The sequence below is a fragment of the Lotus japonicus genome, chromosome 6 (assembly GCF_012489685.1).
Source record: "Lotus japonicus ecotype B-129 chromosome 6, LjGifu_v1.2".
In the NCBI taxonomy this organism is placed as follows: Eukaryota; Viridiplantae; Streptophyta; class Magnoliopsida; order Fabales; family Fabaceae; genus Lotus; species Lotus japonicus.
Genome location: NC_080046.1, coordinates 67,461,222 through 67,600,967, shown reverse-complemented (window position 1 = coordinate 67,600,967; position 139,746 = coordinate 67,461,222). Strand labels below are relative to the sequence as shown.

Below are 139,746 nucleotides of genomic sequence, written 5' to 3'. Positions count from 1 at the left end.
AGGCCCTGTACACCACCTTCAAACCGGGCAAGACGAGTTACAAGGTGATGGACCTTCACCCCAAACTGAGAATCTGGCACAAGATCCTACTCAACTGCATCAATCAGAGACCGAAGGGTAGTTCTCCAGATTACATCAACTTCAACCAGAAGGCGATGCTGTTTTTCATTCAAGACAAGGAGAAGATTTGCCTTCCCTACTTCTTGTTCTCCTATTTGAAGGAATGCATCCGGAAGTCTCGCACCACCGCCTCCATCAAGTCTGCAATCAAATATATCCCTTTTGGGAGACTGCTCTAAGACTTTCTCATTGAAAGCAACTTGGTGCAAGATTTGATCAATGCTGGTTGCACAGAGGACTTGAGCACAATTGTCAGTGATGTCTTCACTGCCAACTCTCTGAAGAAAATGGGCTTAATCCAGAAGAAGATTGCTCCTGCTCATGAAGACACAACTTCTGAGATCAGAGGAAGAAGAATGCCTCTGAATGACTACCCTCTGTGGACTCAAGCAGACCATCCTGACGCCATCAGATGCTATGTTGAAGACCTCAGGGCTCAAGGATTCGAGATTGATCTTGATGATTTTGTCAGCAGACTTCCACCAGCACCACCAGAGTTTCCTTCTCCTCCCAAGAAGAAAACCAAGAGGAAGATGGTTCTGGAAGAATCCTCAGAGGAATCTGATGTCCCTCTGGTCAAGAAACCGAAGAGCAAGCCTGCTGATGATGATGGTGATGATAGTGAGGATGGTCCTCCAAAGAAGAAGCAGAAGAAGGTCAGAATTGTGGTGAAGCCTACTCGGGTGGAACCAGCTGCTGCAGAGGTCAGAAGGACTGAAGCTCCTGCCAGAGTGACTCGATCATCAGCACATACAAGTAAGCCTGCACTTGCTTCTGATGATGATTTGAACTTATTTGATGCACTTCCTATTTCTGCCTTACTTCAACACTCCTCCAATCCCCTCACTCCTATTCCTGAATCCCAGCCAGCCGCACAAACCACCACTCCACCACATTCCCCAAGATCTTCCTTCTTTCAACCTTCTCCTACTGAAGCACCTCTCTGGAATTTGCTTCAGACCCAAACCTTTAGGTCAGAAGATCCAACCTCTCTCCTTACCATTCCATACGACCCATTACCTTCTGAACCAATCATCCATGACCAACCCGAGCCCAACCAAACAGAACCACAACCCAGAACGTCTGATCACTCTGCTCCCAGAGCATCAGCACGTCCTGCTGCCAGAACCACGGATACAGACTCTTCCACAGCCTTCACCCCTGTATCCTTCCCAATCAATGTCATTGACTCTCCTCCCTCCAATACCTCTGAATCAATTAGAAAATTCATGGAGGTTAGGAAAGAAAAGGTATCTGCCTTGGAAGAATATTACCTTACCTGTCCAAGCCCTAGGCAATATCCTAGCCCCAGACCTGAACGTCTAGTTGACCCAGATGAACCTATCTTGGCCAATCCTATCCAAGAGGCAGACCCCTTAGTTCAACAAGCTCATCCTGTCCCTGACCAACAAGAGCCCATTCAACCAGACCCTGAACCTGAACAATCAGTGTCTAACCAATCCTCGGTTAGATCACCTCACCCTCTGGTTGAAACTTCAGACCCTCACCGTGGAACCTCTGAACCCAATGCTCCCATAATTAACATTGGTTCTCCACAAGTGGCCTCTGAAGCTCATAGCAGCAATCACCCAACCTCTCCTAAAACCAACCTCTCCATCATTCCCTATACTCACCTCCAACCCACATCTCTCTCTGAGTGCATCAATATTTTCTATCATGAAGCCTCCTTGAGGCTCCGCAATGTGCACGGTCAGACTGATCTCAGTGAGAATGCTGAACATGTGGCTGATGAGTGGAACAATTTGAGCACTTGGCTAGTGGCTCAGTTTCCAATCATGTTGCAGCTCCTGCATGCAGAGGGAAGTTAGAGGATTGAGGCTGCCAAGCAGAGGTTTGCTAGACGGGTGGCTCTTCATGAACTAGAACAGAGAAATAAGCTTCTTGAAGCTATTGAAGAAGCCCAGCGAAAGAAAGAGCAAGCAGAAGAAGTTGCACGTCAAGCAGCAGCTCAGGCTGAACAAGCCAGACTTGAGGCAGAGCGTCTTAAAGCTGAGGCTGAGGCAGAGCGACTTGCACCAGTTATGTTTACTCCTGCTACTTCTGCTTCCATTCCAGAACCTCAAGCTGCTCAGAACGTTCCTTCCAGCTCTACTCAGACAAGCTCATCCAGACTCGACCTCATGGAACAACGTCTTGACACTCATGAATCCATGCTGATTGAGATGAAGCAAATGATGATGGAACTTCTGCGACGCACTGACAAACCTTAGTCTTAGGATCTCTTCTTTTTCTTCTTTCGTTTACTTTGTTTTCCTTTTTGTTAAACTCTGTTTCCTTTTTTATTTACTTATTTTCATTTGTTCGTTTGTGATTCTATATGCATATATCTATATATATTTGTGTCACATATGTTTGCAAAACTTGTTTTATTCATAATTGTTCTATGTTCACATCATAATTCTTTCCATCATACATTATTCCCTACATCTAGAATGGAGGATCCTTCCTCATTCTTCTGCATTCTTGGCGCTGCTCCACTCTTTCCTTCTCCAGACGATCCAGTGTATACTCTATGTTGCCGAGTTTGATGCTCAGCTCATCTCTCTCTAGACTATCTTCTGTCGTCTTGAGTCTCTTTTCCACAGTCTCCTTCTCTTCCAGCAGATTCAGCTCCCGCTGGCAAAGCTCCTGAATCTCCTCCACGAAGCAGAGGAACTCCTTCAGATCTTTCTCCATCTCTAGACCAAGATCTTCTTCCAGCAGTGTCTTCGTCAGCTCTTGTATGGTCTTTGTACCATCAGGCTGCCTAATATTGAGGAACATATCTTCCTCAAAAGCCTTCCTTCTGAGCTCTTCTAATGTCGTTCTGTATGATGCCATTTTTTTTCTTACTGAAAATTATTCGAGGTGTGAAGCTTACCTTTCTCTCCAACGTTTTTTTATAGGCTTCACTTTCTCTCTGAAAGTTAATGCTCCTACAGTTTCTCGAGGTTAAGTTCTTGGTAACTGACCCTTCTATTTACTCACTTGACCGGTGGTAAACGTTCATCCCTTGCATTAACTCTTCTATTTATTTTCGCCTAACTCTGATTCTTACATCATTTTCATTTTCTTTAAACTTAGACCTTCTCTAAGGGGGAGTACCTTGTACTTCAAGCTAAGTTTTTCACACCCCAAGCTTTTTGCTTATGACAAAAAGGGGGAGTACACCCAGTTTTTGATGTGTAAGATGTGTTAGTGTGACTTATTTTTCTTTTGGAGAATTTAAGAGTTCCACCTTCATGACCATAGATGTGTCACTGGGCAAATACAAGGAATACATTTCACTTCTTCTGAAGTGATTCTAAGTTGACTCTGATACCCAAGACTCTGATACCTTGTCCATGACTCTGATCAATTATGCGCTCTGATTATTCGTTTTTCATCTATGTCATAAGCTTTTCACTCTGAACTCTTATATGTTTTAGCTCAGAATCTAGACTTTACTAACGTTTTCATCAAGTATTAGATTCAGGGGGAGCTAAGCTCAGAATCAAGCAGTGACTTGAATTCAGAATGAGCAAGATAAACTATTCACATCAGGATAAGTCTTATTCTATATCTCTAAACTCTGAGTGAATTCAGTTTAATGTTTAAGAATTGTTCATCAAAAATCTTAGTTTTGTCATCATCAAAAAGGGGGAGATTGTAAGATCAAGTTTTGATCTAGTAGTACAACTCTATGTTTTGATGATTACAAGTTAACCTTTTGATATGAACAATTGTGGTACTCTAACGTGTTTTTCTGAGTGTGCTATTTACAGGCTCTGACCTCAACTCAATCTCACACAAATCAGAAGCACTGTGTATAAAGGGTAACCCAAGCAACGCTTTCGCATTCACCATGTTCAGTATGAACAGTGGAAAAGCTTCAGAAGTTCTGAAGCTATACAAACTCTGATGAGGACTCAGTCGCTAGAAGCTCTGAAGATCCAGAAGTTCTGATAGCCAAGAAACACTGAAGGTTCAGATGTTCTGATGGTGTAGAAGACTCTGAAGATCCAGAAGCTGAATAGTGGAAACTCTGAAGTCCAGAAGCAAGAAACTCTGAAGGCCATGTTCTTCCCTCTGAGTTCAGAATCAGAAGATACAATGGTCAGAGGATCTGTGCTTTCCCTCTGACTCTGATCAACCGGCTTCACAAGTTCCAATATGAAGTATTCCCCTGATCAGAAGTCTCCTAGGTTAAAAGGTCAAGTCGCTATCCAAGTACAAAAGCAAGTGTACCTTCCTGACGACCTACCTAACGTTCTCAGCCACAGCAGAAGCTGGATTTTCCAGAACTGCCCTCCAACGGTAGCATTTCCCATGCAACGCTCAACCCTAATCCTTGGAGTATATATAGAGGCTGAAGATTGAAAGAAGCGGCTAGAAGAATAGCAAGAAGCAATACACACGCGCAAGACATATTCAAAAATATTCTAAGCTTTCTTTCATCTTGTAATTTATTTAGTTTACACTCAGCTTATTTAGAAGCAAACTCTTGTAAACACCAACCTCAAACAGTTGTTTGATTTTCCTTAAGGGACCGGGTAGGTCAGTATCCTTAAGAAGACTAAGAGAGTGAATCTTAGTGGTAGTTCCTTTAGGAGATCAAGGTTGATCGGATCCTAGAGAAGACTAAGAGAGTGAATCTTAGTGTGAGCTAAGTCAGTGTAATTGTTAGTCACTTGTAGGTTTCAAGTGCAGTTGTAACTCTTACCTGATTAGTGGATTGCCTTCATTCTAAGAAGGAAGAAATCACCTTAACGGGTGGACTGGAGTAGCTTGAGTGATTTATCAAGTGAACCAGGATAAATCCTTGTGTGCTTTTCTACCTCTTATCTTTAGCATTTAAGTTCTCGAAAGATTTGTCAAAATCTTTAAGGTGGTAGTTTTGTACTGAAAACGTTATTCAAACCCCCCCTTTCTACCGTTTTTCATACCTTCACTCCTAACAACAATCTGATAGATTCAAGACGAGCAACAGGAGCAAATGTTTCATCAAAGTCTACCCCTTCTATTTGAGAGTATCCCTGAGCAACTAGACGAAATTTGTTCCTTGTCACATTACCACTCTCATCAGACTTGTTCCTGAATATCCACTTAGTTCCCACAACATTTGCATCATCAGGTCTTGGAACCAATTCCCACACTTCATTTCTCTTGAACTGTCCCAGTTCCTCTTGCATGGATTGAATCCAGAACTCATCAGTCAGAGCTTCTTTGACATTCTTTGGTTCTATTTTTGATATGAAGCATGCATTAGAAACTAGATCCCTTGACCTTGTAATAACCCCATCATTCAGATCACCAATGATATTTTCTTTTGGATGTATCTTCTGAATTCTAATAGAGGGTTCTTTGGTAGCTAAAGGCAGTTGAGAGACAGTGTCTTCTTGTTCATTTTGGAATTGAATTGCTGGCTCATCTGGTTCCCCATTAGTATACTCATACGGTAGATCATCTTCATCATGTGCTTGTTCCGTTCTCTCATTGGATGTATCATCAACAACAACATTAATGGATTCCATCATGACTCTCGTGCGGATATTATAAACTCTGTAAGCTCTGCTGTTTCCAGAATATCCCAGAAATATTCCAACTTCACTTTTAGGATCCAGTTTTCTCCTATGTTCTCTGTCAGTCAGAATGTAGCACTTGCTCCCAAAAACATGGAAATACTTCACTGTAGGTTTCTTTCCTTTCCATAGTTCATACTGAGTGACTGTGTCTCCTTGACGAATAGTGACACGATTGTGAATGTAGCAGGCAGTGTTGATGGCTTCAGCCCAAAAATGATATGGTAGATTTTTTGCATGCAACATAGCTCTAGCAGATTCTTGCAATGTCCTGTTCTTCCTTTCAACCACTCCATTTTGCTGAGGAGTGATAGGAGCAGAGAATTCATGTTTCATTCCTTCAGATGAGCAGAACTCAGAGAATTGACCATTTTCAAATTCTTTTCCATGATCACTTCGTATTTTGACAATCCCACTCCCTTTTTCCCTTTGCACTTGGAGACATAGTTCTTTGAACACTTCAAAGGTGTCTGACTTCTCCTTCAGAAATTCTACCCAAGTGAACCTGGAAAAATCATCTACACAGACAAAAACGTATCTTTTTCCTCCCAGACTTTCCACTTGCATTGGCCCCATCAAATCCATGTGCAGTAGTTCAAGCACTTTTGATGTAGTCAGATGTTGTAACTTCTGGTGAGACATTTTGACCTGCTTCCCAATCTGACATTCACCACAAACCTTTCCTTCTTGGATGTTCAACTTTGGTATCCCTCTAACTGCTTCCTCAGCAACAATCCTTTTCATACTCTTAAGATTCAGATGACCTAACTTTTGGTGCCAGATTCTAACTTCATCTTCTTTAGACATCAAACATCGAGCAGACAAAGATGTTGTTTCAGAGGTCCACATGTAGCAGTTGTCCTTTGATCTAGCTCCTCTCATCAGCACATCCTTGTTCTTATTTTTGACAACACACCCAGACTGTTTGAACACCACCTTCAAGCCTTGGTCACAAAGTTGACTTATGCTGATCAAGTTTGCAGTTAACCCTTCAACTAGCAAAACATCATCAAGGTTTGGAGATCCTGTGTCAGACAATTTTCCAATTCCTCTGATCTTTCCTTTTGCTCCATCCCCAAAAGTAACAAAGCTCTTAGCATGTGGTTTCACTTTCTCAAGATAACTTTTTACTCCTGTCATGTGTCTGGAACACCCACTATCAAAGTACCAGTCTTCTTTTGATGATGCGCGCAGAGAGGTGTGAGCAATGAGAGCAGTAACATTAACCCTAGGCTTCCACTTTCTTTTGTCTGAACTTTTCTTTTCATCTTCTCGTGATACACCTTGAAGCATAGGATATCCATACAGCTTGAAGCAATATGGTCTAATGTGACCAAATCTGCCACAGTAATGACATCTCCAAGTTGAATTTTGATAGTTCCTGACTTGAGCATACGAATGTGTAACCGATTGCTGGGGCCTGTGGTTCCACATTTTAACATTTGATTGCCTTCCAATCTGCACATGTTCCTTGGTCATGTTCTGACTTGCCTTGTTAACAGCACGATAATCAAATCCTATCCCAGTCTTATCACCTGCACTTTTTTCCACATCAAGAATTTCATCCAGAATATCAGTGCTTTTGCTCATCATGCGAATGGAATTGGTCATTCCTTCCATTTTTGAGTTCAATAAGGCAACTTCTTCAGTTAGCTTCTTCTTCTCAGCTTGAAGGTCAAGGACTTGCTTCTTTTGTTGCTGACCATAGATACATGCTTCTTTCCACTTAGTGTAGAGAAGTTTATAGGCTTCAGCAAGTTCCTCATCGGAGATTTCCTTGTCACTGTCTCCATCATCTGAATCACATCTAACCATGAATGATGTTACTTTGTTTGCTGTTACATCTTCACCTTCAGTATCAGATTCATCATCAGACCAAGTGGTGACCATTCCTTTCTTCTGTTTCTTTAAGTATGTGGCACATTCAGCCCTGATGTGGCCAAAACCCTCACATTCATGACATTGAACTCCTCGGTCATTTCCTGCCTTGTCTTCATCTTTCATTTTTCTTTGAAATTGCTGATTCTTGAAGTTGTCAGGTCGTTTGTCTTGCACATTTGGCCTTGATCGTTTATCCAGCCTCTTCAAAACCTTGTTGAATTTTCTTCCCAGAAAAGCAATGGCTTCAGATATGCTTTCATTAGTTTCATTGTCAGACATATCATCATCTAAATCTGTGCTTGAGACAAGAGCAATGCTTTTATTTCTTTTCTCAGGTCTATCATTCTGAGTCATTTCAAAAGTCATCAAAGATCCGATAAGCTCATCCACCTTGATACTGCTTATGTCTTGAGCTTCTTCAATAGCAGTTACTTTCATGTCGAACTTCTTGGGAAGAGATCTGAGAATCTTTCTCACAAGCTTCTCCTCTGACATTTGTTCCCCTAAAGCGAATGAGGAGTTTTCCATATCACGCAGTCTCATATGAAAATCAGAAATGGTCTCATCTTCCTTCATCTTTAAGTTCTCAAACTGAGTTGTTAGAATTTGAAGCCTCGACATTCTAACTCTGGAAGTCCCCTCATGAGCAGTCTTGAGAATCTCCCAAGCATCCTTTGCCACAGTGCAAGTGTTGATCAATCGAAACATATTTTTATCCACTCCATTGAATATAGCATTCAGCGCTTTAGAGTTGCCCAACGCTTCCTCATCCTCTTCTTTATTCCATTCATCCTCAGGTTTCAATTCACCAACAGATGACCCTTCCTTGGGTATATTGACCGGATGTTTCCAACCTTTGACAATAGCCTTCCAGGTCTTGCTGTCAATTGATTTAAGAAACGCAATCATACGCGCCTTCCAGTAGTCGTAGTTGGTGCCATCCAGAATAGGTGGTCTATTCACAGAACCACCTTCCTTTGAGTTGTCCATTGGAACCGAATCAGTCTTCCCTGGAGCTCACCCAACCAGAACAGGGTGCCTGCTCTGATGCCAATTGAAATTCGTATTCACCTAGGACAGATGTGATACACAATGTTGCAACAATGTGTAGCACAACAAAACACAATCAGAGTATCAATAATAAACAAACAGTTAAAACACAAGGAGTTGTTAACCCAGTTCGGTGAACATCACCTACGTCTGGAGGATACCAATCCAGGAGTCAATTCACTATCAAATAATAGTTCTCAGGTCACATAAAAGTCCCTCCTATACCTAAGTACTCCCCCTTAGTATAGAGCCTCTTATATGTTCACCACTATTACACAAGTGAATCAAGCTTAGCCCTTCTCCTCTAAGCTATGAGAAAACTTTCTCTAACTCCTAACAATCACTGCCACAGTGATCAAGACATGTTTATCAAAAACAGTTTGATGAGATTACAACTCAACTAAACAAATTCAACTCAGTACTTTGATGAACTAAAGCACTAAGTTGGTACAACACTCACAAGATGACTCACAAACAAAACCCTAAAATCAATATCTGAATCTCTGAATCCGTGCGTAGCTAGGGTTTACAAGTTCCTTTTATATAGACGTTCACTTGGGGCTTGGATCTTCAATGGGCTGAACGTCATAGAGTCCACTAACACACTTCTGGAAAGAATCTTCATGGAATCAAATCTTGCCAGAATAAAATAACAGAACCAAGTAAAACAGAATTTGAGATAGACTTGGTCCATACGATATTAATCTTGTTACTTCAGCCAAGATTAAAACAAACACGCCTTCAGAAGATAAAACGCACAGCATAGGATAAAAACTTCTGAATCACCATACAGTTAGCAACCTCACAACAAGCTTGACTTTAACGACTGAACAAGCAACATATGTAATTCCACCATGTTGCTCCAGATGTTGGAACATATGGTTGCCCATCATGTTTTGAGCAAAATGCAGCCAATCAAAAGAACTACACCCTCCATCACCGTCATCACCACTGCCACCACCACCACTTTACTGCCACCACTTGCCACAACCACTGCCACCACCACCGCTACTACCACAAACACCATGAACCCTTCGCAACTGCCGTTGTCGTCACTGTCATCGTCATTGCCACAACCATTGTCCCATAACACTAACATTATCACCACCACCATTACCACCACTTCCACGACCACAAACTTATCCACCTCTGACTTATGTTATATAAAATCTAAAGTTTGTGTATTATTATACTTTTGCACCTTTTCATAATTTGTAATTGCACAAATATATAAATACTGTTGATAAGCATAAATATATACATGTTTGTTACAAATATATACACGTATGAAAGAAATGTCTAAAATTGGTTCTTCAAACGCCACCTGGACAAATAGAAGATTTGGATCATCTCATGTGACATGATTTTTTTAAAGCTTAAGCAAAAATCCATTGAAGTATAAAACATACATGGGAGCAATCTCTCCCATGTGAGGTTTGACACAAATAAGATACAATGTTATTCCAAACACCAAAAACTAAAGAATACATACCCATATATAACCTTAAGCCAATTTAAATCAACTCCTGACAATAAGAAGCCAGCCAGGAATAGCAGCCCTTCAAGGATTGTTACCACGAACCAAAAGCAAGTTCCTTACCCAGTTTCAGCATTCAATACAACAACACGCATCCCATCCTTATTAGTCAATGTAATAGATCGATATGATATTAAAATTTAGAAACAAACATGTGAAAAGGGGCAACACAGTAGGTATGGCGGATAGAGAAGAGAGAAGATGCTTACTTGAGATAGTCGTGAAGAGAAGATCAGAATCTAGAGACGGAGAAGGGGAAAAAATTATGCATCAGAATTGTAGAAGGTTTCAAAGAGATAATGTACCTATAGACTCTTTGAATACACAAAGTAAAAAACGTTGAAAATGTGTTCACTGGTGGAGACAGATATAGTCTTTTGAGTAAGGATTTTAAGATGAATATGAATGAAATTGTTTTTGAAAATGTATCACTGGAAGTGTAGGTCAAAAGTTTAAATTAGTGCTTAATGAGAATTGATTATCATGACTGAATGATTAGTGGGAATTGATGAGATCTCTTTTCTTGGTTGAATTGATGAGTTTATTTGATGATTGAAGAAATTAAAATTTATAGAAATTTATCATAAATGTACGATAAGAAGTTTCCATTTTAAGGAAGATAATTTATATATAGTACAATTTGAGTTTCTAATTATCTTTTTTTTCTGACACATCAATATATATTAGAAAAGAACAACTTCTAGAATGATGTGTCGCTCTCACATGCCAAGTTAGTGACGTGTCGCTCCCAGATTAATTCCCACATAATATTTTACATGTAAGCTCTTTCTCCTTGGCCCCACTTGCCACATGTGCCCTGATTTTTTCTTACCTTATTTCTCCTTAATAAAAAAAATACATTTTTAAATTTTAGATTTGAGTAGGATTTAGGTTTTTTATTTCTTGATTTTATCTTAATTTATTTTTGATTTATTTTTAGAGTATTAATTAATTTTTATGGTATTTTTATTGAATTTTCGGATTTTTAATTAATTCCGGATTTTATGAGTTTTTATTGTGATTTGCTAGATTTTGATAGTTTTTATCTATTTTAATGATTTAAATTCAAAATGTGATACCTTCTTACTTTATGAAGTGCTTTTTTATGCCAGAGAACAGACTCTGGTTGCAGTGAAAACAAAATTTGCATATGATGTTAGGTACTGTGTGGAATTTGTGAGTGTGTTTGTGGATAATTTATAAGAAAAACGGTGGTGATAGTGAGGTAGAGAAATCTGAGAGAGATTTTGATGTAAATGGAGATTTTTCTTTCTTATGAGATTTGACTTTTAACCCTTATCCACACCATTCGAAATTTCCATTACTATTATTTTCGACACTTATGTCACTGACAAATAATAATTAGGTTATGATGTAATGTATGTTCTTTGTAATGGAGAATTAAGTAGTTGTTTTTAAGAGTCTTTTATATATAATTCAGATGCAAACAGTATGCACTCAGCTATCACTTGAGCACTAGAGCAAGTAAAGGGAGCATACTACGACTGCTTTACTATTCTGAATTTTTTTATCGCAGAAATGCTCCGGTAAGTACAACAAGCTCAAAAGCAGAATAGCATGATGAAACTACTAGATATTATTAATGAACCAAACCTTTCAGTTCCAAACTGTCAAGACCTTCGCTAGAAATTTGCTCTAAAGTACGCCCATTAGCTCTACTATAAGAGGAAAGCAACATGCTTCTTATATTGGGAGATAGACAAAAGCAGAGGTTTCCTTAGTAAGCTTTCTCACCTGGATCAACAGAAAAAGCAACTGAAACTCGATCGATGAAAGTTGGAATGGCAAGGTTTACTCTTAAAGTCTTCGGCAGGAGGAGGATACAAGAGATCGACCTTAAAGCAAGCAAGGTATGGTGGGTGTCATCATCTTCATCGATATTACCCACCAGATAGACTTGAGATAAGACTTTCAGGCATCCTGAGAGTAAGGAGAAGCTGGATCTAAATGTATTAGAAAGAGCCTAAAAGCTTTTATATATAGGAAGAATATTTTACATGAAAATACTTCTACATAAAAATAAATGTTAATAAGATTTCATCGGAATTTTTTTTTATTACAAGAAAAACATAATATAATATAGTTTGATGTTAATTTTTTACTACATAATAATATAGTCCACTTTAATTTTTTTGTACAAATTATTATAGGAGTTAAATTCTCCTACGGGAAGAAATATATTTTAACAAGAAAGTACCTTCATTAAGTATTAAATTAATGTATCAAATACAATAACAAATTTCGCGGTACATTCTTTTTTTTTCTAAGATTAAAATGTGTTCTGAATGCTTTATTGGTGATTCTTCATATCTATAATTTGTGTTATTGTCTTTAGGCTCATTAAGAATGTGAAACGACTTCATGTTGATATGGGTCAAACTTAGTTTATTTTATTGTGTAAAAAATGAACTCGCATAATCACGTACATAAAGAATCTTTTCTCTTTTTTTCATTGTAGATTAAATCAGCTATTGTTTATTAACCATCATTAAACCACATCCCCTAATATGTTTTGCATAATTTGAGATTAGGTTAACCAATTTTTTTATTAGTTATTCAATTTTACGAAGTTCAATCTATGCAACAAGGGTTTTAATTTAAGATTTTTTGTCCACTTTGCTCATCATTTCATACTCTTCTATTTCATCAGTTGTTTATTATATTTTTAATGATCAAGGTATTAATTGACCTATCAAATATAATAGATGTATTTCCCGTGCAACGCGCGGGTAAAAAACACTAGTATTGTCTAATTATCATAATTCTAGATTATTGTCGGATTATTTAAAGTTCAATTTTTCATATTTAATAATATTTTAATTTTACTTTAATATTTATTATCAATTGCATAGTGTTAAAAAATTAAGTTATTAGGAAAATATGCATAAAAATTAAATATATACTTTTAGAACCACAAGGGGTGGCACAAGTGGTGAATGTGCATTTCTTTAAGGGATTTTGTCTAGGCATCTAGCTCGTGTTCGATCCCCTATGAGTTAAAAAATAATTATTTTGTGGTCAAGGACATCACTACCATATCCCGAACCAAATTAGTCACGTGGGGTCCCTTTCCCGTGGAGACTGGTGGCCAAATGACATAATACACTTTTAACATTTTTTTTAACGTAGCATGTTCTTAATGATATATACTCATCTATTAATTACAATCAATAATATTAATTAAATTTTAAACAATTAATGAACGAAATTAAAATTTTAAATGGAAAATTAATATGATCGTTCTCAACAATATATTTTGATTTTGAATTTGAATTTTAAAATGGTAATTAATTCTATTCATCAATTCTAGGTATTAATTGGAGTCATTAGTTACACTTATAAGGGATAAAATGTTTAGAAATGATGAATGTCTAAAATGAGAAGTTTTTTAATTTGGAAATTTTAGTCTGACGGCTTCTTACAAAAATATAATATGACACAAATTGTAGACATTATATAAGAAATAAAATTAAAATTGTATGCTGATAAAAAATGAAAATATTTTCTATAAATTTAAATTTCATAAAGACATAAAATATAGTTTCAACAAAATTTAAATTAAAAAAAATGATGTTGTAAATTAAATAATCAAAATAATTATGAATACTAATTAGTAGTATTTAATTTATTGATCAAATTGCGTCATAAAAAAATTATTGATTAAATTGTTTTGAACGTTCAAAAACAGAATATTTCAAAAAAAAAACAGAATATTTCAATATGAGATTAATTTCTATGCACTAATCTTTTTCTGATGACCAAAAACACAAAACACATCATTATTTTATTTGAAATCCATTAGTATTAGTATTCAATTGAATCACCTCAGCTACAATATACGTGTTTCAAAGTTTTAAAAAAAAATCAATACACATATTTCGATATGGTTGTAGGTATATGTGATAAAAAAAACATTTTTAAAATCTCTCATTTGTTAAACGTAAAATTAAAAATTTAATTTATAGTTTTTCATTATTTTCGCAATATCTTCAAGTGCATTGTTTAATGTAAAATTGATAATTAAGTAAATATATAATTTTCAATTATTTTTGCAATATTTTCAACTTCCAATTATGATTTCATAGGTAATGGTTACATAAAAAACTGAAAATATAATTTTGAATTAAATAAGATGATAATAGATAGGATGAGTCATTATTGTATGTTGCGACAAAAAAGTAGAATAGTTTTTTTTTCTTAGAGGGAAAATGGATGAATTTGGGGGTGCCATGTGTCATAGGCCTTATAGAAAAAAACCTTATTTTCATATATATATAGATGTGTGTTTGTAGTAATGGATTATAATTTTTATTCAGTTACAAAAGTTGTTGCTGCTTCTCTCATTAAATTTTGTCTTAATAGAATCTCAATTGTATTTATATTTAATACTTAGCTCAAGTGAGCTTTACTAATATATATAGATAGATGAGTGGTACATATGATAATTATACACTTCGTCTTGTAGTGTGGGGAATATGGAGTACACTTTTGGCCTAGATAATGTTCTTTTTAGATATTGATCATGACACATAGATTAAGAATCAAATTAAAAATAGTTGATATATTTATATATGTACACCTAACCATCCATCACTATAGTCTATATAGCTGATTTGATGAAGGGGTTTACTAGTGGAATCATTTGTCATATTAAGTTTCTCATCTTTTATGGATTAAGGCTTAGGGCCTACCTGTGTATATATCATGAAAGGCAAAGGCCAACAAACGTAACATTTAGATCATGGCTAGAGTGTTTATAAATTATAAATCACGTAAAAAAAATGAAAACTGAACTAACCTGTTCTGTACTAGGGCAAGCTTACGTAGGAGAAAGACAGAAAGTAAACCCTAGCAGAGCACTAAAATAACAAAACTACCATAAAAGGAATATTCTCATTAATGCTGAAAAAGTTGGTTTCGTACAAGTGGATGACCTCCCCTTTTATAGAGGGGGTGGTCATGATATGGACCTTTCCTATATTTGGGCCTGACAATCAGGGCCCAAATCCCTGTACATATAAGACAAATCCAAAGGAATCTTCCAGCTGGCTTGTGGGTCCATCATCTAAGGGAGGGCGATGAAGCTCGTTGTGTCACACTTCCCGCCATGGCTATCTTTAATGGTTTATTGTTCATTTTGGGCGGGACATAATCTTCTTTATGTCCCGCCCAGTCCACATGCCCCCAAGACATGAGACTCGAGTAATGAGTCGAAATGTCTTCATCATGTTACCTAGTAGCTCGCCTCTATTGTTTATTCGTTCATCGCCATTTTACTTTCGTTGTTACATCGCCATTTTCACGCTTCGCCACCTTTGTTGCCGTTTCAAAGATATGTCGTCATTAATCATAACCATCAATCACGTCTTTTCAACTGACGCACGTATCCTTGTTTTCCGGGATTTCGTCATCATTTGTTATAAATGCAATTTTCAGTTGTGCGTCTCGAGGAGTAATGTCTTTTCGCTTCCTACCTTTTCGAATTTCAAATCCCACAAACCCACGATCTTCCCCCACTCATTCTCTCTCCTCCTTTTTCTCTATAAAAACCCCTTTTCACTTTTCATTTTTCACTTTCTTAAAACTTTTTGTTCTGAAAACCTTTTCACCGCAGCTTTCATTCTCTTCTTTGAACTCCGGTGAACCTTTTCTTCCTCCGGCCGTCGTCATTGCGCGGTGCTCCCCTATCGCCGACGTTCTCCTTTCTCAAATCCACAGTTCTTCCCCTGGTTATTTTTTCTCTTTCTTGAGATTCTTTGTTTACTTCTTTTTTCTCTGACTCTGTTCATCTTCTTTCTTCTTTTGACTCTGTTCATCTTCCTTTTACTTTTAGTTTGTTCATCTCCTTTCTTCTGTTTATGAAACTGCCTCGCATGTCTTTACCAAACGCTAGCCTTTCTTCCCTAGAACTTTCTTCACCCTCCACGGAGGAGGAAGTTGTCGCCCCCTCTATAATTGAAATTCACTCCTCGCCTTCTACCCATGATGATTCCGGTCCCGCCGGTTCTGTAGACTCAATTCTCTCCTCTAATGGAGATTTGTCTTCACCTGAATGGCGCTCTGACGTGCATTTAGTTGAAGATAAATGTCTGTTGCGTTCTATCTGGAGCAGCGTTGGGAGCATTAATTCGCTTCGAATATCTGCTCAAGGTTTCACGAAGATAAATCCCGCCACCTCGAATAATGAAGATCATCTGTTGAATGTCCTCCCATGTGGCGACGATGACTGTGTTCTGTTGCGCAAAGAACCAGCCGATGAATCGCCCGATTTCTTCTTTGTTTATGGCTATTTCTTCTTAGACTTGAACATCAAACTTCCTTTCTCGCCGTTTATATGTCACGTTCTTTCTTTTCTGAATGTGGCGCCTTGCCAACTCCAGCCCAACGCCTGGGGTTTTCTCCGCTGCTTTGAAATTCTTTGTGAACACTTGAGTTTCACTCCAACCTATCCTTTGTTCTTCCTTTTCTATAAATCAGTCACCACTAAACCTACTTCTGTGAAATGGGTTCCACTTTTAGCCCGTAAGAACATGAGTCGGTTCACCGCCCTTAAAAGCCATTACAAAGTATGGCAGAAAAAATACTTTAAAGTTATGGAGTCGCCCGAAATAAAGAACTTGTTCCGAGATTCCGACAATAACCCTCTCTTCCCTTTTTACTGGACAAAGAATCCTCGCCGAAAAATATCCGTTTCATACGACGCCTTGGATGAATCTGAACAAGGCGTCGCCGATTACCTCCGCACACTACCAGTAATTTCTGGTCACGACTTGATTGAGGCGTCGAAATCCGGCACTTTAAATCAATTTTTTAGTAAGTTTATAATCTTTGTACGTAACTTCTATTTCTTTTTGTTCATGTATCTCGTCTAATTGGTGTTTTCCATACAGCTACGATGGGAAAAAGCAAGGTTGACGCGAACCCAATCAAGATGAAGGAATACCTCGCCCAGTCTGCCGCGGCGGCGAAGAAGAGGGCCGCCGAAACTGAGCAGAAGAAGAAGAATGAAGGTACTTCGAGTTCTGACAACGTCAGGGACCCTAAACGTCAAAAAACTTCAGGTGCTGCTGCTGGTAAGCCTCTCCACCAATCGACTCTCGATCCAAAAAGTCATCCAGCTGAGAAAAAGAAGGGACATGATAACGTCCCGCCCCCTCAACAAGATTCAAGCGCGCTGATCAACCGCCCACCAACTCCATTTGGCCAGGCTGGCCCTAGTTCAGCCATTGGTGGGGAGGCTCCTCCCCCTTTGCTAAGTTTGAATGATCCTCACTTCAACGGGCTGGAATTCATGACCCGTACTTTTGACAACCGGATTCACAAGGACATTTCCGGTCAAGGTCCCCCCAACATTGCTTCTTTGGCGATCCATCACGCCCTTTCTGCCTCCAGCACTGTGGCGGGAATGGCTCAGTGCGTGAAGGAGATGATCTCAGCCAAGAACCGTTTTGAGAAGAAGGCAGCTGATTACAAGACAGCCTATGAGCGGGCTAAAACTGATGCTGAGACTGCCAACAAAAAGCTGAAATCTGCTGAGGAGAAGTGTGCTAAGTTAACTGAAGACTTGGCTGCTTCGGACCTGCTTCTTCAAAAGACCAAGTCTCTTAAAGAAGCCATAAATGACAAGCACACTGCCATTCAAGCCAAATGTCAAAAGTTGGAAAAGAAATATGATCGCCTGAATGCTTCCATCATAGGGCGTGCTTCTCTCCAATATGCTCAAGGCTTTCTGGCGGCCAAAGAGCAGATCAGTGTAGTTGAGCCGGGCTTTGATCTTTCCCGCATTGGGTGGCTGAAGGAGATCAAGGATGGTCAAGTAGTTGGTGATGATGACATTAGCCTCGACCTCCTTCCCCAATTCGATGATAAGAGTGAGCCTGAAGAAGATGGCGAGGATGGGAATGAGCAGCACAGGAATGAGGATCAAGAGAAGGAAGATCCTCAAGCTGGGACAAGCCAGGGCAACAACGCCAACAACGAGAACCTGGCTTGAATTTGTTTTTATTTTATGAAGTTGAAATTTTTCTTTAGGCATTGCCTTGTCTTCTATTTTCATTTCAAATCATGTATGGGCGTCGCCCCCTTTTCCCTACTTTAAATGGATATCATTTTAAGTTCATTCGTTGTTTTAGTTGTTTCCAACTTTCGTTGTTACTTTAGTTGCATACCTTAGTCGATTTTTCGACGAGGCTTGATTTCTAGTGGCCACTAGAATTGCCAAGGCTTTTAACTTTTGAAGGCGATACTCTCTTATTCCGAAAGGTTTACTCGCGGTATTGCATACCTTGATACAATTTGCATTGCATGAACTCGTAATATAAATTCAAAAATATATGCGATTCTGTTGAAATGATCTTTTCATTAATTTTCTTTCGTATGGGAACAATTGTCCCTTCATTACAAATGTCGCCTCATTAAAAACCTTTCCAAAGAAAGGGAAAAAGAGTGCGACTTCCTTTACATTTGTTGTTTCTATTAACTAAAATACTGCTTTAGATGAGAGGCGTTCCATGTTCGTGGAACCTTTTGACCATTTAGTTGTTCCAACTTATAAGCTCCTCCTCCAACATCGCCAACAATCCTGTAAGGCCCGCCCCAGTTGGGTGAAAGTTTGTTGTGTTTATCGGGTATTGTATTTTTTCGGAGCACTAAGTCTCCTACCCTCATTTTTCTTGGCACTACTTTCGTTGAGAATTTTCTTGCCACCTTCACTTTTCCCGCCTCATTTCTTATGTGAGCCTCTCGTTGTTCCTCGGGCAGCATGATTAGATTTGCTATTAAGTTTTCTCCGTTGTCATTCTCATTAAACCGAGCCACTCGCCAACTTTGGTTTTCAATTTCCACTGGGAGCATGGCGTCAGTTCCATAAGTTAAACGATACGGGGTTTCCTTTGTGCTTGACTGTTCCGTGGTGTTGTATGCCCAAAGAACGCCTGGCAGTTCCTCCGCCCAAAGCCCTTTTGCTTCATCCAGTTTCTTCTTTAACCCTTTCAGGATAACCTTGTTAGCCGACTCAGCCTGCCCATTGGTTTGTGGATGTTCTACAGAGGAAAATCGCATCTCGATTCCCATTTCTGCACAGAATTCCCGGGTAACACTACTTGTGAATTGGGTTCCATTATCCATTACTAACGCCATGGGGACCCCAAATCTACAAACGATCCTTCGCCACAGGAAGTTCCTGACCTTGGCAGCTGTGATAGTCGCCACCGCCTCGGCTTCTATCCACTTAGTGAAGTAATCAACCGCCACGATGATGTACTTCATTTGTGCCTTCGCTACAGGGAATGGTCCTAAGATATCAGTCCCCCACATGGCGAACGGCCAAGGCGCCATCATAGTTGTTAATTCTTCTGGTGGAGCCTTGTGCAAGTCAGAAAAGACTTGACATTTTTCACATTTCTTAACATACTCCAAACAATCCTTCTTCATGGTTGGCCAATAGAATCCTGCTCTTATCACTTTTATTGCCAAGGATCGCCCGCCGATATGACTAGAACACACACCTTCGTGGACTTCCGCCATTATTCCGAGGGCGTCCTTGGTATCGACACATTTGAGCATAGGAGACATGATTCCCCGCCGATACAACTCACCATCCACCAGTGTGTAAAAACTGGCTTCTCTGCGTTTTGTTCTCGTGTTCAAATCATTCTCCTTTGGTGGGCTCTCTAAGAAGGTCTTAATCGATTCCATCCAAGGTAGCTCGCCATCACTGACTGACTTTACAGCTTTCAACCTTATTTCTACCAAATCAATGCTCGGGCGAGGCAGGGTTTCTTGAATGACTGTTTAGTAGTTGCCCAATCTCCCTGTGCTTGCCAACTTCGCCAACACATCAGCCCTCTCATTTTGTCCCCTCGGGACATGTTCTATTTTGATTTCTTTGACCTCCATCATCAATCTCCGCACCACTTCCAAATATTTGGACAGTTGCGGATCCTTCACCTGGTACTCGCCTTTCACTTGTTTAACCACTAACTGCGAATCTCCTTTGATAAATAACTTCTGGACTCCCAACTCAATGGCCAACCTTAAGCCGGCAATCAGAGCCTCGTACTCAGATTGATTATTGCTCGCCTTGAACTCGAACTTGAGAGACTGTTCAATGATCATTTTATCTGGACTTTCAATTGTTATTCCCGCCCCACTTCCAGTGTTATTAGAGGATCCATCCACAGACAGGACCCATTCTCCTTGAGTCTTCTCTCCTTCAGTGGGTGTTAATTCCGCCACAAAATCAATTAAACTCTGGACTGTGACTTGGCCCCTTGGCTCATATTGTATGTCATATTCTGATAACTCAACGGACCAGCTAACCAATCGCCCTGATAAATCAGGCTTCTGAAGTACTTGCCTTAAGGGAACATCAGTTTTAACTTTGACTTGGAAACTTTGGAAGTAAGGCTTGAGGCGCCTTGCAGTTTTCAGAATCGCCAAAGCCGCCTTTTCAATTTTTTGGTACCGCAATTCTGCCCCCTATAAAGTATGGCTCACGAAATATATAACTTTCTGCTTTTTTCCTTCTTCCTGTAGCAACACTGTACTTACCGCCTTGTCAGTAACCGCTAAATAGAGCACTAATGGAACGCCTGGTGTTGGCTTGGAGAGTACTGGTAATGTGACCAATGTTTCTTTCAATTTGGTAAAAGCTTGTTCGCATTCCTCTGTCCATTGAAACTTTGAATTCTTTTTTAAACACGTGAAGAACGGGGCCGCTTTGTCACCCGCCATTGGCAAGAAACGTGACAAGGCGGCCATTCGCCCTGTCAAACGCTGAACCTCCTTTACACTTGTTGGGCTTTTCATCTCCAAGATCTCCCTTCCCTTATCAGGGTTCACTTCTATTCCTCTTGATGTTAACATAAATCCCAAGAACTTTCCTCCCTGGATCCCAAAAGAACACTTCTCAGGATTCAACTTCATTTGATATGTTCTTAACTGAGTAAACGCTTCTTTGAGATCGCCCCCATGATCACTAGCCCTGGCGGACTTTACGATCATGTCGTTCACATACACCTCCATATTCCTGCCTACTTGTTTTGAAAAAATTTTGTCCATGAGCCGTTGGTACGTAGCTCCTGCATTCTTCAAACCAAAAGGCATTGTCTTATAACAATAGTTCGCCTGATTGGTCATAAATGCTGTACTTTCCTCATCCGAGGGATGCATCATAATCTGATTATAGCCCGAATAAGCGTCCATGAGACTTAAAAGTTCATTCCCTGAAGCTCCATCCACAAGCTTATCAACATTGGGAAGTGGGTACGAATCTTTGGGACACACTTTGTTCAAGCTTGTGTAGTCCGTGCACATTCGCCATTTCCCATTGGCCTTCTTGACCATCACAACATTGGCGAGCCACGTTGGGTACTGTACCTCACGGATGAAGCGAGCCTTGATTAACTTTTCAGTCTCTAATTGTACAGCCTTGTTCTTTTCTTCACTCATTCTTCGCCTTGGTTGGATGACAGGGGTCGCCCCTGGTCGTATGGCTAGTTTGTGAGTGATCACCTTGGGATCAATCCCTGGTACATCATTGATGGTCCATGCGAAGAGATCTAGATTATCACCCAGAAGGGTGATTAGTCTTTCCTCTTGTTCTGCTGTCAAACTACTGCCAATCTTTAGAAGCTTGTCCTTGACTTGCACCTGCTTGGTTTCTTCCAGAGGTTGTGGGCGAAAATCATCAGCATCGTCTCTTGGGTCCAAGCTAAATCCTTCTTGTGGGAAGATTTCTGTAATTCGATGGCTCTCCTTGGCGGCCTTTCGCCCATAGAGCGCCACGCTTCTCAAATAGCATTCCCTTGCTGCATTCTGGTCTACACGCAATATCCCGACCTTCCCGTTGCAGGCGGGATATTTAACAGTTAAATGAGCAGTTGAGATGACCGCGCAGACCTTGTTGAGGGTGTCTCGCCCCAAGAGTACATTGTAATTGGCTCTACACGCCAATACTAAGTACTTTACTTGAAATTTCTTGACAAACTCTCCTTCTCCAAAGGCGGTCGGAATTTCGACGTATCCCCGCACACTGACACGGTCCCCTGTGAATCCCACCAAAGTTCCCTTGTATGGTTTCAAATCTGATTCCTTTAGTCCCAGGCGATCAAAGGCGTCTCCATAGATGATATCCGCTGAAGATCCCTGGTCTAAGAATACTTTCTTTGTCACGTAATTGTTAACCCTGATTGTCACCACAATTGGATCGTTGTCATGAAGAATTACATGCGCGAAATCCTGAGGGGTAAATATAATAGGGGAATGATTCACCCAACACTCGCCTTCGTTCGACTCCTGTACTGAGTGTACTGCCGCCACGTAGCGTTTTCTAGCCTTACTTGAAATTGCACCCCCGCCAAATCCTCCTGCAATAGATGAGCATTCCCCAACAGGATCGCCCAACTCTTCAACTATCTCTTTACCTTTGCCTTTGTCCCCTTGAGTGATCTTAGCTACCTCCGGCGCTGCTGTGTCTTTAACAAAGTTTGCCAAATGGCCAGCTTTAATCAAGCGATCAATTTCCCGCCTTAAATTCCAACAATTATCTGTCGTATGCCCCAACGCCTTGTGGTACTCGCACCACCTATTGGTGTCCACGTTAGCTGGCGGCCGCCGTGGGGGTGGTGGGTACTGCACAACGTTGGTCTGCCCAACCGCCCTTAAAATGGTACTTAAGGGTGCATTCAACTTAGTAAGTGGGACTGGCGTTGGCAAAGCACCAGGCTGACCAGCTGTGGCAGCAGTGGGACCTTGTGAATTTCTGTGCCATGTATTTTGAAAGCCAGGTTTAGAGTTTTGGTATGGTCCCGGTCTTGGTACACGGGGTGTTTGCGCTATCCTGGTTTCCTTCCCCGCCTTGGATTTGTCCTGTGAAACACCGCCAGATTGAGACTGCTTGCGTCCTTCCTCTCTTTCTTGTTTCTTCTGATCATCTTGCTCGATCAATATGAACTCTTGAACACGAGCGCGAAGATCCATCATATCCTTCGCCGGTCGCCTTGTTAAGTCTCTATTCAAATCTCCCGCCCGAAGGCCATTTTTGAATGACGCCAAACAGACATCTGGATTTTCATCCTCCAACTGCACCGCCATCTTGCTGAAGCGTGCCATGTAGGTTTTTAATTTCTCGCCTGGTTGCTGATGTATGCTGATAAGATCAAACATTGTTGCTTTTGTAGTTTTATTGGCGGAAAATTGAGTCAGAAACTTAGTGGACAGATCAGTGAAATTATCAATGGAGAAGGGCGGTTGTCGAATGAACCACTGCATCGCCATGCCCTTGAACGTGGAAGGCAATAATCGACATTTTACCGCATCCGTCGCCCCGCCGATCACCATTTTGGTATTGAAATATCTAAGATGCTCCATAGGATCAGATTCGCCCGAAAAGGCGTCTAATGCCATGGTTTGCAGGTGCTTTGGAATGTCCACCCTAGTGATGGCTGGAACAAAAGGTTGGAATTCAACTACATCCTCCGCCTCCAGGCGTTGTTCTTGCTTAAAATCCTGCCGCTGAGTGAGATACTCAACTTGGGCTTACAACTGCTCGTTTTGGGACTGCACCTTCTGCAAGGTATCTAACATTTGTTGCAAAGCCGCAGGCGTGATACCTGTCACTTCCTCTTGCGCTCTCCGTGGAGCAGTGGTTTTAAGATCTTCCAAGTTTACATATTCAGGCGGCGTTGAACGCCGCCGAACACCTGGATCTGATTTAGCGATCATATCTGAAGGTCTTCCCGGAGCTGCATTCACCAATGACGCTGGCGACGGCGCCACTGAGTGGACCCCCTCCGAGGAAGCTTCCTGCTCTTGCTCGTCCAGTACGGGACGGTTGTTGTTTCGTCCGCCTCCGCGACCGCCGTGTCGACCACCACCGCGCCGGCGATGATCGCGTCGACCCACGCCGCATGAACGAGTCTCCATGGCTCGCAATTCCTCCTTCTGTCACCGGAAGAGCTAAGTCAGAGCCACAGACGGCGCCAATGTTCAAAATACTAACTTTATTGGATGTAAATATTAATTTTCAAAATAAATTCAACTTAGATATAATTTATGTGTGTATTGATAAGTTTATTTATGTATTTTTCTTTTATATTTTCATCTAAAATCAACATACAACAAGTGAATAATAGTAAGGGTGTTCATAACCGGTTTAATCCAAACAAAACTGACAAACCAATTAAAAAATAAATATTCAATTAAACTGAAAACCAAACAAATCAAATTTAGATTTTTCATTGGATCAGATTGAATTTCGGATTTGATTTTGAAAATTGAACTAGTTCAATCCAAACCGAACATTTACAAATATATATAATTATATTTATATCGATATCATACCATATCCATACTTACATATTTACCCCCTTATATGTTTATATATTTATTATATATAATACGTGCATATTTATAAAAATATATTTGAATAAAAGAGTTTTAAGTAATTATTTGAATAAATATGCATCAAAGTGAACAATTATATTCATAAATTTTAAAAAATATTTACTATATTTAATTTATGAATATTAAGTTGATACTATAAATTATAATTGTTATATTTATTATAGATTTTTACAATTTTTGTACACTATAATATCATAGGAGAAAAAGTTAAACAAAAACTGAAAAATTCAATCCAATCTGAGCCGGTATAGATTGGAACGGATTGATTCGGATTTGAATTTTGAGACAAATCCATTGATAATAAAATCGTAATACCGATGAGATTGGATTTGACGGTTTTCCTTCAAAACCGAACTAATTCAATTTGCGAACAGTAACACCCCTAAATAATAATATATTTAACGGTTAAATATGTTTTTTATTATTGACATACACACATCTAAATAAGGATGAAATTAGGTCAGACTGCAGACCAATATGAGCTTATGACTTAACCTACCTTCAACTCATGTCAGGTCAAGTCGAATTAATTAGTAAATACAGAAGACTAAAACTTTTTCAAAAGCATATTTAATTAAAAAGAGTAAGCCCAAATCATTAAAAAGGTTTTATTTTATTTTTTTATTTTAACAGCTAGTGCAACGTGTTTGAATAAATATAATTGTATAATTTTATCTTGTAATTATTATTGCTAAATTATATTTTGATTATAATATCTTAAATTTTGACTTTTTTTTAAATGTCGTATTTATAGATTTAAATATGTTGGTCTATATAACAATTTAAGCTCATGAATCTTATTAAAAATGGACTTATAACTTATTTAAATACAACACTATGAGATATTATTTTAAATGAGTTTTCAGGTCTTAAGAAGTCTAACACAATCTCACTTCCTCATGCTATCTATATATTTTCATGCTGACATATTTTTAAATAGTTTGGTCTTAATGTGTTTTAGTTCATGGCCTATAACCTTGTTGGCATATTTACAAATAAGTTTGTTGCTCTACTTAATTTTCTTATTATGAAACACATATTTAAATTAGTTAACAGCCCAAGCCAAGCTTTCATAAAAACCAGACTAGACTAGAAAAATATCATATGACAGGTAATAAGTCAGGTTTAAGTCTTATAATTTTTAAGCATGTTAGACCTATTTATGCAAGCCCAACCTATTTCCACACTGCAGAAAAAAAATGATCCCTTAATTTATTTTATAGCTTTTTGTCCTAACTTTTTTTTAAAAAAATTAAGTATTTGTGATGTCATAAAGCTTATGTGGAAATTTTCTTACCCAATATTTATCCTACGTGGGTCTTATATGGTTTTATTTTCTGCACAGGTCCTACATGGATAATTAGACTAACTTAATTCATAATTTGATCTCAAATTTGTCGTCTTCTTCCTTCTCTTCAACCATTGTCGTGAACAAGCACTACGCCGCCGTTGCAACCATCGCAACACCACCCATCGCATAATATTTTTCTCGGATTGTGTTAACAATTTTAAGTGATTATTTATTTCAGAGTACTTGCATTGCATCTCGGACTAACCATTTCATTCATAAACTTGTCAAACTTGACATTGCATAACATGTCAAAGTTGGAGCTCTTGTTGTCACCGACCCAAATGTTCATCCAAAACTACTAATGTGAGATTTATCTCATCCAAAAATAACCGAGTGGAACAAAGTTGACACATTCATGAAACAAATTAAATAAAGGTTTCTCAAACATAGTCAATCATCTTGAAAGTCTTCCACAAATGCTTCAATGAGATCCATCGCCTCAATTATAGGTCACATCATACTCTATAAAACAAGTTCTATTGTTTGTTTTCACAAACATTACTTATTTGCTATCTCATTGTCCTTTAAGACTCATTTTCTTTCTCTTCGCTCATACACTAACTTTAGTGTATCAAAGTGCCTTTGCAAGTACCTTCCGTTGTTATGTCTGCATGGCTTCATCATGCCAGAAGATTCATACAGAATTGTACTCCACTATCGGAGATTGAGAGAATCCTGATATTGTGATTCAGGAATAACACTAAGTGTAAGTTTCTTTACTTCAATCTCACCCCTTAATAAGAAAATCAATTTTGTAAAATAAGATCATCTCACATCAAATTTTCAAACACACTCTATATAATGATCATATAATATTTTTGGCAATCTTTCGGGTGCATAAGCCGGTTAACAAGACAAATCTCAGAAAAATGCAAAGGCATCGAAGCTAGAATAAAGAAAAATCCTACACAATCTTCTTAAAAGATACCAAAATTGGAAGCATAATTCTATTTTTTTTTTTTTGCATATCAAACAATGAAACAAAGGTTTTGCTGATTATGAGATCCAATTGTTGGTAGCATGTGTTGTGAGGTTAGTGACAAATTTGTGAGGAGCTTTTTCGGTTCCATTAATGCCAATCTTTGTCTCATTTAGCTTTCAGAGTTTGTGGAGTTGAGCTTTTAAGACAGAGCAGTTTTTTTATGATTATTCAAGACATGGTGAGGTGAGGTAATTATGGAGTAACTCGTAGTATAATTAAAGGCTTACCTATTAGATCCTCGTTGAAAATGGTGAGAAATCCGTAATTAATTGAACAGAAAGAGAGCATTGCAAATTTGCAATGCCAATGGGGCCAGGTGAAATAGTTGAGGATTCATTATTTTATGGTAGATAAAAAGTTATATATTTAATGAAGCCTTTTTTACCCGCAAGAAACAAAATCAGAGCTGAAGTAAGCAAAACCTGAGTCAGCTAGCACTGTGTTTGTTTACCAGAAACAGAGGTTGGTACAGCACAGGGCGTATAACACGCACGCCGAAACAAGGAATGGTAAAGTGTGAGTCATGGTCATGTTGCAGAAACAAGAACAGGTGTTGGAGAGAGCTTTATGCATTCTGATGAGAACTACTACTACTCACTGCTATCAAACTTGGACTGCCTGCCCTTTATTTTCTGCTATTCTTTAGTAGCTTCTGCCTGCGCGCACTCTTCTAGTAAAACTTGTTTTCAGCATCTAATCGGTCGGGATATCATTTCAAGGTTTAATTGCTGAATTGTTGTTGAATCGGTTATAATTAAATACTAATATTTTATAAATAAATATATAATTATAATTGTATATATATAACAAAAGTTATATTTAACATTTTTTTTTATCACCTCAACCTGTCAATTTCTGTTTATCAACTGTCAATATCTCTTGTATCCGATAAGAGGGGAGCATGTCTATATGACGGCTATTAGTAATAGAAACCGCATTCAAAGAGTCAGATTATCACAATCCGCAATCCCAACCCTCAAACTATACTATGCTAACGCCATGAAAAATGACTAACATTTGATACATATTAAACAATGGTTCTATCGTGTGTATATATATATATATATATATATATATATATATATATATATTTTTTCATGATTCAATATGGGCGAGATCGAGGAGTCAATGTCTTCAAAGAAGAATGTGATATGCTTCAGAAACAGAAGCTTGAGTGGGGGTCTTCCAGGCATGTATTTCTACCTTTAACTTGAAACAAAATGGTGGAGCCGATTTGTTCATTGCTTTATTTACATTAAGTTTTGGAAACATTTTCTTTTTGCACTTTTCCTTTTTTACCCCTTTCCTCTTTTGTTTACATTTACTTTTACCCTTTAACTGATATGGATGCAATGTGCATAAGAATGAGGAAATTAAAGACTTTAATTTGGGGCAATTGCTAAAGGTGTTCAAAGGCGTGAGAGGGTAGAGCCTTGTCTTTATATACTATATATGCTTGGCTTTCATCAATTGTATGTGTTTCCTCCAAGTCAAAAGAAAAATGATGAGCCTACCATCCCAACGTTGATTTTTTTAATAGGACATTCCCGTACTCATTTTGCTCCAATCGAGCTAGTGTCTTCATCATAATGTACCTCCTTTTTTATTTCGTTTTCTCTCTAAGATTTCTCTTCCACTATATATGTTCGGGGGTATCTAATTTATATTTTGTTAATGGGAATAAAATCTAATCACATTCTTTTCCGATGAATAAAAAAACAATCTAATCACATTATGTCATGATCACAGTGTGAAAGCATAAACTATTATCTTTATTCATTTTTAAATAATTCAATATTTAAAATTAATACTCTCAAATCCCATGTTTAATTAAGTTATCTAATCAAGTGATAATCTAGAAAAGAAAACTAGCAGATAACAATAGGAGAAATGGGCGGAAATTAAAGGCTAATTACATTGAACCCACTATCTCGATCTCACTAAAGATCTATTTCTAGTCAATACTGAATGGATGAATGCACTAATCACCATTCATCATCAATACAATAACATCGAGTTTCCAAGGTAGTAGGAGTATTAAGTATGATCTTCATAAGCGATCTTTTTTTTATTTACAAGAGGAAATCTATAACCGATTTTTTTTGCTACATTGGAAAATAAATCTATAACCGATCTAATTCAATTAAAATTGAGAAAACTGGTTTTTAAAAAAAAATAAAAATGAAGTATCTTAAACCAAACAAACCATAAGTTTTGGTTATGATTTGTTTCTCCCTACTCATCTTCTCTCTTCTAAACGAAATAAATCATAAGTTTTTTGAATTGTTTTAATTAGTAATCCACATTGAAGAACATAATCACTTTCTCAAGCAATCATTTCAATTAGGAAATTACTGCTGAGTCATATCGGTTAATCCCTAATTCATTTGAACCAAAATTAAGAATAATATTAAAATATTTTTTCTTGGAGATTAGTTAAATGACATGAGTATACAATCCTTATACGAAGACCCAATCATAGGCGGATCTAGCACCCGGCTTGCCTAGGCACTTGCCCAGGCTCCGTGGAAAATTTTTATTTTTTTTATTTGGGCCGCAAGGATAAATTAAAACTGAGTTTTTTACCCACCCAACCTGGGCAAAAAAAACTTCTGTTCTCTTTCAGTCTCTTGTTTCTGGTCAAGATGGGAAGAAGAGATGAGAAGATGAGAAAGGGGACTTGTGAATTGGATCTGTATGGGTGTCTCTTTCTCTCCCGTTTTCATTTTTATGATTTCCCAATAATCACAATTTCCACCTAAAATGAAAACAGAGGTAATCAAAATGAAAACAGAGGCTTCAATTCCGCAAGAATCCATGTGTGTTTCATTTTTCTTATCTGTGTGCGTGTGTTTGCTAATTGGGGGTTATCTGGCATCCCCCTTTGACCCATGTGTCTTTCTTTTCTTTTTATCAATTATCACTTTTTTTTAAACATCTTCAATAATTAATTCAATTGACTTAAATTAAAAAAAATATCTTAATAGCATACGTTCATACATTATATTCAACCAATTCAAATGTTATTCATTAATTATTCATTAATTTAGTTCCACTAAATTTAGAAACTACTAATATCATCATTTGGTTTGATATATTTAATATTGATAAAATGTGATCATCTTTGAATTTTTAAAGTAAAGTTTAAGTTTAAATCAAATTATATATAAAACTGACTCGGTATGCCTCTTTCGTACCAATTACGTTACAAGTCGTGAATCGCATACCCATACTCGTACCACGTATTGGAGCATATGGCGAACCAGTTGGTAACTATGGACTATACCTATATGTTTAAGTTAGGTGTTTAATTGAGAATGAAACGTATTTGTCATTCCAACAGTCTATTCACGCCGCAACAGCCGCAATGCCCGTAGCCGCAATTTAAAACCTTGAATCAGATGTCAGGTTGGGCGGTTAGACTTGCCCAGGCTACATAAAAATTCTGGCTCCGCCACTGGACCCAATGATCCGTGACATATGATCGACATATTTGTTTAGTCGTGATTTTCAACGGTTGCTAAAAGTTATGTTTCTGAACTCAAATTTTGTGGCAGTCCAAAACCACATGTGACTTGTGTTAATTTAGGAGTGAAAATAAGAGAAGTCAAGCTAAGCTTTGCGTGACCCAAGCTTAACCTGCATTCTTTTCTTGTGACCCAAGTTTGGCATGAGACTTTTCAACAAGTCGAATTTTAAGGCCTAGCCTAGCCTACAAGCCTACTTAAAAGCTTATTTAACAGACAATTTTAAATAAAGCAGACCAACGATATTCTTGTTAAGGTATAGCCTGACCTACGAGTATCTTTTTAAATTCATTTTTAAACAATAAAATTTGTATATTATTGTTCTCAAATAATATTATTTTATATTATTGATAAAAATAAGATTACATAAATAAGCCGGTTTATCAAGTTAAATTGACTTTTTTAATAGCCCGAGTCTGACTTTTTTAATTAATTAAGCATTTTAAAAAATCTAGACCCAACTTTTTAACTACGCCTCTAACAAGTCAGGCCGTAGGCCCTCACAGGCCACTTGGCATATTGTTCCACAATGTATGTGCAACAAACATTATTGATGAGCATATTATCCTGATAAAGAATATACGAAATCGTGCAGACATACACAGGATGTGAGAACAGCTTGTTTCGGGCTTGAATGACATCATACACATTGTTTCTCAATGATTGGAGCGTTTTATCTACAAGAAGAAATGCAATTGTGTCTGTCATGTGTGATTTCAGATTGGAAAACGTAGGATCAAGACATCGGGTGAACCATATTGTACATCAATCTGATCCCTTCTTATACAAGGAAAATCTTTGCCCTGTAATTGTTCCTTGCATGACGCTCGCTCACAAGGACATGTACGTACTCAATTATCATGGCATGCCTTTTTTCTTTATTTCAATGTCACATTATAAGCAAAGGTGCATATGATTTATTGGAACAGAGACAACATGTGACTATGTGGTACTTTGGTCCCATTCACTTGTCACTACAATCCATTATCCAACCAACCTTTGCCTTCGTGTATTTGGGCTAATGACTAAGCTACATTGACATTAGTGGCTAATTGTGGGTAATCTTTGATTTCAAATACTAGTGTATGAGTGCATGCCCCGGAGTAGACCACAAAACCATTGACATTCCTAGCAGTTTCTGCTTTGACTCTTTCAGTAATACACAGAACCTGATTCTTTCCTTTTAGGAGATGCACTTAAATATGCTCCATGTGATGGAAAGCAATATGTTCTTCCTATTGCCCACATTTACCTGATTTTTTTTCCTGAATAATTTCTAGTATAGCTTTTACAGATCGATCACACTGAAGAAGAATTAATTAATAATGTTTAATTTCTAAGGAACCAAGTAAAAAAAGTGTACTAAAATTTTAAGCCATCATCATATAGCTGGTAGGGTGTTGTGTAATAGAACAAATTACACATTGTCAATTTGTCATTCTCAGTTAATACAATAACATTCAGACAACACAACTAATAATCACAAAACATATTTGGCAATCCTGTCTCATCTTTTCATCAACAAATCTTAGGGTGGCCATTGGCCAATACATTAATAATTATAATCTAATAAATTCATTGTAGTGTTATCAAGAGGCTAATTAAGATGGGACGTGCAAGATTTTAGCAAAAGTGAAGTTATGTTGCTGCTTCTTCTTGGAAATTAGCTTAACATAGACTTGGCATGCCCCAAATTGTATCGCTAAGGTAAACTCCAAGTAAGTGACCACAATGAATAATAAGTCTTTTAGGCCAAGAGATATCAGCTAGGCTACAAGACAATGACCCTTCAAAAGGGTACCAGGCCTGCCCATTACTAAGACTGATGGAGACACCTCGGAACAGCAACTTACTCCCGCTTCTTATTGCCATTAGATCATCAAATCAAAGGTTCTAGTAATTAGAAAATCCATATAAGAGAGAGAGAAAGAGAAAGAGATTGGTCCATGTAGAAAAACAAGAGCACTCTTTCCCATGACATGAGGGTCCATGGATTTTTCTTTAGAGGTTGTGAAAGAGTTCAAGTTAATACAACAGCACACTTTTCCATGTGAGAAAGAAGGCAGTCACTGTATTTTACCAATTTTTTTGCTTTTCTTTTTAACTAGTGGAAGATCAAAGGGAGATTATCTCCACCTTTATCTTTTCAGCCCTCTCTTTAAGACTATTCCATCTCCTATAGATTACTAAAGCAGAGCTCAAAAACCTCATTTCATTGATAGTTGGTCCCTGCCCTGTAGGTCAAGGAAGAACAAAGAATAAAGTTGAAGCAAAAAAAAGCTTCCACTGATTCCTTCTTCCATGCAATCTATCAGGAGACAAATTATATATTGATCATTCAAACTACAATGTCATGATTTATTAATAATCATCATCTTTTACTTCTTACAATCTCTGCTTCTTGCAGGCACATGTTTCCAGTTTCAAGATTATAGATGGTAAAAGAGAGGTTTAAAAAATGGTGAATTCTGTGGTACCCATATTTTTTTTCGGGTGTGGTACCTCATATATTACTTTAAGTTATAATTTTGTTATTTTCTTAAAAAGAATGGATGATTTATTGTTGCAATTTTTAAGAATTTAAGTTTCATGACTCAATGAACTAATAACATATTGTATTTAAGTTTGTTTATATTGTTCAATGCATGATTTGAAAAACTAGGGTTTTATGTTTAACTTTCAACTTTGAGAGATCATCTAAAATCCTTTCTTGTCAGGATCTTCTTTCTCCATGCCTCACCTATGTTGAACCTTGCAAATCTTCATCCATCATTTTCTTTTAAGTTCAAATTATATTATTTTTCTATTAATTTATATCATTCTGGGTACCACGCCTTAATCTGGCTTAAGGTACCACAGCAAACACCATAAAAAATTGTGCAAGTATGATACTCATAGTGGTACATTTTCCTTTGCTTGGGAAGGGAAACTATTAGTATTGATGAGCCTACCAGCTTCTAGACATGCAAATATACAATGGTATACTACACTAATAAGTAGCCTTAAAATTCATTTATTGCTCAGCCAAACGAAAATTGACACATCTGATGCTGACAGCATGGCATGACAATGGAGAGACAATGATAATGATAAAAAAATATCATCAACACTTTTCTATGGGTCCTCCATTCATCATCAACTAGGTAATATTACTCAGGGCCAGGGAAATCTTTTCATCAATAAGTTGTTTTATAATTAATGCCAAAGCTACTCCATATAAATCTTATAGAGCCTTCCTTTTACCATTTTTTACTTTATCATTTCTATGAAACAAAACATTTATATATAAAGCTAGAAATGTCATTTGCAGGAAATTAGGACAAAAGATTAAGATGGAGGGGAAGCCATATCTTGTTTTCCATGCAAACCAACCCCAAGTTAGTAGTTTTTGTGGGTTGAGATGCCTATACGCAGCTGAATACCATAGAGTCCCACTGGCCACAGTGCTTTTTTGCTTTGAGACAGTCTAGAACAGTGGCAGCCACTGAATGAGTATTCACTTTCCATTTTTTGTGTTTTTTCCATTATAAATAAAAAATTCATATCACACCATGGTGGAACATAGCTATTTAGCAGCAATGTCTGGGCAATTCAGCCATTTTGAGTCACTGAAAGTGCAATTCCATTCCATCACCTCTCTTATTCAAAGCAATAAAGAGACATCCTTTGATTAAAGCTAAAGGGGCATTTTTGTCATGCGAATGAGGAAAGAAAGAGAGCATCAACCTTTACTTTTTTGTTACCCTAATCTGAACTTTAAATTTCTGTTATCCAACGTCTTTATTTTTTTTAAAGGTTCATTTGTTTCGCCCATTAAACAAGTTTCAGAAACCATCTCTTTCCCTTTCTTTGCTTTTTTCTTTTCCTCTGCCTGTGAGCTTTTCCTAATAAAACCATAAAGCAGATATAGATAACAAGTGTAAAACCATTTTCTGGCAGAATATCAATCCACCATCTTCTCGTTCTCTTCTCTCAAAGAAAAGATAGCAAAAGAAAGGAAAAGAGAAAGAGAGAAAAGGAGGGGTTTAGCCCCTTCCACTTCCTTGTATTTCAAGACTCTTTCGTTGAAGATGTTTGATTCCAAAATCCCTCCTCACACGCTTCAAGTTTCTCAGATTCCTGTAACTTTTCTTCCCTTTTGCCGGGGGTTTAAAACCTGTCGACTTTGCTCCGAGTACTTCCAAACTCTATCTTGTTAACTTCATTCTATTTCCAACAAAAACATGGTCCCCTTGACCTTGATTCTTTTCACTCTGTTTTCTCTTCTGGGTTCCTCTGTTTGTGCTTCATCCTTGCTAAGTGATTTCCATGTCCTAGTCTTGCTTAAAGAAGGATTCCAATTCCCACACCCAGTTCTAAACAGTTGGGACACTTCCAATTTCAGCTCAGTTTGTTCATGGGCTGGAATTCAATGCCACAAGGGACGAGTTGAGTCGGTGGACTTAACAGATATGGCTCTGTATGGCTCTGTTTCTCCTTCAATTTCCACACTTGATAGGCTCACACACCTTTCCCTTACAGGCAACAACTTCACTGGCACCATTGACATCACCAACTTGACCAGCCTTCAATTTCTCAATATCTCCAATAACATGTTCAGTGGCCACATGGACTGGAACTACACCACCCTGGAGAACTTACAAGTAATTGATGCCTACAACAATAACTTCACAGCCTTGCTCCCTCTGGGGCTTCTGAGTTTGAAGAGGCTGAGGTACTTGGATCTTGGTGGGAACTTCTTCTACGGTGAAATCCCAGAAAGCTATGGAAATTTAGCAGGCCTGGAGTATCTCTCAGTAGCAGGAAATGACATTCGTGGCAAAATCCCAGGTGAGTTGGGAAATCTCACTAACTTGAGGGAGATTTATTTGGGCTATTACAATTCTTTTGAAGGTGGGATTCCAGTGGAGTTTGGAAAGTTGGTAAATTTAGTTCACATGGATCTCTCAAGCTGTGATTTGGATGGTCCAATTCCAAGAGAGTTAGGCAACTTGAAGAAACTCAACACTCTTTACTTGCATATCAATCAGCTTTCTGGTTCAATACCAAAACAGCTCGGCAACTTGACTAACTTGGTGCACCTTGACCTTTCCAGCAATGCACTCACTGGAGAAATCCCATTTGAGTTCATCAACCTCAAACAACTCAAGCTTTTCAATCTTTTCTTGAACAGGTTACACGGCTCCATACCGGAATACCTTGCAGACTTGCAGGATTTAGAGACACTCGGGCTGTGGATGAACAACTTCACAGGAGAAATTCCACAGAACCTAGGCCTGAGTGGGAATCTGCAAGTGCTTGATTTGTCCTCCAATAAGCTCACTGGTGTGATTCCACCTCACCTGTGTTCCTCAAACCAGCTCAGGATTTTGATTCTTCTGAATAACTTCCTCTTTGGGCCCATACCTGAAGGTGTGGGAACATGTTACAGTCTCACTAGAGTAAGGTTAGGGCAGAATTACCTGAATGGTAGCATTCCAAATGGCCTTCTTTACCTTCCTAAGCTAAATTTAGCTGAGTTACAGAACAACTACTTGTCAGGAACTTTGTCAGAGAATGCTAATAGTTCCTCTCAGCCTGTTAATTTAGAACAACTTGATTTGTCAAACAATGCCTTGTCTGGTCCTTTACCATATTCAGTCTCAAATTTCTCTACCATTCAAATCCTTTTGCTTAGTGGAAACCAGTTCTCAGGTCCAATTCCACCTTCCATTGGAGGACTCAATCAAGTGCTAAAGCTTGATCTTAGCAGAAACTCATTATCTGGGGAAATTCCTCCTGAAGTTGGGTACTGTGTCCATCTTACCTACCTTGACATGAGCCAGAACAATCTTTCTGGCTCCATCCCTCCTATAATTTCCAATATTCGTATCTTGAATTACTTGAACTTGTCAAGAAACCATTTGAACCAAACCATCCCAAGATCAATAGGAACCATGAAAAGCCTCACTGTTGCTGATTTCTCCTTCAATGAGTTCTCCGGCAAATTGCCAGAGTCAGGGCAATTTGGCTTGTTCAATGCCTCATCTTTTGCAGGAAACCCTCAACTTTGTGGTTCTCTGTTAAACAACCCTTGTAATCTGACGAGAATTGCATCGAATTCTGGAAAAAGCCCTGCAGATTTCAAGCTAATATTTGCCCTTGGCCTATTGGTATGCTCCCTAATATTTGCAATTGCAGCAATTATAAAATCCAAGTCATTCAAAAGGAATGGCCCTGGTTCCTGGAAGATGACAACGTTCCAGAAAGTGGAATTCACAGTTTCAGACATCCTTGAATGCGTGAAAGATGGCAACGTGATTGGAAGAGGAGGTGCTGGGATTGTTTACCATGGAAAAATGCCAAACGGGGTCGAAGTTGCAGTGAAGAAATTGATGGGGTTCGGTGCAAACAGCCATGACCATGGGTTCCGAGCTGAAATCCAAACTCTAGGAAACATAAGGCACAGAAACATAGTGAGGCTACTCGCATTCTGCTCCAACAAGGACACAAATCTGCTGGTGTACGAGTACATGAGGAATGGAAGCTTAGGTGAGGCATTGCATGGGAAGAAAGGTGCATTCCTGAGCTGGAACATGAGGTACAAAATCTCCATTGATTCAGCGAAAGGGCTCTGCTACCTTCACCATGATTGTTCACCATTGATACTCCACCGAGACGTGAAGTCGAACAACATTCTGTTGAATTCAAATTTCGAAGCACACGTCGCTGATTTCGGCCTCGCAAAGTTCTTGGTGGATACCGGCGCCTCCGAGTACATGTCTTCAATTGCAGGCTCCTACGGTTACATTGCACCTGGTATGTTTCCTACATTACACTCTGTTTTTCACTCTACTTTTTTTTCTTTAATTATATTATTCACTAAAAATAAATTATTTTAGGGTATTAATTTTTGTATCATCCTCACACCTTCTCCCACCACACAATTTTATCGCATTTATGTGTGCAGAAAAAAATTGCATACCGCAAACATAGGTACATTGATTTGGTAACATGTTTTTATTTTTACTGTAGTACTTAGTTTTGGTAGTTAAGTTAGTTAAGATGGGAATGTTTTTATTTTGATGGGATCACTGCTGTGGATTGGATTCACATGTCTAATCAACATTTTGATGTCAAGCGTGCAGATCAAACTATTGCAGCGTGTGATGGTTTAAACAATTTGGTCTAGGAATCTCATCATTTTGTTTTTTGGTCAATACGAATCTCATGATTGCACGATGTAGGATAGTGAGAGTGCAAGGAAACCATTTCATAACCTCATTTTTGTGCATGTGATCCAACTTGTTTGGGATAAAATTAAAAACTGAGCCTCATGCCATATCCATCATGACAATCCAACGAAGAATTTTGAGTATCTAGCTGCATATAGTTATATTCTAAACTCTTAATCATTGTGCCCAAACTTTATCATGAATCATGATCCATTTGCTTCAACACCCATAATTAGAGCTGGGAAAAAGTTGATTATATTGTATGATGAATAATATATTAAAGAAGTATTATGTTATTGAAGAATCATGATAGTGAGAAAAATAAAAAGGAAAAGTGGGGAGTGATATAGCTGTAGTATAGTATTTAGTAGTATAGTAAAGTAAAAGATAGGAGTATGTCAAATAGAATCATGAAGAGGTATGATTAATGTGATGATGCGTGGAATTTCCTCGAGAAACTGAAAAAGAATTGTTTTGGAACACAACAATGAAATGTCTGTCTGTGAGACTGAGACACCCTTCCTTGTGCGCTGTGTCACCCACCCCTCTGAATCTCACAGTCAGAGGTCAAGATCTGACACTTCATCCCCCACTCATCCTTCTCTTCGTTTTTTGGGATTCTGCTTGCAACTTGTCATGATCTTGTCTTTGGACCACCTCTTATGTTTTTGAGTCAATTTTTTAAATAAAGTAATTATTGTGTGTCTTAGATACATCATGAAAAATTATAAGTGGCCCCAAAATTATGGTGGACACATAAAAGTTAAGAGAAATTATTTCTGTTTATTATAGTTTTCTACTGTGTATCAAACACTCACTTAATCAAGCAACACCCATCATCATCATCATCATGAAATTGAGAATTTATATTTCTATTCCATGTGAATGTTTATTATATTAATGTGGTGAAGTTATTAGTCAGTGACTAATATATAATTTGTTTGATGATGAATTGCAGAATATGCTTATACATTGAGGGTGGATGAAAAAAGTGATGTTTATAGTTTTGGAGTTGTTCTACTGGAGCTAATAACAGGGAGGAAACCGGTGGGAGATTTCGGCGAAGGTGTGGATCTTGTACAATGGTGTAAGAAAGCAACGAATTGCCGGAAAGAAGAGGTGATGAACATAGCTGATGTGAGGCTAACGGTGGTGCCAAAAGAGGAAGCAATGCACATGTTGTTCATTGCAATGTTATGCTTAGAAGAGAACAGTGTGGAGAGACCCACCATGAGGGAAGTGGTTCAGATGCTCTCTGAATTTCCTCAGCAAACACTTACACTAGAGTACCAATCATCTTCCTCTAATTATTCCACAATTACAAGCCCAGGCCCAGCAACCAAGAAACTTCAACCTTGTCTACCCACTTTTAAACAAGACCTTTTGGTTTAGTTCAAATGCAATTTCATTTTTCTTCCTTTAATTTGGTAAATTTTGTGTTGGCTTCGTTTTGTAATATCTTAGCTTTCTTTTGGGGAGGGGTTAGATTTTTCTTTAGTCGTCATATAGAGAGAGATATTTGGTAACCATAAAGAGGGATGTAGGAATAACCACTACTGTTTAATCTGCACTTCTTTAAAAGGAGTGTTGTAGTTAGTTTCATGAGGCTCAAAATCATCATTTGTATTTATATATATTATCATGTGAAATAGTATATACATGTCAAATTTTATTGTGCTATACATCCTTTCCTTCGTCAAAATTGATCAGTTAGGGTAGTAATGAAATTATTTAATTACTTTACAAGTATCCCCAGTATAATGCAACCTGAATTTCAAAAAATTATGCAACCTGGATTTTTTTTTTGTGTGGTGGGAGGTTTGGGTTTGGGTCTCAATTTTACACAAATATAATTCAAACTATACTTTTTTTCTTAATTGAGGGTAGATCCAACAACAAAATAATCATGAACGTACGGGGCCTCATATACTCATCTGTGTTTATTTTATTTGTCAAAATCTGTGTTGTTTTCTTTATTTTGTGCTCCAATATTTGGAGAGCAATAAGAGAAAAGGCACTCAACAAGCCCACACAAACAATCAGCCCAACAACCAACATGATGGGAAATGTAAGCTCTTCTCACTAGCTAGAGGGCATTGACCAAACAAAATCTAGCTAGAGGGGATTATTTCTCACGCATCATAAAATTATTATTTTTCCACCTTAAATATTTTTCTTTTTAAACCCTAACTCAACAATTTTGGCGGATGAGTATGATCCACGCTAACCTCTAGGATTTGAGAGATGAATAAAATCCACTTCACATTAGCGTTGCTAGAGTCGACGCTAATTTGGTCAGCAAAATTAGCGTTGGTTGGAAATCGCCGCTAATGAACAGCGTGCAAGCGTTACATTCACCAGTAATATTAGCGTCGGTTGGGGCCGATACTAATTGATAATGAATCGACACTACAGTTAAATGACCAACTTTTTTAATTGACACATTGTGCCGCTTTTGTGTCGGTTTGGCAGATGCAAAGAATGAAATTTGAATTATAGCCAAGCCATGAGATTAATCTAAGCCAACTCAATGATGTTTGTGGCTTTAGTTTCTTTTGTGTTTGTGTATGTGCGCTGTTATAGCCAACTCATGAGAGTAATCCTTTGAGGTTCAGAAATTATGTTAAGTTGGCAGGTTTCTTCTTACAATTTTTTCTTCATACATACTGTCCAAAAATTGAACCTTTCATTAGATATTTATAAAATCTAACTATCTATCAACTTTTACCTATGAAATTGATTATAATGTAAATGGACTTTTATCTGAATTCACAAAATACTTCGGTTTACAATTTTTGTCAAAGTGATACAAAGAATGATGTTAAGGATGATGATAAATTGTAAAGTCCAAAGATGAAGGTTGGATGATGTAATAAAAATAGGTTGCGTGGAAGCGTAACCTAATGAAGACATTGGAAGAGTAGAAGTATGAATTGAAGTTAATATAAGCAACATCAAGAATGTCATTGTCAATAAAAACAAAATAGAAGATAGATATAGAATAAGAGTAACAAATTAAAACTCAAGGTATGATAGATAGATATACAATAATAGAAGAAATAATGAAGTGAGGTTGGTTGTGTTCAACTTCAACTTATTGACAATTGATTCCAGGGCACCCCTCCAAGTCATGAAAGAATCTAAATAGGAATAAATATTTAAGAAATGGAAAGCTGTGGTGGGAGGCTAACAAACATATTAAACTCATCGATCATATGTGTAATTTGATAGTACAATATACAGAGGGATTTGATGGATTAATAATAATGAGTCAACTGCGGGGGTAGCCAATGCCATGCCTTGTGGTTGGAAAAACGACAAAGAGCAAGCTGGAGAGAACCCCAATGCCAACCGGGACAATATTCAGCACCTCCTGAGTCTCGTGCTCCGGCTTCGGTCCGTAGAAGCAGGTGACCACGTTTTTATCCCTCAACGCCACGGAACAGAAGACGAGAACTGACAGCAGGGCATGCACCCAATCCAACAACCTCACTTTGTACTTGCTCAGATCAGGCAACCCGGAAGATGACGATGATGAGGGGTCCGGTTCAGGGTGGTCAAAGAGCCAGAGGCCTGTGAAGGTGGCGAGGCCATGGTACACGCGTCCATCGGATGCCTTCACGGTGTCCGTGAAGCAGGCTAGGAAGGAAGACAGTCCGAGCAGGAGAAGGAGCATGAGGGTGAGAAGCCGCGTGACGGAGTCACAAGAGCCGTTGTTGGTGAAGACAGGGGTCAGCATCTGGAACGCTAACAGGGTGCCAGTCGGAAGAAGGTTGGCCAACGTGGCCGTGCTCGTCAGTGTTTGAGACACCGCACGTCTCGCCAGTGACGGCGACCTTCTTAATGATCCATCAACTGCTCCTGCTTCTTCTTCTGTGTTGCTGTTGTTCTTCTTCTTCGCCTCATCAGATTCATTATTGGTGGCTGAGGCAGCTCGTTGTCTAACCGAACCTTCTTTCATTATTAATCAATAAGAATAACTGCGATCGATGCTTGTGTATAATAAGCGACAAGCAGCTTGAATTAATTTGTTGATTGATTCATATATATGTGTATGTATATATATAGCTCTATCATGGAGGATGAATATTGTTAGCTAGGCATGTTGTTTGCTTGTCTTCTTAGACTTTCTTCTTTCCGTCGACTTTCCTTCTTAATTGCCACCACTGCATCACAATATATTTATAATCTACTATTCAATGAGTAGGTTCAACCAACGTTAGGACTATTTGTTCCAAAATATATATATATATATATATATATATATATATATATCCCTTCATAACAATTTTCTTTTATGAAGAATTGAAATAAAAACCATTTCAAATAATACTAAATTAGTATCTAAACACAAACTAAATTAAAGACCAACTCAACTACTCAAGTGTCCTTCATTTTTATAGCGAAAATAATATTATAACATCTACAAAGTATCAACATTCAATCGACATATACATATTCCATCTACAGCTACAAAGAAGGAACTAAATTATGAAATGGATTTTGAATTTTAGTTTCTGAAATGAAAATACAATTTTGACATTAATTTCCAGTGGTAATTAAGTTTTGTGGCAATGCAAATGATTGTTTTTTTGGTACATGAGCTAAAAAAGAGAAATAAACTGCGTCCTCAAAGAGGAGAAACCCGACGCATCCGCAAGAAGAAGTAACTCCAACCCAGGAAGCGGTTGCTCAACCACAAGGTGCATGTGTAAATCATTAAGGTATACACCCAATTAGATAATTGAGCAACATTTAAAATAGCTAGGGTTCAATCATTGAAGAATTTATATGGAAAAACATTTATTAAAAAAAGTCTACTAACTAATGTAATCTGATAGTCTCGGGATCATTGTCATATACCTATTGGTGTACTGTAAACCATAAAATATATTGAGACTGTTTTATATATCAAATAAATTTATATTAATCCGCTTAGTATTCCGATGCAGAAAAAAAACATGTTATGTTTGCTTCACCTCGCGTTTTATTTTATTTTATTTCAGCTGCTTAACTTGGACGAAGCTTTAATTAAAAAATTGACGACAAATAAATGCCTTGCGGTGTATTTAACATTTTCTGTTTCTATTTGATTTATTTCATGTATGTAATGCACATGCTTGGCGTGTGGGAATGAAAAATGTTGATCGAGTTATCGTGACGTTAGAGTAACCAATATTGTTTCACTTCAATCAACCAGGTCCTACTCTGCAAGTCATTGACTGAATGAAACTTTAACGCGCAAACTTGCCCACCGAGCAGTTTGTCCGACTATTAGCAGCAAAGCTTTTAAAAAGGAAACGGAAGCGAAACACAGGAAGAGTGTACGTATTAGTTGCTATTTTATGACTTGTTTGATTTGCTAAAAAATAAAGCTGAAAAACATACTTGAATGATATTTAATAAAGTGTGTTATTGGAAAGTATTTTCTAAAATATGATCAAAATAAAAAGTTATTTCTATTCAGCACCTTATGGCTCGACCTTCGACCTCCACCGGACCTTCCACAACCATTGGCAACCACCTAAACCGACGTTTGCAGGTGCCTACCCCTTCACTCTCCTCTGGTCTTGTGATGTTGTTCACTTCATCTCTTTCGAGCATGCTTGCTCTTTGCTTCTTCTCCTTCTTAGTTCATGTTATGGTGGTGCTTGATGAGTACCATTTGTTGATGTTAGCCTTATTGCAGGTGTTCTTGCAGTTTGGATTGTACCGACTAGGTTTTAAATTAAAACAACACAAATATTACTTTGAGAGTCACAGATCAAGAATTGGATGAAAATTAATTATGAGTTTGTTTGTTGGATCTGGTTGTGGTTATGTTAGTTCTTTGTTAATGTTTTGGTTCTAATTGGGGCTATGTTAGACTTATGTTCACGTTTGAGTTTACTAATCTGATACCAGTTTATTAGAGTATGCTAACTTGTTCTATAATGTGTATTTGTTGTGCTTTACTTATAGGGTTTGATATCCTTTATTTGTAAGTGTAATTTCGTATTTGAAAATAAAAACGTAAGTAGTTACACTAACAACTACTAAAATCAATTGGTGCTTGCTGTGGTACCTTAAGCCAGACTAATGTGCGGTACCTAAAATGAGTCGGTTCAACAATAAAGACTCATGTACTGGTTAAAATTTTGATTGTGTTCTATCGTAATAATGCAGCGTTCCATTCTTAGGGACGTGATCAGATTTGAAAGTTGTGTTTTCTGAGCTCTATGCATCCATCTATCATGATCATTTTACGCGCATCTCCATCACCATCATTCGTACATTTTTAATCAAAAAATGAATTTCATGAGATAAAGTTAATTGACAAGTAAAGTAAAATCTAAAAATATAGTATTTACTTTGAATAACATGATAATAATCTATAGAATTACTTAATGGGGTACCATACCCAACAAAAATTGAGGGTACCACAGAATTTACCAAATCAATTTTGCATGTTTGTGGGTCTAAATCAGTGCGTGCAAGAGTTGGTTCATTTAATTAGTCTACCAATGACACATACTTATAAATAAAAATATATTAAAATAAATAAAGTTTAAAATAATTATTTAAATAAATCAATATCAATAACATTGATCAATATCAATCAATATATATTAGAAAAGAACAACGACTATCAAGCTAATTTGATGACGTGACAACTCCTTGTGCAATCTGCCACGTGTCATTCCATTAGATAACTTCTCTTTTCTTGACACGTGTCATTCCATTAGATAAGTTTCAAAAATGATGATATCTCATAAATCAACGCTTCCAAATATACATGAGCAGTTGTTGCTACGCCCATCCGGTTGTGGGTAGTCCCAAGCTTCTATGGGAAGAAATTGCCCTACTCCATGGATTTAGTGCTGATGGATGCAAAGGTATCAATAAGTTATTGATTTCTGTTTATTTTAGAATCTTCACTGTCCATTCAAATCCTAATATTTTCTTAAATTAATATCAGGGCTGTAAGATCCATGCTTTTGTAACGCAGTCTCTGATTTACAAGTTTCAAGCTTTACTTAATGAGGGATGTGTTTATCACATTTTCTTCTTTGGAGTAGGGGAAAACGGAGGAAATTTCAGAACAACTTCCCATGCAAAATCATGATTTGTATGACTTGGTATAAACACAATGATGTCATACTTTATGATTTATCTTTCATAGTCCTGATTTCGGTGATTTGTGCTACTATCACATTCTTTTTTTCCATAATTAATATGTGTTTATCGTCTGCTTTATTGGTGATTCTTTATATTTATGATTTGTGTTATTGTCTTCATGTTCGTGAAGAATGTTAAACGAGTTCCTGATGATCTCGATCAGGCTTAGAAGATAAATCTTTTTGTCTACTCTACTTAGCATTTTAGACTATTTTATTTCATCTGTTGTTTAATATATTTATAATAATCAAGTGATTGATTGATGCATTAAATACAATAGACGTTCTCCGTGCAACGCACAGGAAAAAAACACTAGTACACATTAAAGTTAAATAAAATATTGCATATGTTTTAATTTATGAATGTGATATTGATGTCATGAATTATTAAGCATTGACTTAATTGCACTTTTGGTCCCCCAACTATTGCCTTCCTGCGAAAATTGTCCCCAAACTTTAAAATTAGTAAAAAAAAACGTCCTCCAACTATACATGTTGTTGCATTTTTGGTCTGCCGTTTGCCTTCCATGAGAAAACTAACGTGAGAAGCTGATGTGGCTCCCTCACGCGCGTCTCACGTGACTTTCTTCAGAAAAAAGAAAAGTAAAATAAAAAAATTCAATCTATGAAATTTAAAATTATAGAAAAATCCAATATAGTAGTAATAAAATTGATTTTTTTGTTTAAAAGTAATCCAATATAATTTGGCAACAGCAGCACGTGTTAAAAAACCTAGATTAGATTAGATCCTTTTATGAAAGCAGAGACGGTAGAAGAAAGGGGTCCCTGTTCCCGGCCGGCGTGGTCTTATTCCTCCTGAATTGACATCGAATTTTAGCTCCTTGTAATTACTCCTTCCCTCAACTCTAACTCATTTCCTTCTCTTCAAACCTAAGTTGTTGTTCTTCGGAGATATGTTGATTTAATTTTGGTCTCTATTTGTTTTAGAACATGAAGCGCAAGCGCGGGCATAAGAAAGGGATGCCAAAGAAGAAAGAAGAAACCGATGAGTATAAAGATAACTCTGGAATGGAAGTTGACACACCTTCTTCCGATCTTGCTAACATAAACCCTGATGGTTCCAAGAAGTCTGTTGGCCGCGTTAAGGTCAAGCTCAGGGCACCAAACTTGTTGGACTCCCAACCAACCTCATCTGATGAGAGTAGCCACCAACATGCAAAATTAGGGGCTCCTTCAATCAGACCTGGTACTGGTAGCATCAAAATTAAGTCTTCAAAGGCTTTGGGATTAAATGCTGACAAACCTTTCTCAGAAACAAATCCCCGATATAATAAGCACCAATTGGATACTTCCTTAACGGTCTGCTCCAACTTTCATTGTCATTTTCCTTTTCCTTTTTCTTTTACTTTCTCAATCATTCATGTGTTTCTACTGCACAGATTATAAGGAAGGTAATGAAAATGGAGGCTGCTGAACCCTTCAATGTCCCTGTTAACCCTCAAGCTCTGGGAATTCCTGTAAGTACACACACTTTTTCATGCTGTTTTTTGTGTGTGTTAATCTGGATGACACTTGCTTTCGGTAGAAACTAGGTAGATATTTGTTATACTTTGACATGTGGTTGCTGTCTTTCTCTGGCATCGAGGTTAATCTATGATAATTGAGACTAATCTGATTCAATGTGAAACTTGGAACAAATATTGAGATTTTTTGTTATTATTACTTGTTTATATCTAAATGTCACACTGCTGTCTGGAACCAGGACTATTTCGATATCATAGACATGCCAATGGATTTTGGAACCATATGCAGCAATCTTGAAAAGAATGACAAGTATATGAATTCAGAGGATGTCTATAGGGATGTTCAGTACATTTGGGACAACTGCTATAAGTATAACAATAAGGGTGACTATATCTTGGATCTTATGAAGCGAGTAAAGAAGAACTTCATGAAGTACTGGGCTGCTGCTGGGTTATACAGTGAACCGCCAAAAGGGGCGAAAGGTGAAACATTCATATATAGGAAACATATTGGATAACATGAACTAGCCTTCACTATTAATTTTACATGGATAAAGATTGCTTCTTACAGTCTTACTAAATCTAATATTGACTTCTCTCTCTCTCTCTCTCTCCCCCTCTGTGTGTGTGTGTCTGTGTGTCAATTCTCCTTCCTCTTTCCTTTGTGAGAATGATAGGTACAAAGCATTTAGTGATGTCACTCTTGACTACGCTTTCTCAAATCTGTTTGGCATGAAATATGCCTAGAAATATGCATCTTTTCCATTCGTTAGAGGAATCTTCTGCTTGAAGAAGATACTTGAGCGCACTTCTCTGCATGGTTGCTTGTCCTCTACCTGTCTTTTTCATGTCCCTTTTCTTTTTTGTTTTCCTATGCGCGGGGTGGGGAAGACAGAGGGAGGGAATATATGGTAGATCCTGTCATTTTGAAATGGAGAAACTATAGTTATGTTTATGATTTCATTTTCAAGAATCTACCTCCAAAACATACTGGTATTTATGAAGTCTTCTGAAATTTTACTTCATCCCGTCTTCCTCTTTTGAACTTTTTGTCGAAAGCTTGAGCTATAGACCCTTGGAGACTATCCGAGAAGCTCCTACCAAAGTGAAAATTTCTCTTATCTTTGTAGTTCTTAACCCTACTCCAAAAATGTGTGTCAGTGTGTGTGTGTGTGTGTGTGTGTGTGTGAGAGAGAGAGAGAGAGAGAGAGAGAGAGAGAGAGTTCACTCGTGTATAGATTCATAGAATTAGAAGAAAAATCAAATTTTCAATTTTTTATTTTGTACCCTCCGGGGAAATGAAGGTTAGTGCTATTTTTTTGCATGATCTGCTGAAAATCAGCATTTCATAGAAGATACTGCACCAAGGTATTCTGATAACTATGTGGACATACATTTTTCTTATGGATCAGGTGCTGAGAAGACTTCGGAAGATATTGCACTGTCTGATGGAAAAGCGGGGAAGGCTGCTCAACTTAAGCAGAAGAAAAAAAAGCGCCATGGGTATTATTTCCAAAAATTCAATTTAACCCCATTTATTGTATGATATTCCAATTCCTTATATGGTAATTATTCTTATAGTGGAAATGGTTGAGGGTTGATATCACATGAACGATAAATGAAATATCTACTTGATAATGTGTTCATGGGTATTATGATCAAGTTAACAACTTATAGTGAACAATACAAGTTTACAAATAGATTGTAGATTACTAACTTCTTTCAAAAAAATTGATATACGCTTGATAGTGTATTTTTCTCAAAGGTGAATTATAAATCTTAAATTTGAGAAGTTTTAACTTGGGAATTGCATTTCCTTCAGAATATGTTCTGCAAAATGTATCTTTTAGTTTAGCTGTAAACTTTGGGTAATTATATTGATGTTGGTGAGTTTCTGACAAGGTGCCTTCTTCAGTCTCCACTGCATGAATTCATGGATAACAACAAGTGCTTATGGACAAATAGTTTATTTGAAATGATTCTCATGCTTGTTTTATCTTATCTGCAGAAGACACCATAAACATGACTGTTTATGCGCTATTTGTGTGCTAAAGCGCCGTAGGAAGGAACGGGAACGGGAGGAGAATGCTCAGATTACTAAAGGCAATTTTGCAACTGGTGGTGACAAGCACGCTAAAGAGTTTAAGCAAGAGGTATTGTAATGTTTTGTTGCCTATGGTTAATCTTTTCAAATAGATGGCTGTTGAATTGTTTGCATTTTTTGGGCCCATATCATGTCTTGGTATGGTAAAATTCTTGACTGAAAAGATGGGTTGACAGCTAGCAGTAACAGATTTTCTTATTATATTTAATAACTGTACTGGCTTTATATATCTGCCTTGGTGCTATTCATTATGCCAGTTATCCTAAAGTAATTTTTAAGAACATATGATCCCAAACATTAAATGAGGGTTATGCACAAGCATGGAATAAGTCAAAGTATCAGCCCTAGTTTTTGGCCACCTAATCGATATTGACTAGCATGTAACATAAGTGAACGAATAACAATAATTTTGGTAACCTTGTCTTGTTTTAAAGGAACCAATGCTTGTAGAGAGCCCTGGTGGCGAGGATTCATCGTCAAATACGGATGAATCACTGGGTTCTGATGGAGATGCCGGGGTAGACAAAGGAGAGGTGGCAAAGATGGAGATTAGTGAGAAGCAGCGTAGCCCTTCTGAGGGAAAGCATGAAACAGTAGACGTTGATGATGATAACGATGATGAAGACAACCATGATGTGGAGGAAGATGAGGAGGAGGAAGATGAAGATGAGGAAGAGATTGAAATGGACAGTCAGAAGAGAGAGATGGATGATACTTTAAAGCATGGTGGAACCTTGGCAGAGAAATCGAATGTTGGAGATGCAACTGTTCTTCATGATGAATATAAAACAATGCAACAAGAAGGGCAAGCTGCAATTGTTCAGCAACAGAAGAAGCACAAGGTATTTCAAAGATTCGTACTAGAAATCACATCCTAGAATACAGTTACATTAAGCTGATCTTATGATTATTTACGTAATATGCAGTTGCATGATGTACTTAATGGTTCAATCTGCTTGCAGGACTCACAAGATAAACATCAGAAGGCTAAGCTGCTTGAGAGCTTATGTGTTGAAAACCCGAAACTTTCAAGCTTGTGTGGGATTCTCTTCCCCAATAATAGTCAGTCTGTGTGGAGTGGACCACACTCCCTATTGCATCAAAGAAATTCTGCTTGTGCTAGTTCAATTCATGCGGCTATTGGGACTTTCATGGAGTAGCTTCTTAATTTAACGGATTAACTACTTCTAAATAGCCTGTTAAATTAATATTTTAGTTTTAGTTCACAATGTATGATAGTCACAATTTGTTGAGAACGTTAGCAGATTTTGTAGTTTTGTATTCTGATCTTTCTTTATTAGTTTTTGTTAGACTGAGATCTGCCTGTGCATATAGACAGGGCACTGTGACTCAGATCTTCTGTGCTAAAAATGAGAAATGTGTAAAAAAAAAAATTCGTGTTTTAACTTTTTGTTTTTACAAAAGCAAAATATAGAATGACATAACCATAGCACAAGTATCATAGTCAGGTAAATTTATTAAAACGCGCCTCTTCCTGTACTGAAATCTCTTATCGATACTAACTCTCAGCACCAGAGTTTTTCATTTATATTTTGATTTCTAAATGAAACATATTGTTTAACTAGCTTGGCTTAAAAATGGAAAATACATCAAATTACAATAGCTTCCCTAGCATCTGATAACAGACAGTCTCTTAATTTGGAACGGAAAGCTAATGTCTTGATTAGGTCAATACTAACTCACTATTTTGCTTTTAAATCTTGAAGCTCTACCTGCATATATGAAACTCAGTCTTACATCCTTGCCTCAAAAAAGGGGATATCCAACTTACGGCTTAGGACGAAAAAGACAAAGATGGACGTTCCCAAAGGATAATCTGAACATTGACGAATCCAGGTCCATTAATTTACCTATAGCTTCTATAATTGAGTCCATGGCGTTTCTTCAAGACTCAATGTCTACGAACTTGGTAGATCATATTTCACTTCTCCCAGGTAGAGACCACATGCGGGAGCCATTGGACTTGTGGCTGTAACCGTCTTCGCATTCAGAATTCTTTCAACTGAAATGGTAGAACAAATGAGATCATTTTTAGCCCAAATCAGAGCGTAAAAATGTCAAGTGTATATAGATAGCTATGACAAGTTTGAGTACCGTCTGGAATTGTCAAGTTTCCTGTGCCGACAGCTTTAAGAACACCAACAAGAAGCCTAACCTGGAATGGATTAACAGTATTAAGACCAAATGGATTGCGCCTGCAGGATAAATCACAAAGCAAAACATAGGACTCGGAAATTTCAATTACAAGGAAGATAACCAACCTGATGGTAAAGAAAAGAACGTGCACGAGCTGTTACCACTAAGCAACGATGTTGCCTTCTTTTACCAAATCCTACATCTTCACTAGTTACCGTTAGTGGAATGTCAGCTTCAGATTTTCTGTGGCAGCCTTGAGGATCACCACTGACTTTATTTTGGCGTTCTCTATCCATTAAAGACGGAAAATTTGGACTTGGTATTACCTCACTGACACTGAGTTCATCTAAAGTTCTAATTGGTGATTTTGCCTGTAATGGAACAATTTTCTGTCAAATTTTATGGGTAGATCATATAGACTTCACATTACATGATACAGAACTTGGAAACGGGAATGCTAATGTTGATTTAAAAAACAGAAGACATGTTAAGAACACTTTTGAAAGAATGTACAAAAGATCATTAAACTAAAATGAATTCTTCTAAATGAAAACGCAATAATAACTGCTGCTTGGCAATTGTGAAGCTCACCAAACAAATCATTGACTAAGAACCGTGCAGGCCCCATCATTCCTCAGAGGAATATAGAAGAGGATTGCATCACAAACAAGGTTCCACTTAAAACTACTGATTACTTGGAATTTTGTCTTTACAAATTATTGGTTACAACATTGGAGAAAAGAAACAACCTGACAACCAGCTGCCCTGAAGGAACTAAAATCATGGCACCCAACAAGAACCCTGCATGCTTCCTGCATCGAAATCATTAGCAAATTGTGTCTCTTTTACGATATTTCAGAAAGCATGATAATCTAGAAAATATAAGGAACTTTTAACAAACCTGCATAGCTGAAAGATTAAGGTCCTCAGGTACATGCCATGCTCGTTCTTTCTCAAGAAATACCCTAAGGCTGGCAAGGTAACAAGGATGAAAGAGCTGGAGCTGACAGATTATAAGTATATTCCTATCTTGACTGTTTATTTATTATTTAACTTTTTACTTATTTAGGTAATTAAAGTTTGTTGGCTCTATACTTATATTGTCTTTCCTTTTCTTGTAGAGGGAAGATGAATTGTGCTTTATTTGACCACTATGTGGATGTTGTAAAACAACATGTTGTTGCTGATGGTCTCCGTATGCATGTTGTAGTTCTTCAATTTATGAAGATCAAGACAGTCAAGGGTAGGTTAACCTTTCAATTTTGTTACTATCATTCACAGTTCATTCTTTTTAACAATGCTCATTAAGTAAAATATGTCAGTCTCTAAGTATTAATTATTTCTTTTCATGCTGTATTTGTGTTGAAATTGTACTTCTTTCATTTTTTTAGGCGATGTTGTAATTCAGAATGTTATGAATGCCACTATCCTACTATGGAATCCAGCTATACCTAAAGCTGTCTCATTTCATGATGAGTGAGATATTTGAACTTATCCCATGTCATTTTTACATTGAATAATTTTGTACATACTGATGACTACATAGAATTAGCTTAACTTATTCTGATATTGCATAATGATATGTTATCTCATTTTTTTATGTTAACTATTCCACTTCAAGGTTGACTCTTCATGGAATTGATGTTGATTTGCCTCTAGCTGAAGTTGTTGATGTGTATAAGAACAAACCATTTAAATACATAAAATGAGCAGTAATGATATGTTTATACACTTGAAGGATAAAAATCCGAACAAAGGATAAGATAAACAGGTTCCGTAAAATCCTAGTAATTATAATGTTTGGGTTAACCCAAAGCAAGGGAAAAATCCAGGGACTAGTTCATAAAAACAAAATTCTGAAGCCCTATTCTTTCACTTGCTCGATTGTTCATTGCTCACGCACGGCTTCACCACTTCCTTCACGCACGGCTTCACCTCTGTTCACCATTGTTCAATTGCTCCTTCCACGAAACCACCAAGCAGAAGCAGGTAAACTTCTTAATCAATTGTGACTTTATCTCTGTCCTCTGACTCTGATTCTCTGAATCTCTGTGAATCGATTGTGTTGGCGTGGGTGGGTGAGGGTCTGGAACTGTATCTCTGTGAATCGATTGTGCTGGCGTGGGTGGGTGAGACCGTGAGCCTGAGAGTGTGAGACGGTGAGGCAGTGGCGGTGGGTGAGGTGAAGAGGGTTGTGTCACTCAGTGCTGTGGCCTGTGGGTGAGGGTGAGTGAAGAAGTGAGACTGTGAGAGACAGAGAGAGTGTGGGCTATGTGGCCTGTGGGTGGGCGGTTTGTCAATTTCATTGTGAGATTGAGATTTGAGAAGAAGCACGTGGTCACAGAGTCAGAATGTGAGATTGAGAAGCATGTAGTCATTGTGGTGAAAGAGTGAGTGAGAGAGACAGAGTGAGGTTTTGGATTCCAATTTTGAATCTGATGATGGATTCCACCCTCTGATGCTTTGCGTTTTTTTAAGCTATGATCCTCATGAAAGTTATGATCTATTCTTGATTCACATCATCCACAAACTCTCCAGTTTTTTATTTCAATTTCGCACTCGTTTTCATCCATTATTCTGGTGGCTTTCCATTTTATTATACTGATATGTTATATCATGTTGAAGGATTTTTCATACACTTGGATGCAACATTCATAGCCCAGTGGCATTTTTTAGCAAGGAATTGCCAGCTAGTTGCGACGTGTTATAAGGTGGTGGATTCTAACTGAAAGTTAATTCCTTAGTTTAGTATTTGATTTTATTTAATATATATACCATTTTGGTCATTACACTATACACTAACTTACAATTTTAGTCAAAGTTACTCATCCAAACGTAAATCACGTCTTTGTCAGATTCAATTTTATCCGATCCAAATCTCCTAACTGATCCAAACATATCCAATGTTGCCCAGGCTCCACAAAATTTCTGGATCCGCCACTGCCTACGACAACATCAACATGCATGGCATCACAAACACCACTCTTGCATTGTTGAACTCGTGCAAAAACACCTCTGATATTTGTCAACTTCATGCTCGCATGGTTAAGACCGCTCTCACCAACGTTCCTTTCACTCTCAGCAAGCTTCTCTATGCTTCCATTCTCGACATGGACTATGCAGCTTCCATTTTCAGCCACATTCAAACCCCCAATCTTTTCATGTTCAACACAATGCTCAGAGGCTATTCAATCAGTCATTACCCCAATAAAGCTTTGCCCATTTTCAATCAACTCAGGAATCAGAGGAGTGAGCTTGACCGGTTCTCTTTCGTTGCGGTTCTCAAAGCATGTGGTCGAGGTTCTCATGTTAGTTTTGGCCAAGGGGTCCATGGGATTGCAGTGAGGTCTGGGAATGGGATGTTTGTTGATGTTAAGAATACCCTTTTGCGTTTTTATTGTGTTTGGAGAAGAATTGAAGATGCACATAAGCTGTTTGATGAGTTTCCTGAAGGAAATGACTTAGTCTCTTGGAACACTTTGATGGGTGGGTGTCTTGTTGTTTCTCAGCCTAATTTGGTTTTTGATTTGTTTAGGAAGATGTGTTGGAGTGGGCTTAGAGCTAGTGCTGCCACCGTCGTGATCCTTTTGCCAGCAGCCGGTGATAGAGGGGACTTTGTTGTTGGGAAGTCCCTCCATGGTTACTGTATCCAAATTGGACTTAGTTCTCATTTGAATGTTCTTACTGCATTGATAGATATGTATGCGAAAATTGGTCGTGTGCATTGGGGGCGTAAGATTTTCGATGGTCTTGTTGAAAAGGATGTTGTCTTATGGAATTGTTTAATAGGAAATTATGCAAGGAATGGTTTGGTAGGAGAAGCGGTGTATTTATTACAGCAAATGAGAATTCAAGGAATGAAAACTAATTCTTCTACCTTTGTGGGGCTGCTTTCAGCTTGCCCTGCATCCGAATCTATACATCTAGTTCGTCACGTTACTAGTTTTATTGAAGAGGAGAAACTACAACTGGATGCAGTTCTGGGAACAGCTCTTGTTGATATGTGTGCTAAATGTGGCTTTCTAGATGAGGCTATGGGCATATTTGAGAGGATGGAAGATAAAGATGTGAAATCTTGGACAGCCATGATTTCAGGTCATGGAGTTCATGGCCAGCCAACTAAGGCCATTAGGCTTTTCAATAGGATGGAGAACGAGGGGTTTAAACCAAATGGAGTCACCTTTTTGGCAATTCTGACTGCTTGTAGTCATGGAGGACTTGTAATTGAGGGGATGTATATTTTTAAGCACATGGTTCAGGAATTTGGCTTTTCGCCACATATTGAGCATTATGGATGTCTTATTGATCTCTTGGGTCGAGCAGGGATGCTACATGAAGCATATAAACTAATCAAGAGCTTGCCAATTAAGGGTGATGCTACTGCATGGCGTACACTGCTTTCTGCTTGCCGAGTCTATGGAGATGTTAAATTGGCGGAGTATGTAAAAGATGTCATAAACAACATTTATGCAGCGCATCCTACAGATTCCCTCCTCATTTCTAGCACTTATGCAGCTGCTGGAAGAATCTCAGATCTTATACCAATGCAAGAAATAAAACAAACAAATGTTGTAGTAGAAAATTATGGGTTACATGAAAAAAAGGGAGGAAGTACAGTAAAGGAAGCTGGACTCAGCTGGGTTGTAATTGATAATTAGGGATGAGAATACTACAGGTTCACCAACAAGCATTAACTCTATTACACAAAATGGTGGCCTCTATTGTGCACGAAAACTGCAAATGCAAGGTCTGGTTAACTGTAGGTTGACTTGTATTAGTCCTTTGTTCAATTGCTTTTTCTCCCACCTTGCATCTTCCCCTGATTACCATCCTCATTCGTCCCGATGTAGCAGCTCTCTCTCCCCCACCTTGCATCTTCCCCTGATTACCATCCTCATTCGTCCCCCCTACTTCACCGAGACTCCGCTGTACCTATTGCTCCAGCTCACTCTGCACCGATGTAGGAGGTTCGACGTCCCACCGGCCAGCTGTTGCCGTGCTGTTGCATCGAAGGCCGATCCGTAGGTACCTTCAAGCCACCAAAACCAGCTGGAAGTTCTTCTTTACTGGTTGTTTGCCTACCCCCTATCTCCTCCATTTTCCTTTACAGCTTTGTTCTGATCTGAGTTGATTTGATGTACCCATATTTTTGCTTATAAATTGATCCCTTCTCTCCCCTGTCTTGAACTTTCAGATCCCTCTACCCAGAGTCCGTTTGTTTGGGGTCGGTAAGAGAGCAACATTGGTGTCAAGTTCTGGTGGAGATGCGGTTCAAGGTTTCTGCGATGGCTTCGGCTGGGGTTGATTTTGAGTTTGTTGGGTAAAAGAATCCAATTTCTGCATTTCCTTTCTTATTCCTAGCATTATCATGTTGCTGTATTTTTACTTACACATTAGCACCTTTGACTGCAGTATCTCTTATCTATTACGGCTTACAGCACTATCTATCATTGGCTGGCTCACTTGTATTGATCCCATTAGTCATGGTACCGGTCATGGGTGGAACTGATGTAAGCATATACTGTTATAGTGTTATGTACTGTTTACTCTTAAGAAAATTTAGTTTTTCATATTTGAATCTACATTTACACTAACCACTGATGGCAGACGGATACTGCTACTGTAATTCCTACAATGCTGCTCTGTTTTGACTTAAAACATGATGATGAGTATGATATTGTGTGTTGCTATGTATTTCAGGGAAGCCAAGAAGAAGTTGCAGACACAGAACAAGCTGAAAATTGGTTCTCTTTGGCTTCTGCACAACGAATATGTGGTGTGTATTCTATATAGTTTTAGTTTTATCAACTCATTTACCTCCTGTTGTGTGTCCATTATACTCCCTTCTTTTCCTGATTGTGATTGTGATTGAGATAAGATTGGTTGCTGTGTTACTAAGGGATATGTCTTTTAGACTTTATAAGAAATCAGCTCTTGAAGATATCATTAGTTGCTGTGTTACCAAGGGATATGTTTTTCAAATGGAGATGATAGTACGAGCATCCAGAAAAGTCTTTCAAGTCATATGTTTAGTATGTTTGGGTTTACCTTCATTTATCATATCCTACTTCATGGCTGATTTGATTTGATAATATCTATATGTTTAGTATGTTTGAGTTTACTTATTTGTTTCAAAGTAGCTTATAATCAAAATCATATTGAGAAAGTTTTTGTCAAAACCAAGTGTTTATTATAATTATGCTGTTTACATTCAAAAGAAATAATATCAAAATAAACTTGATTTTCTGTTAGACTTATGGAGGGCTCTTAGGGTATTCTTTATCTGTGAATGTTAGACAGTTCAGCCAATTCTTGGCTACCTTATTCAGTTGAGTTAATAGTGGCTTGGTCATTTACCAATTAATGGGGTTTATCATCCTTAGATTTCCTTACAACTATACATCTACCAAGTGCCATTATGCACTGTTTCAAGCAAAGATGCAAAATGCTAGAAGTGATTTTTTTAAGGATGATAACACCTTACTTTCTATTTCTATTGCTTGAACTGTCAGGTATAATGTTGTCTTGACAGGTATAATGATGTGAATGAGGGTTTGTTCTGTGGGTTGGTCCTTATTGTTTGTTTTCACTTTTCATTTTAATAGTTTTGTTTTAGAATAAAATGCTGAATAACTTACTCTTTGGCATTGTTTCTTTCCTTGGTTGTCAAATCTGCTGGTATTCAGTGCGCTAAACACAAGTTCAGATGATCTTCCATTATGGGGTATGCCTATTAATGCCTCATTCATTCTGGAATACAAAATCACACAAGTTCAGATGCTATTGGAAAAGATACTTAAAAGAGTTTGAATTGCTTCCAAATGGCCCAGATGAAGGGGGTTGGGTTTTCACTCTTTGAATGGTAGTTCATTACTTCATTATCAGACACAATCTTAATTCATCAGATACATCACTCTGAGGATCTTTTTAGGCGTATAAAATAACGTTGGGAATCTAAATATAAACTATCTGCATTTTGAAATACAATTATGTCAAAAACCAATGTTAGTAGTTGAAAACGTACATTAACTGTTTACAGATCTCTGCTTTGACATTTTTTGCAACCAAATGTGGATTTGCTGTTCTCTGAACACATTAAACCTTGGCTCTTATTCTGTTAGGTTGGGTGTATTCTTAGTTTCCATATTAAATCCTTCTACTTTTAATCTAATAATAAGTTTGTGATGGTGATTTTGACCAAGCATGTGTATCTTTTACTGGGAATATACAGTTGTTGTTGCTAGAGGGGGAATGGAGACCCTCAGACCTGCTTGGCAGCGTGTGTATATGACCAGAGCTTCTGCATAAAGAGATTCTCTTAAAAGTTTTATAGAAGGGTACCAAGAGGGTGTTCAGCGAGTAATGGAGAAGAAAGAAGATTCCAAAACTCAAGGACATGTCAGTATACCAAAAAGAGTCAACTTGAACTTGCTTGTAGGAGGCAGTGTCATACCTTCCATTTAGACTCAAGCATGCAACTTTGCAAAAATTAGTGTCAATCCCCTAGAATTAAAGGGTGTTAATGTACATTTCACTGAACAGATATAGTCGAATATTCCAAAATGGTGTACTTGGGCTACTAAGCATCTAATGGTAGTACTGAATTTTGTTTGTGCAATTCGTTTTTTACTTAGTTTTAAATCTTGTGTGCTTTTCAGTGATATTAGTGGTGTGTTTGTTCAGCAAATGGTAGCAATACATGTTGATGACATGCTTCTTTAATAACTATAGCAAAGTGCATATAATATATTTGGATTCCCCCCTAAAGGTGCATAATTCCCTATATTTCATTGATGAAAGTTCATAATTATATGTTTCTCTTAGAGATACATAAATGCACCTGCACAAAGATGATCAGGTGAGCTTTGTATATGATTGTTTCTGGATTAGGCTGTATTGGCTAATGCTAATTACTGTAGGTTGTGTTATCATTTCTTATAGCCAGAATTATTTTGGCATTATACAAGATTTTCTGGCTACGAGTGGGCTGAATTATCAGCCTGAGACTGTAAGGTAGCCCTTTACCATGGGATTCCATCTTTTGCTTTGGAAACATGTATATGGACAAATTAGGTCTTGAGATGCCAGGTTGAATAGTTATGGTTTCATTGTGGATATTGAGATGGCTGAAGTGACTTGGATAATGTGAAATATAAGACACAAATTAAGGCCCACATAATATTATTGACTCCAGCCTTTGCGTGATAAGCCTGCTATATTGGCTTTTCCTTATGAAGCTTGCATCTATAGACCGTTCTAAATTATTGGGGATTAGTTCTTACAATTTTAGGTATGACCAATTACTTCAAAATTGTTTATCGATAGGTTCATATGTAATATAACATTATGGTTGAAGATTTTATTTATCACTCTGGCTTGACATCTATGTTGCTGGGAATTTCTTAAAACATGAGTTTTAGATTATTAGTACTACTATCACATTGAAGGCATATTCTACAATATGACAAATATAATTTGCTATAATGCAACGGGAATTAATTTGACAGGATGAACATGATAGGCTATCAATTTGAAAGGATGCATGGAAGAGTCTTGCTTTGTGATTAGTTTTATTTTTAGCTGTACCTATGCTGAATACTGCTGCCTCGGATTGGCTTTGGATTGCATAAAATCTGGATGATGTTATCAAATTCAGACAATAGGTTGACATACAAGTTTGGCGTTTAAGTGCAGATAAGGAGATATTCCTCCCCCTCTTGTTTCATTCACAATTTCACAACCTTCAAATTTATTAGGTTTATTATTACTTTGGTCATCTTATTAAAGATAGAATTTTCCTATATATGGAGGATCATGTTAGCATAATATTTCATGATCCGAAAGGAACTAATTTTAACTACTATTACTACTTCGGGATTATAGATTTCATGATCTGATGATCTAATCTTAGCTACTATTACAACTTTGGGATAGTAGATTAATTTACGGGACAACTTTAAAAATAAAATTGTACTTCAATCTTGGGATATTCTAACATGAGTCATTGAAATTGTTTATATAGTTATGGCTAGACTTAACTGAAAAGTTCACAATTAAGCAGGTTGACTATGACCACATGAACAAAGCGGTGGTTCCATCCTATTTTTTTACCTATATAATTTATGTGCAACTTCAAGTTTTTAGAGATGCACCTGCTCCGAGATGGTTCATCTTCTCATAAAGAATAATGATTGTCAAAACTAAAACAAAGGTGACTCTTTCCTAAAACCAATTTTCCATCCCTCTTGTTTCTCTTTTGTGATCCGTTCTTCTCTCTTTCGTGTTTGTGTTTTCCATTTTCGTTTTTCTCTGTTGTCATTGCTGGATCACACCCTACCATGGTTCCAAATCCAATGTATTTAATTTTCTTTTGGCTTAATTACAACTTTGGTCCCCAACGTTTACCAATGCCACGTTTTGGTCCCCCACCTAATTTAATTACATGGATGGTCCCCGACGTTGTAGGTCGTGTGCTACGTTAGTCCTACCGTTTATTTCTTAATGGAGGAGGCTTACGTGGACGTCTAGTTGGAGAGAAAAAAAGAGATCTGAGGAGAGAGGGAAGCACGTGAGTATCACGTGAACTCACGTGAACCTTATATGAACTCATTATACCCAAATCTGAAACCCTAGGGATCTAAATCGTGTTACCTTCTTCGTTCCATGGAGGTCAGGGGTTTGGGTATAATGGGTTCAGATAAGGGTCACGTGATACTCACGTGCTTCCCTCTCTCCTCATACCTCCTTTCTCTCTCCAACTGAACGTCCACGTAAACCTCCTACATTAAGAAATAAACGGTAGGACTAACGTTGCTCACGGCCTACAACGTCGGGGACCATTCATGTAATTAAATTAGGTGGGGAACCAAAATCGTGGCATTGGTAAACGTCGGGGACCAAAGTTGCAATTAAGCCTTTTCTTTTTGAATTGTTCAATGTAATAGGGTTACACAGCTCATGATACTTGGATTTGATTAGTACATTATGGAATTGAGTTGCAAACACTTCTCAACCTCACTTTTGAGTTTCGTGTTAATTCTTTTATTTAGAAGTGTACAAAAATGATTTTAACCCTCTTAAAAATTTCGCCAAATATTAGTTATAGCCTCTTGATATAAAATATATAATGATAACTAAATCCATGTGATAGTAAATTCAAATTTTGGGTAACTAAGAAAAATCAAATTTTGTAATATAATTATAATTAAAAAAGTTAATTTTTTTTATTTTACTATATATTGATCTAAACATCAAATTCATATTTGTTGGGGTGGGGAGGTTCAGGGTTTAATCCCTGGAGAGTGAAATTTATCTTTTTAATGTACCTAAAATAACTTCAAATAAAAAAATTGAAAAATGACATATGCGTTTCATCCGGTGTTTTTTATGTATATTAATATCAAATTTCTACCGTCAAGTAACATATTTAATAGATAAATAATGTTATTTAGATTTTGGTGCATTACCAAAAAAATCTTATTAATGTAAACTTTTTTATCATCGGTGTAAGTTGAGTCTTGAGGAATAAACTAAAAATAATAATATTATTATAAAATAATTATAATAACATAAAAATCTTACAATTATATATATATATATATATATGTTTTTTTATGTAATATTTACATATTAAAATTTAAAATTATAGTAGTAAATATAAAAATTAAAATGAGTAAAATATTTAGATTATTTAATCTATTTTAATAAATTATAAAATGTTCATCCGTGCATCGCGCGGGTATAATCCTAGTTTATGAAGTTGCTAGGTTGCAAACAAGTACATTGTAAACATAAATGGGCATGTATAGTTGTAGAGTTTGGAATCTATGTGGTATAATCCTGTGACCATGCAGTACATCATTGTCCAGCAAAAGTAGCCAATGGCACTTACGAATCCCAAGAGCTTGATTATTTAAGTAAAAACAATTCCTAGTGAAAATATACTCCTCAAAAGTTTTCTTTATAATAAATCAGTTAGCAGTTAAAAATTAACACCAGTACACCACCCATGATAAATTGACATGAACACAAAAATTAACAGATTTAAACCTGATTTAATTGATAAAATTTACTTGTATAGTGTATACAGACTAAATTAATAAAAGATGAAAAAAGGCCAAAGGAAGAATGTGATTGAACGAATTTTTAAATATTATTTTTATATATAAACAAATGTTTTTTCTTCCAAAATGTTTGCAAGACAAATGTGACTTCTTGTTAAAGTAAAGCACCCATATGCCTGTATAAAAAAGAAACTACCTTTTTTTTTTCGTCAAAAGAACTTTACTTCACCAAAAGACATCTTGGAAGCGCAATTAGGAGTCTAAGGACCCTGGAGGGCTGATGCCCAATACATTAATTTTTAGACACATACCAAAATTTATTTTTTTTATAGCTGCCTCAGGGTAATAGGCCTATATAAAAAAACAACTGTTTTTTTTCCGTCAAAAGAACTTCATTGATCACCAAGAAATCCGGGAAGCACAATTAGGAGTCTAAGGAACCTGGAGGGTTGAGGCCCAACACATTAATTTCTAGCCACATGCCAAAAAACATTTTTTTCTATAGCTCAGGGTATCTACTACCGACAATAATGACTAATCTCTTCACCGTGTGTGCTCGCACTTAAACCACAGGCCGCCCTCAATTCTTATGGGTAAGATCGAGATTCGAAGTAAGTTAACAACTATATGATTGACATTCCAAAATTTATTTTTACACATGTCATTCTATTTTTAATTCCTGATATACCCTTATCAACCTACAAACACCTTTTTTCTGCACATACCCTTCTCTTACTATAAATGAGTTGATATTTCGTGAAACCTAGGAAGACCGAAACTTAGGAAGACATGATGATGATGACTCGTATGCTCCAGTTCCTAAAAGGCTCTCATACTCAAGAAACCTCGTTACTGAAACCACCACCTCTGATTCGCAGCATCGCCGCCGCCATGTCCTATTCCTCTGGTGCGAAACCCCTTCTCCATCCGAAAGCTGATGCATCATATTCTTCTTCTTATGATTATTTACGTAATATGCAGTTGCATGATGTACTTAATGGTTCAATCTGCTTGCAGGACTCACAAGATAAACATCAGAAGGCTAAGCTGCTTGAGAGCTTATGTGTTGAAAACCCGAAACTTTCAAGCTTGTGTGGGATTCTCTTCCCCAATAATAGTCAGTCTGTGTGGAGTGGACCACACTCCCTATTGCATCAAAGAAATTCTGCTTGTGCTAGTTCAATTCGTGTTTTAACTTTTTGTTTTTACAAAAGCAAAATATAGAATGACATAACCATAGCACAAGTATCATAGTCAGGTAAATTTATTAAAACGCGCCTCTTCCTGTACTGAAATCTCTTATCGATACTAACTCTCAGCACCAGAGTTTTTCATTTATATTTTGATTTCTAAATGAAACATATTGTTTAACTAGCTTGGCTTAAAAATGGAAAATACATCAAATTACAATAGCTTCCCTAGCATCTGATAACAGACAGTCTCTTAATTTGGAACGGAAAGCTAATGTCTTGATTAGGTCAATACTAACTCACTATTTTGCTTTTAAATCTTGAAGCTCTACCTGCATATATGAAACTCAGTCTTACATCCTTGCCTCAAAAAAGGGGATATCCAACTTACGGCTTAGGACGAAAAAGACAAAGATGGACGTTCCCAAAGGATAATCTGAACATTGACGAATCCAGGTCCATTAATTTACCTATAGCTTCTATAATTGAGTCCATGGCGTTTCTTCAAGACTCAATGTCTACGAACTTGGTAGATCATATTTCACTTCTCCCAGGTAGAGACCACATGCGGGAGCCATTGGACTTGTGGCTGTAACCGTCTTCGCATTCAGAATTCTTTCAACTGAAATGGTAGAACAAATGAGATCATTTTTAGCCCAAATCAGAGCGTAAAAATGTCAAGTGTATATAGATAGCTATGACAAGTTTGAGTACCGTCTGGAATTGTCAAGTTTCCTGTGCCGACAGCTTTAAGAACACCAACAAGAAGCCTAACCTGGAATGGATTAACAGTATTAAGACCAAATGGATTGCGCCTGCAGGATAAATCACAAAGCAAAACATAGGACTCGGAAATTTCAATTACAAGGAAGATAACCAACCTGATGGTAAAGAAAAGAACGTGCACGAGCTGTTACCACTAAGCAACGATGTTGCCTTCTTTTACCAAATCCTACATCTTCACTAGTTACCGTTAGTGGAATGTCAGCTTCAGATTTTCTGTGGCAGCCTTGAGGATCACCACTGACTTTATTTTGGCGTTCTCTATCCATTAAAGACGGAAAATTTGGACTTGGTATTACCTCACTGACACTGAGTTCATCTAAAGTTCTAATTGGTGATTTTGCCTGTAATGGAACAATTTTCTGTCAAATTTTATGGGTAGATCATATAGACTTCACATTACATGATACAGAACTTGGAAACGGGAATGCTAATGTTGATTTAAAAAACAGAAGACATGTTAAGAACACTTTTGAAAGAATGTACAAAAGATCATTAAACTAAAATGAATTCTTCTAAATGAAAACGCAATAATAACTGCTGCTTGGCAATTGTGAAGCTCACCAAACAAATCATTGACTAAGAACCGTGCAGGCCCCATCATTCCTCAGAGGAATATAGAAGAGGATTGCATCACAAACAAGGTTCCACTTAAAACTACTGATTACTTGGAATTTTGTCTTTACAAATTATTGGTTACAACATTGGAGAAAAGAAACAACCTGACAACCAGCTGCCCTGAAGGAACTAAAATCATGGCACCCAACAAGAACCCTGCATGCTTCCTGCATCGAAATCATTAGCAAATTGTGTCTCTTTTACGATATTTCAGAAAGCATGATAATCTAGAAAATATAAGGAACTTTTAACAAACCTGCATAGCTGAAAGATTAAGGTCCTCAGGTACATGCCATGCTCGTTCTTTCTCAAAGGCTGACAAAGGCTCTGGCCCAGACAGCAAGCGATAGAAGTATCTGATGAGAAGTGAAGTTTCAAATAGTTATCAATTACTACAAATGATCATAACAGAAAATGGAATTCTATCATATACAATAAAGTGGCATTTTACATATGAAGCAATTGTTTTGATTCATAATCCAACAAAATGACAGTCTTATCTTACTCACGTGCGCTCTTGTGCTTTATATCTGGCATGAAAGTCTGATGGTACACATCGAACATCAATAACCATTAAGTCATTGTCATGCTTCTAGATTGGTGTATATCAAATTGTGAGAAGCTGTTATTAGGTAATAGATAAATGAAGATTGAGAAATAGTTTACGTTTTGAGAAGTGTACCTGTAAGAAATGGTTGACAGCCTTTCGAACCACAGAAGGTTCATGAGGTGTTAACTGTAGTTTAGTTTGACAAAAAGAAAAGGTGAAGTTAGATATAGAATTGATAAAGTGGAAGGAAGATTATTGAAGTAAGATACCAACCAGTTCGCCAGGCCTTCTTTTGCTGATCCGTTGAATGTCTACATGACAAACATTAGACAAGGCATGCACTCCAGCATCCTGCACATATGATATATCAATATATGATACACAGTTACGATTTAGCAGCAATGAATGAGAATGAGAATGAGAATGATACTCACAGTTCGACTTGAACAAGTGACAGAGACTGGTTGGGAGAGAAATTTACAGAAAGCTTCCTCAAGAACACCGACGACAGTACGGCAAGTGAGCTGCTTCTGTGAACCAGAGAAGCGAGTTCCAATATACTCGATTGCTAACAGATAGCGTTGGATCCTTTGCTTTTGGCTCATCCCTTCTTCTTCGTCGCCGTCAATAGGAATAGGATGCTCGATTTTGGATATCTTAGCGGGTCTATCAGCACTACACTCTTCAAATTCCACCGTATGCTGAGTCATTGAATAGAATTGATTCAGCTCCAAGAATGGTGATGAAGGGATAGCAGCAGCACTACCAGGGTTTTTCCCTTCCTAGGCTAAACCCCGATTCCAAATGTCCTTGTCAGCTAACTTGTGCAAAATAAGTCAAATAATTTTAATTCAACATTTAGAGAAAAATGTTAAGAGTGTGTGAAAAGAAATTCATAGGTACCTACTAATCTTATTAACAATCGTTTTTTTAATGTAAGGAAGGAATATCCTTGAAAATAGAATACAGGGTTAAACCCCTTGAGGGCGCAATTTATTTTTATTTTTTTCCATGTATAAAAAAAAAAAAGACAACATTAAAAGTAGAATGGAGACAAAATATATATATATATATATATATCTTTCTTTCAAGGTCTTATATTTCACTTTTAGAGTCTTCACCTTAGATATCTTTTTTTTTTTTTTGAGCTAGATCGATCTCTTAAACTTGCGTACATGGATTGGTAATATGCATAAAGGTTGGTAGTTTTTTATTAACAATCATTTCTCTTTATTATAGCCTACATGAGTTGCCACATCTGTCCTCAAAACCCGAGTTTGAGTCTAATCAAGTGTGGGTTCGAAATCCCCTGCAGACAGAAGGACATTCCTACTTAGGGAAATCCTCCTCTAACGCTCTAGCTTGCCACTGGAGTAGGTATATGCTGGCTTCCATGGGAGTTGAAGAGGAGATAATCCTCCCCCGCTGCAGAACCCAGTGTGCCATTGATACCCTCTCTGGTAGGCCTTGAGGTGCCTCTTCGAGCTATACCATTTTTTAGAGAAAAAAGTCAGGCTTTTTTGGACAGGATAGATTGGGGCAGCCTGATTCTGCAAAGCCCCCACTGTTCGTCTTTGATACTAATTTTCTGTCTGGTTCTTTGAGATCATATATCAAGTTATCAACCTAATTTGGAACCGAGCACTCATCAACCTAAAACCAATTGGTCAACCTAGTCCAAAGCCAAATAATGATACGAAAACATACGAGGCATTGAATCATAATGTCAAAAAGCTCCACATATAAAGACAATGTGTTCTTCAATATACAGATATTAATGAGTCAAACTTAAATTAAAACATGTTAAAATCATATTGACGAGTCACATAAATCACATAATAATAAGATAAGAGGCCGAATGCTTGAGGAGCTCTACTACCAAACCGCAACTCTGCAATTCTAACATCCCTACACGCAGAAATAAACTTCTGACCATCTTTTTTCCTTTTTTGGCTCACCTAGCAATCTTGCCATATCTAAAGCCATGTAGTTGTTTCTCAGATAGTTGTGTTTCAGATGGACTGAGAGAAAGGTTCTTTGTAAGTTTGATGAGATTAAATTGCTTGGTGCCATCACTTGATTGCATCTCTATTTTCTTCTCCCTTGCCTCAACTGTGTTCTGCACAGTTAAAAAGACAAATAATCACAAAAGTAAAAGTTAATACAAGAACATAAAGAAAAATATTTACAGCATCACAATATTCCAATTGACACAATATTCCAATTGTGTGTACTTCTTGCAAGTTGCATATCTTCTATGTTTCAATTGAAGAAATATTAAAAAAGCATTCTAGACAAAGGAAATGGAACTTACATGGTAATTGCCATTGTTGTATACATGGTAATTGCCACTGTTGTATACTTGGGGCTTTGGGCTTGTATGCTTAGTACTCTTTTGCGAACGAAATAATTTCTCACGATTCTCATAGAAATCAAAATCATCCAATAGAGATGTCTTAGCTGAATAACTTTTAAAAATACTCAGCATCTCCAGACCCTCCTTCAGACCAATCTGCAAACCATATAATTACGAATTTGATGATATATCATGTCTCACAAAAAATTGAATAAAAAGCTGCTACTATAATGTTCAAAAGTAAGATTTACCTCTTGTGTGTCCCTGCTGAAAGTTACAGGTCTGTTGTCATTGTTTTGAAGGATTATGTGCACAAACTTGTTGTTGGGAACATCTTTAATTATATGCCACTTAATTGGGAAGAACCCGTTGTATTTGTCAAGTTTCCAAAACTTCATGTCTTTTTTGAAGTCCACAGGCCCTAGCATCTCAGCTACTCCAACAAACTGCCTGCTAGCATTGACCTGATTTGACAACAAAGTACGTCCAGGGTCAAAATCAAGAACTGCTAATTTAACCTCAAAAAAGAAAAGAAAAGAAAATACAAGATACCTCCAGTAAGATATCAATATCTAAATTTCTATAATGTTCATCTTTTTTTCTCATGTTACATTCTACTTCGTCTGCAAAAAAAACAGGAGATAATTTATGGACAAAGATTCGAACTCACCGAGAAGAAGAGAAAGACAGGACACATAGTGCCTGTCTGACTGAATTGAGCTTCTGCATCATGGAATGCTGCATTCAACTTCTTATTGCCATTGGGAGTGCTTGTCCAAACATCATATTTAACGGACTTATGAATGTCATCTTCATTGAAAGATTTAATCAGATAAAACTTAGCAGTTTCATATTCAGTTTGGAAATCTGGAAGGTTATACTGATCTCTACGCAGCATGACCGCAAGCTCATCATTAACAGCCGGAGGTTGTAGCTGAACATTGTTGTACTGACCCCGAGGACCTCGAGTCATTTCCATTGACATTTCAGATTCTCCACTCTGAAATTTGTCACTTAACAAAAATCTATCATTTACACTAGACACTCCCCCATTTGATCTATAGTTAGTAGATGTGTTAGGCCTGTAGTTAGTTGGGGGAAAGAAATGATGTTTTGGGTTAGAAAAAGATGAAACTTTTCCCATTTGGTGGTAGGTCCTTGGAGGAGTTGCTGCTGTAAAATTAGGATACAAAGGAGGAGCCTGCAAAATTAAACATTCACTTTATTAAAACGTTCTAGTTCTATAGCAGCAGTTAAAGTGAAAATATAAAGTACATTAACAAAGTAAAGTTCATGGAACTGTTTTATTCATCTATAATTTAGGTACAAGAAGATAAAATAAAAGAAAACAATATATACCAGAGGTGGCAAACAAGGCCTAGGAGAAAAAAATTCCGTAAAAATTATCCATATAAGCGAAGGAATTAGCACTTTCCCAAGTATTCATGGTCAATCAATGCAGCAACTCTACCATCCCAGAAAATGAATATATGTAAACAAGGAGTGGCATTACCTTATTCAGAATTGTGATATCTCTTTTTGTATCAGTGACAGTCTTGGATGATGTGCTGGTTAAACTGCCCTTTCTATGTGTAGACTTTAAGCTATTTGGCTTCACTGAACCAGACGATCTCGGATCATGTTTTGCAAACACAGTACCATTCACAGCTTCATTTTGCGCATCAAACGAAGTTGAGACTGATGAATAATAAGGCATGGCTTCGGATTCCTGCACACCTGGTTGTTGAAAATGCCTAGTGTAAGAGAGTTAAAGTTGTTGACCAACACAATGCCCATCCAAATAACAAAAGGGCGTAACTTTGATATCATGACACAATGCTCCAAGGTTTACAACATTCAAAGTTATTTCATGAATATCTCTTATCCAGGAACTTTGATTGAATGTGTATATCATAAATCATTACATTATTACACAATTGACAGGAAATACTAAATAGTATCAGCTACCTTCTTGAACCCTCTGCTTATGTTAAGCATAATAACGTCTTAAACAAATTTTATATAACTGCTGCATATAAGTAAATATAATAAGTAAGAAACAAGTATGATCACACCTGCAAACCCAGCAGAAAATCTTCTAGAAGAGTCCATTGGTGATGTCAAATCAGATGAGATACAACCTTTTATTGAAACCTGCAGGAATTATGAAAATGTTAAGAGAATATGATGACATCATTAGTTAGATTGAGGTAAAAAAAATCAATTCTGATTGGGAACATTGTAAAAATGATATGTATCCATGATAAACTATGGGTCCTACTCGTACGAGTGACTTATATGTGTTTACCATGGTGTAACAGACAATCAAGTATCGTCTTGCTGATTATCAAACTGCAATTTAGACTCTCTTACACTTATGAACAGAGAGCTATCATGCTCAAGGTTTTGAACAGAGCATTTTGCAGTTTGAACTTTGAACAGCACTGACATTTCTATAGCAAAGATGTGCAGAACTTATTTACTGAAGAGATGGAGGCTAAATAAAAGTAAGAAAGAAAAACAGAAAGAGACATGCAAATTCATAGATAGAGTCAATAAAGTGGCCAATTGCCAGTCACCACATGTGTCTCATTCCGCTGCTGACTATAATCTCTTGCTCCTGTTGACACCGACTGAGCTATATCACAACGTTAAGTATACCATTGACAAAATGATAAGTTAAATTTACCCAACAAGAGAGAAACCAAATAAAATCACCAAGACTCACTGAAACACCTAACTTTAAACCTCATCTAGGGATGAGGGATTCACTTTAGATTATTACATTTAAGCAACCACTTCAGACAGAAGAAAGCATTACCTGTCTTCTTCAACTCCTAAACAGTGGGAAAAGGGAAAAATGACACATCAGTGAATTGGAGTCACTATTATTTTAGAGAAAAATAGTTATCTTGGTGATTTAGGGGCTTTTTCCTTATTTTGAGCTAATTTCAATAAGGTTCTCAAATTAAGCTTATGAATAAGCGCTTATGCGATAAACGCTTAATTACGTTGTTTATCCAAATGCACCCTGATCAGGACGCAGGCGAATATCATAAATCACAAAATCGTAAATCTAATGGTAAGATTTTGTAAAATTTATGCATATAAAGCAGCATACATAAGGAAAACAAATTAAAAATAACCTAGAAAGACTTGGATAAAAGTTGTACTCATAAATCATAACTCATAATCCATAAGTTGCTGGAGAACAGAGAACTCACAGATAACGAAGCACAAGGAAGACGATAGACAGTCCCTCTCACAGAAGAATCCTTAGTGTTGAAGCAAATGCGGCAGCATTGGAAATATTAGGGTTGGAATATTAGTTAAATTAAATAAGGTTAGATAAGGAAACGGGTTGAAACCCGATTCAAATCCGGGTTTCTTCGAAATCATTAAAGGGATTTTGCTTTGACTTCAGGATTAAAATTTCAATTTATACTACCATGAATGTTACTTTTTGAAGGATTTTGAGATTAAAATTCCAATTTTGACTACCATGTATGTTACTTTTTGAATTAATATTTAGTCAGGTTTAACTGGGATTTCGTTATGTAGGTACAATTTTATACATGCTCCATTGTGTTCTGTTTAGCATGTTGATATCCCTTCTACATTACTGTCAATAAATAGACTGGTGAATTTTAGCAATATATATACACACACGTACAGACATGAGGATGAGGATTAAAAAAACACATGAGTATAACAAAATAAAAAACAAGAAACATAGTACAACAAATAAAATTGATGAAAACTATCATTATTTGGTGGCAGTGAACAAAGAGGGCAGAATCACAAAGAAAGAAAGAGATGGGAAAGAGTAGAGGAGGACATGGAGAGAGAGAGAGAGAGAGATATCCAATTCTGGAAATTCAAAATGCTGATAAGAACAACTTTAGCAGACTAGTTCAGACCTATAATATTAATATTAACAATAAAAACAGTGCAAATGCCAATTAACAAAGGATACTTGTCGCAGATTCCTTGTTAAAAATATGAAAAAAGTTCAGTCGTTAAAATCCAAAATCAACCTAACAGGGAAGGGGAAAGCATGTCAGTGAGAAAGAAAACAACACAACACAGTTATCTTCAGAAATCAGGAAAAATAAAGCAGGGGTGTTTAAATGAAATATGCGACTACTGAATTAAAATATTCCAATTTATCGATTGATACATGAACTGAAAAGAAATAAAGAATGCTGACAGACAATTGTTGCAGATTTGGAGATTTAGTGCAAAGAAAAAGCAAACCTAGAAGAACTGCGAATAGGCAAGTACGAGGACGAGACAACACAGGGTCGGTTACTTGGTCACCACGGCCCACGACCACGACTGCTCACTATTTATATCTCCTTCCTCACTAAAAACTAGGTTTTCTATTTCTGCTTTTTTTAAAGTAGGTTACATTCCTCTCACAATGGAATAGTTATTTTCTAAAACAAATATTTAATCCAATTCTCACAATATTCTAAAATAAAGCGATAAGAAAATCCAAATATTAGTTCAAAGTAGGATTTGAGTCAAATATATAGCATTGAAGTTACTCATGTTTCACCGTGTTAAATAATCTGGGACTTGCAAGTTGCAATCAACCAGAAAAATCTTCACATATTACAAGGATTTTCAGCCTTCATTGTTTATATACCAATAATCATGATATTTATTATCTTCACATATTTCTCGTCGCCTATACCAATAGAGTAAATTATTATATTTCACCATAAAGAATATACTCAACTTAAAAGTTTGAAACCAAACTATTTCTATGCATCATGTTGATTTTCTCTGAATTTTTTTTTGCCATTGATATAGTTTTGCCACACGCCATACATCAACGGCCACCAATGTTCATGTTCTATCATCACATATTGCATGTATGTCAACAATGCTCATGCGTTATCATTGCACGCCTTGCATTAATGTCAACTAATGTCCATGTGCGACCTGGGCAATTACATGTCTACCTTGTGTAATCTTGATTGTATCAACACACCATGACTTGCATTTGTCACAAGTCGAAATTGATTATTCCATCGAATTTATCCATCACAACACCGTCGCAGTTGCATACCGATTGTAAATCGTGCGCCAGGTAGGTTCCCAGGAAAAAAATGAGAGTTACATTGGAGAACACTAAGTCTTTCCTAACCTGGTCCTTTCTAAAACATCACTTTCGATGGAAGTTACCTTGTTTAAGCTATTAATTAAAGGCCATACAAATGACTTTATATTATTATTTGTAAAAATTATCAAAACTAATGAAATAATCAAAGGATTCATGATCAACTTCATCTTTATTCAAAATATATACCAAATTGCTTCGAAGCTTCCATTTATGCAATATAATTCCACCTTTATTTATTATGTATGAGTTAGAGAAGGGAGATGGGCGAGACAAACAGAAAGGATATGGTTAGGAAAGACTTAGTATTCTCCAATGTAATTCTCATCTTTTTCCCGGAAACTTAATGAAACTAAATATTTTCTTGGTTCTTCTAACAACTGAGCTCTTTAGTCATCTAATTTGAGTTTCAATCCTTGTGTGAGGTTACCCTTTATGCAATGTTAGTGCGATATTTTTTTACGAGTCAAAGTCCATGTAATAGTAGTATTTGTAAAAGAGTTTCACATTGAAAGTGCATATAGTTATTATTTAATTTTGTTGACAGGGTTGTAGTGTTAATTTATACCTTTTCATTTGTTTGTTTAGTTATGGGAAAGTGTATTTTAATTTTAGAAACAATTATTTACATTACGTGTATACCTTTTCATTTATCTGTTTAGTTATGTACTGTATATATTTATTTTAATGTTAAAATAGTTATTTGCATATCTATCTATCTATATCTATATATATTAGAAAATAACAACTTCTAGCATGACGTGTCGCTCTCACAGGCCAAGTTAGTGACGTGTCGCTCCCAGATTAATTCTCACTTAATTATTTACACGTCAGCTTTTCCACCTATTAATTCTCATTTAATAATTTACACATCAGCTTTTCCACCTTGGCCCTATTTGCCACATTAAATTTTAGATTTGATTAGGATTTAGGTTGTTTATTTCTTGATTTAATCTTAATTTATTTTTAGAGCATTAATTAATTTTTATGGTATTTTTATTGAATTTTCGGATTTTTAATTAATTCAGAATTTTATGAGTTTTTATTGTGATTTGCTAAATTTTGATAGTTTTTATCTATATTTATTTAGTACCTTTTTAAATTTTAGATTTGATTAGGATTTAGGTTGTTTGTTTTTATGTATCTTTGTTAGATAGTTTCTGTTAAAAAAATCTTCCTAAAAAATATTGTTTTTTATATAGAGTATCAATATCAATCTATATTAGAAAATAAAAAGGGTTAGTAGAGCAAAAAAACCTTCATACGTTCTCTATCTCTAAATACTCACACAATTTTCTCTATTCCTCCCTTCTTCATCTCAACCATGGCAAACCTCAAATCATATATGCTTCAAAAACAACATGGACCTTCACTCACTTCAATTAAATTTTTCATTATAAATTTATCCCCATCACAATTGAGAATTTTTTTTTTATGGTTACCAAGGGAAATCACAATTGAGATTTGAGAGTGCATGTTCTTCAAACTCAAAAACGAGTTTCTCACTTCTTGCTTCAGCCTCTTTGTTCCAGGTATGTAAAAAACAATGCTTTGTGGCTTTGTAGACTAAGAATTGTTATCACTCAAAAGTCAAAGGCATATCATTTTTCTCATATCTCTGGTAGTCCTTCTTCTTCAATTTGAATGATTCTTTCATGTAGTTCTAGAAGTGTCTTTTGTTCGCCAAAGCATGTTTTAACCCATTCTATGTTTCATTATTATTGTTTTGTAATGTTCATGTATTAATGTGTTTGTTGATAAAAAAAAATTAACATTGATAGATGAGCATCCCATTTATTTTTTTTTCATTGTTATGTATGTTATTTCAACATTTATCTGTTCTCACTGGTCATGAAAGGTGAATTGTTTTCCATCTGTTCTCACTTTTTAAGGGGGGATTAAAAGTTTCTTTGATGTTGTAAGCTTATGAATTAGGCTAACCAGATCTTACTGCAGTGTGTTATCCAAATCTTAAGGTTAATGGTCATAAGTACATACTTTAATTTGAGGCATGTACTACTAACAAAGATTGAGATATAGGTGCATTTGAATGTATGTGAACATTTATACAAACATAGTCTTAGTGACTAACATAAGCGAGGTGAGATCAATAAAAAAAATATTGTGCATATAAAATAAAAATCAGAAAAATTCACTAAAAATACCATAAAATTTAATTAATACTCTAGAAATAAATCAAAAATAAATTAAGATAAAATCAAGAAATAAACAATCTAAATCCTAATCAAATCTAAAATTTAAAAAGGTATTTTTTATGAGAATATAATTAACTTGAGATCAATAAAAAAAATATTGTGCATATAAAACAATAGAAAATATATATTTTTTAATTAATCGAGGTATGTGGAAAAGTAGTGTGATTCATTTCACCTTGCAATTTAGATTTTTTCATAGTTTGGGTGGGATTCTTCTACAACTGAATACCTATAGGTTAGTGTTAATTTGGAATTGCCAAATCCTATTGCTATCAGGCTGATTTAGTGACGTGTCGTTCTCACGTTAATTCTTAATGACGTGTCATTCCCACGTTAATTCTCATAAAAAAAATTTCACGTGTCATTCTCAGGTTATTTCTCATAAAAAAAATATATTTTTAAATTTTAGATTTGATTAGGATTTAGGTTGTGTATTCCTTGATTTTATCTTAATTTATTTTTTATTTATTTATAGAGTATTAATTAATTTTTATGGTATTTTTATTGAATTTTCGGATTTTTAATTAATTTAGGATTTTATGAGTTTTTATTGTAATTTGCAAGATTTTGATAGTTTTTATCTATATTTATTTAGTACATTTTTAAATTTTATATTTGATTAGGATTTAGGTTGTTTATTTCATTATTTTATCTTAATTTATCTTATTATTGATTTAAGTTGTTTATTTCTTGATTTTATCTGTTGGTCTTTTATTTTATTTTTGATTTATTTTTAGAGTATTAATTAATTTTTATGGTATTTTATTGAATTTTCGGATTTTTATTTAATTCATGATTTTATGAGTTTTTATTGTGATTTGCTAGATTTTGGTAGTTTTTATCTATCTTTAGTTAGTATCTTTTTTAATTTTAGATTTGATTAGGATTAAGGTGATTTATTTCTTGATTTTTTGTTGGTGTTTTCAAGTATCCTTAGACTTTAATTACGATAAAAAAATTAGAATATATTTTTAAGAAAAATACAATGAGAAATAAATTCTATGATTCTGTCTACTAAGTTAAGACACAACCCCAAGTCCTAATTCTAAAAGAAGGAATTATCTATCACTCTAATATAATCCTCATGAAACAGGAATGGTCAGTCAGCCAATTATACATATTCCTTCATTACCAAGATAACTGCACTAGATACTTATGTTTTATCTATGTCAGCCTACTACATGATGACACCATTGTAAACATGAGGGAGCATGGTTTTCTAATAACAGGATGTTTGCTTGAAAGGCTTCTCCTGATTGCTTGATGGGCATTATCAGTTTGAAATACAATCAAAAGTTAAAAACTTTATTTTCCTAGATCTCAAAAGTTATCTGAACAGATATTTTTCTCTTCAAAGTCCAATTACTATTTAAGTTGATGTGGTCATTGCTGGATTTTGTTGGGGTGCAACCTTAAGAATTAAGTTAGATTTCCTCCCTAGGTCTTTTGTTTTAAGTAATTTTAACTGTCCATTACCACCTATGAAGAAGTAAAGGGCTATAGAACAGTGCTAAATCTAAATTAGGGCTATGAAAATAAACTACAAATATTACACTGATTAAGGCCATGAGATGGTATGAGAAAAATGATAATTTGATTTAAACGGGTAAAGTACAATTTTTACTCATTTAACTTACGATTAAGAAAAAGTAACCAAAACATAATGCAATAAGGGGAAGACAAGTATGGTAACATATATAGAGAAGAAAAAGAAATAAGTAGACAATCACAAGATCTCTATGGCGCAAGCGACAGGGACGCATACCACACTTCAAGTCTTCAACCCCGCCCCCAAAAGCCTCCTCAAGGACATGCCCTCCGCCCCTGAAACCAACGCCGATTTGGGTTTTCGCAAGTTGCATAGGATCATCGACAGGGAAGATGATTACCGCCAGAGGAGGCTCAACAGCATAATCTCCTTCTCTGAAGAAGGACCTCTACCTCTCGCTTTCCCACAATCCTCCTCAACGACAATGGTAAAGAGGTAACTTAATTTTTTTCCCCTTTATTTTTTGTGTCTGATGAAATGCTTAGTAGAAGGGAAACTGAAATTTTATTTTGGTGATGGTTTTCAAAAGATGAATGATATATCAATTCCAATCTGTTTCTCTGGCTTAACAAAATAAAATAGCAAGAGTAGTAAAGCATTTCAGCAAGAACCTGTGTTTTGGCTATCAACCTTGACATGTCTTTGAGCCATAAAAAAAAATTGAAAATAAGAAGAGAAAATGATATCACTTTTCAGAACCATAAATCTAAAAAAAAAAGGAAAAAGTAATAAATGATGAGAATACATACATCAATTTTTCCATCATAGATCGTAGCACCAACCTGAGCCATATCGTGAGTCTCAAAGGTAATCACACCGCTCTGTCATGGGATTAACACTGTCATTACGAATACTTTCTTCAACCTACAAATCAAAGAGAAAAAATCACACATGTTATTTAACCCCTGAAAATGCATAGAAGCCAAAGATATATAAGGACTCTGTTGAATATCTGTTAAGATTTAGTTTATTATTAATCTAACAAAGAGATAAAAAGAAACTAAATATATCTAAACCTATCTATATTTAAATAGATATTATCTCTATTTAAAAAAATTCAATAAAAATACCATAAAATTAATGAATACTCTAAAAATAAATCAAAAATAAATTAAGATAAAATCAAGAAAAAAACAACTAAATCCTAATCAAATCTAAAATTTAAAAATGTATTTTTTTATGAGAATTAACCTGAGAATGACACGTTGAATTTTTTTATGAGAATTAACGTAAGAATGACACGTCACTAAGAATTAATGTCCCTAACTTTTTTTTAAAAGAGTGAGTTTGAAAGCTATAGCTTAAGTTAATTTGTTAATATATTACCAAATAATAATAATAATAATAATAATAACATATGTGTGCGGGTATGAGCCGGTTGGGTACTATAATGCTCATACCCGCACTCATACCCACTACTTTTTGCGGGTAATTACCTATACCCAACCTCATACCCATTTAGCGGTTTTTTACCCTACCCATAGTTGGTATTTTTTGCGGGTACCATATGGGCCCGAAACCCTATGGGTCCGAGACCCACTGCCATCCCTACATTTAGATTTTGGCAAAGATGAAGAGCTTCCTGTAATGACATTAAATTGTCTAAAGGTGGAGAGCATCGAGTTGCTACCCACGCGAGTATGGGGACGGGAACATGTAATTTTTTAAAATTCAGGTATGAGGATGGTTCTACAGTACCCTACCCATTGTCATCCCTACTTAGTTGGAATAAACACAATAATGTCATACTTTATGATTTATCTTACACAATCCTAATTTGTGCTACTATCACATTTATTTTTTTTAAGATTAATTTGTTGCTAATTTCTTATATCTATGATTTGTGTTATTGTCTTCATATTCATGAAGAATGTAAAACGAGTTCATGTTGATCTCAACCAGGCTTATAACAGAAGTCTTTATGTCAACTTTGCTTAGTATTTCTGAGTCTTCTATTTCATCCATTGTTTAATATATTTTTAATAATCAAGGTATTAATTGACGTATCAAATACAATAGACGTATTCTCCGTGCAACGCGCGGTAAAAAAACACTAGTCTAAATTTGATGATGCGTTGAGAATACACAATTTTGGTTAAAAGCATGCTAATGCTAAGCACGTGGTTGTTTAATGAAACGACTATTCCTTATTAAGTTGTTCATGTTTACCTTGAAATTATGCCACGTAGAGTCTATGAGAGAGAGCAGCCACGTGAGTAAGATAAGGGTCCCACCCACGGAAGAGAGATTAAAATATTGTCCTTCCTTCCGCGCTTTCACTCGAGAGAGAGAGAGAGAGAGAGAGAGAGAGCATTGTAGATCCCTTCACTGTCCTCTCCTTCCTGAATCAATCTATCTTCTAATAAACGAATTAGAGTTAGAATGATACCACTACCAGTAGCAGCAGCAAACAGCAACAGCAACAGCAACAGCAACAGCAATGACGAAGAATCTCCCAATCTCAGTACTGTCATCAAGCCACCATTGAAGAAGACTAAGACCCTACTTCCACCACCATCATCATCATCATCAAACCGCCCCTTGCATCTCAGAGTCTCCATTGACAACAACAACAACAACAACGCTCCTCCTCCTCCCGCTGATTTCTCAGATCACCAGTGGAACTATCCTTCTTTCCTCGGCACCACCACCAGGAAAAGAAGACCCTCCTCCGTCAAACCCCCTTCTACTTCTAACCTCCGCTTCGATACCATTCCCAAAACCAAAACCAAAACCAAAACCAATACCAATACCAATACCAATACCAATACCAATACCAATACCAATACCGACCTTCCTCCTCCTCCCGTTCCTTCCTCTTCCCCCGTCGCCAGACCGCAACACCATAACCACCGCTCTCCTCCGATCTTCTATCTGGTGATCATATTTCTATTGTTGCTATTAGATAGATTCTCTCATTAAAACCTACCGTTGCTATTTTCCTACCTTTTTTGTTTCTTTCTCTCCCGCCTATCCTATCCTATTAGATCATTCATTTTCAATTATCTGAACCGCTCTTTTTTTTGTTGCACTTGCAGCTCATCATCACTTGTATTATTTTTGTACCCTATTCCTCTTATCTACAGTACAAGCTTGCCAAACTCGAGGTATGCAAATTTATTTAATATGCTCATTCACATCATGTTTATTATGCTGCTGCCTACATTATTTATCAGTATATCTGCTTGCAGGATCACAAACTTCACCTGTGTCGTCAAAGTCAAATTCATTTTTCTTCCGGTCATGGAAATGGAAAAATCTCTATACCAATACACGACGCCTCCTTTTCTTATATCCTCAGTAGAAAAGCAGCTTTGTATATTGTGCTCTTCACGCTCATTTTGCCTTTTCTGCTCTACAAATATCTTGACTACCTTCCTCAAATTATCAATTTCTTGAGGAGAACACACAATAACAAGGAGGATGTACCGTTAAAGAAGAGGATTGCTTATATGCTAGATGTCTTTTTCTCCATATATCCTTATGCAAAGCTGCTCGCGCTTCTCTTTGCAACTCTATTTCTCATAGGATTTGGTGGTTTAGCACTCTATGCCGTCACTGGTGGTAGCCTTGCTGAAGCACTTTGGCACTCTTGGACTTATGTGGCTGACTCAGGAAATCATGCTGAAACACAAGGAACCGGGCAGAGGGTCGTCTCTGTCTCAATTAGTTCAGGTGGCATGCTCATATTTGCTATGATGCTTGGGCTTGTTTCAGATGCTATATCAGAGAAGGTAGATTCACTCAGAAAAGGCAAGTGTGAAGTCATTGAAAGAAACCACATACTCATTCTTGGCTGGAGTGACAAATTGGTAATCTCCTAAATTGTTTTCCATTAACTAAGCTGAGTTTTTGAGATGTGACTTGGGATACAATGTTGAGAGATTTCTTATATTGGGTTGTTTGTATATTGTTTCAGCTCATTAGTTATCTGAGTTCCTCTGATTGAGTTTTGTACAGGAGTGCATTAGCTATTTTTCTTGATAATAGGACAAATAGTGGCTGATAGGTCATATTTGATTGCAGGGTTCACTGTTGAAGCAGCTAGCAATAGCAAATAAGAGTGTTGGTGGTGGTGTTATTGTGGTGCTTGCAGAAAAAGAAAAGGAGGAAATGGAAATGGATATAACAAAGCTGGAATTTGATTTCATGGGGACATCTGTGATTTGTAGGAGCGGCAGTCCTCTTATACTTGCTGACCTAAAGAAGGTATTGATGTGATTTCTTTGTTCTGTTTTCAAGGAAAAGGTAATTTTAACCATAATCTCGATGGACCATATGATATGGGGAATATGTTTTGGCCCTTTGGGTTGTTCGCCTTTACCTTCTCTCTAACTAACTGTTCTCTACCCTCTTAAATTTAACTATTATTTATTTGCAGGTTTCAGTTTCAAAGGCACGAGCAATCATTGTATTAGCTTCAGATGAAAATGCAGATCAGGTCATTTACCAACTTGTTTATTTTAGTGAGTAGTGACTAACTCCTCCTGAGGAATTTCTTAGTTTATGTTTTTCTCAAATTTTCTGCTTTCAGAGTGATGCACGTGCTTTGAGAGTTGTTTTGAGCTTAACAGGCGTAAAGGAGGGCTTAAGGGGACATGTTGTCGTCGAGATGAGTGACCTTGACAATGAACCCCTAGTGAAACTTGTTGGTGGAGAACTCATTGAAACAGTTGTTGCACATGATGTAATTGGACGATTGATGATTCAGTGTGCTCTGCAGCCTGGCCTTGCACAGGTTATTCAAATAACTTGATCCCTCTAGTAAACATCGCTGAAGTTGGTAGGCCACAGTCCCGGGGGTGAGAGTTTGATGTCCTAGCTCTCTTCCACCCTCCCTCATGACGGATTGCTTGCCTTTTTTTCTTTGTATGTGTTTTTCCATAACCAGAGTGTGCTTAATACGTTACATACAGAATGCTTCACGAATCTTGTCTCTTACAAGATGAATTTCTGCATGAACTATTTCCACTTGTAATATAAAGCCTATTACCTAGATAGAAAAATTGACAACTAGTTTTTGTCCTTCTAGTGGCTCGATATTACGGACTTAGTGCTTGTTTGGTTTTGAGTTGAGTATCCTCAAAAATATGGTTTTGGCCAACACTACAAGGTATAGCTTTTATTAAAACCATGGTTTGGGAAGATCTCAACGCTAAAAACAAACACACTAATAATAACTTCTATGTTGCACTTGGTTTCCATGTACCTGACTGTGGTGTGTGTCCATTTGTTTTCTTCTCTTGGCCAGATATGGGAAGATATTCTGGGATTTGAGAATGCTGAGTTTTACATCAAAAGATGGCCTGAACTGGATGGCTTATCTTTCAAAGACATATTAATTTCATTTCCTGATGCAATACCTTGTGGAGTTAAGGTTGCTGCAGATGGGGGGAAGATTGTCATAAATCCTGATGATAGTTATGTTATGAGAGATGGTGATGAAGTCCTTGTTATAGCTGAAGATGATGACACTTACTCTCCTGGTTCTCTTCCAGAGGTTATCTTCTGCTCTAATCCTCTTTAGCATTGGGTTTGGGTCCATTTAGTATGTTTGCCTAATTGGAAATGTATATCTTCCTCACTGTCTCGGATTCATTATATCAATGATAATAGGTGACTTATGTAATTAATATCTGTAATCAGACACCAATAGTATATATTACATGTAGTTTTTAATGTTTCATATTTTGTGCAGGTGCTCAAGGGCTTTTTCCCTAGGATACCTGATGCACCAAAATATCCGGAAAAGATATTATTTTGTGGGTGGCGCCGTGATATTGATGATATGATCATGGTAATTCCCTTACTGTGTACACTCCATTCTAATGCCTTAAATATCCTTACGTTTTTAGAAGCTACATTGCTAATTGCTGTTATGGACTATCATATTGATGTGTAAAAAGAAGTAATTCACCCTTTGAAAAAACATAGAATAGATCAAATAGTCCACATCTGAAAAATCTTGATTATCATTGAATTACTAAAGAGGACTGAATTTTGACACTCTTGAAGACTGTATTTGGAAATAGAATTAGCTAGAACATATGCCAAAGACATGAGGGTCTTGTGATCAATTTTTTGTTATCAAATCGAGATTCTATGCCTTCAAGGAATGAATTTGTGATTATCAAATTACAGCATAGGGTTAATCCTTCTGTGGACATTCTAGAATCAGTTTCACCAAACCATGTTAATTGTTCGATTCTTTGAAAGATATTTTTTTTAAAATGAATATCAAGCCCTGCTGAAAAGTCAGAGAAAAGAAGATTTTGGAAGAGTGAGCGGTGGAGAGGATGTAGTTTGAAGCATATTTGTATTTACTGACCTCAGCTTATACCCCAATCTAATATTGGATGCTAGAAGAATTTTTTGAGCATATTTTGTCAATCAATTTCCCCTCAATCAGCTTCCAATTAAAAGGAAGAAAGATAGCTTATGAATTCTAACAAAAGTCTACATCCAAGTTTTTTTTTTGACAATTTTTATCCAAATGCTGATGCACCCTTAGTCACCCTTTAATTTAGGGTAAACAATTCCTTGGTAAATAAAACTTTTTCCTTGGTAACATTTTACACTTAACAAGAACAATTACACCTGGTATTTTTGGGAAGGCTGTCAGGTTTCCCCACACCCTTTGGGTTGCTACTCTTCACTGGTAATTAGCATCATACCTGGGCCACAAGGTCCGTCCAGTGGGGTTCAAACTCTTTCTTACTGGTGCTTTCAGCCAATAACCATCCTATCCAACAAAGTATATTTGTCTTTGTTACTTCACTTAATGCATGTTAAATTGGATAGCTTTTGGTAGAATATATGAAGAAGAGGCAGAATACCTAAGTGTGGATGGTAAGAAGCTACATCATGTGGTGGATCCAATGCTTATTGGTCCCATAATATTAATAATGATAGAACCATGAGCCAAATATTTCATTTAATAAATCCAGCTCCTTCACTAATTAATTTAACCATAACCTTTTGAAATATGCTTGATCATTGTTGTTTCATAGGTTTTAGAAGCATTCTTGGCTCCAGGTTCAGAACTCTGGATGTTCAATGAGGTTCCTGAAAAGGAAAGAGAGAAGAAGCTTGCCGCTGGTGGACTTGATGTTTTTGGGCTAGAGAACATAAAGCTTGTCCATAGGGAGGGAAATGCTGTCATTAGGCGGCACCTAGAGAGTCTTCCATTGGAGACTTTTGATTCCGTAAGTTTTAAATATTCTCTTAATATTTGTAGCATTTCAAACTTGAAGTGTGTCAGTGTGCCTTGAGGAGGGAATCCATTACCATTTAAGCACTATGCCATGATTAACCAAAGAAAAACTAGACATTAATTGATGTTCATATTTCAAACTAGGTTTGCTTCTAGCTCATATGCCATTATTAGCAATTTCCTGCTTTCTTCCGCGGGGGGGGGGGGGGGGGGGGGGAGTTATTATTAGAATGATTGTAAATGTGGTGACTGGTAGATGGTGTTTCTGTCAAAATATAATTAGGAGCACGTTGGAATTAAGTGTCAATAAAATATGCCTAGATCAAAGACAGCCAAGCAAAGAAAATGAAAATTTTCTTCAACTGTATACTAACTCTAAGAAAACAGATCCTTATTCTTGCAGATGAGTCAGTGGAGGACTCTGTTGCTCATTCTGACTCAAGATCTCTAGCTACCCTTCTGCTCATCCGTGATATACAGGTAACCGCTGTTGTGGATGTATAGATGTACAACTGTCACATTGTATTGTGTTTCAAATTCTAATGAAAATCCATCTCCTCTCCCCTATCTTTAATTTTGTAGTCAAGACGTCTACCATACAAAGACACAAAGTCAACGTCTTTGAGGTTATCTGGGTTCTCTCACAACTCTTGGATCCGTGAAATGCAGCAAGCTTCAGATAAATCAATTATAATTAGCGAAATTTTGGATTCTAGGACTAGAAATCTAGTGTCTGTGTCCAGAATCAGTGATTATGTGTTATCTAATGAACTGGTAAGCATGGCACTAGCTATGGTTGCTGAAGATAAGCAAATCAACCGTGTTCTTGAGGAATTATTTGCAGAGCAGGTAGCCCTCAATTTGAACTTGATTTTGGCCATTTCTCAAATGTTGATAGATCAGTTGAATTTCATTCTCTGGACATATCTCATACAAGTCATTAATTTCTTTGGAGTGGCCAATCTGTAAACTTCGAACTTGTAGTTTTGCATTTTTATAATATTTGATTATTTCATATGATTTTGTACTAGAAGATCACAATAACATATATATATTGGTTTTTCTGTGCACTTATGGCAGGGGAACGAGATGTGCATTAAGCCTGCAGAGTTTTATTTATTTGACCAGGAGGAGCTCTGTTTTTATGATATAATGATTAGGGGTCGTGCAAGACAGGAGATTATTATAGGCTATCGCCTCGCTAACCAAGAGCGTGCTATTATCAACCCTTCAGAAAAATTGGTGGCAAGAAAATGGTCCCTTGGTGATGTTTTTGTTGTAATTGCTTCAGGCGATTGACAAAAACAATAGAACTATTCTTGCTCCTTGTGTCCTGGTGAAAATGCTTACACTGGACCCTGTAATAGCCCTCCCCTTCCCTTCCCAGTTAACTTGCCAAAGTTACTTGCAGTTGGCTATTAATAGCAGCTGGATATTTGAAGACTCCTAAGAAGTGAAAGGAACATGTTATGCCCGTTCAAAGATCCTTGAAGATATTGGTTATCTCGTGATTTTATGTGGAATACTACACTTGTGACACAATTGTAACTTGTACAATAATCTTTCATAACATAGACGTTAGTCGTTAGCTGACTAGGAATGAGTAAGCAGTGCATGATAACAAATGTAGAAACTTTGAACTCATTGTTACTGACAAAAGACTGTAATTTGAAAAGGTCTATTGTCTAAACTGACAAAATGATCAAATAAGATTGACTCTCACACTTGGACACGAATTTTTTTATTGATTCCTATACTTTCTTTTCCCTTTTCTCTCTTAAAATGTTGAGAAAGTCTGTTTGAATGGATTGATTAAAGGCTAAGATTGCCTCTCCCTCGAGTGAAGGGAAAAATTATGGGCATTTCAAAAGCGGGAGAAGGATGCTTCAAAAAGACAAAGGCTAAGATTGCCTCTCCCTCGAGTGAAGAGACATACCTGATTGTTTAACTGAAAGTCATTTTGATTTTCAGCAGCTGAAATCAGCATTACTATTTTAGCTTCTGCAGTATCCAATCAACATTAACAAGTTTATAAATTTCTGATTTAATATTTCAATTCTATTTTATACTTCAAAATGCACATAAGCCCATAAAATAAAACCGAAATGCATCACCACTTAAACAGAGGTTACTACGACAAATATCAAGTAAATTTTTTAAGTTGATGAGGCATTTTTCACTGCATACATTTTAGAATGTTGGTAACATGAAAATGTGAAAACAACATTGCCAACTAGAAACTAGGATAAGGAGATTTAAGTTATGAGGATGAGGAGGCTTATAAATGTCTCTAAAATCGAAATTTTGGTACATTCAAAATCTACCAAGACATTGCGACATCTGTCTGTGTAACTAACTGAGGAAATGCCAACTAACAGAGGTACATTGCCATAATTGAACAAAAGGCAAGGACCCAACTACAACGTACGCTGCCTTCAATTCTACTCGTGAATCATCCAACTCTAAGAATTAGGCACCACGCGATATCTTCATCCTTGGCATTGACTTTTTCATTTGACGAGCACGCTCTTTTGCTTCTTTCTTTCGAATAGCCTCTGCACCCAGCTTTGCCTCAGCCTCCTCAATCATCTTTTTCCTCTCTGCCTTTTTTCTCTGCATGGCCTCTTGTTGGGCGTATCGGAGTTCTTTCTGTGCCTCTTGAGCAGCCTTCTGTCGTGCAGTCTCTGTCTTAGACCGAGCCTGAATCATGCAAACCAGCCAATCAAGGACTAAGCATAACAGGTTCATAAGTCATAAGGCCAGCATAATTGGTAATACGATAGAGTAAATTCACCCACCTGAGAACTCAATTTATATCTTCCGATCAAGTCAATATAATATGGAACAAGTGCCACCAGTCGAGTCATATCAGCCATGTCCTTAGCAGCTGGAAGCACAAACTTGAACGACAATACTTTCTTGTGTATGCCAGGGTGATTGTCGGAGAAATGCATTGCAATTAAACCTTTTCCAAATTTCTCAAAAGCTTTTTCACCAAAAACCTGCAGTATTTCACTAACAGCTGAATAAACCTCAACTTTGACAGAATGCGAACTATGCAGATGATCCAAGACATTTCATATAACATACTAGATAATCCTGGATATGATTGCATGCATTGAAATTGAATGAAGCCAAATGTGATGAAGTGCTTATAGAAAATCGAAATACTAATGTACCACAAGTTCACATAGATGGCATCTAGAGGACATGTAACTAACAAGCCGGGACGGAACCAGGTAGAAGAAAAAAGGGTCAGTGGCCCTTCTAACAAACACTCCATGAAATGAAACAGGAGAATGCAGGAGGAGGATTGTAAACTTACATCACAAACAGCTACATGAAGCATTATCCTCTTAACATCATTGGATACATAATTATAAGTGGCAGTAGACAAGTAGCATTATTTTAGCAATCTCATCTCAAAAAGTAACACAAATGACCAAAATATATGCCAAGATAACAACTACAGCTAACAGACAATCCATCAATATCTTTCTCTCGTGCATTGATATACAGAGATACAAACAGTCCATTTCAAAAGCACATAATGATTAATGGAAAAGAAAAAAGAGAAATTGAACCTGGTCCATGACTGCATCGGTGATGAAATCAGAGGCAACTTCCCTGGACTCAGAAACAACAGCGAGGTCATCAGCAACCCACTTCCTGGAGGTGGGAGGGGTGAGGACATTCGCAAATCTCTGCAAATCCCTGAGATCCTTATGCATAGCTTTGGCAACCTTCTTCCTAGCCATGGCGAAAACGACATGATCCATGGCATCATCGTTCATGTAAACCTCAAAGGTAATCTCATCCCTCGTCGGGACCACCAGATTGTAAATCCGAGCGATGAGATCGTGCCTGCTCTTCAACTCCAACGTGGCCAACAACCCCTGGCAGTACCTTCTGCCGCTCGCGTAGAACTTGAACGTGGTTTGGCCTTCTTTCAACAACAAGGGTGTGTCGTCGCCACCGTCACCGATCCCCAACAGGCTAAAGTTCTTGTCGAAGATGGAGTCCTTGGCGGCGAACTGTGCGGCCCACGAGAGGGCTATGTTCTCGTTCTCGCGTTTTCCGGTGAAGTAATTGATGGCGAACATGACGAGAAAGCTCCCGCAAATGATCTCAACGGTGAAGGAGCGCGAGGTCTTGGCGTTTTGTTGGGCGTCGTCATTGTTAGCGGCGGTGGTGTTATCGGGGGATTTGGGATCGGTGGGTAGGTCGCTGGGGTCGGAGTGGGAGGTGGCCTGATCGACGGGCACGCCTTCGAATTCATCTTCGTCCCAGAAATCGAAAGTGGTGGGAGGAGGAGGTGGGGAGTTGGGAAGATTGGAAGGTGGAGGTTGAGTGTTGGTGGGATTGGTGGTAAGAGGCTGAGATGGCGGTGGTCGGAGAGAAGTGGGATCTATAGATGAGTCTTCGAAGTCATCGTCTTCGGCATCGAAGCCTTCGAAGTGGGAATCGGCGTGAACGAGAGCGAAGATGCAGAGAAGAGCCAAGAGTTTTGGAATTGCCATCGAGAATCGAGATTGGGATTGGATTCGATCGAAAGAGAGAGAGAGAGTTGAAGGAAGGAAGAAGAATAATTAATTAATTGGGTTGGGTTGGGTACTTACTTGGGTTAATGGATTACCTCACCGAATTCATTGGTGCTCCTAATTCCAGGTTAACATCTTCTACTTCCCCTTCAAAACTAAATTCTAAGTGCTAGTTTTGGGCTCATCACTTTGTGGTTATTAATTAAGTTAATTAATATATCAATTTTATAAAAGTTTATATACTTTTCTCGATTTACTCTTATGTGGAATAAATGATTCGGTTAGTGCTACCGTCAGGTTGGAAAGTATCTTTGAAGTTTAAGTTTATATTCAAAGAGAATAACAATGTCGCTGATTTCTTAGTCCGGCAAGTCTATCGGGATGTCGTCAGCTTTTGGATTCAAGTTGGCAGCAAGTAGTTTAAGTGAGATTTTGGTGCATATTATTATTGGCTTATGTACAATGATCCCTTGTCATGTTTGGAGGCTTCCCCCGTCGAGTGTGATTCCCACTTTGTGCCGATGTTGTTCCTTAGTTTGCTGTTTCTTTATACTTCCTCTTATACAAAAAAAAAATAGTGTGAAAAATGAAAACAAATGTTTTTATAAACTAATAAGACGTCTTCTATAAAGGGACATCAAATGTGTTTTTTATCGAGTTTTATAATTAGGAGTGAAATGAAATGTTATGAAGATTAAATGATGTAATAAACTATTTTATTTCAAAATTTATGTTTATTGAGCCAATAAATTTAGATAAATATATTATACTGACTTATCTATTCAATCTTTAAATTAGATTGAAATTTGGTTAGACAAAATGGTGAGATGAATATTTTTTTTTCTTTTTACTTTCATTCATCACCACTACCACCAACACCACCATTTTTTAACAGCCATATTGATTGACATCATCTATTATTACTATTTTCTTGACTTTCTCTATCATATCATTTATGTCGACACTACAAGAAAACTTGAAATTACATACAGCTCGGTAACCGTCGGTAATGTAGATTTGTTTTAAAGAAAGTAACATTAGTGAGAACTTAAACCGTTAATAATTGGCGGGAATTGAGGGGGAAAATAGTTTTTACGTGCGAAATCGTCAGAGGCAAAGTTTTCGGCAGTGCTTTCAATAGGAAGCGATCCAATCGTTTAGTCTATTTTTTTTTTCAAAACTTAGAATGTGACCTTAGTCCCATGACAACAACTTTTTGTCGATTGTGAAGGCTCTCCTCTTGTATATGCATGTTATATATACAAAAGCCATTTTCATTTTTTCTTTTGACCAATGTATAAATATTTATATAATTTTGAAATACTTGCTAATTGCATTAGGAATTACTACACATCAGCTCGACTAAACAAATTGAATTAATGGATAAACTTGTGAGTTGGTTTAGGCGTTAGTTTGCAGGTCATCATCATGCACAGCAACACAATCTGATTTTTTGTCTTAGCCTTCAAATAACAACCTCCCATGATGTTTTTCAGTTCACTCTATTCCTATATCAACTTAACTGATCTGAAGTAGAAGCAAAGAAAACAAAATGGACCTAACAAATTAACCCTCAAATATTACAACTCTGTTTCACAATATTCCTGCAGTACTCATTCTCTTCATTCAACAATGGAACCTCAACCAATCTCTGAAACCCCTCCCCTTGATCACACCTCCACCGTAGACACTTCCCGTCCTTTCACCTCCGTCAAAGAAGCCGTAGCCATCTTCAGCGAACGCCTTCTTGTCGGAGAAATCTACTCTCCAAAGCCATTCTCAGACACTCCTTATTCTCCTATAATTAAGAGAGAACCATCATGGAGATTCTCATCACCATCACCAAATTACCCCATCAAACCAAAAGAAGAAAACAATGTGAACGCCCTTTCTGACACAGCATTTTCTCCTCCTGTTAAGCGAGAACCATCATGGAGGTTTTCATCACCAAGCCCCATCAAACCCAAGGAGGAAAACAATGAGAATGCCCTGTTTGATACCTTGAAGAAGCTGGAGGCAGAGCTTGAGAAAACCAAGGTGGAGCTGAAGATGCTGAAGGAAAGAGGGAGTGAAACGGAGGTGGCGTTGGCAACTCTGAACGCGGAGCTTCACAAGAACATGTCCAAATTGGCTCAAGCTGAGGCTGCAGCGGCAGGGAAGGCTGCAGTAGTGGCAACAAAGACAGTGAGGTTTGAGATTGAGAGAGAAAATGGAGAGAAGGAACTGAACATGATAAGAGGAGGAGAAGAAGAAGAAGAGAAGAAAAGGGGTAATAGAAGAAGGATGAAGGAGACAGAAACATTGGCTAAGATACTGAGTCTTGGAGAAAACGACCATCTTTTCGGAGGGAAGAAAGTGAGGAAGCAGAAGCCTATCATCCCTCTAGTGGGGGATTTCTTTTTCAAGAGAAAGAGTTCTTCTACTACAAATCACCATAATCCTCTTTATGCTTCTCCTTTTTAATTAATAATGTATTGCTTTTTATTCATGTTTAATTGGGAAATTGGATGATAACAGGTGAAAGGTGAAAGTTTTTTCTTTTATTGATTGGTGTTTTCTGAGAGGTGTGTCTTCTTTTTGTCTTGGCTTGGCTTGTAAAAATTGAAGTTTGTATGATCTATCCACGTAAAATTAAGGATCAGGCTCTTCAAATATGCTGTCTAGCTATTGAAAATTCTGCAAACAATGGAAGAGTGGAGTAGTCTAACTGAGAAAATAAAGAACAAATGAATCTTTTAGGAGCACATAGAGGGAATTTACTTCTTTCATATGCATCTGACTTTAGAACGAGATAACAAAACCAAATTTATGTTAAAATGTTTATTTAAATAATTATATATGAATATGAGTAAGTCATATATTTAAATAATATATAAAATGTATACCACGGCATTTATTTATATAATATAATGGAAAATGAAAAGGGCACGGGCCTAAAGAAAGGAAGGAAGTGGCTTCGTTGGATCGTGTTTGTTCTGTTTGGTTGGTGATAGAGAAAGAGAGGAGAAAGAGACAAAGGTATTTGATTTGAATCCCTAATTGAGATTGAAATGATGCGATTGCAAGGTGTGGTGCTGAATACTCAATCCTCCTCCTGCACCAGATGCCTCGAACCTCCTTCATCTTCCTCCAAACAGGTTCGTTCCTTTCGCCTTCTTCTCTCTCAGATAATAATAATCACCATTTTCTGTTGTCTAATGAATCTAATTTGTCGATTTCGCTTCTCAGGCTACCAAGTTTTTTGGCACCCATGTTCCTTTCCACAGGAGAGGTAGCCCGATGCATCCTCCTTCTGTTCGGTTTCGTTTACCGCACTCCACACGCACCCTTGGTAAGCTTTATTCAATACTTGGATTGGAATTTCTATCTTATAATTTCTACTTATTGTTACTATCTACCTATGCATATAGTTGATTAACTCCTAGTATTCTAGTATATCAACTTTATATATATATATATATATGATTATCATGCTTTCAATCATTTAAGCATGACATTTGAGGCCTTTGTTTGTTAGTGTTGATTCCAAATTCAGCTTCTGATTGTCTTTCTTTTTGTTTATTTTACAATTGGGGCATGCAGCTGTGAAGGCCGTTGCTACTCCAAATCCAGCTCTGGAATTGCCTTTAACTGCTGAAAATGTGGAAACCGTGTTGGATGAAATTCGACCGTATCTCATTGCAGATGGTGGAAATGTGGCTTTACATGAAATTGATGGCAATGTTGTGCGCTTGAAGCTACAGGGTGCATGTGGCTCATGCCCCAGTTCTGTTACCACAATGAAGATGGGCATTGAGCGTCGATTAATGGAAAAGATCCCTGAAATAGTGGCAGTGGAACCGATAACCGATGCAGAGACCGGCCTTGACCTAAATGAAGAAAATATAGAGATGGTTAGTTCTTTGTAGCCTTACTCTAGTCTTTCATATTGCTAGTGCTACTGTGTCAATTCAATCTCCCAATATTTATTTTTTTCCTCTATTGAGAAAAATTCTACAATATTATCTCTATCAAATGCAAACACACATGTAACACATGAAACGAAGCATATATAGTACTTGAATGGAGTTGATTGAACAAATAATCAAACTAAGAGAATGTAAAAGATATAGTTGTTGAAGTTTCTTGGAATTTCTTTGACACATCAGAGTCGATGTGCTTCAAGGGAAGAAAATTAATAAATGAGAAACACTGTACTATTATATAAATTTTTGGCAATCTTAGAAGGCAGCAAAGATCATTTGTGATAGGTTACACAAATTATTTGTTATCTAAGTTTACTTTAAACTCACACATTATGATGATGCCCTTTCATGTGAAATGTTGCAAGTTTTATACAATAGGAAGTGAACCCCACCTTTCCGTTGAGAGAAATTCATCACATAGGGAAGGAAGCCTTTCCAGTGGCTATTTATCAAATCTGTACATTGTGTACTTGGCGGAATGGGATTTCAGATTGAGTATCGTCTGTTACTCATGGATCTAAACCTCAATAATCAATATCAGGCCCTGCGTTTCAGTGAAACAAAGATGCCTTATCCCTCTATATGGTTAAACTATAAATGTTGTGCTTCGTTTTGCTGTATATATATGGTGATGGTTACTGAGTCTGGTCTAAGATTACGATCAAATTAAACTTAGGTTTCTGTTCATTGCATTGAAAGTATAGTATATCTGCATGTGTGCCGTTCTTATTTATTGGCGGAAAGAAGTGGGACAAAAATGGACTTTATTTTGTCTCCTTTTATTCATTATATCAAAGATTCACAGCAAGTTAGTATTGCCATTGTGAATTGCAGGACCTGTTCAGTTCTTGTCTTATATATTTAATGTTTCTGTAACATTAGTATGCAATGTTGGCAAGAGTTTAATATGTAGTAACTGCTCCAGGCTCTAGAGGAAATAAGGCCATACCTGGTTGGAGCTGCTGAAGGAGTTCTTGAATTGGTAGCCATTGATGAGCCAATAGTAAAGGTCCGAATCACGGGTCCAGCTGCTAGTGTCATGACTGTGCGTGTTGCTGTTACACAAAAATTGCGAGAAAAAATACCTGCCATAGCAGCAGTTCAGCTTTTGTGAAAATTTGGTTCAATACTAGAATACAATTGTCATGACATTCTTGTAATTTTTCGTGAACAGCACTAGTGAAATAAAAAGTGTTACATGTCAATGTATATACATATGTATGTAGCTACATGATGAAGTTCTCTTTTATAGCATTGAAATGTTCTTATATAGTGCAAGAAGGCTTCTTCTACCATGACAGTCAAACTACAGTTTGTCTCATTGTTGTAATGCCCGTCAGTTTTGCATTGACGATTTAAGAAACTTGTTAATGTTTAAGAAACTTGTTAATGTATATCACTATGGGTTGTCTAAATGACCCATGATAAAGTTTGGGTTAAATAACCCATCATCCAAACTTTATCATGGGTCATTTAGACAACCTCATATCACTATATCGAGATCCAGACGAATCAAACGTGGTAAAATCCCTCTAGATTTTCTACTTCACATCTTTCCTAGGTTCACTCATTTGTTATAAATTTATATTATATTACTTATTAATTTTAACAAAGTATGATTTTTTTTTGAATATACAAAGTATGATGATTTAATTAAAACATTATTAATTCATTTATACCAGCTCATTTCATTAAATAAAATTTGAGAGAAAAGATTATGCACTAAAGTTTTTTTACACCGTCAACCAATCAGATTTTAAGGATGTGTCACGTCAATTAAAGAAATTAAATAAAAAGATAAATTTTTTCACATCCTTAAAATCTGATTGGTTGATGGTGTAAAAAAACTTTACACCATCAGTGCATAGAAATTAAACTAATCAAATTTTAGAGTTAGACTAACTTTTGAGAAATATTGATTTTTATGAAGATAAATAACTTTTATAGTATATAATTTTTTGCTTATAAAAATCTTACAAAATTAGTGTAATTTTGCACTTTTCAGATAGTTCACCATTTTTACCTAACATTTTCATTCACTTACAGCTAATTTATCAGCCAATTGACTCATTCACTAAATAAAATGATAGTATTTTTTACATTATAGAGATGAGAAAAGTGCATGCAATAACATTATTCCAAAATTGATCTAACCTTGTATTTGTATTCATAAACTATTAAACTTACAAAACCTCTTATTTATATTAGAAAAAGTGCACACAATTGACATACGTACAGCCTCTAATGTATTTTTTATCGTTATAAAACCATATATTCAAACGATATTTCTTTTTTTTTTTTGAAAAGTTCAAACCATATTTCTAGATACAACATGTTTGATGCAAACCAAATAGGTCATAGCACTTAAAAAAACTAATTTAATGTTTTTTCAAGCAGATTAGCTTCAACCCTTCAAATTATTGTAACATAATTTATAGCCAAATTAAATTATTGTAACATAATTTATAGCAACAATTGCGTAAGATGGACCGGTAGACAGTGACATGTGATCATGATCAGTGAACTATGCAAATGAAATCTGATGTTTGATTTAAACCAGATTGGGTTCAATAGTTTTTTTCTTTTCATTTTTCTTGGAAGGGCGTTTGGGAAAGCTCCATAACAGTAGAAACTACAAAGAGCCATAGATGAGGCATAGTAAAAACATATAGGTGTCCCATTCAATCTCAAATTTCGCAATGTAATAAATGTTCACACAAAAAATCTCAAAAATTTCTAGGAATAATTGGCTTCTCTTGGTGTATATATATATTACATCAAAATTTTAATTGTTTCAACCGTAAACAAAGTTTTACGAATATAAATTCCTGGAATAATATTTCTTCGGAAGATTGAATAAGATAGATGTGGAGTGTGGAATAAAATTTACCCACTGCATTATATTGATTGATTCTCCACCAATAAACTAGAAAACAGAGGGCCTGAAACTCGCACACCAGGTGCCCTTCCATTTGGGGCAAGCAATGCTCTCTATTTAACCAGGTGCCCTTCCCTTTTATAGATGAGATCCACCTATCACAAGCATGTGTTTAGCAAAATATCCATATTTTTATTGATGGCAGTAAACTTTAATAAGTTTATCAGCACCGGCCGTAAATAACCAGGGCTGTCTGGGATGAAATTTGCAATCCAATATCCCTGCAATACAGCCAACATCCATGTAAGATAAGAAATGTCTTTTTTGAACATGGTAATATACGTAATCTCTAAATACATCGTCAAGTGGAAAGTACATCAAACATAAAGGATTGTTGATCATGTCAACAAAAACACCAAAAAAAATTGGGCTTATTATTGCGTCAGCTGAAGTCCAAAGCTATTAAAATTTAATCAGCAAGTATGGGTCTGCATTGTGTCTTTCCTACTTTCTTTGTATTTTTATGCATATTGCTCAACCATCACAACCCGGCAGGATTTTTATTTCTTACTATTATCTGCCTATGCTAATAAAAAAATATATATACCAACTAACCTATAAGGACCACAATAAATGTTCACCAAAGCAGCAAGTAGACTTAAATCTGTCACAAACAAGGATATGCCAGTACAGAACAAAACCTAAATTTTGGTTCTTCTGATCCAACAATCATAAACTGATATTGGAGTTAAATCGCTTGATTTGTCTTCTTTTTTTCTTCAGCTAACTTAGATAAAACTAACACAATTCAATGGATATAACTTTCGTCAACACACATCTCCAAACTAATAAACCGTCACCCTTTTAGGAGATAAGCGAAAAAAAAACATCAAGCAATATGCTGGCTCTGCTAATAAGCCAAAAATAAACAGCACTCACCTCTACCATTTGAATTTGTATGGCCTCGTAGAATTTCCAAAGGAACAATAAGAGGATTTTGATTGAGATCAGAATAAACCATTCCGTGAAAAACATATGCAGTGCAATCATCTGAACATGAAGCAAACAAGGGATATGAACGGTGGAAGACCACATTGTTGATATCTTTCGGGTGACACCTACAATATCATCACATTATTAAAAATGCTGTCATGACATAAATACAGAAAAGTGAGGTTTTATCTCCAAATTGTAGCATATCAAAGAATTAATAGCATAATAAGAATGTTAGTTCAGTCTTAATTTTTCCGGTAAATTCCTTAAAGCAAATTATTTCTACCAGTCATTCTAGCGACTTTATAGCATACTGTAAAATATGATCTGCATTAGGAAGCAGAGAACCTGTGGCACAAAAGAATGTGCAGTTTGCTATTGATTTCAAATTTAAATTAACTACTAAAGACTTACTTAAGAGTTTTATAAGGTTTAGATGAAAGGTCCATGTCAAACCAGCACATTTTCCCTTCTTTGCTCCCCACAATTAAATTATCTCCTGCATGAATGTGCACAGATAAACAATTATGAAAAAAAAAATTCAGTGGTTACAACTAGAGGAAAACTGATTACAATATAATTTATTCACAAAATAATAATCATACCTCCAGGATGAACTGCAATGGACGAGGCTTCACTAAGCCCAGTATAAAGCTTTTTTAAGCGCTTAGACTTCACTAAATCATACACACGAACAATCCTTTTTGTACAAACAAAGAAGATGGAAAGGGATGGATGGAAGGTTGATCCAACAACAAGTTCGCTTAACTTAAATGGAAGTTTTTGTGTAACCTTCTTCGACAATTGGTGGATCAGAACTGATCTAGATTCACGTAATTAATACGTCAAGGAAAAACACGAACAAGTCCCTAATTTAATATCTCATGCCTGTAAGTTTCCTTTCATCCACTTAATATAAAAGTCAACTAAAAAGTTAGTAATCAAGAACAAGTTTAATACAGTTTGTTTTCAATGAGATCCGTCAATCAAATATCCACACACAAAACAAGTCGTGAATGGCAGAAGATATGACATGGAATGGGGGAAATGACAAGACAAATAAAACTCACGTCTAAATGGTTCTTTATGATAATTAGATGTGTCAAAAGCCAACCAAGCCCCATGCCATGTTTGAGGAAGATAAAACTGCCAATAAGGTATATATGCAGTGACATGCGTGTGCAATAAAAAGTATGTGCACCTTTATGTTCATTATGTCCTTACAAGTTATAAAGAAAAGTCAAGCATATAAAATTTCAACAGCATAACTAAAATAAAAAGAAAATTGAACAGTTATCACCACATTGAGATGTAGACTCATTGTTGTCATTTTCAAGTAATTAACCAATGATAATGAAATATGTATCAGTTTACTCTAAGGCCGCAAATAAAAAGGATATCTGCTGGCATCACTGTTGAAAAGTAGTCACCTCTCCGGTGCCATTCCACAGAAGTAACAGTCTGCGTGAAGACATCCTCTAAAGTTCAGTATAAAAAAATTCAACATTCAACAAAAAAGCAAAAACCAAATTGGAAATGGAGACAAATATGGAAATACCTTAATATGTTTTAACCGTATACCCGCATGTTTATCATCTCTAAGCCAGCTTACACTAGGAGATTGTTTGCCTGCAAACACAAGCATTGTCAGAAAATAACAATAAGCATACAAGCAAGGGAATCAGACATCATACGCATTGATGCGAATATAAAGTCAATATCCTCCCATAATGACCAGTAAGCTTTAAATTCTGAGCTTAACTTTTTTTTCCTATAATTAAAAGTTAAGTTGAGGGTCATAGGTCAACTTAGGAGTCGGGGACCCTTCGAGCCTTCTTTTGAATCAATGGTTAGAATAAATCCAAAGAAAGAAGTGGAAACGCTAACCAGAGTCATGTGATGCAATTGATGAGTCAACCCAGAGAAGCTCATTAATCCTTTTCTGTTCTTCTTCGTCGCCCACACAAGTGTTCAGTAGAAGTACATCTTGTCCCCTAAATGGAAGATTTACCATTGATTAATTTTCACAAGAAAGACATATGTAGATTAAAGAGGAAAGCTTATTTTCACTGAAACCATACTTACACTGAGACAGCCAGAATATGAATATCAGGCAGAGGGTTCCACGCAACACAGTTAACAGCTTCACCAACCTCCCATCGCCTGAGACATCTGCCAGTTTCAACCTCCCAGACACGGACAGTTCCATCACTTGAACCTTAGCAGACAAAAAAAAAATTAGGAGACTCAATTCCATCCCAGCTTAATTGAAACAGAAACATATATCACCAACACCCATACCTGAAGCCATCCACTGCCCTGATGATTCAACCGAAATTGAAGTGACTGCATCTTCATGGCCTTTATACTCGATATAGCATGTTATGGGATAAGGCTTAAGCTCCTTTCTATTTGGAAGCTTTGGCTTTAAGGCTTCAGGATCAATTTGAATCTAGAACACATGAAGGGGGAAAAATGAATAATACCAATTATATTATGATATAAATAGAATGTAACTAACAAGCGGCAACAAATTAATTTAAAACATTCTCAACAAAAACAATAAATTAGTTCTTTGATATGGGAAACCACTCACACGTTTTTTTCGAACTCGAGGACACAAGTACAAATCCATACAGCGTTCAAAACATTCCGTCATAGCATTCTCATATGCAGGGATGCTTCTAATAGATGTAAACCTGATGAAATTGATATATATTAGTTCAATAGTAGAAAAGAGGAAGGAATAAAAAATGTTAACCTTGAAAACATAGTACCTTTTCGGGATAAACTTAGGGCGGTCATCTTCAGGCATCAATTGATATGAATTCAACTCTTCTTGGGTTGGAATGTACTCTAGAGGAGGATTATATGACTCATCATGGCCTGAGAAGCAAAACTAAATTATTTACTAATAGCTAAGGGAGGATTATATGACTCATCATAGCCTAAAAGACAAAATTACTATCATCTTGAACTGCAAAATTTATGCAACATTTGATACCAGGAAATTTCTGCTTTGGTGCAGGAATGTAAGCCAAATGATTTGCTTTTTCAGTCAAACCAGAATCATCTTCCCACAAGAGATATGGACCATCTTCCTCCTTTGGCTTGTCAAAAGTTATTAATCCCTTGCGAATTGCTCTAACATACTGCACAACCTGTAGAATCGTGGAAGTGTATGAGTGATGAGAGGAACCAATTTGCGTTTTTTATCTAACCTGAACAATCTCCATACTAGTTGATTGACCCATTTCAAATTATTATGTGCAAAAAGAAAATGCAGGAGTAGTTACCTTTTTAGCTTCCCACTTTGAGGGAATAAACCTTCTTTTTGGTTCAGGTGCATTAGAAATTGGATGGTTGGCATCATCCCATTTAAACCAGTCAACATAATCCTGTACATTGAAAGGAGAGATGAAAACGAGCAACATTATGCATACTAATTTTCCTTTAAACCTTATTTGAGACAGAAAATCTAAAGAAAAGGTTAAAATGAGAAGGGAAGTTTATACAGACCGGATTTGGGTCAAAGTCAGAATGTGGTGCCCGGCTCTTGAGCAGTCTACGGACAATTTTGATCTCCTCTTTCGTCAGCTCAACTACTTCATCATTGTACTCATCAACGATCTTCTGCCTTGAATGTTTAAGAAAGACGACAAATTAAAGATGTTTTCCAGCTAGGATCAGCTTACATGAACCAAATGTAAGCCATTGTGATTATATCGAAAACCAATTATTCAGTGACTACTTAACTAAAGATACTTTTTAATAGCTTTAAATTGAGTCTTTCTTGGACAATCTCTACCTTTAATAGTTTGACTATCCTCTATGTAATCAACACTTTTTTTGAACGGAGCCTCTATAGGTATCCCTCTCATGTGTTCAATCTATCTTAGGTGCAACTCTTGCAATTTTTCCATTATCATCCTTTGATTTACATTTTCATTAAATTGAAATGTACCCAGTTTATCTATTACTAGTCATAATTTCCATTTGAGAGAGGGGGAATAAAAAACAAAAGCATTGCAATTCATATCTAAGGCTTCAGAGGTATAGTGAGTGTAGAAGTTACAGCAATAATGAAAATGGATAATAAGTTGGTGTAGAAATATGAAGCTAACCAATGCTTAGAATCATCAATGTTGGCAAGAAAGGAATCCAATTTGTCTTGCTTTTCTCTTTTCTTAATCTTCTTTCCCGTGTTGTCGTATCCAATATGGGGTTCATCCTCATACCACTGCAACGGGACGTCTCCAACAGTATTTCGCGGAGCCACCTATGAAAAGAGAAAAAGAAAAACAAAGTTAGCAAACTCAATGCATAGAATGAAAAAGCAGAATCAAGTATAACAGGAGATAAGATGGGCACCTCATCCTCCGAGGAGTCACTCTCATCCCCTCCCTGGTGGCTTTCGGAGTTCTCACTTTGACTATCTTCATCATCATCATCATCATCATCATGATCCTGCAATGATTGGTTTTAAGCAGGTTAATTATCGGTGCTGAAGAACAACATAGGTAGGATACTAAGGAAGATAGTGATGCACCTCATCTTGAGAAGATGCAGGTTCTGAATCATCGGAGCTAGCATGCTCTGGTGAGTCGAATTGAAAATCAGATTGAGATTGGGAATCCAAGGAGTCATCTGAAGAAGAGTCGGCGTCATCGGACTGCAAGCGTGTGTGTAGGTAGGTAAGCATGAGTAGTATAGTGAATGAAGCTAAATGCGATGAATGAGAGAGAATCGAATCCATATACCTCGTAATCGGAGTCAGAATCGGATACAGCTGGGGAAGTAACAATATCAGAAGGAAAAGGAGCTCCCTCATCATTCTCCCTCATCGTCTTGTTCTTCTTCTTCTCCGTCATGAGTTGGCTTCTGTGTTAGTTAGGGTTTTGCTCCGAGTGTGTTATGTAGACAGAAAGGGTTTTACTGACACTTGCACTTCAGAATTAGGGTTGAATTGATGGGCTTTGTTCTCTTGTAATAAAATAAACTCATACCCGACAATATGGCCCAAACCCTTACCCACTCTACTACATATGATAATACATACATATTTGATATTTTGATATTGGCTTAAATATGTTGGAGGTCCCTCTAAAATAGGGGTCCTTTGGTTAAGGCCCCTACAAAAGATTTTGGGTGGAATAAGCCCCTAATGTGAAAATAATATATAGTGATAAGCCCCTGCCGTGAGGTTCCGTTTAATTTCTGATGATTCTGCAAACGACGCTGACGTGGTTTATATTTTGTGAAAATTATTCAATTAAAGAGGGTGCCACATAAGTAAATGAGGGTTGAAAAAAATAAAAATAAAATAAAAACCCAAGTACGTTTGGGGATTTTACTTGGGTTTTTTACTTTTGAGTTTTTATTTTTTTATTCTTTTCAACCCTAATTTACTTACGTGGCACCCTAATTATTTTCAAAAAATATAATCCACGTCAGCGCCGTTTGCAGAATCATCAAAAATTAAACGGAACCTCACGGCAGGGGCTTATCACTATATATTATTTTCACATTTGGGGCTTATTCCACCCAAAATATTTTGTAGGGGCCTTAACCAAAGGACCCCTATTTTAGAGGGACCTCCAACATATTTAAGCCTTTGATATTTCTCACCAAATTCCTTTCTTTCTTTTATTTTCTAAAAAAATCTTTAAAATGTTAATATTCATTCATTCATTCATTAATAGATTGAATTTTGAAGATTCAATGGATGATTTTTTTATGTTTTATGAAATGAACTTCACTAATCAATATCAATATCAATCAATATCAATATCAATATCAATATCAATATCAATATCAATATATATTAGAAAAGAACAACTTCTAGCATGACGTGTCGGCACCAGATTCATTTTTAGTGACGTGTCATTCTCATAAAAAAATTCCACGTATCATTCTCAGGTATTTTTAGAGTATTAATTAATTTTTATGGTATTTTTATTGAATTTTCATATTTTTAATTAATTCAGGATTTTATGAGTTTTTATTGTGATTTGCTAGATTTTGGTAGTTTTTATCTATATTTGTTTCTCTATTTTAGATTAGTATCTACATAAAGAAATATTTTTTTAAGATTTTGTTTAAATAGTTAAATAGAGATATGTTTAGATAGATTTAGCTTCTTTTTATCTCTTTGTTAAATTAATAATAAACTAAATCTTAACAGATATTCAACCGAGTAAAGATGTAACAGAAGGGGAAATTAATCAGGGACTGCTAAGTTAGTTAGATGTTATTATAGTAGTTACTTAGTACTAGAACGAGATGAGTTATAAATAGAGAGAAATCAAATTAGAGGAACACATTATGTAGCATTATATATCTCTCATTAAGTATGTCCTTTAGTATCTGAAAATATTGCTAAAGTCTGGTATTGAACATGTCTTAAGCACAAGAGAAAGTTCTCATCTTAGGCCTTTTCTCAGAATCCTGATTAATTTGATGTATCAGATGAATTTGGCAGAGTTTCTCATTAGCTGCGGACTGCGGTTGTTTCTATATTGTTTCCATTTATCACCTAAGAGAACTGTGTTTACTTAAATTTTCAAACTCATGTAAGGATGTAACAGAAGGGGAAATTAATCAGGGACTGCTAAGTTAGTTAGATGTTATTATAGTAGTTACTTAGTAATAGAACGAGATGAGTTATAAATAGAGAGAAGTCAAATTAGAGGAACACATTATGTAGCATTATATATCTCTCATTAAGTATGTCATTTAGTATATGAAAATATTATTAAAATATGGTATTGAACGTGTCTTAAGCACAAGAGAAAGTTCTTCGTGCAACACATAGATAAAAAGTGATTGTTTGAACTTATAGGTCGAAATCTAATTCCTATGAGTGGTAAATAAAAAAATCAATATGATGTCATTACTTTTTTCATAACTTTTTGAAAAATTTAAAAAGAAATAAATATAGAGGCATGATAATTTGATGATTAAAATGTGTCGTGCGGAGATTAGAAAACATTAATACATATATAGTGTATTTTTGTTTAAGTTAAACTATAGGGTTAAGAGTTCTCACGGGTATGAACATTTTACATGAAAATTCATGTAAAATTAACAGAAAAAGCTCATATGGGGCAAAAAGCTAGAAATAAACCAAGGTATTGATCCATGCCTCAAACACAAGAGCAAATTTCATCGTAAAAACACTAGAAATATTTGTTATGGAGATGCACACAATTTTCCACTGCTTATCTTTCTGACACCTAAAAGCGGCTATTGTTTGTATTTGCGTATAATTTTCAATTGATATGTTTTAATTTTAAACTACTATAATGCTACCTACGTGAGATTTTATTTTATATAAAAAGTATCATTATACTTTTTTATACAATCATTATATTCTAAACTAATTGATTGATATTATTTTAATAGAAAAATTTAATATAATTAATTTTAGTATTGTTTTCAAAATTGTAACTTGTAAGAGTGTATATTTATATATATTTATAACTATAATAGTTGGATAGTAAGAAAAGTACGAGGAATAAAAAATATTAATACATATGTACTATAAAATTATGACCTAAATTTATTAGTGCTAACAAATTAAAGTTACGAGATCTCACCGGGAGGAACATTTTATATGTAAAATGAAAATTTGTAGGAGTTAAAAAAAATTCATTTTTTCTATAACTTAAGTGTATTTTTAATAATTTAAACAATAATTATATATTTATGTATTATTACATATCTAAAACACAAAAGCATTACCCTTTATGCAACACGAGTACATCTTCACAAACAAAATTCAGTTATACCTCACATATGCAAAACTTAAAGCTTTTGGCTTATTAACTTCTGTGTTTTTCAAATCTTTATATTAGTTAATGAAGTGTATGCTTACAAAACACTAAAATTGAGTGTCTGAATTTATGTTCTTTAAATATCTACATCTTTATTATGATTATTCTTACATTCTTAGCATCTTAAATATTTTATAATTTAAAATATTAATCGATGTATCAAATACAATAAACAAATTCCCCGTGCAACGCGCGGGTAAAAAACACTAGTTCAAAAAAAAATTGATATTGTACATCAAGGAGTTTTCATTGCTTATGCTCTTTTAGGTAGAGACGTTCAATTCCCTTATTTATGAACCGTTCTAAATCATTCTATTCGAAATTGAAAAAAATAAAAATAATGCACCCACGAGGAAATATAATCAGGTGCACCAAAATATTGTTGCCTTGTCCTTTTTGGCTGTTGCTTACTCATCTAAGTCAAAAGTCATCTTCATTTCCCTATCATCATTTACCCATTAAAAAAAAAAGTACGGAAAAAATGTGTAGAGTAGATCTTTTTTTTTTTTGGGTCAACAATGTTTGGAATTAAAACCCGAAGGATTGCTAAACGGCACTTACAACATGTGAGACTAAATCTCAGGGAGTGCTATTAGCAATGTACAAAAACATAAGACCTTGAAGATCAAACATGCACACTCTGCTAAATCAATCAGCATAAGTCATGAAGTAAAAACCCTTAAGGTCATACAAAAGCTCCTAATCACCCTAAATTAACATAAAGCTAAAAGGCTTCTGAGCAAAGGAAATAAATCTGTTTTTAACCAGTGCTCCCTGAGAAACAACACCATCGACTCTGCCGGGGTTGCAAACGTGCTGCTATCCGAGAAGCCCAACATGAGAGACTTCAACAACATCCATAGGGGCCAAACTAGCATCTGAAAACAAGGGAGAAGAGCAAATTTTTGCAGATCCCAAACATAACAGCAATAAGAGCTACAGGGACAGTGGAAGCGGGAGGGGCAGAAAAGGATGGAGGTGACAACAACGGTGCAATCCGGCCAAGGTCGCAAGGGGATCGGCAACAGGATAGAGGAAGGCGGCGGTGGAGGTTGGAGGTTGGGACAAAGGCAGGATATGGTGAGAGGTTGGAGGTTGGGACAAAGGCAGGATATGGTGATGAAACGTCAAGGAGGAAGAGGCTCATAACCGTGGAGGAATGATGCTCGGATCTGGAAGGGGAGAGTGTTGCATAACGGTGGCCGGATCTGGAGGAGGAGTACGGCGCAGAGGAAGGTCACAATGATGGAGGTGAAGGCTGGAAGCAAAGGAGAGAACACAAACACACCAAAAAACCCACTTATTTGGGTAATAAAACCACCTAATGTGGTAAGAGCCCACCATTTTGTGGGAAAACACCTACCTAAAGTAGGAAAAGGACCTCCCTAGAGGAGGAGGGGAGCTCCCCAAGGGGGAGAAGCCCCCAAGGGGAGTGGAAGCATAGCTCTGTAAAAAAACCCTAGCAGAGGGTTAGGAAGAGAGAAACGGTTGCGCAGTAGAGATGTATATATGTGTATAGTACAGACTATATGTGTAGAGTAGATCGTCTGTATTGGATATCTGGATTCTAATGTAAGCAAAGAGCCAAAGAGGCGGAACTTAGTGGGCTTGAACAGCTGGTAATTGTTTTTACTGCTAGCTAGTAATATTGAGATACAGTAGAATAATAAAACATTGTCCTATTGAAAATATGAGTGACTCTTTAACTAGTTATCCATGTTTAAATGCTGTGAGCATTAATGAGTTTGAGCTCGTTTTGTATGCCGTATTATATGTTATAGTATTAGTTTATACAATACATTATGAGTTTATCTATTGTTTGATGCTGACATATACTTATCCATCAATTCACTTTTTTACATTAAAATGATAGATTATTTAATTCATCATGTAAATGATAAATAAGACATAATAAAAGTGTGATGTATAAGCTACTTATCATTTTTTAATTCACTGTCACCATCACCCTCTGCCACTATCGCTACCGCAACTACCTCAGTTCTTCCCCAAATCCCTAAATTCTTCAAAATTTTCCAATTAAATAGAAAATAATACAATAATCGACTTGCAATTAGATTAAATAAAGCCAAGAATGAATCCATAAACATAATTGAGAACTGGTTCAACACATAGTTACAGAGTCAATCCCTAGTACAAAAAAATGTTTAGTTGTTCATGCCAAACAATGAAAACAAATAGAAAAAAATCATAACCGGACTAGAATGGTAAAACTTTTGCCATAGCAAAGTCCCAATATCTCCAAAGCAGCCTTCCTTGAACTCTCAATTCGTTCCAGTGTGAAAATGTCTCATTAAATTCGTAAAAATCAAGCTTATATAGGAACTTGACAAATTTGGTATAAACTCGTTAACTATTGGATCGACTGAAATTTTGATATGTTGTTCACAACACATTGATTTTCATCTTGATAGGCCGGGTTGTCAATAAAATGTGTGTGTTAAGAGAAACAACCCAGGAAAGTAGCATGCACAACCATGTTTTGAGTTAAATCTTCCTTTATCTTATTTTCACATGAGATAAATCATAGTTGTATGAAAAATAACTAAAGTACCATAATTAATAATTAAAAAAATAAATGAAAAGTATCACTAAAGCTCGGGTTATCAACACTCCATTGTTTTTCCAAAACTAATAAGAGATCCAATAAATCAACATATAAAATCTCTATCAATAAAAATACAGTTATGATTCATGCAAACCATAACCGTAAGCGAGTAATATTATCACATATACTTACCATTTTTTTTTTCTCTCATTCTCTTCCATACTATACAATATACATATCACATCTATTTTTTTTTTCAATTCACTTTATTTAGGTATATCGACATAAAAAAGTGGGACAACAATTTGTATGGATAAAAACGAGTGTGTTATAAAGAAAACCGTTACGGTGTGTTTGGTGGAGTGGAACTTAAGAAGAGAGAAGTACCCTAAAGAGAGTTTAGCAAGAGATAGATAATTTCCCTCTGTTTGGTTTGCATCTACCCACAAGAGAGAGATGACAGGTGGTGGGGCCATCGACTTTTTGCCCTCTCTTCAAATTGAAGAGAGATAAAGCCACGCAAGTTTGTTTTTTCCTTTTCCCTTTAGTACCCTTTTTTGTGCAGATGTATATTTGCAACTAATTTTTTTTATTGGATGCAAATGTCTTTTTATAAAAATATAACTTTCCACCTCATTCTTTCTCTTCTATCTTTCTTCTCTTTCTACCATACCAAACAACCTATCAAATCTACTCTATTTCTCATCTATTTATCTCTACTCAACTTCTCTCTTCTCTACTCTCTCTTCTCTATCTCTCTCTTCTCTACTAAACATAGTGTTAAAGTGCGCTCCTTATGTTGGCAATAGATGGTGAGAAAGTTTTTTAATGTGAAAATGAAATGAAATTCAATGTGTAGTGAAACGACATAGCAATAAATTAAAAATTGTAGATATATTAATTAATGTGAGATAAATAAAACTAGGTAGAAAGAGGGGGGTGGGAGATAAGAGATTGCGATTTGGGCCATGTGTGTGTAATTTGGAAAGAACAAAGTAGGGATTAGCAGAGAATCAAGAATGGAGTGTAGCACTCATCAACCTTCCTTCATTGTGTTAGTGGTGTCTTAGTGGTGTGGTGTGGTGTGGTGTGGTGTTACTCACAATTCACAAACACTGTAAAATTAATTTCCCTTTTCCCTTTCTTCCTGTGTGTTGTGTTGTGTTGTGTTGTGTTGTGTGTGTGCTTTCACTTTCTCTCGGTGGGTGTGGGTATGATTATGCATCTTATGCTACAATCGCAATTGCCCGATCTAGAGGAAGACAGCCTTTTGTGACCGACACGACACCACAGCTGTATCCAATCCAGGCCACGAAGGAAGGAAACTTAGATTTCTGAATTATTTACTAACCTAACCTAACCTAACCTAACCTAGGGTTTGGTGCGGGTGCCATGGCGACTTCGTCGAACCCTAGCAGCTGGCGCGAGGGCATGTCCTCCGATAACATTAAGGGTCTAGTCCTCGCTCTCTCATCAAGCTTCTTCATCGGCGCCAGCTTCATTGTCAAAAAGAAGGGTTTGAAAAAAGCAGGCGCCAGTGGAATCCGAGCAGGTACCATGGATCCGCCCAATTCATTTCATTTTACTGCTTAGCTACTAGTCTCTGATCTCTCAATTTCCTCTACTTCTCACTCACTCTTTTACTTGGATCGTGCCAAAGATCTGCCTCTTTTCTACTTTCAACTCACTCAAATCGACTAAACTCATTCATGTACAATTGCTGCATTTCAACACTTTATGTTCTCATCCATTTTTAAGCAACATTTTAGTCATGTCAATCAATCTTACCGTTATCTTAATTGTCGCATAGAAAATGGAGTTAAATGTCTCGGATTTTGTTGTTAATGTTTAAATTATGCTCAAAGTTCTGTCTACAGACTACAAGTTGAATGTTTTCAGGTTGTTGTCACTCATCAGTATGGCCATCTTTTAATTTTCTCCTACAAATTTATTATGTCGTGTTAAAATGATTTAGATGCTTCTCAACCCTATGCAATTGCAGTCGCAGTAATGGTAGTAACGGTAATGGTCGCATTGGGGTCATTCGTATTGCGGAAAATTGTGAACAAACACGGCCGAAATCATGGTTGCATTGCGGTTTCCGAAACCGCCAAAATGTTGACGTCACGGCTAAAATTACGGTCGCGGACCTTGATTTAAAACCATATTTTCATCTTAAGATTAGTAATGAGTGGTCAAGATTATTTTACCATTATCGAAATTCTAAGGAAGTGGAGTTTGATGTGACCTGATATTTAATGTTTAAATTATTGTGGAAAATCTGTCTACAGACTACAAGTTGAATGTTATAATGTTGTAGCTGACATTTCAAATAATTATCTTTGACAGGAAGTGGAGGTTATTCGTACTTGTATGAGCCGCTTTGGTGGGTGGGCATGATAACTAGTGAGTCATACATAAATCGCTTTCTTATGATGTGATAACAATTGTTCGTGCAAAATCTTGTTGATTGAATGGCATTGGTGAACTGTATCAATGATTTTTGCTTTCCCAAGTGTATCCCCACAACATCTGATATTTTTTTTCAATCTTTTAGTCAATGTTATATTTTAAGTGCTGAATTTAATCTAGTTAGTAACTAAACTTGTATGAATTGAGTTCTATGCCAAACCTTATCAAATCCAAAGAGGAGTATTCTTCTGTATGTTTTTCTCTTCATCTCTTAATGATTTGTGACTTTAGCAAAAATTACAATTTTAGGTAAGTTATCTAACTTTTTACAACTTTATTATCCAGATTTATGTTAAAAATTCTGCTAAAGCTTGTACCTTTTCCATCTAATCTTCTAACTTTAGTTCTTAGATTTTCTTGCTTCACACATGTTCCAAGGGAATATTTCTGCTGGGACACAAAAGTCATCCGAGGATATGACAAAATATCTGCATTCAATTTATTGATATGAGTTGTTTATAGCTAATGATATAAATAAGTGGTTTAAAGTTTCTATTCTAATACATTTGCTATTTCAACAGTGATTGTCGGAGAGATTGCCAATTTTGCAGCATATGCATTTGCTCCAGCTTTATTGGTCACCCCTCTTGGTGCTCTTAGCATTATTATAAGGCATGAAAAATATTTAGTTTTATATTGATGCTTGAATGTGGGTAAATGCTGATTTGTGATGTTTTTTGTTTTTTGTTTTTGCAGTGCTGCCCTTGCTCATATTATTTTACGGGAAAGGCTACATATCTTTGGAGTTCTTGGTTGTGCTTTGTGTGTTGTGGGGTCTACGACAATTGTTCTACATGCCCCTCAAGAACGGGAAATTGAATCTGTGACAGAAGTTTGGGATCTTGCTATGGAGCCTGGTAGCCATGTTCCAACCTGAAATATTACTCTCTTTACTCAAAATATCATGTCAGACTACTAACTAAGAGGCTTAATCTTTCTTCTGCAGCATTTCTCTTCTATGCAGCTTTGGTTATCACAGCTGCTTTTGTTCTCATCTTCCACTTCATTCCTCTGTATGGCCAGACACACATAATGGTTTATATTGGTGTTTGTTCTCTTGTTGGTTCTCTATCGGTATGTCTAGATGTTGATGAATTTCTAGTAGTCTTTGTTCTCCCTTAGTTATCTGGTTTCCCCTGTTTTTCTGTACTTATATTGTAAGGTTTTCCTTCGACAGGTTATGAGTGTTAAGGCTCTTGGAATTGCCATAAAGTTAACTCTGTCAGGGATGAATCAGCTTATTTACCCTCAAACTTGGGTATTCACTCTAGTTGTAACTGTTTGTGTTCTTACCCAAATGAATTATTTGAATAAGGTATGATAGCTTTTTCTTAATCTCTTTTACTTCTTTTGGGAACACTAAACAAGTCCACCACGCACTTCTTTGGTTTAATTAACTTTACATTGTACCATTCAGTAAATCTGTGGAAGTATCATGTATTGTATGGTTATGCTATTATTTTTTGTAAATTCATTTTTGTTTTTGAATACTTTACATGTGTACTTTTTTCCTTATTGTGTTGATATTTGATATCAAATTGTTCAAATGGTGGTTGTTTAGTATTTACCTTGTCATCTTACTTTTGCAGATATGTTTCTGGAACCATACGCCTTTTTCCTTTGAAAACCCTTTAAGCATATCAACATCACATATGACCTTGTGATCTTTAGCGAACTACTGTTATTAATTTTGATTTTTACCCTTGATTTTAAAAATAAGATCATTTTCACCATTTATTGAATAAATAGTATCAAATATTTAAAGAAGGGAAAATGTAAAATATTTTTTTAAATGATAAAAGGAAGGTTTGATAGAAGAATTGACAGATGAGGAAGAGGGTTTCTCAGCAAGGAGCTAGAGTTGTTTGAAACCCTTTAACTAAGTTTCATCTATGTGGTATGCCCACTGTTGGAATTCCATAGAAATTCAAAACCATCCTTCATTTTGAAGTGGAGCCACATGCCTGCAGGTTGAATAGTTTTGGCCGAACACATAGACATAGTTTTACCCAACTTTGTTTCATAGAAAGAACAATAAAAATGAAAAGAAATTGGGAATTCATGAAGTTTTTTTATGAAAACCGAAAGATAAAAAAGGAGAAATAATGAATACATTATTCATTCACTACTCATTATTGTGCAGTTAATTTGCAGCCTTGCTGTGGCAGTTTTGCTTTAAGGATAATACTTTTCCTTAAAAACTCCACGTTTTTCACCATTATTTGTGAAACAGAACAACCATATTTTAGTCCATTTTTCTTCAATCAGTGAAATAGTGCACTGAAATTGATATCTTAATAACTGGCTTGCAGGTGGGTAATGAATAGGAAGGAGATCTGATGAAGCAAGTGTAATGAATGTTTTAATAATTTAAATGCATACAAAGGCAGGTTTAGGTATCTCGATGGATGGTGTATGAGAGCAAATTCATTTTCTCTATAGCTTTAAACTTGAATTTGTAGGATTAGGAGGAGAATTTAATATACAGTTGCCTAGTTCTGTGTGTCAAATTGGGCCCGATCCTGCTACTTATTAGTATTATGCAATAACTTTTACATATTGTCACCTTTTTTTAATGTGATGGCTAGTTTTTCTACCCGTGATACTAATTTTATTGTTCTTCATTCAGGCACTGGATACTTTTAATACGGCAGTGGTATCTCCAATATATTATGTCATGTTCACAACATTAACCATTGTGGCTAGTGTTATCATGTTTAAGGTAAGTCTTGTTTCCTTAACGATATTATTGTACTTCACTTCATTGCTATACTATTAAGGGGGTCTTTGGTATACAAGTTTGTTTTTCATTTCTGGGAATCATGTTTCTCGGGGATCATGATTCCTAGCAATGTTACAAATGCCTAAAATATTCCAGGAATGTTAGACAATCTCTCCCATTATCATTGAAAAGTTGTATCTACCTCTTCTCTTGGAAATGTTTTGCTGGGATATTAGTTTCCTGGGATTTTTTTTAAGAATCATACTGAACATGGCAATTTAAGATGCTCAAGTAAGATTCCAGGGAAACTCCACCCCCTATCAAATCCCCCCTTACAAATTTGTAAATTGTGCTACAGAAAATATTCAGGATTGACGGCATATTTTATAATCTGTTTTTTTAGGCCTATTGGCTAACAATTTTATTTGAAGTGTGTATCATGATTGTTTATACACTACATATTATTGTGTAGTGTATAAAGAATCATGATATACATTGAACTGCACTGCTATGCAACAACTAGGAGTGGCCAAGGGTCGCTACGCACTGCTACGGCGCTATAGCGCGCTATTGGCAACCCTGATGTTGTCGGAAGATCCTTAATGATGCTTATATACCAGTTGTTGCCTAGAACTTTGTGAACAGAGTTTTATTTGCTAGTCAAGATTCTCTAAGTGAGTCCAACATAAAACATCTCTAATTAACTGCTTGTGAATGGAGAGAGAAATATTGTTGAGAATAAATGACTATCTTTCGAGTTCCGAGACATTTACATCTAGAAGGTGTGGGAGTTGTATGGAAACTCAATGGGGTGTGAAATGTCTTTTGCTCTTTCCCTCGAATAAGCATACTGACATGAAAATCCTACAGACACATACAACTGAACAAGAATTTGTTTTCTTTGATTTACATGATTTGGATGTCTTGTATTTCGTGTGCAGGGGTTCTACTTGTTATTTACACTCTCAATGTATGTCTACTACTTTCCATTTTATAGGTTGTCATGTGATTGAGAATTGAATTTGATGTATCAGGACTGGGATAGGCAAAGTCCAACACAAGTTATAACAGAAATATGTGGGTTCGTGACAATACTTTCAGGAACTTTTCTTCTTCACAGGACTAAGGATATGACTGATGGTCATGGTATGCACTAGTGCTCCAATTGTAGTAATTTCTCATGACTTTAGATTACCACCTCTCATGCTCACATGCACTTCCTGGGGTAAGATCTTCAAGCCTTCAAGCATGATTTATTAATATTATCTTCATGTGCAGGTTTGCAATCATCTTCATCAATTAGACTTCCTAAGCATTCCGAAGAGGATGGCTTTGATGGTGGTGAAGGCATTCCTCTTAGACGGCAAGAAACTTCGAGATCGCCATGATGTATTCTTTGTGTTATATCTTGCATATCTAAATGAGCTTGAGGCGCTGGGGAGGGTTTTAGCCAACTGCCAATGTCATCGTGTATTCTACTGATTATTTTCCCTCCCCATCATATTTTTTTCCTGATACAGTTGGAGTGGAAGATGGGAGTTTCCTACCAGTCTTCTTTTGGCGTGCTGATGATTATGCTTTCTGATCTTGCCTTGTATACCCCTCTTCACTCCATACCCAAGACAAAGGCCAATGTAATTTTGTGCACACTGATCATAGATAGTGTACTTCAGTTTAAATGAAAGTATTCACCATCAAATTTTGAATTGGACAGTGCGGCAATGTTATTATCAGTGTCTGCCAATGGAACTCGAACTGACCGCCATATTCCATTCCTATTTGCACTTGTCAGAGCAAAATATGGAAGTCAGGATATGTAGATTTTAAAGTCAAAAGAATTGTTTAATACATGCATGGCATGTGGGGCCTGTTCTAAATTTTACCATATATATTCTTTGAACTTAACGAGTCACACACCCCTGGAGCGGCTTACTGATGATGCTGGTGCTGCTTCTTCTCCTCATCCCCTTCCTCACTCCCTCTCTTTCGGGATATATATAGAATAACTAAACTCACTTGCACTTGCTTGTTTTTCTGTCCCTTGTGTAGTAGTACTCAACATTCATCCCAGCCTTTGGTAAAATCATATTAGGTAAGTGCTTCATTTTAAAGGATTCGTCTTGTTATTGACCAAAAAAAAAGGATTCGTCTTGTTCTGAGGGCATTTATAGATTGTCTGATTCAAAAAAGGAAGGGGAGAAGGAAAATTAAAATTCTCCTATTTCCGATAAGTTGAAAGGGAGGGAAGACTCCGGAAGAGTGACTATGTTTAAAGATTCGACTGATGTGAAAATGCTCAAAGAATTGAGGCTTGCAAGATATGAAAGTGAAGAAGTTTGAAGTAACATCTTTTTTACTTGACCAACAAAAAAGTAACATTTTGACTTAGAGGATTGTCAATGAAAAGAGTAATTTTAGCATTTGTGAAGTTTTTGGACATTTCATAAAAAACTTGTTAGGTTTGGTCAAAATTCATGACTAGCAAATCTCAAATCATTGTCTTTCATTTGGGTTCCCAAATTTCAGATTTGAAGTAAAAAATAAGAAAATTGATTTTTTAAGAACAATTTTTTAAAACAATTCATTTGACGTTTTTCTATTTTTCTATTTCTCATTTCCATTTTAAAAAAATGACAACATATATTTTAGGAATTCAGTTATATCAATGTAAATAGTTGAAGAGTTTAATGGATATGCACTGGCAGTGTAAAATAGTTTTACACAGACATTCAATTGAATTCCGCCAAATCAGAAAATATCTTATTCTTTTAATTAAAATTAAAGTCAAATGTAATTATCTCTCCTATGTGTCATGCTTTGATTGGATGACTGTGTAAAACTATTTTACACTGTCAGTGCATATCCATTAAACTCATAGTTGAATTACAAATATTTAATTACATCACTTGATCTTATCTTTCGAATATTTTTAAAATTTTAATTTGATTATGATATGATAAGATAATTAAATCTAATTAGATAAGCGTGTTGGTATGATTATTTCATTTATTTGTGAAATTTGATGTTGAGAAACTGAAAGTGGGCGCAGACAGGGAAGAGAATGAGTTGGAGAGTTTAGAAGAAGAAGTGATTGTGATTGAGAAGCGAAGTAGATGGAAGCGAAGTTGCAAGCAAAGGCAGCTTGTTTTCTCTGGTTGGAGGGTTTCAGAGAGGCGTGTTGCCTTCATCGCGTTCTTATTCTCTGTCTCAGGCGAGCCCAGCCGAGCCACCTTCTTCCAATTCAATCGAATAATCGAATTCATATTTATTTATTTATTGTTGTTTTGGTTTGATTTTCAGGTCGAGGAGGCTTTTGGTGCGAACAGGCCAGTGTTTCCTCCTAAATGGTTTTATTTTCTTAGGAAGGTAACTAATTCTAATTCATTTTTGCATCATACTAATTCCTTTCCTTTTTCTACATAGTAATATTATTAATCAACTCCTAATTTGCCAGATCATTTTTTTGCAATCCAATCAATGTCAATGTTCATTTTTTAAAAGAACTTATTGAAGAATCAAACCAGCTTGAATGTATTTTAGCATAATGAATGAGAATTTGTGGCATAGAATATGTTTCACATGATGACAGTTTCAAGATGACTGGAAGAAATCTTATTAACAATTTTTGGTCAATAACTGTATATTTTTGTCATCCATCCATGTCTGCACAAGTCATAAATCTACAATCTATGTGTTTAATGATTTAAACATCTTTAAATTTCTCTGCAGTATATTCGTCCTAAGCTCGGTTGTGATCCCTGCATTGTGGTGGATATTACCTGATCAATGCTCACAGTTTGTTTCTCATAAACTGTGTGACTCAGATGGCACTTTGAAATTTTATTATTTCTTACGTCTTCTACTCATTCAGCTCTTTTATGTAAGTATGAATATTCTATTTTTAAAGTGCACATTGATTTGAAAAAAATGCTTTGTTGCTTGCCTTATAACTTGCATGAATTTTCAGTATTTATATATATTTTAAAAAGACCTATGCATTATTCTGAGCTTAATATCACTTTGGCAAGGAATGTGATTATGTACTTTCTGCATATGAACTTTTGGATATCTATATAATTTGCCAATATTAAACAATGCGGTAACATGAAATATCTTGCCTTCAATAAAAATTTCACCAATAAATTGTACAGATCACTTATTTACATAACAGCCTACCCTGCTATATTCTATCAGTATACAATTGTGACTATGAAGTTTGAACTTAATAAGTTAAATGGTCCCCTAAGTTAAATGAACTCATTGACCCAAACATTATTTTAGAAAAGTGTGGAAGCACTATCAGAAATGTTTCAAAAACCAATGAATGATGTATCTAGTCTATAATAATGATTAGATACATCATTTATTCAATGAATCTAAAATGTTGGTTTTTGCTTATAATAGTGACCGGAGGGTGTAGGTGCTTAAGGATTTTCTCACTTTCATTGATAAGATGCGTTTTAAATATCTTTCTATGTCAACATTGCATGGCAAAAAAATTTAAAACTGAAAAGGTATAAAGAAAGAAACAAAGGCAGCTAATGTGGTTTGGGTTGGGATGAGCTTTCTCGCTGTATTAGATGCTTTTATCTGATGCGGGCCTCTGCTGTCTCACCTGCACTCACACACACTGGATGAAATGTAATGTGTATACTATAGTCTTCAAGTTGAGTGTGTTTCTCCAATTAATCTTATGTGATTGTTATGTTGCAGGTGCTTTGGTTTTACCCATTATATGTGTTTAGCATAATTCTAAGCACCATCTGGTAATATTCTCTTTTTAATCTTCTATTTCCCTCATCTTTATTATCATGATGATGCATTTGGCTGCCCTGTATTGCAATGTTCTTTGTCAAGTTATTTCATATTTGTATCTAATTTTTTAATAGATTATGATATTGTCAAAAAGATCATGAGAACACCCCAAAGTAGGCATAATATGCTTCCAATCCCATTTTATATCCATATAAACAATCCTACCCTGAATGAATATTTTGGATTGCTGCTTTTTCTGCCATAATCAATGCTGGACTGAAATTCTTGTTCGGAATTGTAGCTTATGACTCCCAACATGTATCAAATAAAGTGATAATGCCAACTAATGTTTGGATCTATATGAAAATGCTTCAGTTTATTTGTCCTGTTCTCATTGGAATAACAAGCAAAGTATTCTCAATTTTGGTTTTCCAAATCTAATAAACTATTAGTACTAGGTAAACTGGTCATGGGCTAGTATGTTGTTTCACTTTTTAAGCTTTTAACTTCTAAGAGAAATGAATATTTTGTAAGGAGGGTAGTCATAGAAGGAAGGATGTCACTGTTCTGTTTTTTTGCCTGAAAGCTTGGGACTAGGTTTCTTCATAGCTGGGAAATCTCGCTGTTATTTTCTGTATTTGCTTTCTTGCTGAATATACCACTCCCCGCTTGAAAGAGATCTATTCCTATCAAAATAGCTAACAGAATGTTTTTAGGTACAATGACATTGCTAAATATGGCTATGCTGCAATGGGAAGATCTAATTTTACTGAAAAGAAAGGCTCTAGCCAAAACTCACCAACTATACAAAATGCTCATCATGCCAAAAAACCATCTGGTCTGGGAGGGTAAAGTTCTAATATGTAGTTACTTCGTGCTGCCATTTTGTCTATCTCCTTTTCTGATTGCTATTAATTATTACTGGGTAAATTAGAAAGATTCATCAACTGTGTTTGCTTAACTCAGGGTCATGATTGGAATAGGAGAGCAGGTGTATTCCTTACTCCTTTTGAGCGTTTTCTTTCTTGAGGTAATGGAATTATTGTAATTTGTGTTCCCACATTGATAGTATAGTGTATATGCTTTTGTTTGAAACAAACTAAAATTTTCTATTTATTATCCTTTGTAGTTAACTAGCAATTTCTGATGTTATATTCAGGTCTATGCAACTGGTTTCATCCCATACATAGGGAAGGTGCTCAATTTTTTACTCCTTTCGTGGATGTATGCATATTACTGCTTCGAGTATGTGGTCCTTATACATCTCTGCTTAATATCCTCTTTTTACTGTTGGATACATGTGTTAAAATGTGCTTCTTCATTAGGTATAAATGGAATTTCAATGAAGTGGCTCTTGATAGAAGGCTGGACTACTTTGAATCATTCTGGCCATTTTTTGCTGGTTTTGGTAAGTGTTTTTTTATTAACTTATTAACACGAACTTTATGCAGCGTACCTTTTTGTCTAGGTAGAGAAAATTCATATGTTTAGATCATGCGGCTGCTATTTGAATGTTTTTATTGATGCTTTTGGAATTAAACAACTAACTAAACTAATCTTAGAGGAGTGGAGTTCTTTTTCTTTATATTTAGTTTACTAGCTAAAAATCAAATATAATCAGTCTCCATAACATGTATGTTAAAAACACTATGTTATGTGTTGTTTGTGAAAAGATAACTGAGGAAATGTAGACAAGGATTGTGGATTTTGCAATTTTGTAAAGTGTGGAAATATTAAGCAGGATGCGATATAACTCCCATGTGTTCTATATTATGTGTAATACTTTATCCTCTAATTCACTTCATGTTGAGATTAATAATTACGTTGTTACAGGAAGCCCTTGCGTTTTGGCTATATTCTTTTTCTCTCCTCTTGTGAGTTATGGGATTATGGCTATACTTTTTCCACTGGTATGTATAACTATGATGGTTGTTAGTTTACCCTAAGATATCTTCTTTCTTCGTCCCACATTGACTTTGAGCTTTTGATACATTTTTTGCATTTCCTTTTGTTATTCAAAAGTAAAATATCATGAAACAATTATAGTAATCATATGCTGTATATTTCAGTTTGTTCTAACTGCAACTGGGTCAGAGGCTGAACAACAAATATCCTTGGACAAAACCAAATGGAGAGCTGCAGGAGTGGAAAGACTTCCGATATTTTATGTTGCAAATAATGTGTCGTAAGCTCTTCACTACTTATCCCTTCACTCAAGATTTAAGACAGAGATTGCATTGCTAATGACTTTTTAAATTGAAAATATATATTAAAGCAATTGAGTATTTGTTATATTTTATTATTTGTTTTATATATATTTTCTAAGTCAAAGATATCATTAAACATAAATTGAACATTAGCATAAAGCAAATAAAAAAATGTAACAGTATTCTTGTCATATGTTGAGAAACTGAAGGTGCTACTCAGGAACGGAATTTGTTCGAATTCTTTATTAATATCATTGTTTTTATTATTTGACTATGAGGAGATATTGAACTTTTCTCTAAACCAAAAAAAGATACTGAACTTCTCTTTCCTTCTCCATTATACTTATGAAAAGAATTGCAAAATGACTTGTCTAATGTTATACTGTTATATAATTTTAAAACTAATTCTGAGTTTCACGGGAAAGATTAAGTATCTTAACAAGTAATCCTAAGGCATTGGTTAATTTTTATTTTATTTTTGATGAGCAAGGCATTGGTTAATTGATCTCATTTATCTTGTACACGTCTGCCATCTGTCATTCTGGTTTTTGCTCAATTAGGCTTTCGTATGCTATGAAGGGGCTAATGGAAAGGTTATAATTAATGCTTATGTTGCTCAAGTTCTTTCTAATGAGATACCATCCTATGCAGATTTTTAAATTAGGATATGTTTAACTGTTTATGATTAGCTTGGACTTGGTATGCTATTAAGGGGCTAGCATGGTTGTATTGTTAAGTAGGTTGGGATTTATTACTGGAGGACTGTAGTTATTATGATTTCAGTCACATACTTTGGTTGGTGTTCGTGTAGGTTGTGGATGTTATCTCTTTTACCCCTGGAGAAAAGGGACCAGATGCAAGACAAAAAAGCACAATAAGATTGTTGCAGTTAATAATTGTGGCATAGCTTGTGACGGGTAAGAACACAAACCGTGAAATTATCCATTCTATTCATTATTTATTCAGCCTACATGAAGCTCCACACTGAAAGTAGGCTAAGTTGTTTTGCTTGATATGTGTCTTCTGTTTAATGCTGTAGCATACAAACTGATGTGGTGGACTCACACTTCACAAATTCAGAATTAGAAAAGCTACTACATCTGCCAGACCAAAAATCACCAACGTGGACCACGATACAGAGCAACTTGGGTTTGCCGTGTAGATATTATCCTAACATTGTAGATATTGTGCTGACTTTTGTATATATTCGATGTAAGTCTTTGTGCTTGTGCGGTAAATTAATTATATTTATTGAAGTGACATGGTCATGGAAATGTTCAGTGTCTAATGTATGGTTATCTCCTACCTTCCTCGTTAGCTCGGACCTGGAATATAAATCTTGTTGCAGTGATGGGATAATACAAGTCTTAGAAAACTTTTCATCTAGAAAGATGTCATGATAGATCATCTAAAACATTTGAGCTTTTTGGGCAATTTGAAATGGTATGACTAAATGTATTTTGTTAAAATATTCGTGTTTATATATTTTATTTTATAGTGAGAAAAAAATGACAGAAAAAATAAGAAGAGTATGGCATATGGTATGTGTGAAACCGTGCAATTATTTGAAACCAACTCATTGCATGGTTTTTTTTGTGTGGGTGTTAAGCAAGACACGTAATATGATGTGCCCAACCCATTGCTTACGTTGGCCTGGAATGGCAGCTTCAGCCCATCACCACCAGCGCCGGCAATGGCGGAGCTACCCAATCACGTTCAGCTGGGGGTCAATCTTTGACCAAACTCAAACTGTAGAGATGTGCGGATTGAGTGAATTCAGTTCTAAAATGAAAATGCAAAATGAAGTCAAGAACTAAGAAGGAAGGAAGCAAGAATACAACCGATCAAAATTTCTACTACTTATTATTACAAAGCATACAACTAAACTATCATAAGGGGACACATTCGTAACATGAACATCAAATTTAATCGAAGCCTTAGCATGTTTTGCGTTCGTAACATGTACATTCAGTTGAAAAAAACATGTACATTGGTCAAGTTTCTTTGTTTTATTCAAAACAAATTATAAATGTGGTGGCCACAACAAAGTAGTGAAAGAGAGTTTTACCCTCGCAATAAAAATAATAGTGGGAAATGGGAAAGAGACAGAGATCGAGGGCGGGAAGAAGAGAATCATTGTCCCATCCCATGTTTAAATCCCACGCGCACTTGGCAGCCTTATGATTGGGGCACGTGAAGCGCGTGGTTCTTATCTTCACTGCATTATTCGCTCAAGTGGTCCCCACCCAATACTTAAATAAATAATTCAACTTCTATACATCCGTGACCACAATCCATCCTGGCCGTCCCTTTCTTCTGATCAACCATTATAGTTATGTTCTCTGCTTCGATCATGATTCTTCCTTCATGTCCTTCCATAAAACACTAACCATAAAAACACATTTTTCAATATGCAGATGCATAATTAATTATCTCGTTGCCCAAATGGTTTTCTATGTGAATTTGAGTGGAAAATGAGTTTTTAAGGGAAAATATCAAGTTGGAAGGGAAACTTGGTTGACCATGACATGCCTCGTTGCCCACATGGTTTCCCTATGTCAAGGTGCCCCCGTGAGCTCCCATGTCAAAATTTGATAATTATTATCCCGATGATGGATTTCCCAAGGCTAACCTATGCGAATTTGGGTGGAAAATAAGTTTTCAAGGGAAAATCTCAAGTTAGAAGTGACTCATGGTTTGCCATGGCTGGCCTCGTTACCCAAATGGTTTCCCTATGCCAAGGTGCCCCCGTGAGCTCCCATGTCAAAATTTGAGAATTCTTGCTTCGATGATGAATTTTTGAAGGCTAACCTATGCGAATTTTGGTGTAAAATGAGTTTTCTAGGGAAAATCTCAAGTCGGAAGGGACTCTTGGTTTGCCATATCTTGCCTCGTTTCCCAAATGGTTTCCCTATGCCAAGATGCTCCCGTAAACTCCCATGTCAAAATTTGAGAATTATTGTCTCAATGATGGATTTCCCAAGGCTATGCGAATTTAGGTGGAAAAAGAGTTTTCTAGCGAAAATCTCAAGTTTGAAAAGAAACTTGATTGACCAGGGCATGCCTCGTTGACCAAATGGTTTCCCTATGTCAAGGTGCCCCCGTGAGCTCCCATGTCAAAATTTGAGAATTCTTGCCTCGATTATGGATTTCCCAAGGCTAACCTATGCGAATTTGGGTGTAAAATGAGTTTTCAAGGGAAAATCTCAAGTTCAAAGGGCCTCTTGCTTTGCCATGGCTTGCCTCATTGCCCAAATGGTTACCCAATACCAAGGTGCCCCCGCGAGCTCCCATGTCAAAATTTGAGAATTCTTACCTCGATGATGGATTTTCCAAGACTAACCTATGCGAATTTGGGTGAAAAATGTGTATTCAAAGGAAAATCTCAAGCTGGAAGAGACTCTTGGTTTGCCACAGCTTGCCTCGTTTCGCAAATAGTTTCCTTATGCGAAGGTGCTCTCCTGAGCTCCCATGTCAAAATTGAGAATTCTTGTCCCGGTGATTGATTTCCCAAGGCTCACCTATGCAAATTTGGGTGGAAAATGAGTTTTCAAGCGAAAATCTCAAGTTGGAAGGGAAACATGGTTAGCCATGGCATGCCTCGTTGCCCAAATGGTTTCCCTATGTCAAGTTCCCCCGTGAGCTCCCATGTTAAAATTTGAGAATTATTATCCCGATATTTGATTTCCCAAGGCTAACTTATGCGAATTTGGGTGGAAAATAAGTTTTCAAGGGAAAATCTCATGTTGGAACGGAAACTTGGTTGGCCATGGCATGCCTAGTTGCCCAAATGGTTTCTCTATGTCAAGGTGCCCCCGTGAGCTCCCATGTCAAAATTTGAGAATAATTATCCCGATGATGGATTTTCCAAGGCTAACCTATGCGATTTTGGGTGGAAAATGAGTTTTCTAGGGAAAATCTAAGGTGGAAGGGACTCTTGGTTTGCCATGACTTGCCTCGTTTCCCAAATGGTTTCCCTATGCCAGGGTGCCCCCGTGAGCTCACACGTCAAAATTTGAGAATTATTGTCCCGATGATTGATTTCTCAAGGCTAACCTATGCAAATTTTAGTGGAAAATGAGTTTTAAAGGGAAAATCACAAGTTGGAAGAGAAACTTGGTTGGGCATGGCATGCCTCGTTGACCAAATGGTTTCCCTATGTCAAGTTTCCCCCTCGAGCTCCCATGTCAAAATATGAGAATTATTGTCCCGATGATGAATTTCCCAAAGCTAAACCATGCGAATTTGGGTAGAAAATGAGTTTTTAAGGGAAGATCTCAAGTTGGAAGGAATATTTGTTTGCTATGGCTTGCCTCATTGCCCAAAAGGTTTCCCTATGCCAAGGTGCCCCCGTGAGCTCCCTTGTCAAAATTTGAGAATTCTTGCCTCGATGATGAATTTTCCAAGGCTATGCGAATTTGGGTGGAAAATTTGTTTTCAAAGGAAAATCTCAAGTTGGAAGAGACTCTTGATTTGCCACGGCTTGCCTCATTTCCAAATGGTTTCCCTATGCCAAGATGCTCTCGTGAGCTCCCATGTTAAAATTTGAGAATTCTTGTCTCGATGATGGATTTCCCAAGGCTAACCTCTGCAAATTTGGGTGGAAAATGAGTTATCAAGGGAAAATGTCATGTTGGAAGAGACTTTTGGTGTGCCATGGCTTGCCTCATTTCCCAAATGGTTTCCCTATGCCAAGGTGCCCCCGTAAGTTCCCATGTTAAAATTTGAGACTTCTTGCTTCGATGATATATTTTCCAAGGCTAACCTATGCGAATTTGGGGGAAAATGTGTTTTCAAAGGAAAATCTCAAGTTGGAAGGGAAACATTGTTTGCCATGGCATGCCTCGTTGTCCAAATGGTTTCTCAATGTCAAATTGCCCCCATGAGCTCCCATGTCAAAATTTGAGAATTATTACCCCGATCATGGATTTCCCAAGACTAACTAACCTATGCGAATTTGGGTGGAAAATGTGTTTTCAAAGGAAAATCTCAAGTTAGAAGAGACTCTTGGTTTGCAACGTCTTGCCTCGTTTCCCAATGTGCTCTAGTGAGCTCCTATGTCAAAATTTGAGAATTCTTATCCCGATGATGGATTTCCTAAGGCTAACCTCTGCAAATTTGGGTGGAAAATGAGTTTTCAAGAGAAAATATGAAGCTTGAAGGGAAACTTGGTTGGACATGACATGCCTCGTTGACCAAAAGGTTTCCTTATGTCAAGTTTCCCCCGCGAGCTCACATGTCAAAATTTGAGAATTCTTGCTTCGATGATGAATTTTCCAAGGCTAACCAATGCGAATTTGGGTGGAAAATGATATTTCAAGGGAAAATCTCAAGTTGGAAGGAATCTTGGTTTGCCATGGCTTGCCTCATTGCCCAAAAGGTTTTCCTATGCCAAGGTGCCGTCGTGAGCTCTCATGTCAAAATTTGAGAATACTTGCCGCGATGATGGATTTTCCAAGGCTAACCTATGCGAATTTGGTTGAAAAATGTGTTTTCAAAGGAAAATATCAAGTTGGAAGAGACTCTTGATTTGCCACGGCTTGCCTCATTTCCAAATGGTTTCCCTATGCCAAGGTGCTCTCGTGAGCTCCAATGTCAAAATTTGAGAATTCTTGTCCCGATGATGGATTTCCCAAGGCTAACCTCTGCAAATTTGGGTGGAAAATGAGTTATCAAGGGAAAATGTCATGTTGGAAGAGACTCTTGGTGTGTCTTGACTTGCCTCATTTCCCTAATGGTTTCCCTATGCCAAGGCGCCCCCACGAATTCCCATGTAAAAATTTGAGAATTCTTGCCTCGATGATGGATTTTCCAAGGCTAATCTATGCGAATTTGGGTGGAAAATGTGTTTTCAAAGGAAAATCTCAAGTTGGAAGAGACTCTTGGTTTGCAACGGCTTGCCTCGTTTCCCAAATGGTTTCCCTTTACCAAGGTGCTCTCGTGAGTTCCAATTTCAAAATTTGAGAATTCTTGTCCCGATGATGTATTGCCAAGGCTAACCTCTGCAAATTTGGGTGGAACATGAGTTTTCAAGGGAAAATCTCAAGTTGGAAGGCAAACTCTTGGTTGGCCATGGCTTGTCTCATTTCCCTATGCCAAGGTGCCCTAGTGAGCTCCCATGTCAAAATTTGAGAATTCTTGCCTCGATGATGGATTTTCCTAGGCTAACCTATGCAAATTTGGGTGGAAATGAGTTTTCAAGTGAAAATATCAAGTTGGTAGGGAAACTTGGTTGGCCATGGCATGCCATTACCCAAATGGTTTCTCTATGTCAAGGTGCCCCCGTGAGCTCCAATGTCAAAATTTGAGAATTATTATCCCGATGATGGAGTTCCCAAGGTTAACCTATGCGAATTTGAGTGGAAAATGAGTTTTCTAGCGAAAATATAAGGTGGAAGGGACTCTTGGTTTGCCATGGCTTGCCTCGTTTCCCAAATGGTTTCCCTATGCCAAGGTACCCCCGTGAGCTCCCATGTCAAAATTTGAGAATTTTTGCCTCGATGATGGATTTTCCAAGGCTAACATATGCGAATTTTGGTGGAAAATGTGTTTTCAAAGGAAAATCTCACGTTGGAAGAGACTCTTGGTGTGCCATGACTTGCCTCATGGCCCAAATGGTTTCCTTATGCCAAGGTTCCCCCGTGAGCTCCCATGTCAAAATTTGAGAATTATTGCCTCGATGATGGATTTTTCAAGGCTAACATATGCGAATTTGGGTGGAAAATGAGTTTTCAAAGGGAAATCTCAAGTTGGGAGAGCCTCTTGGTTTGCCACGGCTTGCCTCGTTGCCCAAATGGTTTCCCTATGCCAAGGTGCTCTCGTGAGCTCCCATTTCAAAATTTAAGAATTCTTGTCCCGATTATGGATTTCCCATGGCTAACCTCTGCAAATTTGGGTGGAAAATGAGTTGTTAAGGGAAAATATCATGTTGGAAGGGACTTTTGATTTGACATGACTTGCCTCATTTTGCAAATGGTTTCCCTATGCCAAGGTGCCCCCGTGAGCTCCCATGTCAAAATTTGAGAATTCTTGCCGTGATGATAGATTTTCCAAGGCTAACCTCTGCAAATTTGGGTGGAAAATGAGTTTTCAAGGGAAAATCTCAAGTTGGAAGGTAAACTTGGTTGGCCATACCATGCCTCGTTGACCAAATGGTTTCTCTATGTCAAGTTTGCCATGCGAGCTCCCATTTCAAAATTTGAGAATTATTATCCCGATGATGGATTTCCCAAGGCTAACCTATGCGATTTTGGGTGGAAAATGAGTTTTCAAGGGAAAATCTCAAGTTGGAAGGGACTCTTGATTTGGCATGGCTTGCCTCATTTCCCTAATGGTTTCCTTATGCCAAGGTGCTGCAGTAGCTCCCATGTCAAAATTTGAGAATTATTATTTCGATGATGGATTTCCCAAAACTAACCTATGCGAATTCTGGTGGAAAATGAGTTTTCAAGGAAAAATATCAAGTTGGAAGAGAGTCTTGGTTTGCCACCAAGCCTGAAAACCTTCCTTCTCCTTCAGTTTCAAACCTGAAAACTTAACCACCAAGCCAAGGAAATATCCAGAAGCTCCAGGAGCCTATTAGCAAAGAGGACCCTCAAATAACATAGGAAAAACAAGCAACTCCTAAACTTACTTAAAATGCAAGAAAAGTCCCTATAAAACTACAAAATTACCAAAACAAAGTAAAGACACAAAGAAATATAAAAATGCATGATAATGCATGAAACACTACATGAGACTCAACAAAAACACTCAAAACCAACAAAGAAATAACCCTAAAAACACCACTAAAATAGGGTCATCACTAACCTATGCGAATTTGGGTGGAAAATGAGTTTTCAAGGGAAAATATCAAGTTCGAAGGAACTCTTGGTTTGCCATGGCTTGCCTCATTGAACTAATGGTTTCCCTATGCCAAAGTGCCCCAAGAACTCCCATGTCAAAATTTGAGAATTATTATCCCGATGAAGAATTTCCGAAAGCTAACCTATGGGAATTTGGGTGGCAAATGAGTTTCAAGGAAAAATCTCAAGTTGGAAGGGACTCTTGGTTTGTAATGGCTTGCCTCGTTGCCAAAATGGTTTCCTAATGCAAAGGTGGCCCCGTGAGCTCCAATGTCAAAATTTGAGAATTCTTACCTCGATGATGGATTTCCCAAGGCTAACCTATGTAAATTTGGATGGAAAATAAATTTTCAAGGGAAAATCTCAAGTTGGAAGGAACTCTTGGTTTGCCATATCTTGGCCCATTGCCCAAATGGTTTCCCTATGCAAAGGTACTCCCGTGAGCTCCCATGTCAAAATTTGAGAATTCTTGCCCCTATGATGAATTTCTCAAGGCTAACCTATGCGAATTTGGGTGAAAAATGAGTTTTAAAGGGAAAATGTCAAGTTGGAAGGGACTCTTGGTTTTCCATGGCTTGACTCATTGCCCAAATGGTTTCCCTATGCCAAGGTTCCCCTGTGAGCTCCCATGTCAAAATTTGAGAATTCTTGTCTCGATGATGGATACCTATGCGAATTTGGGTGGAAAATGTGTTTTCAAAGAAAAATCTCAAGTTGGAAGAAACTCTTGATTTGCCACGTCTTGCCTCATTTCCCAAATGGTTTCCCTATGCCAAGGTGCTCTCATGAGCTTCCATGTCAAAATTTGAGAATTCTTGTCCCGATGATGGATTTTCCAAGGCTAACCTATGCGAATTTAGGTGAAAAATGAGTTCTTTAGGAAAAATCTAAGGTGGAAGGGACTCTTGGTTTTTCATGGCTTGCCTCATTGAACTAATGGTTTCCCTATGCCAAAGTGCCCCAGGAACTCCCATGTCAAAATTTGAGAATTATTATCCCGATGATGAATTTCCCAAGCCTAACCTATGCGAATTTGGGTGTCAAATGAGTTTTCAAGGGAACATCTCAAGTTGGAAGGGACTCTTGGTTTGTCATGGCTTGCCTCGTTGCCAACATGGTTTCCCAATGCCAAGGTGCCCCTGTGAGCTCCATTGTCAAAATTTGAGAATTATTATCCCGATGATGGATTTCTCAAAGCTAACCTTTGTGAAATCAGGTGAAAAATGAGTTTTTAAGGGAAAATCTCAAGTTGGAAGGGACTCTTGGATTGTCACGGCTTGTCTCATTGTCCAAATGGTTTCCCAAAGCCAAGGTACCCCTGTGAGCTCCCATGTCAAAATTTGAGAATTATTATCCCGATGATAGATTTCCGAAGGCTAACTTGTGCGAATTTGGGTGGAAAATGAGTTTTCAAGGGAAAATCTCAAGTTAGAAGGGTCTCTTCGTTTGCCATGGCTTGCCTCATTGAACTAATGGTTTCCCCATGCCAAATTGCCCCAGGAGCTCCCATGTCAAAATTTGAGAATTATTATCCCGATGATGGATTTCACAAAGCTAACTTATGCGAATTTGGGTGGAAAATGTGTTTTCAAAGAAAAATCTCAAGTTGGAAGAGACTCTTGATTTGCCACGTCTTGCGTCATTTCCCTATGCCAAGGTGCTCTCGTGAGCTCCCATGTCAAAATTTGAGAATTATTATCCCGATGATGGATTTCCCAAAGCTAACCTATGTGAAATCGGGTGGAAAATTAGTTTTCAAGGGAAAATCTCAAGTTGGAAGGGACTCTAAGTTTACCATGGGTTGCCTCGTTGCCCAAATGGTTTCCCAATGCCAAGGTGCCCCCGTGAGCTCCCATGTCAAAATTTGAGAATTCTTGCCTCGATGATGGATTTCCAAGGCAAACCAATGCAAATTTGGGTGGAAAATGAGTTATCAAGGGAAAATCTCGAATTGAAAGGGAAACTTGGTTGGCCTTGGAATGCGTCGTTGCCCAAATGGTTTCGCTATGTCAAGGTGCCCCCGTGAGCTCTAATGTCAAAATTTGAGAATTATTATCCCGATGATGGATTTCCCAAGGTGTTAACCTATGCGAATTTGGGTGGAAAATGTGTTTTCTACGGAAAATCTAAGGTGAAAGGGACTCTTGGTTTGCCAGGGCTTGCCTCGTTTCCCAAATGGTTTCCTTGTGCCTAGGTGCCCCCGTGAGCTCCCATGTCAAAATTTGAGAATTATTGTCTCGATGATGGATTTCCCAAGGCTATGCGAATTTGGGTTGAAAATGAGTTTTCTAGCGAAAATATCATGTTGGAAGGGACTCTTGGTTTGTCATGGCTTGCCTCATTTCCCATATATTTTCCCTATGCCAAGTTGCCCCTGTGAGCTCCCATGTCAAAATTTGAGAATTCTTGCATCGATGATTGATTTCTCAAGGCTAACCTATGCGTATTTGGGTGGAAAATGAGTTTTCTAGGGAAAATCTAAGGTAGAAGGGACTCCTGGTTTGTCATGGATTTCCTTGTTTCCCAAATGGTTTCCCTATGACAAGGTGGCCCCATGAGCTCCCATGTCAAAATTTGAGAATTATTGTCCCGATGATGGATTTTCCAAGACTATGCGAATTTGGGTGTAAAATGAGTTTCCTAGAAAAAATCTCAAGCTGGAAGGGATTTTTGGTTTGCCATGGCTTGCCGCATTTACCAAATGGTTTCCCTATTTCAAGGTGCCCCCCTGGGCTCCCATGTCAAAATTTGAGAATTCTTGCTTCGATTATGGATTTTCCAAGGCTAATCTATGCGAATTTTGGTGGAAAAATGAGTTTTCTAGGGAAAATCTAAGGTGGAAGGGACTTTTGGTTTTCCTTGGCTTGCCTCGTTTTCTAAATGGTTTCCCTATGCCAAGGTGCTCCCGTGAGCTCTCATGTCAAAATTTGAGAATTATTGTCCCGAATCCCGATGATGGATTTCCCAAGGCTATGCGAATTTGGGTGAAAAATGAGTTTTCTAGCGAAAATATCAAGTTGGAAAGTACTGTTTGTTTTCCATTGCTTGCCTTATTTCCCAAATGGTTTCCCTATGCCAAGGTGCCCCCGTGAGCTCTTATGTCAAAATTTGAGAACTCTTGCCTCGATAATGGATATTCCAAGGCAATGCGAATTTGGGTGGAAAATGAGTTTTCTAGGGAAAATCTCAAGTTGGAAGGGACTCTTGGTTTGCCATGGCTTGCCGAATTTCCCAAATGGTTTCCCTAGACCAAGGTGTCCCCCTGAGCTCCCATGTCAAAATTTGAGAATTCTTGCTTCGATTATGGATTTTCCAAGGCTAACCTATGCGAATTTGGGTGGAAAATGAGTTTTTTAGGGAAAATCTAAGGTGGAAGGAACTCTTGGTTTTTCATGGCTTACCTCATTGAACTAATGGTTTCCCTATGCCAAAGTGACCCAGGAACTCCCATGTCAAAATTTGAGAATTATTGTCCCGATGATGGATTTCCCAAGCCTATGCGAATTTGGGTGGAAAATGAGTTTTCTAGCGAAAATCTCAAGTTGTAAAGGGCTCTTGGTTTGCCATAGCTTGCCTCATTGCCCAAATGGTTTCCCTATGCCAAGGTTCCCCCATGAGCCCCCATGTCAATATTTGAGAATTCTTGCCTCGATGATGGATTTTCTAAGGCAATGCGAATTTGGGTGGAAAATGAGTTTTCTAGGGAAAATCTCAAGTTGGAAGGGACTCTTGGTTTGTCATGGCTTGAATCGTTGCCCAAATGGTTTCCCTATTTCAAGGTGCCCCGTGAGCTCCTAGGTCAAAATTTGAGAAATATCACCCCGATGATGGATTTCCCAAAGCTAACTTATATGAATTTGGGTGGAAAATGAGTTTTTAAGGGAAAATCTCAAGTTGGAAGGGACCCTTGGTTTGCCATGGCTTGCCTCGTTGCCCAAATGGTTTCCCAATGCCAAGGTGCCCCTGTGAGCTCCCATGTCAAAATCTGAGAATTTTTGCCTCGATGATGGATTTCCCAAGGCTAACGTATGCAAATTTGGGTGGAAATAAGTTTTTAAGTTAAAATCTCAAGTTGGAAGGGACTCTTGGTTTGTCATGGCTTGCCTCGTTACCCAAATGGTTTCCCTATGTCAAGGTGCTCCCGTGAGCTCCCATGTCAAAATTTGAGAATTATTGCCTCGATGATGGGTTTCTCAAGGCTAACCTATGCGAATTTGGGTGGAAAATGAGTTTTCAAGGGAAAATCTCAAGTTGGAAGAGACTCTTGGTTTGCCATGGCTTGCCTCATTGGCCAAATGGTTTCCCTATGCCAAGGTGCCCTCGTGAGCTCTCATGTTAAAATTTGAGAATTCTTGCCTCGATGATGGATTTGTCATTGCTAGCCTATGCGAATTTGGGTGAAAATGAGTTTTCAAGGGAAAGTCTCAAGTTGGTAGGGACTCTTGGTTAGCATAAAAATATTTTCATGTCCTTCCATAAAACACTAACCATAAAAACACATTTTTGAATATGCAGATGCATAATTACATAAAAATATTTGTATTCTCAGGTCACAACTCGGGCTTCCCATTATTAAAATTAAAATACTTGTCAAATTAAATGCCTATAAAATAAAAAACATGTCAAATTAAATGACTATCATATGCAATAATATATCCAAATTTGATACCTTTTCATTGCGGGATGTGTGGTTTGGCTCAATCAAAGCTAATATCCAAACAATGCCACTGGATGAAGATAAGACCCTTCCCTTTTTTCCTTTATTTAATATTTAGATAAAAACCCATTTTTTCTTCTAAGGTGGATGAAAGTTTGGTTTTGTCTGCTAATAAAGTAGAATTGAAAGCTAGCTAGTTGTGTTATGGTGTTTTGTTTCTTTCTTTCTGGAAGCATAATATTTATATGCGTCGTCCGCATGTTAGGAAAATGACCAAAATGTCTTGCTTTGTATTCTATTTGATGGAACTCTGTTTACTCCAAGAACAAGTATAAAAGAATTGATTAATAATTTCATAACTTTATAATTTAGCTTTATAATTTCAATTGAAATCTAATTTGCAATATTAAAATATTAATAAGAATCTAAAACGAATAGAAATCTAATAAAAAGAAATTAACGATTTTTTAAGATTCTATAAAAAAAATTTAAATAGAAGTATCTTTTACAAAATAGCTTTTTTAGTTATAGGTTTGTTTAAATGTTTTAGGTGATATTTTAGTTGGGATGAATGATTCATTTAACCTTTTCTAGAGTGTGTGCATACATATATGGCTTTGGATTTTAGTTGGAATGCATGATTTAACCTCTTCTAGAATGTGAAAACAACAAACATGATCACCTGTAACCATTGAGATGATTCGACTTTATGATTGAAGATTTTATTTAATTTCTTGTTGAGCGTACAACATCAACTTATAGTATATGGTATTTTGTTCAAAAGAAGTGATGCCATACATGTGCAATATAATGCTATATTGTTTACAGTAAAACACTTTTCTCTAACACTTTTTTACAATTTTTGAGTGAAAATCTCTATTAAACTATATAATTTCTAACATAAAAGCTAAGCTAAAACAAAAAGAAAAGGAAATTACATCAATTTTGGGTGGTCCAATAATGAAAAGGAAATACAAATTTATACTAACACTGATTAAGGTGGTCTTACATGTTGCTGAAATTAACAATAAAAATATAGTAACTACTTAAAATGTATTCTAATTGCATTTGACCTCGTGATTGTGGAGGGATCTGACCCAATATGCAGCTGCTACCAATTTCTCATCAGATTAATTAATTTATTTCACATATTTCTATCATTAATGTTTTCCTATCTCTCACCATAATAAGTTGTGCAAAAACGTATACAAATGGCATTTTTTCTTCCCAAATAATTGGATAAAGCTTGCGAGAAGGAATTAATAGTAAAATAAAAACCATACTACTTGTTGTAAAACTGTTTTTGTGCTGACATCTGAAATTAAATCAAAATCAAATACAGGTATAGTAACTACTTTGGCAATATAATTAATAATTGAGGGTAAATGGTTAAAAGTGTGTGAGTGAGGTGATGAAAAGAAGGAAGAATGATTGAGCAATGAACAGAGAGTGATCTGAATTGACTGTTCAAGTCATTTTCCTTGCCGCCCTGTCTTACAGACAACGTTACCATCCTTTTTAATTATGCACACTCATTTTCCTTCCTAATTAATTTTCAAGTTACAATTCATTTTCTTTCTTTTCTTTCTGTCTTTTGCCCATAAAGTTTAACTTTCCGATTTTCGCATTCGTTTGACAAACCATCCACTTTAATTGTCTTATTGAAATGTCTTATTTTGTGATACTTTGTGCAATTATAACCTACATTTATTAGCAATAATGTTTCTTTCACACCTCTAAAAGAGGTGGAAAGAGGTGGAATGAGGAGAGAGATAGAAAGAAAAGAAAATATAAGAGAGAGAAAATATGATATGTGATAGATGATAAGAGGAGAGAGATAGAAATAAAAATAAGTGAAAATTAAGTATGTAAAAAATGAGGTGTGTACATATTATTACTCATTTATTAGTAGCCAGTTTTAGTTTATACAGAGATATATGAGGATGGAAGTTAATTAGTGGAGAAAATCTTTCTAACTTTACTCTCTCTCTCTCACTTCACTTTAGGAGTAACTCAGCAATTAGGGTAAAAATTGTTTTTTGGGGTTTTAAGCATTCCACAGCTCCGACAATCATATGAGATTAATTCTCCGAGATTTGAAAATCATGTTAAATGGATAGATATTTTCTAATAAATGTTTCATCATATACATCATCTAATTAATGAATGAATCATGTACTATATACTTAAGATGGTCAACTATTTATTTGTGATACACCTTATTAGTAGAGATGGCAGGAAAACTCAAACCCACGGGGCCCAACCCGAAATTGTGGGCGAAACCCGATTTCTTTGGGTTTGGGTTTGGTTTTCACCCAAATTTTAAAACATGTTTGGGTTTGGGTGTGGGATTGATTAAACTCGCACCCAAACTCAAACCCAAACCCGAAGTCTTATGCATGTAATTACCAACCTTTATATATATACTATTAAAGTTACTGAGTAGTGTTTTTTTTTAAAGTTACTAAGTAGGCTTATGTTCATGAATTATATTTTTTCCTTTGTATTGGAATGATAATGAGGTTTAATCAGTTTATGTTCATGTTGTTCTCTTATGTACATGTTGTTTTCGGGTTGATATTTTTGATTTTTTGTCGGTTCGATGCTCACATTGGGTTTTGGGTTTGAGTTTGGGTAACTCGAAACCCAAGGGTTTGGGTTTGAGTTTAACTTTTATATTGAATTTAAGTTTGGGTTTTGGTGTTAAGTTTGGATTTGGGTGTGGGAATGACCAAACCCGCACTCACGGGGCCCATTGCCAACCCTACTTATTAGTTGGGTTAAAAAGTATTCCAACAAGTGTTAAGGCTTATTTAGTTCTTTTCATAACACCATATGCAATTAAGTTTTCAAATTTTCATGACTAATTGGTTTCAATATAATAGTATTATCATGTCAAGGCCAGCTATCATGCCAAATATGTACATAATCAAGGATCGTGATCGGTATAATAAAGTATTAATTGACTGTCATCGTTCAATAATATCTGTTTTCTATTCCATTCAAAATATGACATGACATATTTTCTTCTTACTAATAATCATGTGTATGTTTTTATCTTTATTTATAATAATCACATCACTAGTCGCTAACAAATAGACGTAAAAATATTGTGGGAAGAAAAGGAAAAATGATTGAAAATTATAAAATATATGAAAAATAAATAAATAGGAGTAAAATAAAGGAATTGAGTGAACAAAAGTTGTGGAAATGAATGCGTTTCTTGCTATTTAATTTAATCTCTGATAATTATATTTTTTAATCTTAAGTAGAATACTGATAGAAGGGCCGGGCTGTCTATATACATCCTTTCATGTGATAAAAAGAAGATAAAATTTCGAAATTATTTTGTTAGGGAAAAAGTTATCAGCATATATGCATCTACATGTAGAATTTTTTTAGATAAAAGTAAAAACAAAAGCATATGGAAGCAGCAGTGGATCTTCAAAATTTTCTTATAATTTTTCCCCATATTGTGACACAAACAAATAAGCAAAAATAAGAATAGCAAGAAAAATTTCCTCCTATACAAAGTCTCACTGTTGCCTAAGTCCCTGTGGACCAAAATCAAACTGTAAATACATACCAAGCTGTACTTCCCAAAACAACCTAAAGATATGAAATCAGGTTTCCCCAAAAGAGAAGTACTGTAGCAAATAAAAAACACATCACCAGAGCAACATTCAAGTATGATTTTCAGCATCATCCTGCATATCATATTGGAATTTTAAAAGCAGCAATCACACACCACAAATTAAACTCCCAATAATCTGCAAAAAATAAACAAAGTACAGAGTTGCACAAATTACAATGTAAACATGCAAATGAGGGGAATGTGTGTAGTATTTTACAGAGATGAAAAAAAGGAAATTCACTGACTCACACGCTTGGGGCAGTTATTGCGAGCTATTAGGACCATCTTCTCCTCCGCTGTCTGTAGTAGGTTGCGGCTGAGCTTGGTGTTGGTGCTCCAAGGAATGATGATGATGATTTTGAGTTTGGTGATCAGAATTGACATTGAAACCTCTGTTGTTGTTGTTGTTGTTACTGTATGCATTGAGAGCCGCCAACATACCCAAGTTGGAATCAGACATGGCCAACCCAAGATGCTGAGAGGGTGGTTGGTACATGGAACCCAATTGTAAACCACTACTACGTCCACCTTGGAATTCAACACCGACACCCCCTGTTGGAAGATTGAACCTCTGCATGAAATGCAACTGAGCTGGATTATTCGCGTTCCCACCAGCTTGTGGTGGAGGAGGAAAAGGCCACATCGTGTGTTGATTGTCTGAAGCGGAATTGACCGCGCCGCCCGCGGTCACCGGAAGCATCCAAATTGTGCTGCCACCAACAGTTGCGGCGGGTGCTGGTGCCACAGCCCACATGGCAGCGGAGGGGAGTAAATTGGAAGGTCGGAGAAGTCCGGAAGCAGAAGAGGAAGAGCCTCCGCCGCCACCATCTGGTTTGAATTGTTTGGGAGAAGAAGGGCCATCGCCGGTTTCGTTTTGCTGCGAGGATTGGTTGTTGGCGTCGTCTTTGAAGAGATCTTCTCTGTAGCGTTTTCTCATATAGTTCTCGCTGGAGTCTCCGGGAAGCGCCTCTGAGATTTGATCAGCGCTCATGAGCTGTTGGCGGTGGTGGTGAAACCCTAGCATAGGTGTGTGCTGCTGGAACGCTTCCTCGTAAGACTGGTGTGCCAGCCCAAGCGCCGCGCCGTGAAAAGTATGCGGGGCGGACTTCGACGGCGGAGCCGACAGCGTGGACCCGCTGCTTCGGAGAGAAACGTTGAGGGTGGAGAAGTTGGCGGGGATTGTCCCGGTGCCGGTGGCGGCGATGATGGCCGGCTCGGCCTGCTGGAGGAGCCACTCGATGGTCTCTCCGTCGGACTTGTGCCCCAATTCTCTGGTGAGCTGGAAAACCCTGGCGGCGCACGTGGCCGGCATTCGAATTCTCCTGCCGCGGCCATCGACCTTGGTGTGCCTGTCTTTAGTGGATCGCTTGGGCGGGTTGGCGACGGTGGTGACGGGGGCGGGGGTGGGGGCTGCGATGGTTAACTGGTGGGTGGGAGGGTCAGATCTGGTGGCGATGGCTAAGGAGGCGTCAATGAGTTGAGAGGGGACGGGGGCGGAGACAGAAGCAGAAGGAGATGATGATGAAGAAGAATTGGAAGAGGAAGATGAAGAAGAGGTTGTGGTGAGGCCAGCTTGGATGGACATGGAGCCCATGATGAAGGGTGCAGATTGTCTGCCATCGAAAACAGAAGAAGGAGGAGAAGGAGAAGGTTCTTGTTGGTGGTGGTGGGGATGATGAGTAGTACTAGTTCCTCTGTTGTTGTTGTTGTTGTTGTTTTGCAAATCTGATAGTTCCATTAGACTAGTTGGGTGTGGGGTGGGGAAGATGGGGTCTCAGCAAGGTTGAATTGTTGGTTTTTTATTTTTCTATTTTCTTTGTTGGGTTGGGTATCACAACAGCTGATTCATCACTTGCAACTCACTCACTCAATATTCATCCCCAATTCTTCTTTGTTTTTGGATAGAGAGAGAGAGAGAGAGTTGGGTGGGGTACTGGGTTGGGTTAGAGAGAGAGAGAGTTTGAAAATGTGTAGAGAGTGTTTGGAGGTGAGTGAGACTGTGAGTTTGTGGGGTTCTTGGTTTTTGATTGACTGTTGTCTTGCTCTGTGCTCAGACACAGAGAGAGAGAGAGAAAGAAAGAGTAAGTAATTAAGTAAAGGGGGGACCTCGCTTGCTCGCTCGTGGGGTCTCGTAAAAGGGATGCCAAAAAATAGCCTTTTAATTTGTTACTCGCTCACTCACTCACTCACTCACTCAGCCTTGCCTGCAAAATTCTACTATAATCCATTTCAAACTTGAAAGTCAAGAGGCTCAGTCCATACAATTAAAGTAAATAAAACTGTCAACTTCGTTTACTTCACTCACTCATTCATGTGGCCCAGCAAATCAATGCTCGAGTATCCAACTATAATTTCAAATCAATTTCTTGCATTATATAACCATTAGACTCGGTCTCCTTTTCAGGTAAGAAAATTATCACAGATTCAGATTGATTCTTCACTGTTAAGTGTTAATAATAATAATAATTTGGGGGTCTTATCTTACAGTGCACTGCAGGGGAAGGAAGACAGTGGGTGGGTGAGTTACTTAAAGGAAATGAGGGAGCTACGGGTGGGTATACATATAGTATAGTATAGTATACACATATATAACATTACATTATAGTAGTACAGTACTGAGGAGAGTGAGTGCAGGTGAGACAGCAGAGCAGAGGCTCGCATCAGATAAAAGCATCTAAGACCGACAGCTCATCCCAACCCAAACCACATTGGCTGCCTTTGTTTGTTTCTTTCTTTCATTATTATTATACCTTTTTCAGTTTTCAAATTTCATTTTTTTTTTTGTGTGTGTGTGAATTGTGATGGTCAAATTTCATTCGGTAATCCAGCTTTTGATCAGTGGAGGACGTACAAAGACAGAAATGCCCTGCTCCAGGCAAGTTTTAATTTCAATTCTAATCGTTGTATTACAGCATCACTTAATTATATTACATGCAACTTGTCTTTGCCCAGTGCCACCCCTAATCCTATACACAGAAAACCGCTTGCTTTGACAATTCAACCAAATATTTGCTGTCTAAAATCAGAAACGAAGGAAAATCTTTCCCACAAGGATAATGTGTTATCATCAAACCAGGAAATCAATGATTAAACTCTCATTTTAACTACCAACAATACACAATATTAAGTTTCAATTTTTTTGACATCTCATTTATAAATTATTAAAATTACGTTAATTTTTTTTATGTAAAGTTTAATGCATGCTGCCATGCGATCGAGGACAGGAACAGTGAGTGTTACTATTCACGCATCATATCCTTTTTTGTTTGATTCTTCCTTGAAAAAGAAAAATAGAAAAGAAAAAAAAAAGGATTCATGTCTTGACAGAGACCTGTCTATTTTACATTTTTCCGTTAAATTTGTTTGCTGCTCTCTAATTCTGCCGCAAATTCAAGTTCCAACTAATAAAAAAACTAATTTCTGATAATATTATATAAAATGTACTATATTACATCACATTTCAAAATGGTGGTGTCAGAGAGAGCACAGGATTGATATGATATGAGCCCCACTTACAGGGTCATTAAATTAATGGTAGTATGCTGCTGCTAAAATAGGTTTACCATGCATGCCCTATCCTATCAATGCTACCCGTTTCAGTCTCAATCTTTATTTCTTTCTGTTCCCACTTCCTTTCCTCTTTTAAATCCTAATTAAGCTTTTCTTGCCAAAGATAGCCATGCAAGGACAGTTAATCGTTACCACTCAATAAAAATGGGAAAAAATATCACAAGTACATCAAAATATTAATTTAAAAAAAAATGTATAAAATTTATGGCATGTTTGGGTGTAGTCGTGTAGAAGAGAGAATTTGAGAAGAATGAAAGTAGTAAGGGAGGGAAAAAGTAAATTTTTAGGTTTTTGGTACAAGAGAAATAAACAAAAGAGTGAAGAGAAAGAAAAGGCTTGTAATCTCTTCTCTGATTGTTAGTTGAGTACAGATTGGAAAGGAAAAAAAAAAAAGGCCCTTTTGTATAAAATTACGTCTTTCCCAATAGAATAGTCTTTGATGCACAGCTCAAAGATGAGGTAGAAAGAGGTGGAGGAGGAAAGAGATAGGAAGAAAATAAAAAGAAAGTAAAGATGTGATAAATAATTTGATTAATAGAGCAGAAAGAAATAGATAGAAAATAGAGGTAAAAAAGAGATGAGAGGTGTGGATAAATCACAACTCTTCCCGGTATACACACACTTTCACACAATCTACCCTACACACAATACACAAAGTTAAACCTAAGACACTAACACACCCATGCACGGAGGGAACGGGGCCACCGAAAAAAAAAGGTAACAAGACACACTGTCATTTTGACCAAGAAACACTATCGACGGACTCTATTAAAATTAGGGTAAATGGTCACAATGGTCCCTGGAAGTTCCCACCGACTTCAGAATCGTCCCTGGATGAATTTAATTAGGCTCGCGGTCCCCAGAAGTTACAAAAAATAGTCATAGTAGTCTCTGACGTTAAAATCATATAACGTCCGTTAACCTTTTACTGACATGGAATTTTTTTTTTCCCACAATCAATGCCTACGTGGAAATAGAAAATGTTCCCCCCCTAAAATGAAAGATCCAAAAGAAGTCAAATTGGTCCCTAGGTATGTGTTGGATTCTGATTGGGTTAGAAGGAGGTCACATTGGTCCTTGTTACAATCTCCCTCCATTTTAGAAACTCCTACTATTCTCCATGAAAGCAGAACGTTGGTGAAGGTTGAGAGAGAGAGAAGAGGAAGAAGAACGACACTAGTTGGAAGCTTGGAAGCTCTCTTGCTCGCTGGTGTTGTGAAAAATCGCTATGTCGCTCGCTGAGGAAGAAGAACGAAGGAGGGCGAACCCTTCGTTTGCAGCGTCAAGGTATGTCTCCCAAACCCCAAGTACTTGCAATCTGCAGTTGAAAGTTCTTACCTTTATGCATGTTAACCCTAAATTTTGACACATCTGTACCTTGTCTGCGATTTTGAAGTTCAAGTTATGATTTTTATGGAAAAGACATGAATTTTTGTGGAAAAGATATGATTTTTATGGTTTATGTGGTTCTCTGAAGTTGGTATGTTGGTATATTAGAGTTGGGTTTGGGGTTTTATAAGGAATGAGATTGATTGTGGGTGTAAGATTGTGAAATTTTGAAACCCTTAAGATTGTGAAATTCTGAGATTTTATTTTGCTATTGTGGTGTAGATGGATTCAAGGATCACTGTGATATTGATGCATGGTGGTGAGATAAGTTTGCATGTGGATGGCACTGCCTCATACTTTGGGGGAACTATGTGTGTGTGGGAGGATCTTGATTCTGACAGGCTGAACCTATTTGATCTGGAAGCTATGGCAAGGGAACATGGATATGTTATGACTATGAAGATGTGGTGGCGTAATCCTCAAGTTCCAGATGTGCTTAAGTTAAATGAACTTTGCACTGATTCTGACCTAATGGATGCATGCTTAGCATCTAAGTCCAA

General features: G+C 36.8%; 16 protein-coding genes across 43 annotated transcripts; 9 read left to right on the top strand and 7 right to left on the bottom strand.

Annotated features, from left to right (window-relative positions):
- Positions 1–34,133: 34,133 nt before the first annotated feature.
- LOC130722421 (leucine-rich repeat receptor-like serine/threonine-protein kinase BAM3) lies at positions 34,134–39,332 on the top strand. The gene is made up of 2 exons (XM_057573142.1): positions 34,134–37,234; positions 38,609–39,332. Exons 1-2 carry the CDS (start codon positions 34,660–34,662, stop codon positions 39,040–39,042), a joined length of 3,009 nt encoding a protein of 1,002 aa, XP_057429125.1. The 5' UTR covers positions 34,134–34,659; the 3' UTR covers positions 39,043–39,332.
- A 1,315-nt stretch (positions 39,333–40,647) lies between these two features.
- LOC130726424 (protein DMP3) lies at positions 40,648–41,798 on the bottom strand. The gene has a single exon (XM_057577682.1). It carries the CDS (start codon positions 41,609–41,611, stop codon positions 40,922–40,924), a length of 690 nt encoding a protein of 229 aa, XP_057433665.1. The 5' UTR covers positions 41,612–41,798; the 3' UTR covers positions 40,648–40,921.
- A 1,162-nt stretch (positions 41,799–42,960) lies between these two features.
- Positions 42,961–44,997, top strand: LOC130722825 (uncharacterized). Its single transcript, XM_057573672.1, has 3 exons — positions 42,961–43,192; positions 44,434–44,525; positions 44,609–44,997. The coding sequence occupies exons 1-3, from the start codon at positions 43,087–43,089 to the stop codon at positions 44,753–44,755; spliced, it is 345 nt and encodes a 114-aa protein (XP_057429655.1). The 5' UTR covers positions 42,961–43,086; the 3' UTR covers positions 44,756–44,997.
- A 493-nt stretch (positions 44,998–45,490) lies between these two features.
- LOC130722824 (uncharacterized) lies at positions 45,491–49,676 on the top strand. The gene is made up of 8 exons (XM_057573671.1): positions 45,491–45,651; positions 45,756–46,127; positions 46,208–46,285; positions 46,531–46,774; positions 47,704–47,794; positions 48,300–48,444; positions 48,830–49,237; positions 49,358–49,676. The coding sequence occupies exons 2-8, from the start codon at positions 45,759–45,761 to the stop codon at positions 49,553–49,555; spliced, it is 1,533 nt and encodes a 510-aa protein (XP_057429654.1). The 5' UTR covers positions 45,491–45,651; positions 45,756–45,758; the 3' UTR covers positions 49,556–49,676.
- A 243-nt stretch (positions 49,677–49,919) lies between these two features.
- Positions 49,920–52,500, bottom strand: LOC130725826 (uncharacterized). Its single transcript, XM_057577015.1, has 6 exons — positions 52,456–52,500; positions 51,454–51,555; positions 51,302–51,364; positions 50,678–50,923; positions 50,511–50,571; positions 49,920–50,418 (listed from the first exon to the last, which is right to left on the bottom strand). The coding sequence occupies exons 1-6, from the start codon at positions 52,498–52,500 to the stop codon at positions 50,315–50,317; spliced, it is 621 nt and encodes a 206-aa protein (XP_057432998.1). The 3' UTR covers positions 49,920–50,314.
- On the top strand, positions 52,285–58,170 carry LOC130723543 (pentatricopeptide repeat-containing protein At1g26900, mitochondrial-like). Of its 11 annotated transcripts, XM_057574625.1 has the most exons (9): positions 52,286–52,541; positions 53,178–53,263; positions 53,408–55,621; positions 55,747–55,872; positions 55,965–56,062; positions 56,253–56,328; positions 57,239–57,414; positions 57,592–57,673; positions 57,784–58,170. In XM_057574625.1, the coding sequence occupies exon 3, from the start codon at positions 53,456–53,458 to the stop codon at positions 55,208–55,210; it is 1,755 nt and encodes a 584-aa protein (XP_057430608.1). In that variant the 5' UTR covers positions 52,286–52,541; positions 53,178–53,263; positions 53,408–53,455; the 3' UTR covers positions 55,211–55,621; positions 55,747–55,872; positions 55,965–56,062; positions 56,253–56,328; positions 57,239–57,414; positions 57,592–57,673; positions 57,784–58,170. The 11 variants fall into 11 exon arrangements, with proteins under 11 accessions (XP_057430607.1, XP_057430608.1, XP_057430609.1 ...); XM_057574624.1 differs by having other exon boundaries at positions 52,285–52,541; positions 53,408–55,299; positions 55,406–55,621; positions 57,239–58,170; XM_057574626.1 differs by lacking the exon at positions 57,592–57,673 and having other exon boundaries at positions 57,239–57,276.
- Positions 58,171–62,902: 4,732 nt separating this feature from the next.
- Positions 62,903–65,609, bottom strand: LOC130723108 (uncharacterized). Of its 2 annotated transcripts, none has more exons than XM_057574060.1 (9): positions 65,191–65,609; positions 65,030–65,107; positions 64,889–64,942; positions 64,716–64,795; positions 64,463–64,562; positions 64,311–64,373; positions 63,687–63,932; positions 63,520–63,580; positions 62,903–63,427 (listed from the first exon to the last, which is right to left on the bottom strand). In XM_057574060.1, the coding sequence occupies exons 1-9, from the start codon at positions 65,464–65,466 to the stop codon at positions 63,324–63,326; spliced, it is 1,062 nt and encodes a 353-aa protein (XP_057430043.1). In that variant the 5' UTR covers positions 65,467–65,609; the 3' UTR covers positions 62,903–63,323. The 2 variants fall into 2 exon arrangements, with proteins under 2 accessions (XP_057430043.1, XP_057430042.1); XM_057574059.1 differs by having other exon boundaries at positions 64,716–64,798; positions 65,191–65,607.
- Positions 65,610–66,447: 838 nt separating this feature from the next.
- On the bottom strand, positions 66,448–71,511 carry LOC130723106 (YTH domain-containing protein ECT4). 12 transcript variants are annotated; one of them, XM_057574048.1, is made up of 9 exons: positions 71,370–71,511; positions 71,089–71,149; positions 69,645–69,750; positions 69,188–69,266; positions 68,626–68,849; positions 67,783–68,313; positions 67,364–67,576; positions 67,071–67,268; positions 66,448–66,875 (listed from the first exon to the last, which is right to left on the bottom strand). In XM_057574048.1, the coding sequence occupies exons 3-9, from the start codon at positions 69,654–69,656 to the stop codon at positions 66,711–66,713; spliced, it is 1,422 nt and encodes a 473-aa protein (XP_057430031.1). In that variant the 5' UTR covers positions 69,657–69,750; positions 71,089–71,149; positions 71,370–71,511; the 3' UTR covers positions 66,448–66,710. The 12 variants fall into 12 exon arrangements, with proteins under 12 accessions (XP_057430031.1, XP_057430038.1, XP_057430039.1 ...); XM_057574055.1 differs by having other exon boundaries at positions 69,692–69,750; positions 71,370–71,510; XM_057574056.1 differs by having other exon boundaries at positions 69,695–69,750; positions 71,370–71,510.
- Positions 71,512–78,283: 6,772 nt separating this feature from the next.
- LOC130723105 (ion channel POLLUX) lies at positions 78,284–84,966 on the top strand. Of its 4 annotated transcripts, none has more exons than XM_057574044.1 (12): positions 78,285–78,882; positions 79,044–79,112; positions 79,182–79,817; positions 80,032–80,214; positions 80,387–80,446; positions 80,540–80,743; positions 81,257–81,505; positions 81,704–81,802; positions 83,016–83,210; positions 83,606–83,698; positions 83,801–84,183; positions 84,299–84,506. In XM_057574044.1, exons 1-12 carry the CDS (start codon positions 78,388–78,390, stop codon positions 84,369–84,371), a joined length of 2,739 nt encoding a protein of 912 aa, XP_057430027.1. In that variant the 5' UTR covers positions 78,285–78,387; the 3' UTR covers positions 84,372–84,506. The 4 variants fall into 4 exon arrangements, with proteins under 4 accessions (XP_057430028.1, XP_057430027.1, XP_057430026.1 ...); XM_057574043.1 differs by having other exon boundaries at positions 78,287–78,882; positions 79,197–79,817; positions 83,801–84,067; positions 84,299–84,966; XM_057574042.1 differs by having other exon boundaries at positions 78,287–78,882; positions 83,801–84,067; positions 84,299–84,966.
- Positions 84,967–85,361: 395 nt separating this feature from the next.
- On the bottom strand, positions 85,362–87,880 carry LOC130722864 (uncharacterized protein At5g49945). Its single transcript, XM_057573721.1, has 3 exons — positions 86,803–87,880; positions 86,017–86,220; positions 85,362–85,918 (listed from the first exon to the last, which is right to left on the bottom strand). The coding sequence occupies exons 1-3, from the start codon at positions 87,736–87,738 to the stop codon at positions 85,688–85,690; spliced, it is 1,371 nt and encodes a 456-aa protein (XP_057429704.1). The 5' UTR covers positions 87,739–87,880; the 3' UTR covers positions 85,362–85,687.
- A 1,416-nt stretch (positions 87,881–89,296) lies between these two features.
- Positions 89,297–90,445, top strand: LOC130722865 (uncharacterized). Its single transcript, XM_057573722.1, has one exon. The coding sequence runs from the start codon at positions 89,392–89,394 to the stop codon at positions 90,220–90,222; it is 831 nt and encodes a 276-aa protein (XP_057429705.1). The 5' UTR covers positions 89,297–89,391; the 3' UTR covers positions 90,223–90,445.
- A 248-nt stretch (positions 90,446–90,693) lies between these two features.
- Positions 90,694–92,994, top strand: LOC130722866 (nifU-like protein 2, chloroplastic). Its single transcript, XM_057573723.1, has 4 exons — positions 90,694–90,896; positions 90,988–91,090; positions 91,342–91,652; positions 92,650–92,994. The coding sequence occupies exons 1-4, from the start codon at positions 90,810–90,812 to the stop codon at positions 92,836–92,838; spliced, it is 690 nt and encodes a 229-aa protein (XP_057429706.1). The 5' UTR covers positions 90,694–90,809; the 3' UTR covers positions 92,839–92,994.
- Positions 92,995–94,380: 1,386 nt separating this feature from the next.
- On the bottom strand, positions 94,381–100,538 carry LOC130722863 (ribosome biogenesis protein BOP1 homolog). Its single transcript, XM_057573720.1, has 18 exons — positions 100,356–100,538; positions 100,145–100,267; positions 99,967–100,062; positions 99,720–99,874; positions 99,115–99,232; positions 98,892–98,993; positions 98,600–98,756; positions 98,373–98,481; positions 98,192–98,294; positions 97,897–98,047; positions 97,681–97,813; positions 97,483–97,589; positions 97,154–97,224; positions 96,996–97,056; positions 96,201–96,428; positions 96,010–96,094; positions 95,542–95,720; positions 94,381–94,883 (listed from the first exon to the last, which is right to left on the bottom strand). The coding sequence occupies exons 1-18, from the start codon at positions 100,464–100,466 to the stop codon at positions 94,795–94,797; spliced, it is 2,178 nt and encodes a 725-aa protein (XP_057429703.1). The 5' UTR covers positions 100,467–100,538; the 3' UTR covers positions 94,381–94,794.
- Positions 100,539–106,931: 6,393 nt separating this feature from the next.
- On the top strand, positions 106,932–113,038 carry LOC130721830 (probable magnesium transporter NIPA3). 2 transcript variants are annotated; one of them, XM_057572408.1, is made up of 9 exons: positions 106,933–107,548; positions 108,346–108,402; positions 108,990–109,080; positions 109,165–109,325; positions 109,415–109,542; positions 109,646–109,783; positions 111,098–111,190; positions 112,225–112,336; positions 112,469–113,038. In XM_057572408.1, exons 1-9 carry the CDS (start codon positions 107,389–107,391, stop codon positions 112,576–112,578), a joined length of 1,050 nt encoding a protein of 349 aa, XP_057428391.1. In that variant the 5' UTR covers positions 106,933–107,388; the 3' UTR covers positions 112,579–113,038. The 2 variants fall into 2 exon arrangements, with proteins under 2 accessions (XP_057428392.1, XP_057428391.1); XM_057572409.1 differs by lacking the exon at positions 112,469–113,038 and having other exon boundaries at positions 106,932–107,548; positions 112,188–112,310.
- A 1,150-nt stretch (positions 113,039–114,188) lies between these two features.
- On the top strand, positions 114,189–119,469 carry LOC130721832 (protein EI24 homolog). Its single transcript, XM_057572410.1, has 12 exons — positions 114,189–114,401; positions 114,491–114,556; positions 114,920–115,070; positions 115,904–115,956; positions 116,662–116,793; positions 116,912–116,975; positions 117,105–117,190; positions 117,271–117,353; positions 117,779–117,855; positions 118,015–118,130; positions 118,964–119,069; positions 119,192–119,469. Exons 1-11 carry the CDS (start codon positions 114,304–114,306, stop codon positions 119,028–119,030), a joined length of 993 nt encoding a protein of 330 aa, XP_057428393.1. The 5' UTR covers positions 114,189–114,303; the 3' UTR covers positions 119,031–119,069; positions 119,192–119,469.
- A 14,621-nt stretch (positions 119,470–134,090) lies between these two features.
- On the bottom strand, positions 134,091–136,385 carry LOC130723282 (transcription factor TCP8). Of its 2 annotated transcripts, none has more exons than XM_057574270.1 (2): positions 134,537–136,385; positions 134,091–134,360 (listed from the first exon to the last, which is right to left on the bottom strand). In XM_057574270.1, the coding sequence occupies exon 1, from the start codon at positions 136,023–136,025 to the stop codon at positions 134,550–134,552; it is 1,476 nt and encodes a 491-aa protein (XP_057430253.1). In that variant the 5' UTR covers positions 136,026–136,385; the 3' UTR covers positions 134,091–134,360; positions 134,537–134,549. The 2 variants fall into 2 exon arrangements, with proteins under 2 accessions (XP_057430253.1, XP_057430252.1); XM_057574269.1 differs by having other exon boundaries at positions 134,091–134,423; positions 134,537–136,383.
- Between the last annotated feature and the right edge of the window lie 3,361 nt (positions 136,386–139,746).

Excerpts from the sequence above, each read along its gene's own strand:
- LOC130722863 (XM_057573720.1), bottom strand. The coding sequence starts at position 100,466 with ATGACGGAGAAGAAGAAGAACAAGACGATGAGGGAGAATGATGAGGGA. Across the intron at positions 98,994-99,114 it reads CTGACTTTGACCCAAATCCG|GATTATGTTGACTGGTTTAA; the intron begins GTCTGTATAAAC and ends TTCAATGTACAG. Across the intron at positions 97,590-97,680 it reads CATATTCTGGCTGTCTCAGT|GGGACAAGATGTACTTCTAC; the intron begins GTAAGTATGGTT and ends TCTTCCATTTAG.
- LOC130726424 (XM_057577682.1), bottom strand. The coding sequence starts at position 41,611 with ATGAAAGAAGGTTCGGTTAGACAACGAGCTGCCTCAGCCACCAATAAT.
- LOC130722824 (XM_057573671.1), top strand. The coding sequence starts at position 45,759 with ATGAAGCGCAAGCGCGGGCATAAGAAAGGGATGCCAAAGAAGAAAGAA. Across the intron at positions 46,286-46,530 it reads CTCAAGCTCTGGGAATTCCT|GACTATTTCGATATCATAGA; the intron begins GTAAGTACACAC and ends GTCTGGAACCAG. Across the intron at positions 47,795-48,299 it reads AAGAAAAAAAAGCGCCATGG|AAGACACCATAAACATGACT; the intron begins GTATTATTTCCA and ends TCTTATCTGCAG.
- LOC130723282 (XM_057574270.1), bottom strand. The coding sequence starts at position 136,025 with ATGGAACTATCAGATTTGCAAAACAACAACAACAACAACAACAGAGGA.
- LOC130725826 (XM_057577015.1), bottom strand. The coding sequence starts at position 52,500 with ATGGTGAACAGAGGTGAAGCCGTGCGTGAAGGAAGTGGTGAAGCC. Across the intron at positions 51,556-52,455 it reads GTGAAGGAAGTGGTGAAGCC|CTCCAGCTCTTTCATCCTTG; the intron begins GTGCGTGAGCAA and ends ATAATCTGTCAG. Across the intron at positions 50,924-51,301 it reads TCAGGGCAGCTGGTTGTCAG|GCAAAATCACCAATTAGAAC; the intron begins GTTGTTTCTTTT and ends GTTCCATTACAG.
- LOC130722825 (XM_057573672.1), top strand. The coding sequence starts at position 43,087 with ATGATCAAAATAAAAAGTTATTTCTATTCAGCACCTTATGGCTCGACC. Across the intron at positions 43,193-44,433 it reads ACCTAAACCGACGTTTGCAG|TTGTTGCTACGCCCATCCGG; the intron begins GTGCCTACCCCT and ends ATACATGAGCAG. Across the intron at positions 44,526-44,608 it reads TAGTGCTGATGGATGCAAAG|GGCTGTAAGATCCATGCTTT; the intron begins GTATCAATAAGT and ends AATTAATATCAG.
- LOC130723106 (XM_057574047.1), bottom strand. Across the intron at positions 68,850-69,187 it reads ATTTTCTGCTGGGTTTGCAG|GTGTGCAGGAATCCGAAGCC; the intron begins GTGTGATCATAC and ends TTCAACAACCAG. Across the intron at positions 67,269-67,363 it reads TCAGCAGGGACACACAAGAG|ATTGGTCTGAAGGAGGGTCT; the intron begins GTAAATCTTACT and ends TATGGTTTGCAG.
- LOC130722864 (XM_057573721.1), bottom strand. The coding sequence starts at position 87,738 with ATGGCAATTCCAAAACTCTTGGCTCTTCTCTGCATCTTCGCTCTCGTT. Across the intron at positions 86,221-86,802 it reads CCGATGCAGTCATGGACCAG|GTTTTTGGTGAAAAAGCTTT; the intron begins GTTCAATTTCTC and ends GAAATACTGCAG. Across the intron at positions 85,919-86,016 it reads GATATAAATTGAGTTCTCAG|GCTCGGTCTAAGACAGAGAC; the intron begins GTGGGTGAATTT and ends TGCATGATTCAG.
- LOC130723543 (XM_057574624.1), top strand. The coding sequence starts at position 53,456 with ATGTTGCCCAGGCTCCACAAAATTTCTGGATCCGCCACTGCCTACGAC.
- LOC130722866 (XM_057573723.1), top strand. The coding sequence starts at position 90,810 with ATGATGCGATTGCAAGGTGTGGTGCTGAATACTCAATCCTCCTCCTGC. Across the intron at positions 91,091-91,341 it reads GCACTCCACACGCACCCTTG|CTGTGAAGGCCGTTGCTACT; the intron begins GTAAGCTTTATT and ends TGGGGCATGCAG. Across the intron at positions 91,653-92,649 it reads ATGAAGAAAATATAGAGATG|GCTCTAGAGGAAATAAGGCC; the intron begins GTTAGTTCTTTG and ends TAACTGCTCCAG.
- LOC130723108 (XM_057574059.1), bottom strand. The coding sequence starts at position 65,466 with ATGACTCAGCATACGGTGGAATTTGAAGAGTGTAGTGCTGATAGACCC. Across the intron at positions 64,799-64,888 it reads CTGTCAACCATTTCTTACAG|AAGCATGACAATGACTTAAT; the intron begins GTACACTTCTCA and ends ACACCAATCTAG. Across the intron at positions 63,933-64,310 it reads TCAGGGCAGCTGGTTGTCAG|GCAAAATCACCAATTAGAAC; the intron begins GTTGTTTCTTTT and ends GTTCCATTACAG.
- LOC130723105 (XM_057574042.1), top strand. The coding sequence starts at position 78,388 with ATGATACCACTACCAGTAGCAGCAGCAAACAGCAACAGCAACAGCAAC. Across the intron at positions 79,818-80,031 it reads TTGGCTGGAGTGACAAATTG|GGTTCACTGTTGAAGCAGCT; the intron begins GTAATCTCCTAA and ends ATTTGATTGCAG. Across the intron at positions 80,744-81,256 it reads TGCAGCCTGGCCTTGCACAG|ATATGGGAAGATATTCTGGG; the intron begins GTTATTCAAATA and ends TCTCTTGGCCAG.
- LOC130722421 (XM_057573142.1), top strand. The coding sequence starts at position 34,660 with ATGGTCCCCTTGACCTTGATTCTTTTCACTCTGTTTTCTCTTCTGGGT. Across the intron at positions 37,235-38,608 it reads CTACGGTTACATTGCACCTG|AATATGCTTATACATTGAGG; the intron begins GTATGTTTCCTA and ends GATGAATTGCAG.
- LOC130722865 (XM_057573722.1), top strand. The coding sequence starts at position 89,392 with ATGGAACCTCAACCAATCTCTGAAACCCCTCCCCTTGATCACACCTCC.
- LOC130721832 (XM_057572410.1), top strand. The coding sequence starts at position 114,304 with ATGGAAGCGAAGTTGCAAGCAAAGGCAGCTTGTTTTCTCTGGTTGGAG. Across the intron at positions 116,794-116,911 it reads AAACCATCTGGTCTGGGAGG|GGTCATGATTGGAATAGGAG; the intron begins GTAAAGTTCTAA and ends TGCTTAACTCAG. Across the intron at positions 117,354-117,778 it reads GCCATTTTTTGCTGGTTTTG|GAAGCCCTTGCGTTTTGGCT; the intron begins GTAAGTGTTTTT and ends ACGTTGTTACAG.
- LOC130721830 (XM_057572408.1), top strand. The coding sequence starts at position 107,389 with ATGGCGACTTCGTCGAACCCTAGCAGCTGGCGCGAGGGCATGTCCTCC. Across the intron at positions 109,543-109,645 it reads CTCTTGTTGGTTCTCTATCG|GTTATGAGTGTTAAGGCTCT; the intron begins GTATGTCTAGAT and ends TTCCTTCGACAG. Across the intron at positions 109,784-111,097 it reads AAATGAATTATTTGAATAAG|GCACTGGATACTTTTAATAC; the intron begins GTATGATAGCTT and ends TTCTTCATTCAG.